This window comes from Sipha flava, unplaced genomic scaffold (assembly GCF_003268045.1).
Source record: "Sipha flava isolate LNK unplaced genomic scaffold, YSA_version1 50_pilon_pilon, whole genome shotgun sequence".
Classification (NCBI taxonomy): Eukaryota; Metazoa; Arthropoda; class Insecta; order Hemiptera; family Aphididae; genus Sipha; species Sipha flava.
The window spans coordinates 855,395-977,222 of NW_020273428.1; the positions used below are offsets into that span (position 1 = coordinate 855,395).

The following is a 121,828-nucleotide window of genomic DNA, read 5'->3' on the forward strand; positions in this document are numbered from 1 at the left end:
TACGATTCGGATTGTGACGGTTTAATTTCCGGCGAAGTACGGAATTCTCGACGTTAAAAACGGTTGTCAATGATATGTGTTCGTTGCGTGTACAAATGTACGATGTATTATGATTATCGTATGCGTTTGAATACCGCGGAACAGCCTTTAGTTAACGGTCTCGTGGTGAACGATGGTCATCGGACGTTTCGCTGGAATTTCGCCAACGATTCAAACCACCTCGCACCCCTTGACTAGTTTATTGTACACGGTTTCATCATAATATACATCGACCAGTGTATATGTAATTATGTACACACGTTTTAGCTTCGTAATCGAAATCCGCGATGATGAAAATTCTTTGTTGATCGTGGACGGTGTCCCTGGGAAAAAAATATTAACTACAAAAACACTATTTTAAGAAAACCTTAAATAAAACTGTCTGCAATGATTATTAGTAAAAATGATTTATTTATATTTTAGATACATTTTATCCTATTGGTATTTTTTATCAAACACGTGGGGTTCCTTGAAATTCCAAACATTCGATAAAATTGGACTTAAAATAAGCCCAATAACTGATTTATTCAGTTTGGACAATATTGTTCCCTTAGCACATATTACACCTATTACACTACATATTTACACCTTTGAGCTACACTTTTTCACATAAATCCTTTAACTCAATATAATATGAACATTATTAGTGTTAAATGTTATGAATAATGAAAATTATTTGTTAAAAGCAGTATGTTGAGTTATTCCAATTTGTACAGTTGTGGATAATTTATTTCCTTTTTTTTTATAAAAAAATTAAACTGCAATTGTTTTCGTTATTTATTATCAATCGATGTTGATTATAATAATTTACAAGAATATGGAATACAAAAATAGAAAAAATTGATAAAATGAACTTAATGAACTTATAGTACCCGAGTTTCGTCTAGTTATTTGTTATCATCGTTACCACGGTTATCTGTAAAACACATTACAAATCGAAGAACGTAGAAACGAGTGCTTGTAACGAATATTTCCGAGCCTTTGTGAACAAAATTATATTAACATGTTTCACTCAATACCGAAAAGAAGAACTTGATCGCTTGCAGGCGATGCTAATAATTTCCGCAGATCACAAAATATAGAACCTTTTCATTGTATAAAAAAATCTGATATCACAACATTTGGCGAAATTGAAAAGGAGAGCAAGATGATTTTTAGTGTGAAAAAAAAAATTCTGTGAGCACATATCCCGGATTGCCAAAAGATATTTTATGTATTCACTAATCTCAGTAATACTTTAGGAAATAACGTGATCGCAAAAAATCCCCTCAAGAATTTCTACCCTTCTACTAAAGTCATAAATGTACTTAAATTGAATGGCTTAAATTCCAATATCCGTTCGTCTAAATCTTATGAGTATCTGTGTGCAAAAGCTTTCGAATCCGACAGGTGAAATCGCGTTTAAATGTAATATCATATAATAAATATTTTTTTCGTAACGTATCCCTGGCCCCGCGTGTCGATGCATTGCAAATTAGTTTTTTTCCATTCGCATTATCCGTTCGAACCGATAAGAAGTAAGACGAAATCTGTCTTAGCTGCTGCGCTGTTTACAATATCTTGTACGTCTTGTCGGGACGTTAACGTCGACTTTTCGCTGTCTAAATCAGATCGGTAATCCGGATGGAAGCCCGACGGAGAAAAATAGGGATGCGAGATGATTTAGGTGGAAATGTTTTAACAACGTTATTGTATTTATAGGTTAGACGTTGTATGGGGGTCATAGGTCATAGGAGATATAGGGGTTAGGTTGAACAACCATGCAAAACAGTGGTTCGAAAATAAACGTGACATTCGTCGTTCATCGTAAAAGGATAAATCAACGGAAATATTTTGAACCCAACAGGAATGCTAGAGCCGCGGAGTAGCTTAGGCGAAGTAGGTGTTCGCCTTAGGGCCTCACACATTAAAGGGGCCCTGTGAAAACGGAAAACTATATTTTTTTTTATTTAATAATACCTGTATTTTATTTACGAATTTACGGAACAAAAGTCATTATAAAATATAATATATGTATATTAAGTTGTAAGTGTTATATGAAGTAATAATAATAAAATTATTTTGAAAAATATATAAATAATATAATAATTAATTAATTTTTCTTGCTAATAAAAAAATTTAATAAATATGATTTTATTTATTAAATTTATTAATAATAGTTGGTTATTATTGAAGCTGTTTATTTTAATTATTGGATAATATTGGTAATGTTAAAGATGTAAATAAAAAATAATTTTGTAGGACCCAAAATTTTAATTGCCTAGGGGCCTTCACGAATGTTTAATCCGGCGCAGCACGATGCTCGTTACTAACCGTTAGTACTCGTCACTTACACTGAATACTCATACTCGCACTAAGCTTTTAGTGTTTACACACAAGATGTATAGTAATAGTATGTGGCCATACTGCTAAGCACTAATACTATCATCGGAGGCGATCATACGTTACGAGCGCAACAGCGAGTAGAGTCGTTGACGGGGTAGTTACTAGTTGTTAGTAAACAGAACGACGTTTTCTATTACCTAGCACTGTAAATGATAAGAGTTGGTCACTCCTAGACGACACCCAACACACCTTCCTTTATACTTATCATCGCGTATATTGTTATTTGAACGCATATATTATTAACGTTGTAAGTCAGCTAAAGCTGTTTGCAACTACTCGATTGACCGAAAAGTTCGTTTTAAAAATTTGTTTCTAATACACCTTGTGTTCAATGTTCATAAAGCATTTTTCAGCTCACTGAGAGGTTGCAAACACCTTTAGCTGACTCGCAAAGCTTTACGTACTTTCAGGTATATGATTTGAAATCACATTATCGCCGACAATCCTCATAGTGGTTGCAATCTCTTCCTCGTTTATTTCTCTCTCACATCTTTAAAATAATCGCAAATCTATTCGAACTACTGCATCCTCTTGGGAGTATGAACGTAAACTTGCGTACAGTCAGCTCAAATATATTTCATTTCAAATATTGTAATCAGATCAGTGTGATTGCGTAGTACACGACAGCCGTCCTGAGTTTTATTTTCTATATACATACCCCCTCGCCTTGATATATCATACTGGAGACTCGAATAGAATCGGTTTCCAAAAACGTATTTCGTTTATATTGTTGTATAACGGTTTTTGAAAAATGAACAACACGGGTGAATGATTTAGAATATTTTAGATCGGCGAGACACGTCCTAAACGTTTTTCTCGATAGACCGCGAACACAAGAGTACATTTTAGATTTACATCCCTGTAACCCCTTAAATATTGTAGGTGCACTGCGTTATTTTACGTTAGTAAAATATGTAAAATATATAGTATTGGTATTTGCTCCGTTATGCAACGACGTGATATTAAAGTATATTATAATAACTGTCTTAATTAGGATCGCGTTAAAAGTTTACCGGCTTATAGAATATTCAACAGTGTCTCGTTGCACGTAAGAGCGAATTTTTAATGGTACATCGCATTGCATCGACGTGATAATTTTCAGTGCGTATTTCAAGAACGCTGAGAAGACGTATAAGTATACATGGTATATTCTTACCCAGCCGATCCCGATTTCGGCGAATATAATCGAAACGAGTTCAATTAGTTCCAGCATGGAATTCCACCAGGAAGCTTAGGTTACGCAGAAAATCAAGAAGCCGGGAAAATCTTTTGAACATCACTATCAGTTTTACTACGCCGTTGTTATATTATTATTATACTCTAACGGAAGCGATGCGCGCGTGCACAGCTGGTGGGTAATCGAATGATCCAAAGTGTTTACGAGATAAAAGTAAAAGCTATTATGCGTGCTACACCACGCCTTTATCTAAATGTTGTTGCTCGCCCAATTTACGACATATTTAATAGGTTCCTTGTCCTAAGTATTTTTGCTCGCCTATGGAACACTAGCTTTGTAATACCTACTCGTATCCATCTACACATCCGGTGGACCGTAATATAAAGGCCTAACACGCCAATTTCTAAACTAAGCCTTTTGCCGAAAATGTGCGAAAAATTGATTGAACCAAAACCATCTATTTTTATATTTAGCAATGTTACAATTAACGAACAACATAACTTTCGGACCCATAAATCAACTTGTGTTAATTTGTTAGTTTACGTTACGAATTTGTTCGATACTCAAAAAGTTAGAATTTTAGACAAATTGTCGTCTTCCTCTAACGTCCATTCGGGTGTCCCCCAAGTTAAACATATATCCCCCTTGTTATTTATAAACGATCTAACTAGTATGTTTTGTTTTGTAAATAATCTCACTTTGCCGATGACCTAAAACTGTATATGACAGTTAATTCTTCTGAAGGTTGTAAAAAGTTGCAAGACGATCTTGTTTGTTTTACGAAATGGTGCGTAGATAACCGTTTAGGCATTAATATTTATGTAAATGTACAAGGTTTAAAAAACTATATTTTTATGATTATTTAATTACCTATTTTATTAACAACTCCGAGCTTAAATCAATGTCTTCCATCGAACATCTAGACTGGGCATTTTTCTATCTGCGGAGCTTATATTCTCACACCATATTTCGTTTGTTTATATAAAAGCGTTGCGTATGTTAGGGTTCATCTGACTAAAATATCTTGACTTCAAAATTATTCAATACTTAAAAATGTCTGAATAATAATATTTCAAAATTCACTTAATTTTTTTTTTTTCGTATTTTACATTATAAAGTAGGTAACGAACGCCTTATACAAAAATAAATACATCTCTACGTACATATAAGCGTATATATTATCTATATGTGTAATACCTGAAGTACGTTATAAAAATAATCATTACGTGGTAAGTGTTTAGCATACAGTACTACCTCTCAATTCAACAAATAGGTTCGTGGACACATACGATCTACATCAATCAATATTTGTATTGTTAATGGTAATGAAAACCACGCATTCCATAAGGGCAGGGCTTGTTCTTAGGATTTTCACCTACTGCCCAAACACAATGAAAAGTTTGTTTTATGAAATTTATTTGCATTATGATACTTACCCCCTTCTCGAATAAATCGTTTATTGATATTTTTTGAGTTTCGACCATCGGTAAAATAAAAAAAAAAAAAAAATACGAATCTTTTCCGTTATACGTATAACACTATTTAAATATAAATTTCATAGATTAAACAATCATCGAAGTAGCAAAGATTGTAAACTTACATAAATATTACTTATTAGATTTAGGTTGGGTTTATAAATTACACAAATTTCAAATACTCAGTAGAAATTCAATCATTCTATAAGAAAAATTATATTTTTGTAAGGTGCCCATATTCATAAAGTCAAATGCCCTTTTGAACTTGCCCTATTATCCACCCAATTTGGGTCGTGTTGCTCATTATAATAAGACCTGCGTAATGGTAGGTTATTCTTGGTTTTTAAATAAACATAACATGTTCGTCAAACGTTTCGCACGAGAAAGTAAAATGGTATTCAAGGGCGAATTTTAAGTTTTACATTGACTGGATTCCGAATAACATTGATCTTTACGCTAATTGGAATGAAATCAGAGTTATGATTGTGTACATTTTTTACATTTTTTATTTCATGTTTTATGACTGTATACGTTATAATGTATCCTGATAATAATATATAACATTTTTCTTTTGTTTTTTATTGATAAATTTATAAAAATGCCAACGATCAATTCTAATTTTTATTGTAATTTTTAAACGTCGTATTTTTAAAAGAGCCTGCACCTACGTTTATAATACCTACCTACATTTCTGGCGTCGTTTTACAGTTCTGTTATAAAATCAAATCACGGCCAACTGTAATATATTATTGTTGTAAGTAAGGTGTTCTATCTTACTCATAACGAGAAACGATACTCTGTACGGAAATATCATTCTTGACGACGTGTGTATGTGTGTGTGCACTGTTTTTTGCACTGCCGTCCTGGGTGAAATAATTAAAAACACAATCGAATTCCCCTTTTTTTTTTTTTTATATTAAACGTGCGCATGTATTCGTTTAGTAATTTTTAACACACTTGTTACATAATACACTTATATTATTTGAATTTTTTTTATTTTACTTGGAAAACGACTGTACGGTGAAATGAACGATATTAATTTTTATCTGAATTACACAATGAGTTTTAAATTTTTATTAAAACCTTTAAACAACGCAATGTATTGTTTTAAGACAGAAGAAAAACTGTGAACTTTTAAAGTATTGCGCACTATTATAATACAGAGTGAAATTCGATGTCTTCTATGCGTTCGCAGGACGACAATTTCATGGGAATTTTAATAAAGAGAATAGAATCTAACGCGATTAAAAAAAAAATAAATAAATAAATAAATAAATAAAGCTACCGTTTTTAATAAATATATTTATTCCGTAAATCGCTTAAACTGTTGATAGTTTCGAACAAAGAACGACTTTAACAACAAACTGTATACGAGTACATTTTTAGCCAAGCGTCACTAGAACGTCATTTAAATTTTTATTATTATTTGTTTTAAAATATTTTTAATCGCGTGGAAATGGCTACGAAAAGCAAAAAACCGTTACAGTCATCCACATCGAAATCCTTTACAATGCAGACATTAAGACGGATAAATGACCAAACGCATTATTGTACGTTTTCTTTAAAATTTTTTTATTTTTTAACGCCCATCCGTTCGTTTGTTACGTAAAACAAAAAATCATTACGGCGGACTCTCTACTCGCCGACCCCGTGGATTATTGTAATAACAACAATAGCGAAGTTATTATTATTATTGTCGCCTTAACGTCTCGTGGTGGAAAAAAACCTTTTTTACGACCGGCAGTTCTTCGTCGTATACGTCGGGCGTATATAGTACGTTAGAACATTACAATATGACCTCAAGTGCGCCTCAGGATCTACGCGACTGAGATCCCTCCGCACGAACATTACCACACACGTTGAACGCAACGAGTTATACCGACTGTTATTATTTTCGAAAATAATATTCCGTAACACAAATCGCGCTCGTACGCAAGTATGTATATTTCTTCAGCCGAAGGAAATCGACCGTTTTTTTATATTTACGAAAAATATTCTGTGCGAAACGTCGTTTGGTAAATAAAACGCGCAACCGAATATACATGTATATACGTGCACTAGCTGATCCTGCACGGTGTTGCCCGTGACGAATTCAAGGCCCGCGGATTTACCCCCTTTGAAACTCCATTAAATGTCAGCACTAAGCCGCATATATTTTTAATACAGTTATTTGGGTTGTTTTGATCAAATATAAAACATAGCGGATACCTGGCGTGTTCAACCGCGCTAAAAATAAAAGAAATACATTTTGTTTATTTAACGGGGAAAAAAGGAAATTTTGTTTATTTATTAACTTCTTTTATCTTAATTCCAACGGATAAACAACGTTTTGAGTTTTTTTTTGGTAGGAGCGTAAACATAAAAACTTTTTAACGTTCCAATTCTGGAGCAAGCAATATGTAATTGGCCGTATAAAAGAAAACATAGACGTTTATATACTCGCGTACATTATTATTATCATATTTCCCGGACTAATATCTACGCCTAGCTTTATGCATATACTCAGTACCGCTAAGTTATTTTATATAAATCCAAAACATTTTTAATTTAAATAGTTACAAAGTTTGAATCGATATTTCTGACGTCCATCAACAGTAACTTTTATCGCCTTTTCATACGTCCATACTTAAAATGGACACGTCGCAACCATAATGTTCAACATAAAACTTATCCCTGAAAATAAAGAATATTTATTTTTATACTACAGCACACAGTATGAATACCGCAATGTTTGTAATATGTTTACTGCGATTCGCATTCTACAGAATATTTTATTTTATATATTTTTTTGTTTTTCTATTCAGGCAAATCATATAATAAATAATAGTACAATGGGTGTACGTGCGAAGAAAGTAAATACTTACACCAAACGATTTAAATAAATAACACTAAAGTAAAAATATTTCATTCAATCTCGAAAAAAAAATTATTAAGTATTAGCTATTGTGTATTTATGAATATACATATATTTTAATTTTACACAATCGTGTAACTATAAGAATTATAAATAATAATAATATTTATATTGGAATCACATTCTAATTTACATCGTATAACTAAAAATGTAGCAGGTTCATAGTAGATAAAGTAAAAGATAATAAAAAAAAAATAATTGATAATAATAATATTAAATTAAACTATAAACTATATTACATGTGTAAATACAATTTGACTACAATTTGATTAATATTAAGTACAGCAGAAATTATTTATCATTACATTTGACGAGATTTTTTTGAAATAACTGTGTTTATTATGATCACGTCGTCCCGTCTTCAAACCAATTGTTTTGCATTGCATATTTTGCAGATTTTAGGTAATGTCCGGTTTAATAAAAAAAAAAAAAAAAAAAAAAAATGTGTGTTATACTTATATTTGGTTGATATTTCATTATTATATATTTTATTAACCATGCCTAATAGTTTATTATTATATAGATTGTATAATTAACAAACGCAAGAGTTGGCTGGCCCAAAGAACTTTTATGATGAAAAATCAACTAGGTTAGATTACGTTTTTGTCGAACGAAGAACATTTTTGTTGATGTACGTCATGTCGATAAAAAAAATGTAAAACATAAACTTATTTAATTGCTTAACGGAGCTTTATCTGCAACTACACGGTAGTATGTACACGTCTTCGGCAGAGAAGAAAACCACGTACGATTCGAGAAGGAATGATGCGTTAAGTATAAGAACAATCCGATTTATACACTAATGTATATAAGATAACAGATTTTTATGTCGAAATATTTTAATGTCGCAATCGCCTTACCGTTGACCATCACATAGATGCCATTTACGTACTAAATTTGCATCGTGGAGATGATATCGTGAATATTAGGTTTAACACAATTTTAATCGTATTTCGTTGTCGTTGTAATGGGTGAAACTTATTGTAACATTATTTCCGTTTATTTAAGGTTTTAACTTTTAATAACCTAATGCAAATTCACGATCTCTAAAGCCGTAATTAGACCCGTCTGGGCATATGGATTAAAACATTTATAGGGTTTAGTTAATCCCTCGAAACGCTCCGCGCGCTTCGAACCATACATTTTCGTCAAATTGTCTCTACTCCGCGTTATACAAAATAAATTTAATAATAATCTCCACAAATACCTCAAAACTATCAACGTCCACTAATCAAAACTTTTTCTTCTCGTACCATATCGATCTGCTACCCGATTGGTGCGCAGGTCGTCTGCTCATCTGTCATTTCTATTAATATAAGCATGTTATCAAAATTAGTTAACGTACATAGGCGTGTGTACGTTTTAATTATGTTTCGTTCAAAATAAAAATCATTTTTTCAAAGATGGAATAATGTAACGTTTTACTTGTTTGAATGATGTTGTTTTCGTGGTTTATCTACTCTGACCCGTAAATAATGATGCAAGTACGCGATGGCGTTTCACACGCATACCCGCCAAGTGACGTGTCTGCATGATTAAATGCAGCAACAATGTTTCGCGATCTTTCCAGTGTCACAAAGTAAACAACGGTTCGCAGTTAAATGTTAGTTTTTCTTCACCGGGCAAACTAAGAATTCTTCGTGATCCCCCTCACTTTCCCTAGTGTTCGAGTATTATTGGCAGATAATCGTTCACGCGTTTACTTATTTCCTGTTCGTTGTATCGGTCCGAGGGAAATTTTTCATTCCGTTAATTTTTAAGGTCAAAAACAAATTTCAACCGTTTTGATAGTTTGCAATCGCGATGGCGTATGGCGAGAGAAAGTTTAAGATGATAAGCTTCCCTATGGCGAAGAAATATATTTAAACCCACCATTCATCATACATGATATTCTAGTTTTTGGTTGATTCTTCTTCTTGTTTTGTTTTTATGTGTACGAATATAAAACTCCGGAGGGCAAAACGGTAATTGCAAAACAACATAGTAATGTGCAGTACGGAACATCATTATATTACGACTTTTATATTGTGTTTTTCGTCTATTACCTATTGGTAAATCAATATTAAAACCATTAATACCTGAATGCGTCGATTCATTGAATATGATTTGAAAACAGCTCTTTTTGCACAAATATTTGATACCGAAAAAAAAACACACACGAATGTGTCGAATATATTATTATTGTGTCGTAATCAAAACTCGACGATACTTGTTAGCACACATACAAAATTACTTACCAAAAAATTGACAACTCGTTTACGTAGGCCGAAAACCTAGTAATATAAAATGTTAACCTGAACATGCCGACTCGAGTGGGTACAACTACTATCGATTCTTTATTCGATTTTTGTATGTAATACATTATAATCACAATATGTATTCGAATTTTGTTTTATATATTATTTATTTCATTATTCTCGACTTATTAAATCAGTACGAGTACAAAATATTATACCTCGATGTTTTAATTTGGGTGTATTTTCTTTGGACGCCTTAGTCGTTAGGACACTGTATGATAAAAATATTGTCGCAAATATGCTCCACGTTTCGTGGCACGTTGTTGCGAAAATGCAGTCGGTTGAACGCTGTAGTTCCCAAAAGGTGATCCGCGGACCTCCTAGGGTCCACGGGTCGATGTTAAGGGAACCTCGGTACACGGTTGTGTTCAAAATGAATATAGCTGAACTTGAACGAAATTACGAACGAAAAATACAGGTTTCACAGGTTTCAGGTTGTTGTAATAGTGTCATATGCTAAGAGGAGATATTACACAAAACGTGTTAAATCAAATAAATCTCTTTGTATTGCGGTAATCGAGAATGTTCGTGTTCATATAATATTTAAAATAAAAAACGTCAAATCAGAAGAAATCGAGGAAATAATTTTTTTCTTCAAAAGACATCCACGGTTAAACTAAACTTATAGCTGAAGGTCCGCGGTTTCACACCGAGTTGGGAACCACTGATTTAGCGTAATTGAAGGATTCGTCATGTACAGCCATTACAATCGACATCCAAAGCACTTCGTTGGATTTGAATTTCTCTGATTTCCGAACGATTTGTGTCCAGTTGATATGTCTCTCGTATAATATATATATCTTTATAGTATACAAATGATATGACCGTATAACCACGGAACATCGCGCGTATAATTATAATATTTAATACACGCCCGTGGTTCGCGTTGACGCAGTTCGGTGAAAACTTTTCCCCTCGAAACGACCGTCTGTTGACGGCCAGACAAAGACTGTCTCTTGCAGCGCGCAACGAGCTTTTTTACGGTTCCGAGGATTTATATTTATTTTTTCTTTCAGAAAATCGCACGCGAACATTAATCCGTAAACGATATGCTAATAAAATTATACGCGTGGCGTACACGAATACAATTTACATCGACAAAAAGTGACAGGTATAATTATTATCATAATTATTAATTTGTACGTATATGCGTTGCTTTGCTACCTGTTTTTTTTTTTTTCATGTATTACGCTCGAATGCGGTTGGAAATGCGCAGTTATACGATTTTGTGCAACGTGATAAAATAATGTAAAATTTACCTACGGAGTTAATACGCAAGGTCCGTCCGTGTGCAAGTAACGTTTCGGAGTCGCGTTGTACGCGATCGTATTCAATAAACATAAAAATGTGCGTTATAAATTACGTAGTAGAGTATCTTAACGTGCCATAATTTATTAATTAAGCTTTTCAACATTTATAAACGTGTATCACATTAGAAGTGGAAGAGACGGAGAACGAACGAAAAATTAAAGAATAAATAAAGAGAGAGAGAGAGAGAGAGAGAGAGAGAGAGAAAGAGTTAAATACGCGTTATGCAGCAGCTCGCTTTGATCGAATTGCCGGCGGAAGATTACGAGATCGTCAGTTATGCTGTATCGAAAATTAAATCTGCAAATAACGGTTAAAATATTCATTACGGCCAAATTAATAGTCGTAAAACATTTTTAATTGTTTATTCTAAACCGACGAGATTATGATAAATATATTCTATAATCTAGTCTTACAGTTAATAATATTATAATTTAAAATTTGAATGTAAGATTCACCGAGCCGTAAACAAATTTCAAATCCGTATTGCACGGTAGTACGTTTTAATATCGTACATTCGATCAGTTTAAATATGCAAGCATGAAAACATTTGAAATCCTTTAAATATGCTTATTCACGGACTTCTATGATGACATCATAACTAGTGGTGTTCACGAATTTTTCTTATTACACGCGCCACGGCACTCAACACAATAAAGATATCAAAAACATAATAGATACCGTAGAAATAGACGAAAATATTCAACTATTATTGTGTAGATGTGTGAAATGACATTTCGATGACGTTTTCAGTTAGCCGTGGCGTACAGAGTTTAGCGTGAAATGTTATCGGATTCAATCAAAGTCTATTGTTTTTTCATCAGAAGTTCATTATCAATGTGGCGATAGTGTTATAAATATATACACATTATATTGTATGAACTTAAAATATTACTTTTCGGTTTCAAAATATTTAGGAAATTTTTATAAATGAAAAAAAAATCGTGTCTCGTAAATTATAATTGATGATGAAATGATGTGCATGCAAGCGGTAATGAGATTATTGTTAATTTTTAGCTGTTCTTAGGTATATCGTGTAATATTACACAAACGATAATATTATATTTTTGTAAGGATCAGTAACGAGAAAAAAATTACATTATCTATTAAAAGCACGATGAATAACTAACTAGTTTTTATTTATTTATTTATTTATTTTTTTTTTTATTAATGGCGAAAGAAAGTTTCGTCGTGTCGATAATTATCCGAGTTAAAATTGTGGTAATTAATGTCAATAAAAATCAATACATTGATGCGACCAATATATCAATTCAGTTATTTAATTACAATTTTTTTTCTTCGAGGAAGTGCTTGAGATTGTTAGATTAACTTTGGTTTTTTTGTATGTCAAGAAAAAAATACTTCATGATTTACCCGGAGGAGAGGGGGATGAACTATTTTTTATTTTTTGTTATGGCAATTATAAATTATAAAAATTGCATTATATCTATATCGAGGTAGTTTCATTGATAAAACTATATTTTAACTACTAATCAGGAATAAAACCTGTATTCATTTAACGTCAAATACTAATACATGTTTTTATTATTCTATATTGTAAATACATCAAGCGAAACAGTGAACGCAGATAGTGATCATAAAGTTAAAATATAAATTAAAAACGATCTATCGATGATGGAGCTCACAACGGTCCGAGTTTTCAGCTCACAAATGATGACAATATAGATGTGTCTAAAAAAGGAAATAGTTTAACATGTTCAATGAATTATAATTTATACATTCTATATAGTAGAATAACACATTTTCGTGATATAATCATTCCACATTCTAATAAAATAATAAGCAACTACCTACTGAGTCGATGTTTGATTTCTGTTTTTCGGTTTTCAGAAAAAATATTGTACTTAAAATTATAATATTAAAAGCCAATAACTTCATAAAAAAAATAAAATATTATAATTGAAAAACCCATTTGACTAACATAATACAACAAGTACATTTTGAAATCGGAAAAAAAAGTATTAAGCAGGAGATCGCAAAGTTCTCAAAACTTGAAAGTAAACTTCTGAAGCGTTAGACCAAGATGCATTACACTTGAGAGTAAAAGATTCCAGATCATTAAAACCTCAATAATTCTGCCAAAATAGTACGCGGTTATCATTTGGAAATTAAAAAATATAAGATACAAAGGCATATCGAAATAGTTACATTTCACGAATGGTATTTTTTAAATTCGAGGAAGTAAGTGAAATTACCGATATTCAAAAGTAATTGACAATAGCACAAATAAATCAATGAATATGATCGTTTCAGGGGGTCTACTACATTAATAATTGTACGCTGCACAAACTATTTCCGATCTCTGGAAGGTTAAACAATATAGTAAAAAAAAACAACCTTTTGTTTCCATCATGATATACGAATGTATTCTGAGTACCAATACCAATATACCAATAAACGTGTGCATATTTGAATGCGTTTATAATTCCAAATGTTTTAGACATTATACCAACATAATATTAACATACTAAAGAAAATGTATAAAAAAAAAAAAAACAGCGTTGATTACAATCGGTTTCTTTAAATGTTTAGAAATATTTAAAACTGTTATTGTACTATGATGTTTGGTTATATACAAATTAAAATTCAATTACACGCGGAGCGCATGTAAATAATCGTTATAAAACGCAGTGATGAATTTCGAAAATATTACCAAGGCGTATAAAATATGATTAACTGTACATTATTTTATTCATATGTACGATGTGCAGCTTATTAAATCGTGTAATATATGCTGCTGTGAAAGGGTTGCCACTGTTCGCGTTTAAATATTTTATAAGGTCATATGTATTGCAGTGGTATTAACCAATTACAAATCGGTGTGTTTGGTCAGACGTTCATGGTTAGATTCTGGTAGGGAAAAAAACCGCGGTCTTCGAATTTTTATATTAATCCTCGAAATTATTAACCGTTCGTAGAAAAAACACGCGCATATTTTATGCAATAATATGGCGTACACGTCATAATAAATATACGCACATATATACCGCCCGTTACATAATTATGAAAATTGTTTAAACACCACATTATTTTATGTATACATACGGCGGATTGTTGAAAGTTTAAGATAGTGAATACATTATGTGTATACAGACTCATTGTCAAAGTGGTAATTCTTTATTCGTCAATTAATTATAATTGATATAATACATAAGATGTGATAGATATAACGTGCTCGTGTGTATGTATGTATCTGGCACACGTGTGTGTATGTGTGTGTGTGTACCCAAGAACTGTTCATTGTGATATTGTCATCGTGAATTTCGCATTTATTATGCCTAAGTATAAGTAAAACTTCACCACTGAAAGTATAATACGTCATACATCATTTTTAAGTCGTATAATAACTTTCCGGGTCTGGATTCGCTATAACACTATAATAAGTTAACGGTTTTAGATTTCTTGGTTTTTAACACCGTCGGCGTTAATACTCTGATCAATATTTTATTACTTCGCTTTCGATCAAGGCCTTTGAAAATTTGGATTTTTCGAAAAAAATATTTATAACTGCAGATTTACACATAAATAATAATTTAATTATCAATACATGGTTATTGGTTTCGATATCGATTATGGATTTTAAAATTTGTTTTCCTTTTTTGTCATATCGGTGTTAGAAAATATTTGCAACTTAGGTTTGCACAGGTTACAACAAGTTTTTCAAAAATCGATTCTTATCATTGATAGCTTGTGAACGTACACATTCCAGAGTCAGTCATACGTCATGCAACGCGTAAAGGCGCTTTACTATACAAATTCTTCTCGAGGTCAAATAGGGTATGGGTTAGGTGTACGTACATAAATTTTATTTTACTATCAATACTATTACTTGTGAGTTTTGACGTTAATGGTTAGCTGTATGAACTAGCATAGACACGCGTATTGATTTAAGTATTTGCTTTAGATTGGCAAATGTGTACGTCACTGATAAACGACTGTGCGATACTCTTTCTTGATTAGAACTCCTAAGCAAAGTGTAACTGAAAATGCATATGAACTTATACAAATGTATAAGTTGTATATAAATATGTTTTATGAGTGCAAATGTATTACGAAAAATGTTTGAAAACAACTATAGAATGCACTACATTAGACGGGCCGTATATTTTGCGGCAAAATTGAGAGCGTTGTATTAGGAATAAAAAAATGAATAATAATAGTGTGTATACAGTGAGGTGACTGTAGAATGCTACCGTTCTAGTCGCGAACGATTTCGATTTCAGATCATGTAGATGTAACGTTGTACGCAACCATTAAAGACCGTCGATTAGTGTTCAAGTAGTGTCGTAGCCGAAACGGTCCTCAAAACGTCAGACCAATTTTTATGGTCAAAACATAAAATTACATTTTACGGGAATTATTTTACGGTCGTGGATCGGTGTAAATTGTAAATTCGAACAATGTGTAATAATTATTATCGAATCAATTACAATGCACGAAAAAAAAAACATATTAGTAAAACTAACCTAACCTAATATTCAACACTGCGACTTCGACTTTCACACGTGCAACGTGTATCAAAACTACCCATTCTTCGTTTCGATTAGTTCGATCATTGTATTGAAATTATAAGAACTCTGAGAATAAAATCAATATCTGCATAAAGTTTACTCGAGATCGTGTAAGAATATTTTTTAAATTACATTATATCTTTGTTGTCAACATAGAAAATAGAATGCCTACTCAAAACACTTTATGATACTGAAATTCAGTTCATAAATCTAGAAAAATTACCCCAAAACGGTTTCAAGTGTACTTCATGCAGATTCTGCGCACAAAGTGTTATATCAATCAATCCGTGTTGATGGATAGAAAAAAAGAAGTTTTTGCTTTATTGCGCTCGTGCGAAGGCCTGCAAAAATCGGAATGCTTTGTACCAGCCCCAAAAAGATTGTTACCACCGTCATGCGATGAAATATTACCGTTTTAACATACCGCTGAGCCATGAATTCTTATAAATGTATACATCGTTAATACGTCGTTTTTGGCGTCTACGTGTCATTAGAACGTAATTAAGACGGTTAAATATTGTTTTACTCTCACCACATAACTATTATCACACTGACCTTCGAGTTAGTAAAACGACAATCGGACTATCGATAACATGTTTATTTCACGTTTACTGTGAAAATACAACAGATATTCGTTGAACCGGGGGAAAAAAAAGAAAAGAAAAATCGTCCATAAAACGTACATTTATTTCGTTTATCACAGTCCTAGATTGGACTTGAACTGTATCGTACATTCACAATAAATCGTACTCAAAGTAATTTAGTTTGCGAATGATTCGTTGCGTTCCGAACGAAACCGAAAACGTTTTCATGCAAATATCGTACCGATAAATCGCAACGGGTAAAACGGGGTACGTACGCATATACATACGTGCGTGTGTGTGTACATTTACATATTCATATATAGCATTAATAGAAATCGTACACGTATCGCGTGCGCATATCTGTTGCGGAACAAACGGACGTCCGAACCGGTCAGTATTGTTGTTGCTTTTACGTTTTATATATTATATTCCACGCGTAAATGGAGCGCGGAGATGATAAAACAAATGAAATGTAATGCACACGTGCAGTCGTTCGACTTTCGTTTTTCGAACTTGGAAAGTTACCGAGCGCGTACGACCGTTGCGGACACCGGACATTTCACGTCCCGATATCTTCGATGTATATAGATTATAATAATAAAAAAAAAAAAAACACGTAAACAAGCGCGTGCCCGTTTTCCATCGGTTCCGGTTGATATTATAAAGCGCGAACACGACACGTCCAATTGACGCGATGTCCATCAGTAAATAATTACATTTATTAGTGCGCATGTGGGTTTCAAGAAAACATTCCCATTAATCGCTGTTCGCCGTGCTCTATGCGCGCGCGTATTATAATTCCTCTACGTAGTGGCGTACATACGTGGCGGGAAGGGTTGGAACCCCTTCTAGGGCAAAAAAAAAAAAAAAGAAAGAAAATCCTAATACTATTGATGACGTGTAATATATTCGTAATTTCATTGTTACTTAAAATATACAACCATACAAATATTATAATAATTAAATAATTACATTTGATAGGTGTTTGAAACGTTTTGTAAACTATACTGTTTTTATATTCCTATAGCTACTAATTTACTGTAATGTAAAAGTAAAATGTAAATTGTTAAAAAAGTTGTGTAAAATAATATCTATTTATAGCAGTTATTTATCTGTGCAACGAAAAAAAAAATATAGCTATTAATTTTGTTAACCCCCTCTCCCAGAGCAAGTTGAATGTACGCCACTGCCTGTACGTACCGACCCGCGAGTTTTCGCTGTTGTTTTGCAGCAACAAAATAGAAACGTATTTATTTACATGACAAAAAACTGTAAGCTCACTGGCAACCCTTAGTCGCAGACAATTCCGAATTCCACGTTTTGACTTGTCGGTCACTGAACAAGTATATACATAATTAACCTGATTATAATAACTTATAACCATTTAATAACTAGTTACTAAGTTAAGTTATTATTATTTTCAAGGGTTCCCGATTCTTACGAAGCCACGGACCCCTAAAACTTAAACCGGGGACCTGAGACCCCCCTATGTTTTTTCTGAATGATATGTTGATGAAGTAACATCAAGTTTCTTGAATTAGTCTTGTATTGATTTTCGAACTTTGTACAACGAGGGATACGAGAGATACGAGATATTTCTTTTTTATTCAATGTTAAAGTATATTTTCGCTTTGAACACAGCCATTGGTTTATAAAACCATTTATTTTATAAATAATTATATTGAATAAAAAAAAAAGTTCTTGCAACTCTTAAAATTTATATTTATACGAAACAAGATGATTCACAGTTGAATGGATTTTTTGAAAAATCAAATTTTTATACGTCGAAGCAGTTTTAGGTTGATTGGTTATCTAGGAAATATTTAATTTTGTTTACTATGTTCGTTTAAAAGATACCTAACCGATTGAAGTATTTACAAATTAATGTTATATAAATAAAAATAAATACCTTTGCAATAAAAGAAAATTGTGCTCATTCTTTAAACCTACAACATTTGTTGGTTAAGAACTAATATTAGGATTAGGATTAGTATAGAAGTTTATCATACTTTAATCTTTTATATTTACTTTAATCTAAAATGGTAAAATATCTATCAGTCGAGTTCGGATATTTCAACTTGTAATTTATTCGTATAAGATATAGTTACGTGCACGGTGTGCATACTTTCAACAAATATTTATGAAAGACTTGTGAAAAGTACGAGAGAATAGGTAATACCGTACATCGATTTCAACTATAACTTACTTATAAAACGGTGGTTCGCAGATGATTCGAACAAAATAATAAAACGTTAAAAATATAATATTTTAGTGAAAACCAACGGTGACGGGTCCGAACGAAATACTATACAATAATTAGTGTAAACATGTAATTTTCGAATTTTATTGTCCGAGTAAATTAAGCGTGAGTAATATTTTTAATTGTTTGATTGTTTTACACGAACGTGCACCCACAAATCCGCAATTTCGTTTCCGAAATTTTTTACGAACAAATAAAATATTATAGCACGCGAAAACATAAGAAAAATAAGAAAAATAATCCATTAGCTCATTAGCCATCACTCATTAGCATCGCGTTTCCATACATGTGCATATATTTGTATAAGTTTATACAATGTACCAATCCACGTGTTTTCACTTTCTATTTACGTGATAGGTATGTAAAGATTTAAAATTGTACTGAGAACACTTTAATCACATTTAATTTCACTGAATATACGGTGCTTTCCCGGCAAAATTATTTGCTTTAGGTACAGCTATTGTATACCTACTATATAATAAATACGTGAGACGTGACTCCGAGCAGTGGAAAATATGATACGACCTTCCATTTGAAAGGAAAAAATTAATCACAATAAATCTTGTAATCGGAAATTGATTTGTTCGAAAGTGTACCGATTTCCCAGAGTTTCGACTCGTGGAATATATACTGTTTTAAAAACGAAGGAAACTTGAGTTGAACTTATTCGGTTGTAACAGTTATTATGATTATTGGTACAATTGATTTGTAGGTTCCGAAAAAGTAATGAAAACTTTATTTTTTCGCGTTTTACGTTACTAAAAATATCTGCGAAGTTTACTCTGTGAAAGTACTTCAAACACTTAAAACGGTGTATTAATTAATTTTTAATACGTCGCAAATTGATGATTTTAAGACTCGGCAGTGCCGTATGATATGCGTCTACACTATATATTATCGGGGAAATTACAATTATTTCTGATGAAATGTAAACAATTTTCAATCGGGGTTTTCAGAACTATTCGCTTACCCAGAAAATGTATTTTGTTAGTGATAAAAAATTTAAAAGTATATTACGCACAAATGTTATTGAAACTATTAGACATTTGGCTTTATACTATAAAATATGCACGAGAACACGCTTGAGTTAAGTGATAAAAATTAAATGTCATTTTATTTCAGTGTAATTTGGTTTCTGTTTTTTAGCCAATACATTTTTAATATCAGAAGCTTGTAATTTTAAACACAAGCAGCACTACAGTGTCATTGATCCAATCATTTATTTGTAAAGATTTGAATAATTTTATTGTACAGAGTTAGCTTTTAAAAGCGTTAGTTGAAGAAAAAATTGAAAATAAGGGAAGAGCTACTTTTCTTTTAACCGTCAACTTTGCATACGGCAAGCTTAAAAATGTCATTGTCTTAATTTATTTTTCACAATGTTTCCTGGGAAGCGGTTGATTTCTATTTATTTCACAAGTTGTCTTGAGTCGATAAATTTTTGTTTTCAAGCATTACAAGATTGAAAATCATTCGAATCAAAATCAAGTGTATCAGCATTCATCCATTCGAGATAATATAAAACCAATTTATCAACATTTAAAGTATCAGAGTATTTAGGCAACTTAATATGAGTATTATAATCGAAATTCAAAAAATCCATTTACCTGTTTTCGAACTACTGAATAATTGTTTTTCTTATAATACTCGAAAATATATTTATGTTTTCAATTATTTTATAGGAGCTTTATGAATTTCTATTTCACTAAAGGTTGAAAACTTACATATTATTATATCCTGTGCTGTGTATGCACAAAGAACTCGCTTCGAATATAATTTTTTTGCAGTGGCGTGACGAAGTTATTATTTTAAAATTATTGCTCCATTAAAATGTGACTGTTGGTTAGTGGGTACTGCCGTACCGGGCTTAATATATTTTATTCAAAGTTGTAACTTATAAAACTTCAATAGAGAGTGAGTAATAAAATAACTAACTAATTACATACGAATGATGAACAGCTGTACGTGTACATTAGCATGCTTTGTGAATACGGAATGTCAAATTTTTGTTTTACGACATTCGAGGTTATAAGACCCACTTTATGCTAGTTCCAAAATAAGTCTTGCAAACGGCATTTATTGTAGTAAGTTTAAAGTTTTTGTGGGTTATATATAACCCGTATACGATACCACCATCGGGGGAGCGGGCAAATTATAAACATTTTTGATTTCACCAAAAATTAGAGTAACGCGTCACTGTATCCTGAACGTATCGATGTTAAAATGTGTGAAAATTAATTTCACGTTTTCGTCGATTTCTATATTAAAACTAATTTCATCGTTGAGGGTATAGGGACAACAATGAAAAATAACTGCAGTCCATGTGTTTGTATACACTTGAGATTACGTAACGTCGCATTATCCATTGTCACTATTTTGCTATCGGATTTCATCTACAATACGTACATAACGTAGAATAATAATAAAACGTACACCCGCGCTAATGTCTATATCAGACGCACGAACACGAGATCTCGAAAATGTATTAGAAAATTGGTTTGAAAGCTAAACATTACGGTTTAGGCTATCGATAAGACCAGGAAGGAGGGAGGAGTGAACACGTTACCATTTGTAAACATTCCATAACGTGTATCGTACGTGGAATAATCTAGTGAAATGCAATTTTGGACGTGCAAAAATAAAACTATCCGCCGTAATGTATGTAAAGGAGAGAAAACCAAAAAAATGTAGGATTATAGAGATTTTTCGAGGGAAACTGATCTATGCACGTATCACTAAAAATCGAATATTATAATAATAATAATGATTCACTTATTTAAACCATGTTATAATGTCGTGGCACTGCAATTCGCGTTTAATGTTATAATAGCACCAGCTCACGACGACCTTATGCCTGTACACAAGTGTACTATAGAGTCATACACTTGATATTATTTAACGAACGGATCGTCTTGTTTTTGGCATCTTCCTGTACGATACGCTAGCCGAAGGTTGATTCGATTAGCAGTCCGAAATGACGATTACATAATTATTATCAGGCGGATTTCCAATACACGTTCTGCGTTGAAAAAATTATTATTATTGTAATCCAATTTCGGGTAAGTAGGTGAAACGTTAACGATAATTCGTCACTGTCCGTGTACGTGTACCAAAGAGTCGAAGGACTTCGGGTTTTTCGGTTGCATTACAACGATACTTTTAACCGGTATCCGCATACATTTTCGAGGTTTTTTCTTCAACGTAATTATTATTTTTTTTTTTTTTCTAATATTTTTATTTTTATTTTTTTTTTATTATTCTTGCCGAAGACAGCACGCCGAGTCGACTCGAACGCATCGTCGTTTTCCGGAGCCAACAGTCCGTATCGAAATAAACGGTTTTCGAGATATTATCAATATTATTATGAAATAGCCGTGCATTTTTGCTGGACGTGCAAGGGTTATCGTCGAAATAGTAGTAACGCATGCGGACGTTCCGGGCTGAGCGTTTCTTCAATTCGGTTAGATAAATGGCTGCAACCACCGCTCGGCGTGTTCGGACAACTTCGACATCGACTGTGCGAGAACATTCGTATCCATTGTTTACGTAATCGCATGGTTCCATCCCTCCCACTCGTACGCCATTGATTACAATAACGGACGGTAAAAATTAATCGCGCCAACGTTACGAAAGAGTACGCGTATGATATCCCATATAATAACCGCTACGGGCACAGTGTAACACGGACGGGTCGAACGTTACCGCGTGCGTTTCGTGCAAGCGGAAATTAATTACATTTCGCTAATTAATAGAAATCGACGTGTGAAATGTTTTTCGTCGGATCGCAACAACTAATTGTCCATAGCCTTGTTTCTACGCTACACGTATCCGTACATGTATCTTCTGAATATTGATTTCGTCGCGAATGTTAAACATAACAATGCAAATGGATTACGGATGAATTAACGGCGAGAAACGGTACTATCAACGCGATTGCTCGAGGTCGCCGTCATGTTCTTATTCTGTTTCGTAGCGTTGGAATGGGCGTCGGAAGTTTCTTGCGATAAAATAACGTCGGTCTACAGCGGGCTTTCGGGGAAATAATATTCGTCAAGAAACGTGATAACCGTCGATTTCGTGGACATGACTCTCATGACGTTACGCTGCAACGCGATTGTTACTTGAATACATCGTTGTGCACGCATCTGGATTCGATGATCTGCAACTGTTTAACGGAACTTAATGTAACTCCGCCACGAGACGGCTGAAATTTTACACGGGAGGTTTAGCCATCCGTTCGTATATATATATATATATATATATATATATATAATGATCTTTTTGATACGTTTTACACTCGCTGTTTCCTGTCCATTTTTTCTCACGATCAATTAATTTCGAAAACACCATAAACAATATACCGCGTGCGGCGAGAAACGTTTTCCGATTCCTTGACGATTTATCAAAATATGTATACTGTATCAAATTTATCGCGATATAATATAATAACAAAACGTTCGACGCTAAAATAACCGGAGTGAGACGCAGCAGATCAATGGTGTAACAAGTACTTAACTTCGGGGGAGGGAATACAATTTTCTCCGATTTTTAGCAGTTCCTTCCTCTCCGTTACGTTGTCCACTCACGGCGTCATCTTTGATTTTGTCGGTATATTGTTTATAAGTCCATAGGGTAATCTTCTTGTGTTCGCACGTAATTATAACGTTAACAGTTTCAGTTATTGTAAAATTCGGTCAGAAGAAATGGGTACCCAAATCCTTACCCTGTAATTACGCCACCGAAGAGGAGAGTAACCACCATAATTTAACATGTAGTATCATACGCAACGTGCAGCTGTCACTGCTGTACGCTTTTTCTCATTTCACATAACTATATAATATCGTTTACATATACTCGTATATGCACTTGATAATGTATATACGTAATCGTATATAGTTGTTTAGCGTCTTAAAACGAATTTTTCGCTATAACGTCGAACGAACAGTCCGCGTTGTTGTCATGAAGTATTTTTCTCTTTTTTTTTTCACACAACTTTTCACTCACAAAAGGGGTATAACAATTCAACAAAAACCTATAAAACTGGGCGTTGTCGTTTTGTTGGGCAAACATAAGATAAAATCGTGTCCCTTTTCGCGTTTACATTTTGGATTAATATATTACATTTTGGTGGAAAAAAAAAAACAAAAAATATTAAATGATGGGATTACCATCACAATTTGAACAAGTATTCAAGCATTATTAATCTTCTCAGACACGCCTTAAATACCCAAACGAAGCAGTTACTTTTACCCGATTGCACTTTTATAATTCGAAATCCTAGCTAGTAATTATTTTATTTAAAAAGTAATCGTACGTGTATATTACTAACCTAACCTCGTAAATATATACGTTATGCCATAAGTTCCCAAGGTGTGCGCCGCGGCGCCCTAGTGTGCCGCGAAGTATGTATAAGGGCGCCACGCCGTCATGAAATACTATCGGGTCTAACATTATTCTTATGATTACTCATGCTATGACTTAGAGAAGGGCACCCTAAAAAAATCTTGGATCAAAAAGAGCGCCTTGAGTCGAAAAAGTTTGGGAAGCACTGCGTTATGCAGTACAATAACATAGATTAATGTAAAAACAATAAGAGTATTTTGCTACAGTATTTATTACAATATTTAGTACTGTTTGAACGACAATAGATTTTATTGTAGTATTTAAGTGAACATTTTTTTGATAAATTCGTGATTGAAAAATATCTTTACTTATTTGTTTTTCGACTATTGAATTACTACCCTCTTGTACGAGTGATCGGTAAAATAATAGACCTACCACCACGTATTGCGTAGAAAATACTTTTGAATACCTTTAAGTCGTGGTGTGGACTTATTATAAATACTGATCACAAACGCTCTACATATAAATACAAAATGGATAAAAAAATTGTACAATCACATAATTATATAATTGATTATTCATCGTGTACAACGTACTTTGAGCTGCCAGCACCAGAAGTAAATATAATATACAGGTTTTCGGAGCGTATATGTATTTATTTACAAATCAGTAGTTACACATACGTTCACCTTCCGAATGTAATAATCTTATGTAATAATATCTAATAGATGTAAACAAGCGAGCGCGAATACGCGATTTTGTCATAAATAAACACTGACACAGTTAAATCATTATGTTTAACAGACACATTCAATTACGTTTGGCCGAATACAAAACATCGCGTTTTTTGGAGTGCAAATAGTACGTGTATTAAAAGATACTATCTTAAACTGTGAACACATGATTACATTGGTCTTCATTTTTTTCCATCGGTGAACATACCGTCGCGGGGTGTATATTGTCATATTTATTTCTACTTAAATTTTGAATTTTTTTTAATCGTTCACAGTTCTATTTATCACAGATATCCACGTGTACACATAGGTACACCACGTACGCAATATCAAGTACACTGAATAATTGCGAATTTATTCATTCATAATTCATGTATGTATGTAGTAACGTGTGTATATATAATGTACGTTTTTCTAATAAAAACTGTATCAATTTCGGCGACGAAACCAATACCTATCTATAAATAAATCGTTGGATTTGAATTAAAATACATATTATTATGATAATTTTTATGCTAGATAACTAGCAGAAGATTCCTTCCCCCCTGATTGCCATAACGCATGAATTATTTTTGTTTTGATTGACGTGAATAATTTGCAGATTAACTCTTTTTATTTCTCTCCCTCTCCATAATTCATTGATTTATTAATTACTATACAGATACCGATTACGAAACATGGATGTATTTTTCCCCACACCGCGGAATATGCTATTAAAAGCGGATAATAGTTAATAGAATAATAAGACGTAACGTAACGTTACTAAAAACACTAACCTTTTCGTAGATAGGTATAATATTTTATTCTATTGTTCGCAAACACACAATAATTTATTATTATTCGTATACACCATTTATTGTGTAGGTATACAAGTATCTAAACGTCGGGTTAATCAACGTGGCCATGAGTTCAGATTAGGTGTGAATAAATATTTCTCTTATCGTACTTAACCGTATAATGTAAATTATTGCAGTACACAGTTACGAGTATTAGATTATGTCCCGGTTCTAGAACGAAACGCTACTGCGATAATTATTCGTATATGTCATATTATATTATTTGTACTCGTTATGACGATGATCACGTCGGTTTTCGTTTATTATTTGTGAAAATTAAAAACTAAGTAAAATATGGGAAAACACCCGTCAACTGGAAAAACTGACCGTTTTCTTAATATTTCATCTTCCGTTAACTATGTAATGTCGAATTCTCTCCTTATCCCAACTGTTGAAGTTTTCCAACGAGGATCTATACACTCGTATTTCAGCATAACGTTTATAATCACTCCAGCTCTCCTTTAACTATTGTATTGGATTTTTTGTGATTTTATTTTATGGTTCAAGTATGTTGTACTTTATTATATTGAATTGTACTACCCTGGTCTGTACTATTATCTAATAAATTTGAAAAACATAAATATTCGGATGATACAATTTGACTATACGGCGTGAGTGCAGTGTCCATTATACAGGATGCAAGAATGTTATCGACCCGAGAGACTGCGTAATGTACTAAAGCAAATAATATGTATTACACATATATAATATATGATAGGTATTATATATAGACGATGTGTTTTATTTAGATTTGAAAACGATGAGACTGCGTATGTGGTTGGTTCTACGTAAAAGATGATTTCAAGCAATAAGGATTTCGATTATGTATTGTCAGAAACAAGCTGAAACGCGCATCAAACGAAAATCTCTAAACCATATTATATTATTGGAAACGTATACGTAATACGTGTAATGTATACAACCGTCTATGATTAAAATTTCAGAATATTTACGTACGGCTATAATCTATGCACCTTCAAAGCGTAATAATATGAAAAATAATTCACAAATCAAACATGACCAAAAGGAATAGGAATTACTTTCAATGAAAATATATATAATATATAATAATACATTGGTCCTTGAACGCGACGTATTAACTATATATTATATAGTCGATCCGTTTTTTCCTGTAATACAGCTGTTCCAATATTATTTGTAATTTTTTTTTTTACTTTCACGATAACAAAACCACGGATAACTATACTTACACCTGTAACGTGTAGATATATTATCATATGCGGCGAAGACGTTTTTTATGGTTTACGAGAAAAACAAACGCTATGTAAGACTTCATTTAAGATCCTTTGCGCTGCCGGTCGAGAAGGACTGCACGGACAAATAAAGGACGCGACAATGCACGCATTATATTCCATACAATAACAATGCTTTCAAGTGTTTTTCTAACAATTAAGATTGCACTTCCAGTCAGAGCAGTATATTTTCATTACGTTATATTAGTGCTGTCGTCCGTCATCATTTTCCGAACCTTGAGCCGCCTCCGTTCGGAGTCTAAAACCTGATGTCTTGAACGCTGTAGGAAATATATCATTGTATGCGAAATATATCAATAGTTCTACAAAATACGTCATACGTATTCATTTTCGGTCGAAAAACTACAACAATTTTGTAGGATTTTTCCATTTACCTTTTACATGGTTTATGTATCTTCGAAAAAGTCCGTTTAAACGTACGACGAGATCGCTCGCCTCAACGAAAAAACCCGCAGACTTACAATTTATTAATTGTTTAATTTAACTAATATCATTGATTTGTTCACTAACGGTTATTCGTGCAACACGCGTGTGTTTTTCCCCACGACAAAGCGTAGAAATTAAAATATGGTGTACTGTGCGGTGGAGGCCATGAGACTAATAAAAGTTCCACTACGATGCGCGTATGCACTTCAGAACAGCTATAACCCGCGGAGGTATTGTAGCAAACCACGCGATTTCACTGCGCGGACACAGCGTTCACACGTATTATTTGAGACTCGTGAACAGCCACAATCGTAGGTGTATTTGTGAAACAAAAAAACATACACGCGGAACATGTTTCGCATTCATTAAATACATAAACTGTAAGTAAATGATATACATTCGCGGGCACCTGTACCATAATGAAGTCGAACCGAACGCAAATTTTACCGTATATTTCCATTATTCACAAACTTATTTATCGTATACTCGTTATGTGTATACGTGTAACGGTTTTCGTGAAAAATGTCGGTAGCCTTTCGTTGCCCGTTGCAGCTATGTGTATATCATCGCCTTAAAGAAAGAAATGATGAAGTGATTATTTTTTATTACAATTTATAGACATTGTTTTCGGGTTTTTCTGTCGTCAATATCCTTTAAGATGGTGATGAAGTACGTGGCTCTCGACATTTTTTTACATACGTCTAATCGCAAAGTCTAGGGCTGCGCCTATTTAAATACGTTTTTCGATATATTCAAAAATAACTATATTTTTATAATTATTTAAAAATATTCATACTATCTATATATGTAATAAGAAGTCTTGACTGACTGACTTGTAATCGATGTGCAACTTAAACTATGCGAACTAGCGACTTGACATTTTCAGTGTATGATGATATTATGATTAAAGCGGTAAAAAAATACCAAGAAAATCATATCGAAATGAATAGAGCTGCGTCGGCTCCTATCAAGAAAAATCAAAGTAAGAAATGCATAGAATCACAGCAGCATCGCATCAAATCAATCACTCTAAAAATTATTGAGTAACACAAACACTATACGAGCGTAATAATCAATGGATTTGAACGTATAAACGACTGAATGTTAAACTATATGTATTAAAATAGAGGTCCTCAATCTACAGCACTTCAAGCTTTTCAATCCGGCCCGCAAAATTTACTGATAATACTGATTTTTCAATATTTTTCCAAGTCTGAAAAAATGTGCACATGAAATTATTTCAATAATTAGTTACACTTACCTATGCGAATAGACTTAAAAAATGAAATACGTCAAATGTATGTATAGAACTAATTTAAGCGACGCTGTTAATTGAAACTATAAAGTTTAATGTAAACTAACAAGAAATTTTAAAATAAAAGTAATTCCAAGTTTCTCCTTAGGTAACTTACTCGTAAGTCAATGAAATATATTTTTAATTATAAAAATAAGAAATATGAAATTTTCTAAAATCTAAATAAATCTTATCTGTTTTTAAACTTTATTATACCTCTATTCCAGATACAGCAGATCTCAGATTTTGCCCGTCGTAAAAAAAAAGTTGAAAACCCCTGTGTTAAACATATAATTTTTGTGATAATTACTAATCATTTATTCATTGTTTATACACTTTATACATTTATTTTTAGTTAATTTCTATTAGTTTTAATTTATTGTCGTTTTGTTTTAATAAATACAGGAAACATGTAAGCGCTCGAAGAAAAAATTTGAATTTAGATTTAAATATTTTATTTTTCTTCAAGGATTTTACATGTTAACGTTTCATTCTAAACATTAATTTCGGTTATTTACATTTAAAAATATATTATTTCTATAGTGAGTTAAACTCTAAAGGAGTTGAACAATCAAAATTATTTTCCGATCAACGCTAGGTAATTCAACAATTAAATTACAATTATAATATTTAAATATTATTACGGAAAAAAGTATGCGTCGTGTCATTTTTTGTATATAAGGTATCACAAAGATCTAGCCGACGGTATCAGTTGCACATCTCACAAAATATTGTATTATACAGAGAGTTGCCAGACCAGTAGATCAGAGGTCGGCAACCCGCGGCCCACGGGCCGCATGTGGCCCGCGAAGCCATTTTTTATGACCCTCACAAAGGTAGTTAATTTTTGTGTTTTATTTTTGTTCAATAAAATCTTTCATACAATTTTCAATAATATTCAATTCTTTTTTCTTTATAAATAAAATCTAATCTAATCGTTAATAGTTGATGTTTATTCTATATAGTTATATAGTCAGTTTAATCTATAAAATTGTTATTATTATCTAATCGGAGTGAAAGATAATGATGGCTGTACTACACAATCATAGGATAAATTAAATATACTTATATATATTTAAATATTAAAATTGTATATTTATTCAATCTATGTATTTAATACATATGTATCTAATGAATTTAATCTATGGGCATAGTTACTTTGCGTTTGTAGCAATTAGTATTACACCATGATTACGCCCGTACGTGTGACTGTTTGCGTTTGTAATAGTTTCATTTTACAAGTAAATCTAAACATTATGGCGACTAAAAAAAGAAAAATTTGTGATGGACATCGTTTTTTTTAATAATTTTTGGGTTGATTTATACTTTTTCGTCGAAAAAAAAAGGTAAGCCATTATGTTTAATTTGTCAAAAAATTAAATTTTTTCTTAAAAGCAATTTTTACACTTATACTTCTATGTAAAATAATCAAATATAATAGAAATACAATTATTAGTATATATCATATGTAAAAATTGCTTTTAAAGATAAACATATAAATATTTTATTTAAATAATATTTTATATATAAATAATAATATAAAATAATATAGCCCGCGTGGTTCAAAAGATTGCCGACCCCTGCAGTAGATGGAACGATTTTACGATGAAATAACATTGGTCGAGTCTTTCCCTAAACATTATATTTCATACATCTAGTGATATCTGCTAGATGTTCTTACAAATGATACATCTTGCTATAATATCATTGTTATTTCTACTATGTTGAACAGTTACTTTTTGTAAAATTCGCGCACCAGGCGAAAGTCAAGCTGCTATCAATCACTACATTCATGTGAACTGTATGTGGCACGCGGAACGACGCGTAGGATATCGAATATTACAATAAGATTGTGACATGCCACCGACGATGGTTTTGTTTATTTTTTGAACGTCCAATAGTATAATTGTAATGATAGTCATTTTGTTCTTAAACACACACGAACACACACTCACATATACGACTGTTACTAAAATAAGGTGTACTGAAAACGATTGATTTTATCTGTACAAGAAAATCCCGAGCATGAATTTTGAGATTCAGTTGGAATGAGTGAATTAGTTCTGTGATTATTTTATGAATATTTCGTATTATCATATACTGAGATAATCGTGATGAAGATCGTAATTATTATATTTTATTATAATGCAACACCGTCATTTCAGAACGTACATTACGTCTATTATTTTCGCTTTCCGAAGGACGTAAACGTGTTTTTATATCATTATTATTATTATAATTGTTATAAGTCGTGTCCGTACGAAAAGAATAAAAATAAAACATTTTACATTTAGTGTGATTGTTGCGGTGAAATATAATTAAATCTTACAGTACGCATATTTATATAATAAAATAAAAATTTAATAAAATGATTTATTTGATTATTTCGATTGCTCGGGTAAATGTTTATGAGTACACAGAATGCCGCCGCACACACAGTAATAAACGTATATTATAGGCTTATTAATAGGCTTTGGAAAAAAAATGTTGGCATTTTGTTATCGAGTGTACAACATATTACAATAGAGAATGTACACTCGCGATTTGTAAACTACTAGCAGAACAAATTGCTGCATTGTAGCGTTCGAAATAAACGAGCCTTACGTTACATAGAATCAAAACATATTCGTTTTTCAATTTTTAATCAATATCAGATTATTATCACTATCATTAACATATAATCGCCACGTTATAAACGAATTTCATAAATATGATATTATAATTAATTCCTCCATTATTATGTTGATACGACTGAAATCAACATGAAGCAGACGGTAGTCATATATACAATTCCGCAAAAAAACCAACATGTCAAAATACGAATATGGCAGTATTATTTTTTTGTATCGCAAACATTTATAAATTAATTTATGACACGAAAATGTGTATTACTAATTGTTTAATCGCAGGAATACGACTTCTGGTAGTATAGATTTAGGTGGATAAAAATAACAGCTTCATTCTAGTAACATTAAGTATTAGTAACTAAAAACAAAACCGACATTTTTAGTTGTGGCGGTCTTGTATCAAAGATGCGATTTAATAGATAGTCTTACAATATATATAAACCGACTGAAAACATTTTTTAACAGAAACACAGTATCATAAACGTATGGTAAACGTCAGTGAAGTATAATATTGAGCAATATATACTGGGACGTATTTAGGGGGGCGAAGGTGCATCATCGCTCTGAGTGGCAAATTTATTTGTAACCAAATTCCATCATCCATTTTCATTCGCCGATCAAAAAAATTTAATATTTTAAATTTTTGCATAGTGACCACACAGGGATTCTTATTTTCATGGTAATATTATCAAAAGTTGATCGCGTAAGATCCATGATAATAAATATTATCTTTATTGAAAAATCTTATTGCCACCCCTACGTGTGTAGGGGTGGCAATAAAATTTTACCTGAGACGCCAAAACTCTAAATACGTCTCTGAATGTATTACAGTTCTATGTAGTGTCAACTGTGAACACGAAAGATATCAAAGATCAAACTCGGAAACGTCATCCTTGTTATTGTGCAATTTTAAATACCATTTTTAGTGGTAGAAATTCGTACTGAGGCAGTACCTATAATAGAACTATTGTAACTACCTATAAGATTTTTCTTAATTCCTTTCGAATACCTAACCTGTCTATCTACTATAAGTGTATATTAAATTATTTTTCAATGCATGCAATTAGCTAATTAATTTAATTATTTAAATAAAATATGTACATAAGTACATGAGCCAAGGGATATCCAGCCCCTAGATAGGTTTCTAGGGCTACGCTATTGCATTAGGCAAACGTCGTTTAACATACTGTGTACATTTATATCCATGAATAAAAAACAAATAGTTGAAAAACAATTAGTAAGTTATGAAACAAATGGCGAAGATTTAGAAATAAACAATTGTTATATTCTCGCGACTTATGTGTATTAAAATAATAAATCATGTACCTATATACTTATATAAAATTATTAATTTATCATTCTTTTTTCTGTTGATAAAAATGAATTTATGGAATATTATCGATTTCCTACAAGTATTAGTACAATAAATTGATAATTTAAAAATTTTCGGGCGGAAGTAATGTATGACATTAAATAACAATTGGCAATGAAAACGAAGATATCTAAATTTGAAACTAGTCGATATTATTATTTATTCTTGTTTTACAAGGATAATAACCAATAGAATAGTTGGGTTGAAAAAATATTAGTACTTAGAATTTAGATTTTTTTTAATTGTCAATTTAAATTACTGCAGTTCAATCGATAACTGCTTATTTTCATTTGTACAATAGACTGCAATTATTATTATTAGTTACTTAACATGCATGTAGCCCACTTGAACAGTATAAGACAATAGAATATAATAAGTTAATCAATAAATTACAATTATTTATTTAAATGAACAATACAGAATTTTTTCAAACAGAATTTCCATTTAAATGTTTTATAGCAATATTATTTATGGCATGTCAAATTGTTATTGGTAAGCAATACTAAATTAATAATTAATGATATTAAATTTACTTTTAAACTCATAAATTATGCATAAAATCCGGGAAGTTTGATTGCCGATTGTGTTCTATTTTATCTATTTTCTTTAATTTTAAAATTCTTTGCTAAATTTTTCCCTTTGTCAGTCTAGTTATTTATGTTTTTAAAATTCTTCATCCTTATTGGGCAAATTTTTCAAATAGCTGCAAGACACTAAATTTAAAAAATTACAAATAATTTTATAACTCGATTAACTACTAATCATTAATTCACGTATGTTTACCTTGTTCCTGCAGCAAAATATTTAAATTAAAAAAATGTATGCTTAATTATATTTAATTTGTATTCCTTGCACCATATAAATATTTTTCAATATTATCTAAAACCATAATGAACTGAAATGCATAATATTGAAGGTTATATAGATACTTACTGGTAGTACTTCGTAGTTACTTACATTACTTACAGTTTATTAACTATTTTTGTTTAGTACAGGGTTATTGTGCTGAATTTGTACGCAACACGTTGAGATAGTAAACATTTTTTTTTTAAAATAATCTATAAATTATTCATAGGATATTGTATAGTAATCGAATAATTTTTTTAATTTAAAAAAATATTCCCTATGGGGTAGTAGAATCTCAGATACGTTTAATATTGTATAAAATAATATTTTATGATATACGGATTATTTATGTAAAAAAAAAAAAAAAAATGGGAAATGAGAAATCTGAAAAAAATCTGGCTGGTATAACGTATACCGATATTCGATTTTCGTTCAATAAAGGTTTGATAAATCTTTGAATTTTTCTACCAGACCGGAAAAAAATTGTTTTCCGGAATCAACGAGTAAAAAACACACCTAATTATAATATTACTAATATCTTCTTCCGTTTTCCGATCAAGGTTCGCACACACACACAATTAAGTCTCTCAACAACATTTACGTCCGGTAAATTTGCACCCTTTGTCTCTCCATCCCTTCTAATGCACCATTGATTACAATTAATAATTTAGGATTATTATTGACTAATCAAGTTATTGTAGTATAAGGTCAAATGGGGTTCTCCTCGAATACATGACTATTATATTCACGTGTCACGAAATGTGCCATAATAGTATTTCATGTTAAATTTTGCAATGTCATTTTTACTTAAATAATCTTATCGTTAAATCATTGAATCATTTTTTTCTTGAATATCTTTGCATTGGTTAACACGCTATTATTTGCGCTCTAATTGTTCGTTTAATTGTTGGGCTTATTGTTGATTTGTCAACACGGAAATTTTAACTGAACAACCATTTAGTATTATCATTTATTACAAATACAAGTATTTAGTATTGTATTGAACAAGTGTTGTGGTATTTATAATCAATGGTGTTTTATTGACATTCAGTGTTATATTTTTATAATCATCGTAAAAATTAAGCGTGATTCTTGAAATTATTTAATAACTGATATTACAAAGTGTTCGATTTATTATTTTTTTATTGACTGTACTGAATAATTATAAAGAAAATAAAAATTTATTAATTTTTTTTTTTTTTTTTTGTTAAATGTGAAGGATGAAATCATAATATGCAAAACAACAAATTGCTAAAACTGAAAAAATTTGATATATCCGTACTGTAAGATGATAATAATAATATATTAAGCATTGATTTTCAATAGATTACATACATTTTATTTATATATTTACATTTTTAATGTTAAGACCATCATACGTTGGGTCTAAATTATAATGTGTATCGTCCTTCGACACGTAACATTTTAAAGTAGCGGTAGATTTTATAACGTTATATCGTATACATCACACACACGATATTATGTTGTAGACCGCGTAATAATAATATTGGCAACTGTCAATATATAATTTGAAGGAATTATATGGTTTGTCAAAATTTCATTTTTGAAAAACAGCTACGTTTCGAGTTAATATTTATGCAATTATATTATACTATACTATAATATGTATAATACGTAAACGAATTTAGAAGTATAGTATGGTCATACTATACTATACGACTCAACGGGAATATAACAACAAAAACATTTTTTATGGCAAAAAATAAAAATTCTTGTCAAAATCATGTGTAAAGCATACGGTGAAATATTATATGGTAGTCGTCATGTACGAAACGTTTCGTTAAACCGTGGAAGTACTTTATATAGTATGTCCGCATCAATGTGTAAACAACAAATCAGGGAGCCATGTGGACATCAGAGATCTTGGAGGTACATAGAGGAAAAGCGAAAGTATTGTCTCAACATTGAATTCGAATGTCCTTCAGAAAACTTTGGATAAGATCAGATTTGACCAAAACCATAGTGCGAACCTGGGACCGTGTTCGAAACGGCCCAGTCGTTTTAGTAACTGTATTTAAACGGCACCATGTTATTATAATAAGTAACTCGTGGTGATTAACATTTTGTCAATAGAATATAGTGCATCTAACAAATATTCACATAGTTTAATACTGCGGGATTCTCAAAAGAAAAACATTTCAATTTTAAGAAATGTTAATATTTTCTAATCACGATTTCTATAATTACTGTAAATTAAATTTTTTAATTAAACATTGTTAGTCACTGATAATTTTTAATTTGTAAATACACAAATAATATGTCATAATATATGTGTCATAATATACTCTTTAGACAAATAGAAAATTAAATTACACATAATTGTTTGTGTAAAATAGTTCGACAATTTCCACTTTATAATATTGAACAGATTTTATACTACTGTGCAATTTTACATAATGTATGTATTTCTAAATATAAATGTTATCCAATTATTTGTGAAAATTGTCTATTACATTTGAATAATGAAGTAAAGCATTTTACAGTTATACATTGGGAGACGACAAGTTAAATACTGTAAATCAGAACTGTTTTTTTTTTTTTATCTAAAGGCAGCGCTTTGTCGTGATAGCCATGTCTCCCTGTTGGTTGCTAGGTTCTTCAGCTGTGAGTATGAACTTGTGTTCATCAGCAGCATCAGATCTTTGAAGTAGGAAGTTCTAGGGCGTCCTCTTTTTTTTCACCCCATGATCTTTCCTTCGAAAATGTTGTTGATGAAGGTATTATGTCTTATGAGGTGTCCAATGAGTTTCGTTTTCCTCTTCAAAATGTGAGACATGATGTTCCTTTTCTCTCTTACTTCTTGTAACACTATTTCATTGGTTTTTCTTTCCACCAAAGATATCTTGTTCATCTTCCTCCAAATCACATTTCGGTAGCTTCTAGCCATTTTTTTTTCATACTGACCTATGGTCCAAGTTTCACAGCCATAAAATAACACACTCCAAATGTATGATTTGATGAATTTCTTCCTTGTATTTAAATCAAAGTGTTTGTTAGTTAGGAGGTTGTATTTGCTGTTGAATGTTTTTTTTGGCCATTGCTATTCTTCTCTTAACATCGTTGGTAGATTTGTTGTCGTAAGTAATGGAGCTTCCTAGGTAATAGAACTCTTCTACATCTTCAATGACCGCATCCCTTAGTTTGATTGTAGGTTTTACTATGTGTTGTTCTCGTCTAACTGTCATTGTTTTCGTTTTTTTTGGCGTTGATTTTCAGGTGGTATTCGTTCAGGATATTAGAAAGGGTGTTGAGCATCTCGTTCATTTCTTTAGCGCTCTTTGCAACCAGTGCAATGTCATCGGCGAATCTTAAACAGTGCACTTCTTGACCATTTATTATTACACTTTTGGTCATCAGAACTGTATGGAAACTTAAATCAGAATTTTTCAAATATGTATTTATTCTGAATTTTAGTGTAGCTATAAAAAAAAGTCCATTGATGTTTAAAAAGAAAAATTAATGGTCCTTTTGATAGCACATTTATACTTTTTTTTTCAATATTTTTAGCCATGTAAGAAAAGTATATTATCAATTGTGTGTGTTTTCCGATTCATCATTTTTAGGCAATACATGTAAATGCTATGCAGTAATATAAATTGAAAGTAAATACGTATATATTACCAAAGGTTAATTTACAAAATTTTTAAGCTTCAAGAACATTTTAATTTCTTAAATACTATGTAAAAATAAGAGCCTTTAACTGTATAAAATTCTACAGTACTGAAAAACACTACGCTTAAAGTTAAGCAATCACAATTATTTATCATTTATTTAAAATTTTAAGATATGATAATTCTAAACCAGCTCCTAAATTATACATCCGAAATATTTATCTATTTAAAACCAATGCATGGCGAACTTTTTTTTTTCATAGTACTAATGTTTTTGAAAGTAATTACATCATAAAAATTATTGTACAAACAGAAATTAGACACTAATTGGTAATAAGTACAATTTGTGACTTTAGTACAATATTATGGCGTAATATCTTTACTAAACGTTAAAAAAAAAAGAAAAAAATCTTTAAAAAAATTAAAAATAAATTATAGGCACAATTTTTTAATTTTAACAGTATTTATATGGAAATTTTAATTAAATAGCAATTTATATGATGAACGATTCATATTAATATAAAATAATATTAAATTTTAAGACTGTAATATTTATATTAATAATACATTGTATTTCTTTTTAAAAAACAGTGAAAATTTTATTTTTGCATTAACGTTTTTATTTTATTTTGTGAATTAAAATTGTTCAGATTTCCATAAATGTTATGTTGTTGTATCGAAAACAGTAGATTTATTCCAGTAATTTATTCTGCTAAACAATCGTCTTAGATTTATGTGATGGCATAACTCATTGCAACACGTATATTGTCAATTATATTTTCATGATTAAAAATGTTTATAATTTTATTCTCGGGAGTTGAAATTTTATATTACTATACAACTTATGGCAGCCATAATTTAAAATTCATAGTTCATGTTTCATCAATCAAGTATGCAATTATTGTCGGTATCATTTTTTGATGGAATAAATTTCTAGTCTAGTATTTTTAGATTTGTAATTTTAATTTTGAATAAAAGAGTTATCATAAATATTTCATTATAATACGAAAAAACTTGAGTTATCATTATTTTAATATAAAATATTTTCTATATATGTTAGTCCGACCTTCACTATCGGAAACATTTTTCGAATTTGATGATTCATCAATTCATCATTCCTTTCAAATTTATTGCAGGTAATTATGACTGTACAACAAGCCCCGTCCAACGACGACCTACACAATGTTTGAATTTCTCCTTTCCCCAATCGACATCTATTGTCTCACTGAACTATAAAAGTACTCTGCGTATTCATTTAATCGTAAAGTTTTTTTATATTTTATTGTATTAATAAATTATTTCGTAAACTATATAAACATAATAATATATACGTTATTTAATGATGAAATTATTTTTTAAACATTTGTATGAAAAGTGTTAATTTCTCGTATATTTTGCTAATTGTTAGTTGCACTTTTTTTTTATAGCATTTTTAAGGCCAAATACAAAATTACTATAATTTGTTCTACGTGTTTTAATGTTATACACATTTTAATCACTAATAATGGTAAGAGGAAGATATTCATTATAATATAACATATACATAATATAACATAATACGAGTACAATCAATTATGTAGTACCTACTTATAATATTATATTAACTATTGTAAACATTTATTTACACAAGTCAATACAAATAATTAAACAAAAATATAATATAATTAATTGATAAGTTATTTTTAAATTAATTCTTTCGCTCAAATCATCAGTCCCTTTATTTTATTTTATTTTATTCTATTTCTATTTTACCAAAACTTATGCTCATTGTAAAAATATATTTACAGATTGTATAATAAAACAAATTAAAAAAAAAAAAAATTGATTCTTTTAATTGATTGATAAAATAATAAAAGTTTGGTGATTGTGTATAGAAAAAATATGTTTAATATGTTATGCATATTATTGTATATTTATGACATTTTGAATTTTCAAGATGTCTTTGTATTTTTATACGATTTCCTATTATATCTTTAAAGTCTGTATGAAAAAACATTTATAGCGTATTACTTGCATAGTTTCAAAATAGTTCGTACACAAACATAGGCGTGCGTAGACTTTGTCCGCAAGGGGGGCCCTTTAAAAAAAGTGAACCAAAGGTTCTTGTACTAAATACTACAAGTATAATTAAATATTTTAAATTTTATAAATTATTTAATTCAATATGAAAATTTAAAAATAAATACCAATTAAACTTATACAATTTATATCTAAAAAATCCTTATTTACATATTATTATATTATTTACAACTCCATCCTTCTGTCCACAGGAGTAAGATTTTTGAATGTATCAATTACATCTTCAATTTTTATATTATATGCAAGTTCTGTTTAGTTTGATTAATAACTAATAACTATTAGATTTATTCACAGATATCAATTCTATACTATAAGATTAAAACTGGCTTTACTTTACTCATGTAAAATGTAAAAATGTTTGCTATCTTGTATAGTACAGATATACATATATTAAAGAAAAAGCCAGAGTCCGCAGGGGGCCGCGGCCCACCCGGCCACCCCCGTGCGCACAAACCACAACTCATGGGGTAAATGAGTCCTGTATAATTGACGAGCTATATGATCGGATGAGGTCGCAATGTTTCCGTGCTCACATGGTTTTACCAACCGAAATTGGAGACGATTGGAGCACGAATGTTGTCTAGTAAAAAAAAAAAAAAACTTGTGAGTACAAATGATTGCAGTAATTACACTTGAAAAATTAAAATAATCACTTGAAGCATAAAGATTAGATTAGATTTTTCTTTTGTTTACAACGCATCTTGATTCAAATAATCCACCTTGTTATTTTAGTGTCACCACGCCGCCAAGTGACGGAGATAATTGTATTAATCTACTATCACAACAACACGCAATCGGTTTCGATTAATCGTCAATGTAAAATAGCGTACCGATTTTGACCAAAATAAAAATTAATATAAGTAAACGTACAGTCGAAATAATTGAAAAAACAAAGTAATACCGTAGTCCGTACGTCATGGTGAAAACTTACCGTGGTCGTGGTCGTGGTTGTCGGTGCGCGCACTTGTCGACGGCGTACAATAGCGTGCGCGTGCGTGCAACCGTCGCCGCCACCGAGGAAAACACGAAACGAGCCCGCGGTCGACTGCCCCCGCTGACCGCCTGCGCGCCGCTGAACCGGTCCCGCTCCATCGTGTTGCATGTGGCGTCGGCGGTGGTGGCGGCGACGGCGGCGGCTGCAACAACAATCGGTCCGTCTCGACAGTCGTTTACTACCCGCCCGGTACTGCGGTCTTCGCGTCTCGTCCGTCGTACACACGCACAAACAGTCCGTTCGTTGCGCGTACACCTGTCCCTCACCGGGGTTCGTCTTTTGTCCGTTTTCGCCGCGCAAATTATTCGCTTTTTATCCTCCACCGGAAGCCATTGTTTCCCGAGAACAACCCTGCGCCGCCGTGTACGTGGACATATTTTGTACTTGTACGTTGAACGAGTGCACGCGGAGAACGACGAAGACGGAAACGCGAACCAGGTAAATACCACGTGAAATAACCGCGTGAAAACGGTTTTAATAGGAAACTTTTAACCCCTTCGAGAACCTGCGGCTCACGCTGCACCGCATCGCGATTTTTTTTTTTTTCAAACGCATGTTCTTTATTTAGCTTAGTTACGTATTTAATCGTTTTATCGTAGTATCCCTTACGATCGGTGACCACATTTCGGTTACGGGTGTCGAATTTCGTGCATACCATGTGGTTTACCTCGTCGGTCAACTGTTCAGAAACAATTATTTTGCGCTACTCGGCACGATGTACGGCGAGTGTTCACTTGCGGGCTTTGTAGCTGTAAGTTTTTTTTTTATAGAATGTGTGCACTTCTGCTGATGTAATGCTCGCGGAACACGGTTAGGCATGTAGACCGCGGTTGTCGTGTCGGGAAATGTCTAAATTTTCATCGTGTTCTATTCGTTCGTAGTTTCAAATTTTCTGTGTACCGTATGGAATTTAAGTAGCATATTATAATAAAAGACATCAATGCATACTTTTGCTGCGAGTACGCGTGTAAGACCGATAACGAAGGTAAGGCGATACCTGAACATTATTATTACTACTATTATTATTATTATTATTATGATCGTGACAACGCGATACCCGTGCGATGGATTCGCGTAGTGTACTATACTTAGATCCGCGTGTAATTTTAAACGCTCGTCCCCGTTTTTTGCAACGATTCATATGTGTTCATATGAACCAACGGGCGACTTGAATGCTGGTTTAAAGGGTACACCGAATACGGCTGGCTCGTCATCGCCGTGATGGGGTTCATCGAACACACCTTCCCTCGGTGAACGGATGGAAATTGTTTAAAAAAAAATACTTTATTTTTAATTATAATGTCTAGAAGCAAAAATTAGAATTAAGCATTGTTGTTTTCGATTTCGTGCTTATTTTGTTATTATTGTCGCAAGCATTAGATTATTATAATTTCGGGCGTAAGAACTCGTGTTTACTTCATTAGTACGGTCATCGTTATTATTTTCCTAAAGGTCTTCGCCGTATTATGACATTGGGTATTTCATATTTAAATTAATCATAAACACTTAAGAACATTATTTAATCATTCCGTTGTACATTTGAACATTATATTTTAACGATCTAATGATAGTCATAAAAATTTCCATGTTGACTTACACTATAAATTATAATATGTGGATGTTAACTATAGACTTATTGTTATTATAATCTGACACTACTATTAAACTAAATCGATTAGATACCTATTAAGACTATTTAGTATAAACAATTAATAATAATTGTTATTTCAAAATATCCGAACGGTCAAAACCATTTTCAGGTAAAAAACTTATTTGATAAGTATCGTAATACAACAAATTAAAAGAGGAATTATTATAATACACGTTTTAGGGTGTCGTTAAATTGTGAAGGTCTTCTTGTAATTTTCTCGAATAATAATTAAATGTATTTGTGCGCCGGCTCATAAATAGTTATATATTATATTTCTGGCGTTACCTAAACAATAAAATCAAGTACGAAATGTTATGAAAAAAAAATAATAGGCTACGAAAACTGGACCAAGATCGTACAGAATGCATTGTTCACATATTGTGCATTGCAACATATATCCAACGGTGATTAAAAATAATATACGGGTGGCATTGTGTTGAAATTTCATATTCGAATCGAATTTAAAAACTATGGAAAATAAAATTTGTTTCGTATAATGGCGACTGTCCAGTTATGCGGATCGTGTACAAATGTACATTAAACCTTGGGCGAATGGGATGCCCCGCCAATTGAATTTTAATGTTTTTATCTCTAGTCATTGGTTATTTGAAAATCCGATGAAGATTACGACTTGGAATCTTTGGTATTACGTTTAATATTAAAATAGTCTTAATAAGTTATTATTTCCTAAACACTTTTTCTGTTGTTAAAAGCTTAAATCTACAAATAATAAAATATCAAAACATTTATATACATAGGTACTCTATTTTTTACTCAAGCACAGTTTTAACATACATTTTTAATTTCGTTCGATATTCTTTGATTTTGTTCAGAGCTTATATTTTAAATTGACCATTAAAAGCTTAAAGATTTTGAAGTATTAATTGAAGAGGGATACATTTAATACGTCAACTTTATGGGGTGAATGTTTTATGTAGATATTTGAAGAGCGAAAAATGATACGACATGTATTTAATAACGATTAAGTTTCGGTAATGTTTATAACGTTCACTCATAAGTTGTTCTTCCTATTTACAGATCAGGAAACACTTTTTATTTTATTCGAGGACAACTATTCACACTTATTACACATCCTCTATTATTTCTGTTCATTATTTTGGGCAAGGGCGAATTAACTTCTACGCGAGTGACTGTTTTTATATTGATTAATTTCTTATATAAGAGCTAACTTAGAAAGTCCATTAAATTATTGTAGCGACCTTAAAAATCAAAGCAGTAAACGAATGTCGTAGAACTATTAATACTACAATTGTATATCATTATTAAAATGTTTGTTTTCATTGTATCGTTAACGATGATATTTAAATTTATTATTGCAATATTGTTTAGTTTAATTTTGTCTATCAATAAGATAATTATATGCAATTATTATAATAATTTATTCGGATTTTTGAATAATTCATAATAATACGCATGTATTAGCGTATGCTGATTAAATCCTGTAATTTAAACCCATCATTATGATAAGAGCAATTCAGCTTATGTGTCTTTTAATAAAAGTTAATAATATCCAATTTTATAATAAAAATCAATAATTTTAAAAATATTAATTATAGACAATAGTCTTTTTTATATATATATATATATATATAATTGATATAATTATTAATATTACATAAATAATGATTAAAATAATTATCTAAGTAAGGGGACCAATATAGATCCGGAATGCATTTCAAAGGATTTTGTTTGAAATTACTGACTTAAGTTGCAGGGTTCAAGAATTCATCGAAGGATCTTTTTCGGCACCTTCCTGTGTTCCTATTATCTATTTCCCGATTTCTTGTCAACTTCCTGTTTAATCAGCAGGAGGCATCACAACAATTATCGAGATCATTCTATTGTTTCATATTTATTTGTGTGTATATAATTTTTTTGTTTATCAATGTTCAGTCCTTCGAATAATAATATTTTACTATTAACTATATACTACGTGATACCATCATCACGTACCGGTGAACCCTGTCGTGCATTACAAACGAACAGAATACATTCCTGCTGGTCGATGTCCACGTGGGGAAACTGATCGATAGGTGTATGCTCATCGTCCGTTGGGTTATAAAAAATAATAAAAACGTTAATACGATAGTGACCTTGTTGTCGAAAAGTATTTTTTTTTTTTTTTAAGTAATTTTTTCTCTAACCACTCGACCATATTATTTAATAGTATTACTATTGGGTACAGAAAACTATGTTATATTACGTATATAGTGCGTGAGTTCTTTGATCTCATGCATATAAAGTTATAAGCAGCATTTAAACCGGTTAACTGGAACTGCACAGCTGCTGCAGTCGGATAATTTAGTAGAAAGTGAAGGGGGTGACCGGTATGTGTCGCCGGGCACACTTGGTATATATTTATACAATTTTCGTTCTAAACACTTGAATAAAAAATTACGCACACACATATTTATATTTTTTACTCTCATACATTTACGCGTGTATACACTAGCTTTCGTAGCTAGTGTGCACTTGATAATTTTACTGGTGGAATTTTTGTGTCGAGTGAATACACCACGTTACCCCGTGTACACTGGTCTAGGACGACACGTGCATCATTTTTCGAGTGCTAGCCCCAATTAGGTACATAATAGCAGTGTTCCCAAGTCTTAAAAACAGTGCTGTCTGCGGCTGTGTACACGAGTGGCCGTTTATATTTTCGTAAAAATTCTTTTGCTCCATTGAAGTCGGTTCTAATGGTTTTAAGTGGACAGACATTACCCGCTGAATCATTAAACACTGTGCCGGCAGAACAGTGGTCGTTTATTGAATTTTAATCCACTGGCGTAGATGACCTACTTGCCACTGGTACAAGTATTTTAGAGTTTTGATGATAAATACGCGTAACATAACACCGATATTTCGTTCAGGTCTTGATTTGACTACAACTGTGTAGGTTTTCGTTATTTTAGTCCGTGAAAATATATATTATTATTGAAGGATTAAAAATTGTTTCGTAGACTGTTTAACAGCTATTCGTATTCGAGTGCCATTCATTATGTTAATTTTTTATTTCCATAGAATATTTTATAGATTTTATGTAGATAATATTCGATTATACTGAGAATATAAATCAAGAAGTTTTACGGTCGTTTAAGCAAACTAGTTATTTACGATATACATACGTAATACTTTCTAATTAATTTAATCTAATAACTAATTTTAATGATAATAATTTTATTGAGAAAGTACTTAAGTACTGTCTTCAACGCATACGCGTTTAATGTATTAAACATTTAAGTAAACAAATATAATATTTGGTTACCTACATATCAATGATTTATCAAGTGTAAAATCTAAATACTACGAACACAGGATATACATTAATTATTGACTAGCACTAATAATTAGTATAAAGTATTTGAAATAACGTTGAAAAATGTTATACAGTTTATTTTTTTTTAAACAAAATAGTTGAAGGTTTTCACAGAATTGTATTTATAGATGCTTATTATAAGGATTTTGAGAATTGAATTATTATTTATAGGATTAAATCAATTAAATTACCTTAACCGTAAACCAAGTCATTATTTGTTCTCATTTTCATTCCTTGTTACTAAAATAAAAAAAAAAAAAAATTATGATCTAATGATATTTATTTGTGTATTATAAATATGTCAACGATTATGCGATGTCAGTCTTGAATAATCTGTAGATCTACGAAAAAAACCGTTTACGCAGAATAAGTAGGTTTTTAATTAACTGTGCATATTCAATTGTTCATCGATCTATGAAACTGGATATCACTGTTGTTGCCGTTAGTTATCGTTGTTTTCAATTGAACGTTTCACTTGCAGCAATGATGCTGTTCATGATTGGTATTGAAAATCGGAAGGGTTGGAGTAAACTTGAATCTAGTGGTTCATCAGTGTACAGTACAGGTATCTGATGTATACACGTTGCACGCACGTAAAAGTTTAATTTTTATTGTAACAACTCGCACCGGAGTGAAGGTCGATATCGGATAGAAAAAAAATCGTGCAATCTAATTACTCAAAAAATCATATTTAATTGCCCTGAAGTTGACGGGTGTTAATAAAAAGCCCACAGACATGCCATGTTTACAGTACCACGGTGGCGGTATTACATTTTATCGGAATTACCAGTCCGCGTAGGTTGAATGGGTGTGTATTTTTCTTTTTTTATTCTTATGACATAACCTCGAAACAGTGTTATTCATAATAAATCCCGTACAAGTTATTTTATTTTTTCTCTGTGAAAACGAGAGTGCTCGCTCATCCAATGCGCGTGTAGTCGACTATTCGGTTGGATACACTTGGACTCTTTCGGTCGGTTATTTTATCCCAGTTTTTATGTATCATTCTTGATAATACGACACAAACATAAACCGTTAAAGAATCCTATTCTCAATAATGAACGATTAATTTTATCGCGTATCCTACGTGTTATATATGAGCAACTATTTAAACACACGTTTACCAGTATTATGTATTCGTTAGTTGACATCATAAAAGCAACAGTCAAAATGAAATGACAGGATTTTTATAAGCGTGCCTTAATTTTATAAATTTAGATAATTAATTAAATTGCCATTCGTGTAACGTTAATTTCAAGACCACGTTCGTAATATTTTAACTAATATCATGTTTTGTCTTTGGCTATCCAAATTATACAATCGAAAACCTGAATATATGTGTGTTTCGTTCGTGACCAGTTTGGCCGACATTTGAAAGGTATCACACGTATTTTTGTGACATTTTTAAACAGGTATCTGTAAAATTAAATAATATTATAGGGGGTCATTTCATTAGAAAAATACTTTCTTTTACTACTCAAAAAAATTTGTATTAGTATTAAATTATTCGAATAAGAATGCAATAAATTACCATAAAACGAAAACAAATTGATAAAACTATCATGACTACGAAAAAAAAATACTCTTATTGATTCAATTAATTAAAGAAATATACAAAAAATATGGCACATAATAAGACAATTCATTTTTGATTGAAACTATCTAGTAGACGACTAAGGTAATATTATTGGCATTATTATTTTTACGGAGTACAAGATGGTACGAACTTTTTCTCTTATTCTCAAATTATGGAAGTGATAAAAAATGAAAGTAGAAGAAGGTGAATACAAAGACAAGATATTCATTTGTAGACAGTTGATAGATACTTACATTGTTCGTTACTTATTTTTTTTTTATTCTTTAATTTACAAAAATATATTATAATTATTGAGTTGTTTTACTTTAACGTTTTAAAGTTCTAGTTTGATCTAGTTAATGATTGTTTTATTTTTTTAGAATGAATACTAAAATAGGTGTATTGATTCTCAGGAACACAGCTATGAGTTTAATTTTCATCATTTAAAATTGTAAAGAAAAAATAAAGTAGCCCAAGATTTAAAAACAGAAGAAATAGGTACGTTTCTATGTAGTTTTGTATTCAAAATCATTGTAATTATTTGGTTATTGACCCCAACGTAATGAACAATGACGTTTTTGTTGAAACATATAACATATAAACTAGCTTTCCAGGTTGCAACTCCAAAACGTGTCCCGATGCCTATTGTCTTTAGCAGTGATCTATAATATTATGAAAAATGTCATTGTCTCGTCGTACAAACGTTCAAAAATACTAGAAACTACTAACCTGTGATCTTAAATATTTTTCTAAATCCTTATTTTCATTACACTTTTATTATTTACAGAAACAAAATAAATTTAAAATAATGTTTAATTTGAGTGTTAAATAAATCCTGCTAATAAAACATGGTTCACTGTGTATGGTTTTTAAAAAGTAAAAGAAACGAACATCCTCATTAACCTATTTTTAAAAAAGATTTTTTTTCTCTAAATAAGAACAACTGAAGATTTTATGTAAAAAACATAAATCAATTAAGTTCCTATTAAATAATTAGTGAATAACGGTAACGTTTCGTTAGTCTTTTAACTGTTATTTATTATGATAGAAAAATATTTTGGTAATAAACGTTTAAATTAAATATTAATTTATATCGATAAGTAGTACCTACTTAAATTCATTAATTTCAGGTACAATAAATAGTTTCATCACAAGATAAATTATATTATTTAATATTTATGGAAAATAAAAAAAATATGTGATGTTTGTTTAATTTAATAATTTTTACACTAATCAGTTTTTAGAGATTTAAAAAAAAAAAAATGCATAAAATACATAAGTATTCTATTTTTTAAATTTGTATAGAATTTTAGTTATCGTAGTTATCGTCAAGTTTAAAACATTCAAAAATTATTCAAGCCTGTAAAATATGAATGTAGTATTTTCTATTCACAAAAAAAAAAAAAAAAAAAGAAAAAAAACCTGTCCAAAATATCAATAATAATATGACAACATACTTAATGGTTGCTTAAAATTTATTTTGCATAAATAATATTTTAAACAAAAAATATTTCGAAGAAGATTTACCATATAACGTTCATCAACCATGTACAAAATTGAATCGTGCAAAACGCTACTACTTATCGTTTATTTTTAAATTTCACAAGGGTTCAAAGCAATTGGCCTTTTAGCTATCGCATACTTTTGTTAGGAAATGTCACAATTGTTTTTCTTATTTTTCATCTATTTTCAAGTTAGGCCCTAAATGAGCGATTTATTTTATAGCTGTAGAATATATTATTCGCCAGCGTATTCGCCAACCCCATTTCTTGTACATTCTATTTACAGCGGACATTCCTTCCTCCGAAAACACTCTCATGGGCATGTATGCTGACGATACTGCTATTCTAGCTTCAGACCATGATCCACTCATCTGCAGTCACCTTCTCTAAAACCATCTCAACAAGCTTTTAAAATGGTGCAACACATGGAAAATTAAAGTAAAATAACTCAAATCCACACACGTCACTTTTACCCTCAGATCAAAGGACTGTCCTGAAGTTTTTTTCAACAACTCAGTAATCCCCCACTCAAGAGAAACTAAATACATTTGCACCCTACTCGACAGGAGACTAACCTGGGGTCCCCATCTCAAAAGCAAAAGAAAACAACTTAACTCCCGCCTACATCTAATTAGACCTCTCCTCAAATCCAATGTGAACTTATCCAACCGTCTACTTTTATACAAAAGTCTCCTACAACCAATATGGTCTTACGGTATAGCTCTCTGGGGCACTGCCAAACCCTCAAACCTCAGGACAATTCAAGCGTTCCAATCTATCTACCTCCGTATAGTCACTAAAGCCCCATGGTACGTCACAAACGCCGCTCTACACGAAGACCTCAATGTCCCATCCATCAACTAAACTGCGGCCAATTTCTATTCAAGACTCCACTTCAAAATGTAAAGCCACCCAAACCAACTTATATCTCAACTTCACTCTTATACACTTCCAGGTAACCCTACCTGATGCCTTAATCGGAAATGGTTCAGAGATCTTCTCAACACCCAAAATTAATTTAAGATTCATGTAAAGGTAGCTCTACTGTGAGCTTCCCTTTTCACTGTCCCATCACTGTCATTCCTCCATCAAATTTACTCATTGTACATACAATAGTATAGATTGTAAATATTCAATAAACGATATTTTATTAAAAAAAAAAAAAAAAAAAAGGATATATTATTATAGCTGTGCAAATTTATATTTAACTTTTGTACCAATCATTATTTCGATGTGTGAGTGTTTGTACGCCTTGTAATGTCTTAAAATTCTTCACACAACACAATAAACACTCGCGCAACCTACTGACCGACACATAATCCGTCAGACAATTGTAATAGGATTTGTTGGTGTACAAGTGTGTATAAGAAAAAAATATCCAAAAAACATAAATAAAAAATACATATTCAATTTTGCACATCTACTATTACGCTATGAATAGTTAGGGTAAAATTGTTATTATTGTTATGATATTACGAATTACTATTGATACATTCATCGTATATGACTATTGATATACCATTTGCCATTTTATAGAGTGGAACCGTTTACACTCTGCAGCAGTAATGGTTCAGGTCCGTTTTACCGGAAATAATGTGATTTGCGTACTACACGAAAACAATGTACCTCGAAAATCGTTCATTGTATTCGAGTGTATGTAATCTGTATGCTGTGTGTTTTGACCATCCGATATCGTTATTATTCGATTCTTTTTGGTTGTACTGTATATATTTTTTTTCAGTCATACATTATGACGATCCACACATGGCGCATACACATATAGGAGTATGTATATATATAAAAATATATGTAAAATAAAATTGTGAAGGCGTTGTTTTTTTCGCTATGCGACGGGCTATAACATTCTAAATGATTTAAAATAGGTAGATTCCTATCCAAATATTTAATCGGTACATCGTTTACTGTCTGACTGCGTAAAAATGTAAAATATATTTCCATTATTGTTTTCCTGTCGTTTTAACATTATAAAACCAACAACGTATATGCGTTAACGATAGGAATTACTTTTTTATCGTGTATAGTCCAGTAATGAACGCATTCTTGTATGCAATAATATAATATTACTGCGTTTCGTATTAATTATAGTGACACCATACGATTAATAATCCGATTTTCAGATCACGGGAACCTGGTACGCGTGTTCAAATCGTTATTTTTTCAGTTAAAGATTATTATACATATAACTCTTGTACTTGTATTTACGCTCACAATTATTTAATAACTTGTATTGATAGTTCAACAAAAGTAAATATTGTCGAGCGTGAAGATGTATTATTATAGTGAATGTGATATTTCAGTGTTCATGGATATAGAAATACATTTGTCTCGTCTAACACATTGTGGGGTTTATTCGATACAAGTATATGGTTTTTTAAAAAAAGAGACGTCGGCAAGTCCACTGCTGTTTTTGATATTCAGTCTTATACGTTGTTTTCACGAAGTTTTTATTTTAAAATAAAAATTGAAATACATTAACGAGATTGCATATGCATTTTTAGCTAATTAAGATCGAACAATTATCTTTTTTCTTGATATTTGATGGTCGATTCACACTCAACTGTAATTCCATATTTTGAAATAAATCAACAAGAGTCCGAATAATTTCTCAGATTAAAATATAATGAAATATATGTATACTTTAGACTTGGGAATTCGTTCAATTACTTATATTTTTTCGGTCAACCTAATCGTATTTGATTTATTTCTCATTTATTATGTGTTTTTTGTTTTATTTTAATATTCCCACGAAATCATAATAGCAAAAAGTGTAAAAAATCGCCGAAAAATATTCATCGTATTTATTATATACTATTATTTATTTGAAATAGCGATTCTTAAATAAATTTGTATTTCAACACATTCTAGCGTGAGGCTGTTCAAAATGAATTAGTTGAGTGCGTTCATTAACGCAACAACATTTGATTTTGAGACCATTGATTTTATACAATATCAATTGGAACGGGAATTTTTAATTCTTTGCATTCATAACGTGTGAATTTTTTTTCAGTGTCCGTATTTTTATAACACAACCGTTGCGCATCACTTGCGACCTAAAACCGATACCATAGTTTTTCCAAACTTATGATCTTCTTAACAATCTATTTCAGTTTTAAAAATTATATTATTAGAAAATATTGCACAATATCGTATACTGTAACACATACCTATTGATATCGCATGCTTAGACTATAGATTAAAGACACCTGAATACAACGCGTCACGTCGCGACGTCTACAAGGTTTCGAAATATGTAAATATCCGTTATATTAGCTGGTCTTCAAGATCGTTTTCATTTTTTAACAGTCGAGTTCGATATGGATAAAAGTATTGTATTTGTGCAACTATCGTATTAATTATTGTCGCTCAGCAATGACACGTGGGCGAAGATCGCACAAAATTATGTATTCATGGGCGGTTTTTAATAAATTAATCATATTAGTGTATAATAAATATCATATACATATATGATACTTTGTATTACTACCAGTTGGTGCTATTTCCATTCACTCGAGTTGCATGCGTTGTGTAATCATTTTAATATTTTTTCCAAATGATGTATATATATATATTAGAAAGCAAAATCACTGTCGGGCAAATAATCGATCGGGTACGACGACAACGACGTGCATATTATCATACAAGTAAGTGTATAAGAATGTGAGTCATGGAGTGAAAGAAGTGCAATGTAAAATAAAACAGCACGTCTCGTGCCATAGTACATAATGTAATATTATGTAGATCGCCACTGCAGCAACAACTTGCGTGTGGGTTTCACAATATGTTTACACGAATGATGGCGAAACATGCTTGACGAGACTTGAGAGCATTATTATACGCGCGTATGCGTTTTGTATATTATTTGTACGCTCCGATGACAATGGCGGTTTGTTTCAACTGGGGGTGTTGGAGGCAGAAGTGAATAACAATCGAGAAAAAGCTCCGATGGATCGCGATTATTATAATATAATAATATCCGCTGCAACCGCGCCCGCCCTTGTGCGAATGACAACGGATACGTGTGCACAGACGTGTGTTTATATAATACAGGGTGTTCCGTAAAGATATTAACGTTATTGTTTGGATAGGTTCAATATTATGCAAATATTCGTTCACGCTCAGTATCTTACATTGGACGAAAGTATTCCGTGTTTCGTAACAAGGAGGATCGTCATCTTTGATGTAAGTACAAATTGTACTTCTACGAGCACAGAAAAATCATCATCAAACCGCTACTATTATAGTCTTCTTTTCTTCGTCCTTGAACGCTCAAACGTCGTATGCGCTAATCTGGTGGAAGAACCCGCGAGTAACACTCATGCTCATATAGTTTATATATTTCCACGGGCGTTATGTGTGTATATACAGAAGTACTCGCTTGTATTTTTTTACCTTGTAATATTTTGAAAGTTAGAAATCTAATTCTGCAATGGATACACGACTATCCGGTCTCGTCATCGTAATTTCAATAATGTTATATATGCTTACCGGTGGTTGCGCAGTTGTAATTCGCAATGATTGTACGCGCGGTCGTCATTGTCGTCACAACCACCGCCAAAGGTCCTTTGTAAATAATGAAAAAAAAAAAAAAATGTCACGCGAAGTGAAAGAATATTACGTGCAGGTACTACTGGTGTACTATATGTATTTGTTCATGAAAAAATATTATTTTTTTTTTTTTTAACTCAGAGTTACGGAATTTTCAGTATTAGTCTGAATCTGACTGCAAACCAAAACGAAGTAATTTGGTTGGCGGTATTTTTTCCATTTTACAAGTTTTTAAAACCAAATTTTATGTCGTAATAAGTATTTGCAGAATTGAAAAATAACAGTTCGATCAAATCATTGACACATTGTAATATTAAATAATTGTATGATATATTCCTATAACGTAAGAACGAAGAACAAAAATATGGTAATTTTGAATATATCTATAAAATATACATGGGTGTTTCTACGAAATAGGGTAAAGTAAGGTATTTTTGTGGCATAAGCGATTTCGTGATATTATTTGTTGAACGTATAATGTAATTTCATATTACATGATTGATTTGAAAATTACATTGAATCTTATAATGACTGTGTTTTGTGACGCTTAACAAATAATTTCTCGAAATTGCCTATGCCACGAAAAAAACCTTACTTCACCCTACATACAATCTTATACAACTAATATTCTGCACAGTAAAATAAATTAAATTCTCGTCATTTATCCGTTTTAAATTTTGTTTATTTTATCTTCAATGCTATTTTATATTTCCACAATACAAACATCAATTATTATTAACTCGTACCAAGTGTGCATACTAGACCGTGGTATGATAGTGTTTACTAAAATAGTATGGTCATCGTTAATTTAATTCAAGAGGCTTCCAACGAAATGAATGTTTGCCTAATAATTTGTTATTTAAATTTTAAACTTTCTCGACAGTAAACCTTTTTCTTTTCGTCTACGTATTTCTCTCTTTTTTTAATTTTATTTATCTCCCTATTTAAATGCGAGTTATAACCCTAACATATGCCCTTTCTTGGCCCAAAATTCTTGCCTTTACTGATATGTACTACAATAATTAAAATAAGAAGGCGTGGACGTGGTGCTCTTGTCTTTCCGAATTAGACTTATAACTACTGTTTAATTACATGTTTATGTATCATAAATAATTGTGGGATTTTAAGAAACAAAAATGAAACCGTATTAGTTTTTTTTTTTGATTCTATGCACCTGAAATATTTCCCACAATTATAACAATTATATCGGATAGCTGTAATTGTCCGCGATAGCGTATTCAATGTGCGGAATTTAAATGTACCGTTTTTTTGTTAGATTTATATATTTTTAGATTCGTACTCCAAGCCAATATGATTTTTGACTGTATTAACTATACCAATGGTTTTAAATAAAGTATAAGTATTTACTTATGTCTAACCTACTGGTAATTGTGTCAAAAGAAATCAGGTTGGATCTATATTATTGGATCAAAAAAAAAAAAAACATATATATTATGTAGATACTATTTAACAACACAATAAAAATAATCGTACAAAAATACGACGGAAATAAAAAATACTTTGCGATGCTTTCACGTACTGAAGACAGTGATGCAGCTGAACTTTCTACCATCAATTTCTATCTTAAGAGCACGTGGCGTTTTAAATGACTGATTTACATTCTAAATTGGTTCAAAACTGTTCCGAAACCGTTTGACGAAAACCAGTTTCAAGTTATAATCATCACATATCATATGTGCGTACAATACAGAAGAATTGAAGAATAAAACAATTCATGTTGCTATGAAAGCGGGACCACATAGATATGTTGAAAACGTTTTGCAACGAATCCGATTTCGTCCTATATGTTATAAGCTCGGATTTATTCGAATTTCACTCGACCCTTCAACGGGAAATAAGATAACGCGGGACATCGTTGGAAATCGTTCACTCAAAACCATCTAAGAGAATGTATATACTCGTATATTATACTTATATTTGTGTGGCCAACTTGCTGCTGTCACCGACACCGAAAACACTAGTTTCTGTTCCTTTCATATCTTTTACAAATACAACGAAAAACAATTTGCATTACATTATTATTAATGATAACCGTTATTTTAAATTAAATTACTCATGCACGCACGTCTTCCGTAATTATTATTTATTTCTGCGCTACCGTATACCTATTAGGTACGAATAACAGACGTTAATGAATATTGCCCTAGGGTGTTATAATTATAGTTCGAAAAATGCATTCTTTGGTTGGCCACATTTTATATTGTATATTATATTTTATAATAATTACTTATAATGTTATTTTAATACAATAATAATTTATCTGTCTACGTGGTTTATCATTTAATATACCTAGTCGTATATAAGACGTCATAGAACGTGACGTTTATTTCAAAATATTGTTTTATATTGAATTACTCCCAGTCGACAGTATTTTATTTTCTGCGTATGATTGTTATAAATTTATTAAATTTTTTCTCGTGTTGTTATGCAGTTCCATACATTATCATTTTTACCGATATTATAAAAAGTACATTAAATGCTTTAAATCATTACTGTGAGTTGTTTCAATATTTCAAGATCCAAGTCAATGAAAACCTTATATGGCTTTTTATGCCTTATAATGTTAACAAAGATACAGGTTAATACTGGTTTTCTAATTCTCAATTACTTATACTTAATTTAAAATAATTTTGTATGTTTTCATAATATTATACTAATTAAAAACGATAAATCTTGTCTAATTATTCATAAAAATATTTATTCTAATGAAAAAATTATGTTTATATTAATATTGTTATAGAAATTCAGGAAGAAGCCGTATTTATAATTATTTACTTTGAAGAGAAATGTACAGTATGAGAATACTATAAAAGTATGAAACATGTTATTATAGATTGTTAGATCTTGATGGATATGCGACGCGTACGTAGGTGCTTATTAAAAACTACACAAATCTGTAAGTCTGTAGTAACTCATTCTAAATAAATCATAAAACGAAACTTTTGTATTTGCTTTTCTTTAAAACATCGTTATAATATAGCAGCATATACATACATAGGGTAGGTATTTATTTAGCGATTAGAAATGATAAAATTAAAAATAATAACTAAAAATCTACTAATTCCTGCGAATAACTATTATGAGACTATTAAAACGAAGTATAATTAATCCTTAGCCCATAAGAATAATACGCAATGTTTATTTGAAAAATAAATTATGTCTTGCATAGGAAAAATATATTTAATTAAATACTGCAGCATCAGACAAAATATTATATATATCACTATACTATATGCTTTAAGTGTTATCTTATGTCATATATTGTTATATGTTATTTGTTAATCTTAAATACAATTAATATAAAAAAACTGGTTCAAGCCGAACACATACACACACACACACATACATTTATATTATATATGTTTGTTATATCACATGCACATTCCTACAGCGGACCCATTGATTGTTTGCGAGGAAATCGCCAAAGATCCAGACGATAATTGAAAACGATGTATTCATATAACGTTATAGGTATGACTGCAATACAATGTGACGTCGACGCGCCCATTTAAGGTTTAGGTAAAGTATTATATTATTTTAGGTCTAGACGCGTGTCGTGCCAAGGGCTGGACCTCACGGGCATGGCTCCAGGGTTCGAATAGTTGTTTTTCTTTTTTTCGATCAGGGTCCGGCGCGCATAGCTCTCACGCGTTTTCCGACCTTATGCATCCGGGGCGCCAAAATACCCACAGTTTTATTTCATACGTCTGGAAGCGCCCACGACCGTAATTATCGTGAAACCAAGCGGCGGCAGCGACCACGCGACGACGCCCATTGTACCGTGATGTCGCCACCGCCGTTGTAGCACTGCACGGAACTATTGTAGCGCAAGTGCTAATTATAACAAAGAATCGTTTGCCGAAGACGCGCGTAAATAGTATGACGGAGCGGTGACACGTGGAGAGATGATCGAAAAAAACGTATAGATAAACATTATATCCTTATGATCGTGTGTAATTAGATTCAACAGCCCCGTGACAACAACTGGTCCGTATAACGTCATCATGTTTTGATAAGGGTCAACGAGCTTGACTGTGGTGTTCAGGTTCCCGTTGAGCTTGCCTAATTGCACGTTGAAATTAAATAGCGCGCGCGCAACTACTCGAATACGTAATGTTGGTGTTATACACGCGAATGTGTATATAAACTGCAAACCATCATCATCGCATCTATATCGTATCGTATTATACACTCGGAAGCGTATGTCAATTTTACAGTTATTCGAACTCAGAACTCCAAAATAACAATCATCGACGAACACAACGACCTTTCTCGCGCACCTTGCCTGCTCGCGTATGTGAATTATTGTATTATATACGTTCGCGCAGATTATAAATTCCTATTTATGTGTGACTGTTTATTCGTGTGTATGTGCCCGCACGCGAACTGTGCGTTTATAGAATAACGACGATTTTTGCAATATACATACATATACGTATAATGGGTGGTGTGTGCGTATACGATACAAATGTATTTGATTCAAAGACTGTACGTTATCACTGACTTATGCCACCTGGATCGAAAACTGTAACTATAATTCAAAACGAATCCTAAATAAGTCCAAAATATTTATCAAATCCAAGGCAATTCTGTCGTAAACAGTTTTTATTTTATGTTGATTTTTAGAGAATCAATGTTATAATTGCGGCTAATAGTTTCATCATCGTCATCATTACCTGACCTAAAATAAAATCACTTAAAATCCATTAGGAAAATAAAAGTTGGATCCAGCCGAAAAGCATAATATTTATAATATTGCATATTGATTGATTTTATCGGATCGTGTTTTATATCGAGATTTCGCGGTAGATTTTGTATACCTAATAATTATTCGTCGTACGTATCTGAAGCACATATAGTATGCTCATTAGTTTGCCCAATGTTCACGTTTTAGTTCGCTGATAATCCTGCTTACAACAACGAGTGGTCGTCCGTCTAGTCGAGCACATCTAAGTTTTAAAAACAATCGCTGCTTACGGTCATGGGGTTGTAATGCATGTCCTTCGATGGAAAAGTAAAATCACGCAGATGCAAAACATAACAATCTTATGGCGTCATAATTTGTTTGCGCCGGACAAAATTGAATTCCACGCGACTACATAATAATAACACGATACATCACTATACACACTGCCTACATGCACGTGTTCGTGTATCGTCTGTCGACGAAGCACAATGGGACAGCGATGGTAATTACCATTATTATCATATTCTTTTTTTTTCTTTATTCTTTCTGCGTAAGGTAAAAATAATAGCGAAACGATAATGTAATCGAAGTGTGTGTGTGCGTGTGTCTGTATGTTCAGGGATGGAACACAATAACTCTGGACGGAAGGACGTACGCGCACTCTGAGCACCGATTGTCAACGAAACGCGTGCAATGAGTTACTATAATAAAAGTATTGTACCTACATGTGCCTGTATGGTATACAAGACGATCGGTTCGCGATTCGAACGATAATGGCAGTACGCGTTCAAGTCCAAGGCGACCGACGGCGAAATAATATGTTGTGTTCATTAATAAAACTCGCGTTAGACTGTACTCGCAAGCCGCGTTAATCTGAGCGGTGCCAATAGGTCTATGGGTAAAGATGTAAAACACTACTTCGTGGTAAAACGTCGGGCATTACGCATCAGCGATATCATTACGCTATCCCAATATTTGTATTATACCGATTTAAATGGTTTATTATTATTTCTTTTTATTTGGCCTTTAACATAAGCTTGTGTTAGAATTCAACATTTTTATTACGTAGTTGTCGTAAAATACGTGCACTCGTTTGAAATAATGATAAATGTATGTCGTTTAAAGTGATTTTTCGTTTTGACTCTGTATGTATGGTTTTACTAACGTATTATAAAAGTAAATACTCTGTGTTTAATCTCACAAGTATGTCCAGTAAATCTGTTACAAATAACAAATAATTGCCATAATAATATGTAGTTCTCTGTCGGTACTTGAGTTTATATTGAACTATCTTTTTAAACACCTCCGTTCTTCGAAGTTTTTTATTGGCTGTTCGAGTACAAAGCAATAAAAAAATATATTATCACTGGCGTGTCGTAGTGTGCGAGTGTATGTATAGTGTATAATATGTTTCAAGAAAAGAAATGAATTTCATTTTTCATCAGAGGACATTTTTCAATTTGATCGATAAAAAAAAAAGTATAACAATGTTTGGGTATATTGTATACCGCGTTTTCAATCGGACCGTATACATTTATTTATTTATGTATAAATTACATATAAGTTGGTATTGATAATAATGCAGCGCGTTTTTTCATGTACATTAAATTCGAATCTAGTGTGTAGACCCGCGTTAAATATTATAACTTTGTAATTTGTAAACCTTGTAAACACATATATACATTATTATGATTTAACCCTCGAAAAAAAATTGGAATCAATATTTGTTTGGTTTAATATGGTATGCTAACATATGCAGTGGTGGTTGTAATATCAGAAAAATTGACATGGCAAAATCTTTGTAAAATTCTATAGTTACCATTATTTTTAAGATTTAAGAAATTAAGAATGTTTATATCGGATATCATTGTTTTAGATGATTGTGTTTTCGTACATAAACAAGTACAATTTTTTGTTTATTTAAAATCTGAAAAAAAAAATTTAATATTATTGTATAATTAATTACATTGCCGTCACGTCAACAGCTAAATATCAATTTGGTTAGTTAACTGATTGAGTAAACGCGTTATTTCCCGTCTAATATTCAAGAAAAGTCAATGTAAGGACAGCAAAATAAAATTCGACAAATTGATATTTCAATGTAAACGCCTATAAACATTACATTCCTCTTATCGTAGGTGTACGAGTTCATGTTTGACGAGTATTATGTTAGCGTGTATCGTTAGCATAATAAACACCGCGAATAGTGATCTCGCATTATACATTTTAATTTAATTTTTATAATAATATGGAATTTAAAAAATCTATATATCTGTTATATCATACAATATATTTTTATTTACGATTTTATTATATAATGTGCAAACGAAGCAATCACAACTTGGAAAAACTTATCTTAAACTCAAAGAGCTTACAATCGGGACAGCCAATTCGTTTTAAAAACCGATAGAACTTTTTTCCATCGGTGGGTGGCATGATAAATGGTCTGAGTTCATTTTGCTTATTAGCTTATGATGTGTTAAAGTCCGATGAGCACAATGTGCCGCCAAAAAACGATAGTAAAAGCAATGGTTTCGGATAGAACGTTGGCAACGAAAAAATACTTGTCAACAATTGCTGCGTATATAGTCCGGACAATGACGATTAGCACATGATAGCTTCCAAGTCACCACCGCCGGGTTTTTTTTTTGTATATTATAATATCCAATGCGTGTAGATGACTTGTACGTATAAGCCCAAAACAGCAAGACTCTGCCCTTGGCATCGTCTTTGGATGATGTGTGAACCGGATGCGTGCGCGATACACAGGCTTTTCACCAACGAATATTTTTGATTACGACTGCTACTGTTGTTGTATGCCCGTGGTGCATACACGCCGTTGATCACCAGTATGTGTGTAAAGTTAACGTCACGATTAAGTTTTAATTTTATTTTCTCTCTTCTTTTCTCCGCAATGACACAAAACAACCTAAAAAGCTGTTCGTAATTTTCATCGACCGTTCTCTGTGATGACGAGCTCGTGATTGTGTTTGTTATTTTTAATTTTTTTTTCCCCTTCTGGCTTGAGTCAAAACCATCGCGTTTTTTATCTAAACTCACACACGACACTGCAATTCTCGTGTCTCGTGTTCACTGCTAATAGTTACACACATATTACAGGTTTGTGCGTGTGTATTTCAGTGTATTATGTGTTCTAAAAATGTATGTATCACCCTTGGTATCTTTATGATAAATCTATATATTTAAATACTTTTTTATTTACAGGAATCAATCAAATATTCTAATTGGTTGGTATAAATTTCAACATTATTTTTCTTCCGAATACAAAACAAAACATTTTCGTAAAAGCCATTTTTTTAATCATATTATTTAAAATGGTTCAAAAAAAAAAAAAATTATATTCCAATCGAGTGAAATTCAACTAAGTTGAAGCAAATTAAGTTTTTGTTTTTTTTTTTTTTATAAAAATAATTTTAGACTTTACCGTTCAATTATAATTTGCTTAATGATAACTTTGAAAAAACTTGAATTTAAATATATTGATTTGCCACTGAAATAATATATAAGAGTGGGGTTGTACTTCTAAGACGTACTGTTTACACTTATATACTTGTACTAATACTTTTACGTTACGGCTGCGGATATAATAGAACACGGTTGTCAATAGTTTAACGACAGCTGCGGAATAACGGTGTGTTACCATGTTATCATCATCCGATCCATATAATCGTGTCGACATATCATGTAGTATATACGTCCTGCATACTACTCGTACGCGAGTTGTTTTTCTTTTTCCTTCTGTATAAAATATGTATTACACTCATATAGTTGCTTGGAAAAATTTCTCCGTACATTAATATGATAATAGTTATATTATGTTGCTACTGCAATTTTCTCACGCGGTTTTCTTTGCCTGTTTAAGTTAAAAACCCGTTAAGCAGCCGTCATAATACAATAAAAATATTATTATTAACGTCCTCTCTCGTCCACCAAGAGCAAATCGTTGAATATATTGTGTTTACGGAATTAAATGTGCATCGTAATTTATAATATTATAGTTTTCTGACGCTGTTCCTGTTTACATAATCCTTTGATTTCGACAAACCATTTCGAACCCAACACATAGATTTATGTGTCTGTAGGTGTATGTATTTTTTTATAAGAAAAGCTATTTAAAATAAATATAATCGTATCAGTAACGCGAATGCAAGTGTGCCGATCAACCGACATGTGTGTCGTTATTTTAGTTTCTCGGATAATGTGTATAATATATTATACACATTGGTTGCCACTACATTCGTTTGGTCAAACGTCCGTCCGTGATTCACAACGCGTATATTTAATAATATAATGTTAATAATGTACTGCGGTATTTCCGGTGAGCGCAACAAAATCTATTTGATCGTGTGTTCTCGCACGCCCGTTAAACCGAACAAACCTGCACGTGTAAGTACGTTATATATACTAGTGTACGCGCCTACCAACATTGGCCAACAAAATAAGATTTTCGCGTCGATAAATGTGATAAACGTACGCAAGAGCCAACAATCGCGACATAAATCAAATGTACATATAATATGTGCACAATAATGTTTTTTTTTTTTTATAAACATCGTGTTACGATTATTTATTTTTCGAAATTGTCGTTACATAAGTATCGATTTTTCGGGTGTTTTCGAAAACGCCAGGAGCAGTGTCCATTATAAAGGCAAGGTGAAGTTTAGACGTTTTCTTACGAAATTTATCAAATATTTCCGTTACATCCTGTGTACATATAACCTTATACACGCGAATAAACTCGCGTTTTCAAAGTACTCGCACTGATTTTTTTTTCTTTCCGTCCAACCCGTATTTCTGATGACGAACAAACGAGGAGGAGGGTAAATATATATAAGCGCTCACGTTTCTGCAATATTTACCATTACACGAGTCATGCGGTTGTCGCGTACTTGTAATACATTTATACCTTCGATCCAACGTACATAATGGCTGCGGTTGTCCGGTTCGACGTGCAACGACAACGTGCTTGCCACACGCTTCAATAATATACGTATAAATATCTGTGTGCATGAGTTTGTGTGTGCGTGTATGTGTATCCGTTGATCGATGCATTCGCTTAAATCGTTTAACAAATAATGTGACAGCAGAGCACGAGAACGCCAGCGCACACAGACCAAACGCAGCCCATGTATGTTTTTACGCGTTATGATCGTCGAGCAGTCTAAATAAATCCGACTTCATTTTCATTCGTGTACCATTCTCAACGTCGAGATAATTTTACATTTATACGCATTTAGAGAGTTTAATATAAATCATAGTATATTGTAATGATCATATATATACTTAAGTATATATATATTAGAATACGATTTTAGTGTCCGAATACATTTTTGGTGTAATTAAACGTTAAAGTGTAATCGTGTTTACGACCGCAAGCTGTTACTAAAAAACTGTAATTCATTTTAATTACAATTATTACTATTATAATTGTTCACATCTGAACACTTACTGTGCCCCGTAATGTATGTGAATTAAAATCCTTTTAGTCAGTTGCTGTTAAATATTTTTTTCGGGCCAAATCTATGGTCCGGGCGTTGAAAAAGTGAAAAAGGGAGGGGACGGAGGAAACAAAATACCAAACAGGTCGTGCGCGTTGCATCCGCATCAAATATAACATGATATACGTGATCGGTTACTCTCAGAGTGGTGTGTCCAGAATTTTTTCTCGAGGGTTAATCAGTTGTCATAGAACGATACAGAAAAACTATAATAATTACAAAATAAGTATTAAAAAAAAAAAAAAAACACTATTTAATACCATAAATCGCGTTTTTTGATATATTTTGATTGAAGAAACTACGTATAGTACCTACATCTTATGTAAGATTAAATGTGTAATTTAGAATTTTCTGCGATTTCGTTGGGAAGGCTGTAGTCCTGTTATCTCTATCTCTCTCTATCCACATTCACATGGTCGTTTTCTCTCGAAAATCCGCAATACGTTGGACGTGCCTATATAATTTAAAAAGCAGAACATTTGTAAAGACTGAATATACGGATAATCGTTTTACTCATTGGCGTCTAGTAACAAGGCATTCGTAATATTATTTTCTATATATATACCATGTTTATTGTGCTAGTATATATATATATAAATATAAGTAGTACCTGTATAAGTGTACTCGTACCTATTTATTGTACAATGGGTGGCGGCCATTATGAGCGGGTATAGTGTGCGTGTAAAAGAAGGTGTTTTTTTGTAGAAGAACCAATACATTTTCATGTGTGGCACTGTACTTTTAGACGAAGAAATCTAATAATTACTAAACAACACGGAACATGCGATACATATATACTCGCTGGAATAAAGAAAAAATAAAACTACCATTTTCAAGTGAAGAACGTGAAAAACATGTTTGTCAGACGTGCGTTTTAACCTAATGTCAAACTATATCGTCTTTAATCGACCATGTGGCATAGTATAGTATGATATAATATAGGTTCATGGTTGTAAATCATATTTCTATGATTCAAAGTTCAGATTATTATACTCTTCGACGATTCACTCTTTTGTTCCGAGGTGGCTATAAGCATTTTGATTCAAACATACCAATAAGTTGATAATATCCTACGCTAATCGACTATTCTTCTGAACATTGACGAGTATGTTAATCTTAAAGTTATGTTATTTTTTCCTGTGATCAAAGTTCCGAGTATACTGCAAACCTATAACAAAAGTCTGTATGACGAAAATTCAAGACTAATTAAAATATATGCAATCCTTATAATTTATTATTGTTTTAAATTATACCTAGATAATGAAATAATACGAAAAGCAAATCAGAAAAATCTATAATTTTAGAATTTTCTGTTAGATCTAGATATAATTATTAAAGAATACATAACAATTAGACTTGGTATCATAACAAATCAACTTAAATTAATAATTATTCATCGATTATTAATCATTTAAAATAGATAATATGTAGATTATATTGGTTTTATTAAGATCATTTCATGAAAACTCAATTTTTTTCGTCCTTTTTTTAGAACTGTTTTGCAGTATATTAAATATTATTCGTATCTGCGTATATTATGATAAAATGACGAAAAACCGTCTGGTTCGTCATATGACGACATCAATCGCTGGTTATCGGAAGAAAACATCAGCAACAGCACGCAATTTCTTTATAAGGTTCGTCGACCTTTCTTGAACGCGACGGTGTATCTGTACACATTCGAGCACGCACACCCTTTGTAATTATAGTTATGTAAAATAGAAGCGGAGGAGAGAAAACGCATGTGGATTTCCTTGCATGGTTAGCAGAGTATTATATTATCTGTAAGCGGTATTATTATTGTACATTATATTTGTGCTATACTACGTACGCTGGCGCACATGCGGGGGTTACAGGAGGTGTTTAGCACCCCAAAGTTCTAAATTATTATCCTCAGTTTAAGATAAAAATATTACTTAAAGAAGATTATTTTCCTTCATGAGAATGAGTTTATTACAGTTTGCATTGATAATACACTTATGTCATGGATGTAAAATGTACATACGTTATACATATTTGTAAACAGTAAGAGTATTGAATATTTGAGTTTGTCATGTTACCTATTTATAACGTTTTTAGTATTATGATAATGGTCAAGTTTATTTTTAGTATTTATTGCTGGGTTACTATTTTAGGATTTTTTTTTTTTTACCATTTACTGGTTTGATCGCTTATTGATAAAAAAAAAAAAATAATATTATTGATTAATACTATTTAGTTATAATAAAGAAAATTTCTAAATTTATTACTAAATAGTAAAATTCCAAAATTTTGTGCTAGGTTGATGTAGGGGGCTGTGGAGCTATACCTACTATTGATCACCTAAGAATGAATAATTTTAGTATTTTCATGTTTTAGGATGTGCATTACGTATAGTGTGTACCTATATATTAGTATATACGTGTGACGGTTTCAAGACAAATTGAAAAAAGCGTGATTTTGAAAGGTTTTTCCTACTGTCGTGTTTTTCGAGTCCACAACCATAACAGTCACGTACACAATAGTGAAACTCTCTGGCAGAAGTGACTTGATGTTTTATTTTGCGTCTCACTGGACCACTAAGAACTTAGGGGGGATATAATTTTTAATAGTTTGTACTTATAGTGACCGGTAGGTGTAATATAAAAATGATAATCTGGTGAATAGGTTATTATGATATCAAGCATAAATAGTGAAAGATAAGTTGATTCAATAATCAATGAATAATAACGAGAAATTTATTTTTAAAATGTATTTTGTGATGGGTGGGTGTCGTTCTTGAACCACTAACTGAAAATAAACGAAATATCTTTGCAGTAGTTATGAACTGGGTAACTGTACCTCGAAAAAGTTTTCTCACTATCTTTAATTCAAAATTTTTCCGCCATGATCCGACAGCATACATTTTTTTTTTTTTTTTAATTTATTAAGGCTTCAACAACAAAAGTTTTTAGCCAGCATTCAATTAAAATAAATTATTAAACATTATATCACTTTAAAAACTTTGACATGTTTCGGATAATTTACAATTTATAGCTTAGGAAAAATGTATTGATTGCGTCCGTATTTTCTTCATTCAACACTTGGTAGAGTGTGACGAGGTTTTTAAGGAATTTGCGGGCTTCGGTGTATTTAGTGCAGTTTATGGCTATATGTTCTATTGTTAGTGTTTCATTTCATGTTTCGCATACTAGTGCTGGATATTTTTTGATGAGTTAAACATGTGTTAAATGTGAGTGGCCTATTTTAACTCGTTCAATCTTTACTTCCTTTCTTCTTTTGGTATTAGGAGGGTATTTTAATTTTTTTAAAAACAGTTTTACATTTCTCAGTTTGTTAGAGAGGGGTAGGTTTAAATAAAATGTTTGGCATTCTTCCATCATTTTGTGATGTATAATGTTGAAAGTTTCGGATGAGGTTAGTGTATTGATCTTTATGAATGAAGGAGATGAGGTGGTTTCGTAGGCTGTCGTATCTGCTTTCTCATTTCCGGGTATCCCAACATGTGAATGAACCCACATGAAACGTGTAGGGCTATTTATTTCAGATATCAATTTCTGTACAGCATATTTTGTTGCAAGACTCTTGAAGGATATAATCACATTTTGTTTCTCTCGTTGTTCTTGAAAATATTATTTGTCCGGTGGTATTTCGGGATATATCGCACACAGCGGGACGTCCAGTTCCCCGTCAGATTTCGGCGCCTGTACCACCACCGTCGCCGCTGTAGCTCGTTGTATAATCTCGTATCCGATACTGACCAATTGTGATGGAAGGGAAGACATATTTGTTGGTACGTGTTTTTGTACCTAGACAGTAAGATATACCTAATGCAACATGTATAATAAATTATTATAACGATTGCATTCCGACGCGCGCGCGGTCTCGGGATTGACCAAAGTCTATCAATATCTGTCATCTCCACTCGTTCAATCTCTCGCTCGTGTAGTGTATGTTTGTCTTACAGTAATTATACTCACCTGCGCACAACCGTGGAATCCATTAACATTGCTTGTTTATTCATCGACACGAAATGGAGGAATACATGAAAATATGATGATGATCAGACAAAATTGAAAACGTAACTAGGTAACACATAATTCATCGATTTCCCTAAAAACAACGTCCCCACACAAGTCACTCGATTTACAATGCGTATAGGTACGACTGTATGGATATATGTTTGTCGATATTTCTTTCGACTATTCCATTTCATAACGATTTATCTTTCGGATTGCAATTATCGCATTCGGGGCAGCAGTACCTATATTTTTACCGTTTCTACATGCGCACTAACGGTCGTAATGTCTATTAATACACGCGAGCTCATTTATATTGTTTACTATTTAATTATTTTTATTTTTTACTATTCGTATTATATTACATATTAAGTTCTGTAGGCACGCGTTTTATTTGTCGACCGCCTCTATCTGTTTCGTAACAACGGGTTCCTTCGACTTAGGTGTGTCGTCGGTGCGGCTGCCGCTTTTGCTGGTGCGAGAGGCTGTTTACCCATTTCAGGTCATGTCGTGGTGCAGCAGTAGCGCGAGTTACCCGTAGGCAAAGAGAGGGAGAGATCACGGCGGCGGCCGTCTCTGTAATACCATTGTTATTATGTATTATTGTATTACTATATTATACTATTATTTCTATATTGTACTACTACTATGTTATATTATATACGCCGCATACAATAACTGTACGATAACGGTGTACACACGTATGCGCACGTGTGTATAAAAATATTTAGTATCAGTTTTTTTTTTTATTTTTATTATTACGACGGATACCACCGTCGTCATCGTCGCCTAGGAATTAAGACGGGAAAGGAAAGAATGAAAAAAAAAAAAAAAAATGGAAAGATACGGTAAGAGAAGAATAAACTGACTGTGTAACACCACTACTATATACATCACTCTCCGAGCACCTGTACACATTAATTGTTAATGAGGAATGCGCGCGCCCGATCATGCCCTCCTTCTATGCGATATTCGTATACCTGTATTATACATAGCTCCGAAGAGACCCGCAGTCCCGTACGTACGCCGCCTCCGTTCCCCGGAAGATTTCGTGACTCCCCGCACGGTCCCCCTCTCCCGCCCTTACGCCGTATACCACATACCTGATGGTACGTATGACCCGAGGTGCATGGGCATTTAAAGATGTTGACCGTCCACAAGGCAAACACGACCGTCGTCTAGCACTGCGAGTTTGTTCGCGTACGCCGTGCGCGCGCTTGTGTATTATTGTTATGTAAAAACGACACACCTCTACGAGACGATACCATCGTTAATAAGCGAAGAAAAACCGTTTCCTTTTGCTTTTACCCCTTTTGTGTTTGTTTTCCGACATTTCAATTTTCGTCCCCGATTCGTACGATTATGTCATCGGTTTTACGAAACACCTATGTGTACCGGAATGCACGTCGTGTGCTCACATACACACACACGTAAATGTTATATTATATGTATATTTGTTTACCTGTGCATGTGTATACCCCTTAATCGTTAAGAAAACAATCATCCTGTTCATATGTACATATCCCTCTGCGAGGTCTCTTTCGACGGTTAGAAAAAGTCGTCGGAAAACGTGAATTGACATTTTGAGAACCTATTACAAAACCCGACTTACGCACCGATTGTTTCCACTGCGGTGCACCCGGCGACGCTATTTTTTTAAAAACTTTTTCATTTCGTTCGTTCAGTCCTCATGGCGCATAACCAGATTGTAATATTACTATTGTTATTCAAATATATTACGGGATCGAACTGATTTCATCGTAATAGACGCGTCTCAAAACGGGTGTGCATGTACGTATTCTTTTTTTATTTTTATTTTTCATTTATTTTTTCATTTTTTTGTCCTTGTCTGTTCGTATTTATAATATACGTTTTCCACAAAAAGTCAACAGCACTCTCGCTAAAATCCTCCGAGTTTATTTTAAACATGTTAAAAGGATTGTGTTGTGTACAACATTTTTACTCCGTCCCTTCCTCCTTACCAGGTATAACCTTTTTAATGACAACGTTCGTTACGACGTTAATCACGTTTAATCACCAGAACGATTGTAGTACGCCTTTGTTCATGCGCACCTCGTTCCTTGCACTGTGTAGCAGTGTACCTATTGGATTCCTCGTTCTTGGAGTGGGCTGCCAGACGAATATATAATCGTTCGCTTACCGCATTATACGTGATATTAGCAAAGCAATTTACATAAGCAACAATAACGATAATAACAGCACGCGGTCAGTGATCCGATGAGTGTCAAGAATATTATTGGTCTTTTATACGGACGTGCACGTCGCTTGCACAATAATAAAACGTATACGCACCATTACCGCAGCCAGTTGTGATGCGTCTTGATGACGATAATTATTGACGGTTTTATTGTTCAATATTCACATAGGTCCTTGTGTAAACATTATATATATATATATATATATATATATATATATATATATATATATATACACACCCGTACCGTGTGTACGTTTATCGTTGGAAGATGATGTCGTGTCGGTTAGACGGTTAGACCTAACCTAACCTCCCTGGAGATATTAAATTAAACTCTTGTCATCACGATTTAATAAAAATTGGATGACTAATAATATAATCCCGCGCTATATAAAAATAATAATAAAAAAATAAAAAATAAAAAAATGAAATAATAATGTACCGCAATTATAGATCACTGCTGTAGCGGTATCGATGACGACATAAGGAGTACGTCTGAAAACCGGGCTTCACGCATATCAATACTGTGATCGCCGCGCTTCTATATTATATTAAATTTAGCGTTATATTTAAAAACGTCGTTCTAATACGGCCGAAAAGATTATAGTATTATAGTATTGGCAAAATAAGTATACATGTTTACCGTACTAAAATATTTTTAAGGTGGATCATGAAAACGTAACGGGTTTACCGCATATGGAAAAAAAAATTGGCGCATTGTAGTACATTCTGTATAAAACGTATAATACCGTTTACCTGCAACCTGATACCTAGTATAACCGAATCGATCGATTAAAAACCAAACATTTCGAGAGTATCGTTAAAAAAAAATTCACTCTTCTCAGTGTCATTATGTACATTACATGTGCGTACAGGGATGGGCCATGGGAAAAATTCGATGGCAATGATACGTCCGGCCAAGTTCAAGGGCGTTTGGTTTCTCTTTCTTTCTCTCTCTCTCTCTCTCTCTCTATCTTGAGCGCCAAGTATACATGATAATATTATACATTATTTACGCCCACCGAGCGCCGCGGAATACCATCTCTTTCTCAATGTTCGCGTGTAGTAATCATATAATTACCTTACGGACGAGCTCAACGCTGTTACCGTATTATAATAATGATGATATAAAAATACGTGGCGCACACGAGAACTTACGTTTTTTTTTATTATTATTATTATTATTATTATTATTATTATTATAATGTATGTACAGTTTGGTACGTGTACTATACAAGCGTGGTAGAATTAACGCTATTATAATTATCATTATATTTTTCACTAGTTATTCTTTTCCTATTCCCGTTTACTCATCTATCGACTCAAACTGTTTTCTCGTAATAATAATTAATAACATGCCGCCACCGCTGCCGTTCGCACGACAATCATTGAAAACGTATTCCCTCGGCCGCGCGTGTAAGCCATGGACATAATAGTTTCAAGGATAAACGCGCTTACATATTGTGTTAAACTTGACTTGAGATGATAGTACAATACTATAATATAGGAATAATTATAATTAAAATAATAATATCTACTCATCACATATTTTAATGTATTCACGTGCGATTTTGAGAGATAGTTTTTAATGAAAGGCGCAAACGACGTTCATTAAAAACTATCTCTTTGCGTAACAAAAATATGATGTATACTTTAAAAACATTTCCCGTTGCAGCGAAATATTTAAAATGAGAGTATAATATATATATATAATGTATAACATGTATAATGTCTAAATTTTAAATGTTTCAAACAGATAATCTTTTTTTCTTATACGCGATGTTTAAGATGTTTCAGGCTTTCGATTTTTTTTCATGTTCGGCATGATATGCCGAATATTGAAAAAAAAGTTATTTTAATTGGGCATAATATTATTTTAAGAGGAATTAAAAATACCGAACCGTTGGACCATACTTATAAGCATCATCCACAATATCCGTGAGTTAGGAAGGATTGAAGGATTATAAATTTTATTTCCATACATGCGTGGTTTTATATAATATTGTGTTCAATAGATTTAAATTTTCATCCATGGCAAGAGTTTTTTTTGTATAAAAAATTATCATTTTGTCCCAAGTATTAATCAAATAAATAAGACGATTTTTTTTTACTTCGTACCTATTTAATTTTTTAATTTTATTATTTTATTTTTAAAGTATGATTTAGACAAACTAAGTTCTTTTTAATATTTGTTTGTACTTATCAATGTATGCCGAAATTCCAACAAAAACTGAACGAAAAGAACAAATTAAAAACTCAAACACAAAGAAAAATACGAAATTGAACCCTATTATATTGTACGTATATATAATATATTGTACGTGAAAGTAAAGCCGAGCTGCATTGTAGGGTGGGTATCGCACGACAAATACTATATACTAGAAAAACTGTTGACTGCGCGTTTTCTGAAAGAAATACAGGATATGTATGTATATGTGTGTGTACATGCGCGTGTGCAATTTGATTCGTATTATTCGTCCAAAATGTTGCAGAAAATGACCTATTCGTGAAATTCTTACACGAGAATAAAGAAATAAAAATGCAAAATAATAGTTATGTTCACAAAAATGACGGCGAAAATATGTATTGGGTATTCGCTTCGGTATGTATTGGAAAATGATCCGTTTTGACATATTGTTTCGATCGTAAAACGTATGTTCGCTTTATTTCTTGCAACGTGAATCATTATAACTATTCAATAAATAAAAAGCCATTGTTGTAGTACTTTTAGTAATACATAATTTTTGTATTCGTAGGCGTAGATACTGAATCGTATTAATTATAATAAAATTATATTAATAATGTAATATATTATTGGTATAATTGTATTATATAATTTATTTTAGCATTATAACTATTTTTCTTTTTGTAATATTTGATTTGTTAATATTATTATTGGTCGTAATGGTATGTAATATACTGTCAATTATTCTGTTAATAAAAGTTCCTTGGTGCAATTATTATCTGGATTTGATGTTTTATAGGAATGTAGTGTGACGAGTGGTGAATTCGATATGTTGCATATTACAGAAAAATTGTTAAGCGATTTTCTTAAGGCCAGAGTTTGTGATAAAATTGAAAGTATGCCTGGAAATCAGCAGTAGTGCTTTATTAATAATCGACTTAAAGTATAAATATATTTGTATGTCGTTATAACTTGTGAAACCTGTTTATTTTGTGCCGCATGCATAATTTATATCCGCGTTTGTGTACATGTAATACTTTTATAATACTCCTTTCACAAATCGTCTATAAATGTGTAATCGACAACATACATACTTATATATTTAAATTGTGTACATAATATATTATACAATGCATGTCGTACAACTCTTATCATAATATCAATGATCAATGTCGTAGGTATTAAAATGTGAACGTACTACTCAATCGGCTATTAACGAGAGGGTTGGACTTGGAGTCGATTTGTGTATGTGGTCAAGTAGAATTCATAACGATCATATCTTATGACGTTTCTATAATGGCCAAGGGCAACAAAATTGTTTTTCTACGTCGAATCATTAATTGATTATTTTTATTTTTCTAGGACAAGGAAAAATTTGCAGACCACCCCAAAACAACGAAACTACTGAATTGTTCCCGATTTTACTGTAAGTTAAATGTATTATTACGCAATATTTTACTGGCATACGCAGTAGTGTACCAATAGGAGGAGGGGAATAAATATAAAACCTCCCACAAGGGTTATAAATAAAATTCATTTTTGAAATGGTTAAAATGAAGTGCTTATCAATTATAATGGAATCACAAAAACATAAATTTTTCGTCCAAGCAGTTATAAAATAAACGTTTTATGTTGACATAAAAATCATGTTTACAATTTAACCCCCTCTTAAACATTGAATGTACGCCACTGGTCGTACGTACAACTATTGCTATGTGTGTCGAAATGTATACACAACTAAATCGTGTTTTGCATCTAAAACTTGAGAGAAAGTTGAAAAATGTGAAAAATGTGTTCTCGAGATACCTAATAATTAGGATATGTATTATGCGTTTTAGGCGCCGGTAAAGGCATTAACGTGTTGTCGTATGTGTATTACATATGTAATTAACCCCGCTTGTTATTTGGCAACTGCAATCCGCGCATTGACTATGACGTTTTATCCTCCAGCACCGACGCGTAAATCGTCAATAAACAAATACGATTCGTCTTAAAAACAAGCTATTGTTATTATGTGAACCAATGTTTTATAAGGTACTATCATAACGTTTCGGAATGTTGTATGGGTTTTCTATGCACTAAACCGAATATTGTTCATAACCATCGGTTATCGTGATTAATGGTAGTGTACATAGAGTTGCTCAAAGGGGGTTGCCAAGGAGAATTGGAATGCATTTTTCTACTTCGGTTCCTGGAATGCGTATCGAGTATTAAACGGCGAATTGGAGTATAGTAATATATGAACGCTCGCCGCCGTTCGCTTTCGTGTGGCGATTCGAGTGTAAATATTATCATTATTATTATTGTACTACGTCCGATGCACCGAGTTCTGTGTTTTATGTTCCATTAGTCTTACACACGCTACACTGATGTTTGAAAACGAAAAAAATAAAATATTAGTCCGTTGTGCGGTCGTACACGCTTGAAACAAAACGTGAGTAGTTTATAATTGTTTATTACCACATACATAATATAGTATTGATCCTTCGACAAGTGTACGAATCTGTTCCAAATACGTATGTGGGGCATGTAAATGTTGAGCTTTTGTTTCGGTCCGTAATTTTTCTACCACTCTTGTAAAACGAACGATATTCAATGTTGGCGGACAAAGCGAATAACATTTATTTTCAAAGAACAAAACGATTAATTGCAAATGGGGTCGAAACTAATTTAATGCCTTTACACATCGTACGGCGTTGAGCAAGGTTTTTTATTATTATTAATTGGTTCATTAATTATTCGCTCCGGCTATACCACGAATAATACAGTGATTGTAACCTATTGCGGTTATATACTTAAACGAGGTAGACGTGCGTATTTTTACTTTTTAACCGTAAACACTGTGCATTCCCTAGACTTCTAACGTTTTGCAACGTATACCGATCCCAGCTATATAGATTTTGAAACCATGAGAATATAACTAAATGGCATTTGGTGAAACAACAAAAACCCATAAGAAATAAAAATCCGTGGAATTGATCATACCTACATCAATGCGCCATAAATAATATAAATGTGTATCCAATTAAAACTTATAGAACCGCATTCGCAAGAGAATGTTGTAATATAGGTGTGCATATGCATATATATTTTATTTTCGATTTCGATTTAAATTTTGTTGGCAGCGTTGAAATTAATTTTCGTCCATCGCTCGTTGTAACGTTGTATTATAATATAAATGTGAGTGTGTGTGCGAGTGTGTGAGTATTATACGTATAATATAATGTTATGGGCGATATTTTTAAAGTGAAAATATTTCGCCGCCGTTGATAATCCGACTTTGGATAAATATAATTAAGTTGCGTATTACCGTAATCGCTGTAGCAACAATTGGATATATAAGAATCGGAAGAAACATATAACCTTATGTGCATATACACTGTGACAGTAATATTTAATAACTGACCTGCAGTGATAAAGCGTAATGCTACAAATCAGAGATGTATATAAGCTCTCGCGAGCATCAGGACCGATATTGTACATGACGGATTATAGTTATCGGGATTCAGTCGTCGCATAATCGTTCCATATACATATTAAAATCACACCAGATCCATGGCAGGTATATATATATAGTTTCGAGAGCCCAAATATGTTATAAAATCCGATTAAAAATACTACTGCAACGCTGTATTATAGATCCGTAGAATAATAATAATAATAATAATAATAATATTCGACTGTATAATGCGGTTGAATGTTATTGCACCTGGGTTCAATGGACGATATGTGTGTTCCTCTTCGTGTATACGTGTGTACGTCCACGCGCGTGTATGCGTGTGTGATGCCCAGGGGTTAATGAGAGACGTCGTTGTAGTATGGACCAAGCTTACATACACACACATACACACACATGCATGCTTAGACGGACGGATCACCGGCGCAAGAACGTAATCGGACGCGTTCATAATCCTGTACCTTGTCGTATAGGGTGATCATATACTAGGTGCCATCCCATCTTACTACCGCCGCCACCGCATTCTCTATTAATTTCTCCTGTGTCCATTATTATTATTATTATCATCATCATTCCCTCACCATCCGACTATTGTGATGCGATAGAAGCTGTGCACAGGACGTGACAAGGTCCAAGAATAACGACCCAGTGTATAGTACTATACTTATACTAGTGTATACTTCGAGGTATATATATACGAAAACATACCCACGTCTACGTCGTACCATAATGATATTATATCGGTATATTACACAGTATTATGACGATGAAAAAGTATACCTACACAATATTATTATTATACATATGAAACGTGCTTCACAGGTGCACTGCAGTTGTAAGTACAACCCCGAGGAATCCGTCTTTACAATGGATTTTTTTCTCGGGTAATAGAAATATAGTTATGATATGTTGCTTGGGTGATTTTTATGTAATCTCTAGATTTGTGATTCTTTCAAAAATACACCACAGTAAAATATTTTTTCAGAAACGAAATTCTTTGGTCTTTTATAATTTATCAGTTATTGCTACATTATATATATTAAACATGTATACAATTATCCTTGCTATATGCATCTCAGATATATTTTATTTAAGTTTTTCAGTATTATTATTGGATATTTTCATTTTTAATGCGCAACACAATATATTTTTTAAAAATGTACTTCGTTAAGTAAACTAGGCTTTTGTGTATACATTTTAGTATATATCGTGATATTATTAATGTTTGTTTAATTAATTAATTAAATTAAATTAAAAATATTAATAATTAAATAGTTATATATTAATATTTTACTATATTAATCGTTAAAGAATATAAGCAATGTTTAGTAAGTCATTTATTTTAGCATTTAAAGTTGAAAGAATTAAAATTGTAAATAAGCGTATGTACTTTAAATAAAGCCTATTTTACCATAAGCTATGTTTTCTTTTATCAAACATCGCAGAGTATATTTATTTAATATTATATATGTATAAGTATGTATGTATATAAATAAATTACTTTACAGATTCAAAAAGAGCACGTCTGTTTAACCTACTCACGGTAGGTTAAGAACGACCTTACAGGTGTACCAGCAGGTACTCTTTAGAATATTGGTTATTGTCTGGATTCAAAGGTTTTACTCACGGCCGAATGAAAAACGGTTCGAAATGGCTTTTATACATTTTTGGATTTTTATTTATCATGAACCTCTCTATCTGAATGTCGTTCCTTTACCGCATATTGTGCGCAGTGTATACAAAATATTTCAATGAGTCAAATGGTTTCGAGATTACCTGCTATTCTAGTCCTTCAATGCCTGTTGATATGTACGTGCTCAACAATTGATAATAAAACTAATTGTAGCGCATAGAAATAACGATGAAAGAAAGATAACAGGGTGTTCAGGTTTGAAATAAAATAGAATGGTGCTTGAGAATAATTGGCGTAAAAAATACCGAATTTTTGTACAATGCGTAGTACAATTTATATCTAAAAACCCGAAAAATATTTTAATCAAAACATGTATGTAACAACTATCACAGTATAGTTGATCAAGATAAACTTTATATTGACTCAAGGAGAAAAAAATTATGTAATATTAATATAACTAGCGAAACTGGTCTTAATAATGCTGCAGTAGCAAAACGATTGGGATTCATTCAAGATTTTGAAATTTGTGACATAAATTGTATATATATTTATATACATTTATATATTTCTTAATTCGTGATATTTTAACACATCGGGATGAGCTGTTGCGATTAGGAGAAAATATTAAAAAAAAAACCTGTCAACGTTTATCGTGCGCACGAGTTAACTAATACACAGTTTTTTATTTTTGTCTTTGTGTATCATAATAACACGATTTATTACTTCAAGTGCTTAAACGTCCACGTCTTCTAGCCCGGTTTGAAATCTGAACGCAATCAATGTTCGTGACCGTGTACCAGCAATACTGTACCGTCATATGAACAGTACATATTATTGTAATGCACGCACGTGGATCACCAGCGCTTGATTTGCATTACGATTGGCTAAAATATATACAAAAAATATATTAAATATATATATATATATATATATATATATATATATAAGTATATTTATTGCAATAATAAACTGCAAGTAGTTGAGCACAACACTGTATATGATGTACACCACCAGTGCACTGCTACACTTATAACGTGTTCTCGCGTATCGGTTTAAACGGTATATTGCGCGTAACAGTTGAAAAACAAAATATTATCCTTTTGGGCGCGCAGCGATATAACGACGGCCTTCGCGAAACGTGTGCCAAATACCATAACTCGGTTAAAACGTTATCGAGTGCGTACGTCGTCGCGTGCATTCGAAGGACTCGGTCGTCATTCCGGGGGATAAGGCGCGGAAACTAATACACATAAATTGACTTGTAAACTTCGGTATCCGGTACACGTGGGGCACCCGTACTTAACGACTGGAGTTTGATACGCGCAGGACGCACGTCGACGTGGCGTCACCCGACGTATTCGTGTCATCTCGTATCGCAGTTGTGCAGTGTTTCGTGAAAGTATCCGTACTCGGAATGATGTTACACTAACGTCGTTAAATAATGCAGTGTACAGTCACAGGTTAACGTGTGCCACTTATACGCAGATCGCATTCGCGTCCATTGTTACGGTGCCGAAACGGCACTTGATACGGAAAAATCGCTTATGTACACGTGAGCACACTTTCAATTGAACTTCTTTTACCCGAGATCCCGTTCCACTCTGCACGGATTGCCAAGTCCGTACCGACGATTTTGGATTTCTGGGAGTCGGTGACGCGAACACAAGCGTATAATACCGACTGCATTGTTGTGCTCACGCGCGTCACTCGCAGCTATATTAGTCGTATATGTACACGCGTGTATGCTTGTTTACTGCGGTTTGGGATCGTGTTTCGTTTTCGTTAAACACGAGGTATGTGCATCGAACGCGACCTATAAAGTAGCAATGCTACATGGTAATCTGATAAAATAATATATGCTCTTCCCGCGACAGCGTACAGATGCCAAGGAATTAGTCGGCAGCCATCTCGTGTACATTATGCGTATTGTATTATTATTGTTTTCGATATTGTAGGAAGCTTGTGGCCGCCGCGATTAATTGTACCTGATTTCTCGTCATTGGAAATCGACCGTAATATGTGTATGATATATGCTGAAACAGTAGCTGCTGTTATACAGCGTATTAGACGAACTGAAAACAAATCGAATAATGACACAAGCAACGTAGTTGTGTATTTCTATCTGCACGGTAATCACCGTCGCATTATTTTTTTTATATTATAATCCCAGAACACGTTAACAAATATAATTATTGTATAACTTATTATGTTTCTCAACGATATGATAATGAAAAACAGCCGAATACAGTCTTTGTAGAATCATAATATAATTGAAAGAGGATAAAAATTTATTTCGAGTTATGTAATGAAATAGAATTTTAAAATGTTACGATAAAAAACCTTGTGATAATATATGTAGGTACATAAATTTTATCAAATAATCATCTAATTTTCTTATGGCTTCGAATAAAGAAGTATCCACGCCTTCGACAGACTCAACACATTGCTTAACAGTTTGTATTGATGACATTGTTTAGTACGTTGTTATCATATTTTAAGTTTTTTTCATTATGAATCTCTATTTGATATATTTTTGCTCCTGATTTCGTTATTAGTTAATATTTCATTAACCACAACATTATCATTGATTGTAGCATATGATTGAAAAGTGCTGTTGATCGATATTAAATTTATCTGCTACAATTTACCAATCATATTCATCATTGTTTTCTAAACTTATATCACCATCACGCTGTTCTTTATTAAAATAGAATCAAGCTTTTTTGAAGCAATTGACAATTGTATTTGGTTGTACATTACCATACATACTAACCAATACATAATAACTGTTATTGTGCATGCGCACAATAATCAGTTTCTATCTACTCGTTTACTCTTTATTATATAATACAGATATAACAAAAATAATAATAAATTTTGACAAAGCTATTACTCACAATGTTATATTCGAGTTAACAAGATTTATAATATATTGAGTTTTATGAGAATTTCTAAGGGAATGAGAAAAAAATCGAGTTGTCAAGTTTTTCGAGTTATCGAGGTTCAAGTTATCGCGACCCAACTGTAAACATTTTAATATTTTAAAATCGTATGTCCGAGGGTAGGAGGGTATCCCACTGTATCTCTGTTGCCTTATACAACTTGGTTTTTAAATGGTAGCCTTGAAAGATACAACCGGTTCAGGACAAACAAACAAATTACTTTCGGTTATTTTGGTTTTTTTTCTTCGCATGTATATTTTTATTATGCACACAAATAACACGATGTTTAGTAATAATACTCTATTAACAATCGGCAAGGTTTTGTGTCATAAGGTGGATTTTTATGGGTATTTATCGGTACAACAGTATGGTATAAAAAACCCGTTTTGGTCTAGTGTGTGGTATTTGGCCTGAGCGGCGATGGCGACGATCCCACGTGTTTTAGTTTTTGGTCGTGTTAAAAATGAAACCAATTGATATTCCGATTCGAGAGACAACGGATTAAATATTATGTTATAATATTGTGAAAATATTGTAATCGTTGCATTTGACTATGTATAAAATTATATTACACTATTCTCCGAGCGATGAATCGAGAAAATCAATAATGCGATTTTCCATTAGGTTGACAAACGATGTGGTGAAATGAACTTTGTACGAATGTCTTATATCAGATAGTTGTGCGACTATAAATGACTATAAATGTTGGCGGGATCGACGACGGCGTTACAAAAACCGTCGAACAGTGTCGGAATTCGGATTAAGATTATTGAACTATAAGATCACGATGTCCTAATATTTTCCGAAGGTCGTTATTAACTTTATGTATAAGCAGTGTTTATTATTAATATCGAACGTGCGCATTCGTAAATTCGTTGATATATTATATTTATAAATTGACCTCAATAAATTAGCATCATGAGACTGTTATTAATATTTATGTATACACGCATAACATGTGTAATCAAAAATTAGTACAATTTTGCATAATACCTCCTGACATTATTATATTATAACGTACAAACAAAATATGAAGAAAAAAAAACCTCAACGATTATGCGATCCATGAAGTAAGATACGTTTGTATTACTGTACGTACTAGAGCTCTTAAAACACGTGTCCCGGAATTCACGTGTACACGTGAAATACATGTTTATTCAAAATATATATCCATTTTTACAATGGTAAAATTAGTAATTTTATGCTATACACTTGAAGTTTTAATAAAATATTAATAGTACAGTATTAAGTTAAAAATATACGTTTTTATTTTGGATTTTACACGTGACACGTGACACGTGAATTCCGTGAATTCACGTGTATTAAGAGCTCTAGTACGTACCTACACAACATAGACCATAGGTATTATAATAACGAGTGTGTTTGTGTTTATTATAATTTTTAACAGTGCAAAATAAAATTATATTTGTGTAATGACGTCGTATATTATATTTTTATATTGGTCGATATTGCAATTAAATGAAGTTCGACAGCACTGTTAAAACCCCAATGGCTTAATATTGTTTTTTTCTTCCGTGGATTTACTTTTGTATTCGCAAAATCGTTACTGTATGATAATTAAAGTGGTGTTTTTTTTGCAACAAGCCAATTAGTTGCGAATATTATACGCGCGTACTTGCGTTGTTTATGTGAAGAACAAGTTGCTACCTACCAATTCTATCGTATCACATCCGTTATCCGTTTTTGTAGAAAAATCAGATTTTATTTTTATAACACTTTTCAGTAGCTCATATGATACATATCTTGTAGAACAATTGCTGTTATTAACTCACAATTTGTTATATTTGAATAATTTATGCGCGCTACATTATGTTAGCGAATTTAAAGCTCTGTATTAGCCTTTTAAAATTGTACTTTTCTTATTTAATAATTTATGATATTAACTTGATTTAAAAAAATCTTAAATTGATTCATTATTTATTCTCTCTAAAGTCTTAAAATTAAATTTTAAATCCAACATTTTTATTCAAAAACTCCTAAATCGCTTTAAAAAATCCTATTATGATGTAAGAAATTGTCACAAAATACGAAATTGACTTTAAAATTCCTACCAAAAGTACATGTGACGAATATGTGACAACACGAGAATGGCACCAAAAGATTTAAAAAATGATACAAAACACACTGAAATATTAGCTTTAATTATAATTATGTATGGCTATCGAGCGATCGTCGACCAATATAAAAATGTTATACAGGCGGTTCGCTATCGATAACTTATGATATGTGATATCCTTGTAATTTATACATATGTAAGTACGTGTACAAATATTGAAAGCTTTTCGCCAACGTCGTCCGTACACGCCAGTGCTGGTGAGAAGCACCTGGGACTATTAACATCGTAGTCGTTATCCGACACTATCGAAACAAATAGTTCTATGAAAACCACTTGTCATTGTTTGTAACTAATAGGAAATGCGTTTAGGATAATATCGTATATGTAATAATACGATAAAACCCGAGTAGTCATCGATTGACCTTACCCTTGTTGTTTGCACACATATTTACTACCGGATCGCATACGCCTGTGGTTTCGGTATAGTTGTAATAATAACAAATTATAATAACGTACTAATTGACGTGTCACTATTTGTATGTATGTATGTAATGTATGTATATAAGTCCACTAGTTAGACTATATCGCATAGCTAGGACGAACGTGTATCACCACTGCAGTTCTCGAATTTGAAAGTTGACCGAGTTTCGAGTCGGTTTGTACCTCGTTCGATGACTCGTGATTTCATGAAAACGCATTTGCGAAACGTTTACTCTTGTCCGACAAGAATGACTACATGATAATACGAGCGTAACGATCGATCGTTTGAGAGTAGTGTACGCATTCCGCTAATGTTTCCATAAGAATTTGGTGTTGGTGGCGTGTGTACTATCGATCGATGCTTTAAACACGTTTGTAATGAATTCACGAAAATAATTGTAATATAATGTTTTAGTATATTATTATATAATACTTATACAAACAACAATAATATACTTGTATGTCATAGTCTTCAGCGCTAAAATCAGAACAGTATCACATGTAAAATAGTGGACTTCGTAATATTGTACTAACGCAGCGTATTAAATCCCCGTCGGCCGAATAGCGGTTGTACGAACTCGTTGGGCTCATTATATTGTTGTGCCGCCTTTTTACCGAGTTTGATCGTTTTTCATTGCATTTAACAATGATCCGATGAGCTATTATTGTGTATAGTGTCGTCGCAACGGAGGTGTCGAAAAGTGAATCGGAATGGAATCGTTGTGGTACCGGATGTACTCTATATACCATTAACGCACCAGAGGTCGTCGACACACACTAGGAATCAGAGTATATATATATATATATATATATATATATATATATATATATATATATATATATTATCTAAAATTAATCTTAAACTTAAAAATCAAAATACATACGAGATAGATGGAATTTTAAGTTTGGATAAATTATATTAATGAAGATTGTATGAACGCTAGGCTTAAACTGAATATTACTGAGTACCGTTATACATTTTTCTTTCGCATCTAGATGTTGCGCAAACCTTGCTGACAATCGCGCTACGTGAAAAATTAATAACAATATACCTAAGTTAACTGAGGTTCGATAAATAATTGCGACTACATTACCTGAGTTGCCTTCGACTTGATTAACGTTAATTTTAAATATCCATATACATATACCCGTTGCACGGCGATATTATTTGTTCGTAAACATTATTGTCTGTAAATCAAACCGTACGTATGATTTCTTTACCGTCTCTTGTTATAATGCCCGTAATATCAAGTGTAGAATAATAAATAATTTTATAATGCTGTTTATAAGACTCATGCATACCTAATAACGCGGCGTCTTTGTTACGACTGAAATATTAACACGAAATTAACAATAATTTTACACTTTCCTAACATAGTACCTACGCGAAAAACTTAATCCATCTGAAATACTTAATTCGTAGTAGTTCTAATGTACAATATAATGATCAACGCAATGCATTTATACTAACAATGTGGATGACGTATGAAAATATATATAACATATCATAAAAGCAAAGAAACATATTATTGTTGTTTTCGAGAATATTATTTAATTGTAAGTGATATCAAACCATGCATAACGGATCAGAGTTTACCAACTATGTATAATTTTATGCAGTACTTACTTATATATTACACTTTTATGCACGATATACATTGATTAACTATTTGCATATAGATAATATACGTTTATTTCGTTTCCCTTGGTAAAATTATGTTCTGTTGACGGCATTGTAAAATGAAAAGCTCGTCATTTCATGAACTACCTGGTATCATTCGCGTTTTCTCGTATATCATGTTAGTGATTCATCCGTGTTATATTGAATTTGGTTTACGGCCGTGGGTGAAAAAATCCTTTCTTATATATTTTACAACCACTATTTTATACGGACGGTACCCGAGCAAAACATAATAAGCCATCAACCATTGTACAAATTTAAATAAATCAATAAAAAATATTGAAGTCTTAACACGTTTAATAGTCAGTACTATTCATAAAATACTAATAATATTAAGAGTAAGAGTCTGTGTCAAAAAAAAAAAAAGTTGCCTATAGAGACAAATAAATAAAATAAATTCTACCTGAAAGGAATGTGTCTCTCGTACTTACTACCAACTTGGACTTATCATAAAATCGAAGTTAATCAAATATTTTTAGTTTCAAGAACCTCCATGTTAGAATTACTAGTTGAAAAACAAATATCAGAAATAATGATGATTAATTTTCAATTTTAAATAATGCAAACACTTAATTTTTTTAGTCTTTTGAAAATAGGGTTCTAACCTTTAACCTGGTCATCGCTCATTATTATTGTGTTTGCGATGTTTACCATAAAGATTTTTCACTAGAAGATCACCGCAGGGTAAGATCATTTGTCCTCCTCTTGCATCGTTTTCACATCTTCAATGTTTGACAGAAATAAAGAATCGTTATTTTTTTTATAACTGAAGGACGTATATCAAACGTACGTGTCGAATTAGTAAATATAGACATGCATTTGATGGTGCCTGTCGACGTCGTAGGATGCAACAGCTGTATATATATTGTATAATATTCTGCACAGACCAGCAGTTAGAACATAATATAGTATAGTAGACGCGTGTACTGCATATCACTGCAATAAACGTTTCCTACACCAGGAGAAATGTAAAATATATAGGGTCTGTCATGTTACACATTGTATATTATTATAATATTATATATGCGTTTTGTAAAACTGTTCTATGTACCCGATATTATAATAACGTGCACACGGTTGCGTCCACTCGGGAAGACGCATACTAAAATGTACACTGTACACACGTGTGCACATACAATATTATCAAGGTAAACGAGAACACCTCCGGTCGCACTCAGCCAAATCCAATGAGTCTCAAATTTTTTATTTACCTGTGGTTCAATATTGCATATTTAATATTATAATCAAGGCAGGTCATTGTCGAGTTAAAAAGGTAAAGTCAAGTTAAGTGGTTGAGTTATTTTAAACTATAGTATGGTTACTAAACGAGTTAATTTTTTTTCTGTGATATGCATGTAATAATCAGTTTTTTAACTGTATAGTTATGTTTTTAAATTATTTTTATAAATACTATACATTTTTATAAACTATTGTTTTCAATAAAAATAATGGAAAATATAATATTTTGAAAGTGTTAAATACACTACTTCTGGATTTCAATAAAGGATATAAATAACATACTTGAATATATTTTTCTATTAAACTTGTAACTTTTACAAATTAATTAAAACTTTAATAAAAAATAATTTTTAACATTAAACTTCTTATACATTTTTTTTAGATTAACACTTAATAAGTTAAACATTCCGCGTTCGCGCTTTTCAACTTATCGCGAAGAAAAACAACTATAATTACTGTAAATAATAAAATACGTGAGTTTTTTAGTCAAAAAATTATTAGTTTCACCAAATATCTGACGTTTTTAAAATGTGCAATAAAACAATTTTATACTATATGCAGTAGCACACAAAACAAGGTTTGCCATATCATCAACTGCATTGTGTTTGTTTTATATACAATGTATAATTAAACCTAGTCATTCATTTTTTCTCTCTTCGTAATTATAATAATTTAATAAAACGCTACCCTAGAAACTAACAGACATCCAACGGACCATTTTTCGATGATGACCCGGATAAATTTTCAACTTTTCGTCATCTCGTAGATTGTGTAAACTTTGAATATTCAAACATCGTGTGCTGTATATAATATGGTATTGTCAACATAGCGCGCCATAAAGGGATCGCGAGATTATGGATATAATGCCGTGAAGTTTCCTTAAATACATTAAAACTTATATTCTCGTTTAGCCTTTTGTACATACGTATGGAACACACTAATACTTCCCTTCCCCGAAGCACTTAATTTTTTACTTAATTCTCCGTTCTACCGTAAAACCACATACCACCAACATTTCCGTTTTTCTTTCTCTCTCTTTCTCTGTATTCAAACTCAAATCGAAACGTATTCATTCTTTTATTCGCGAATTGGGGCCAAGTCCTATTTATAAATCCATGTATACATATAATACAAATAGGTGACATAATGCATGGCTAACGTGCGCAATCATATTCGAAACGCGTACAATACTGTCTGAAGAATTATTATTATAGCTGTATAGGCATGTACGAATCTATTATGAGTTCCGGTACGGTAGCTTTAGACAATATATAATATATATTTACGAAGATTTTTTTCTGCACTAATGTTATTAAGCCTCAGCTATGTGTCTAGACCACTGTTTTTGCAAAAAGATTTCGACAATACAACCGTCGTTGATGAATTACTATACAATATTATGTATTAATCGTTATGGAATTTTGTCTTACGTGAACCTGCTGTATACACAGATCCATAATAATAAATATACAAGTATTTTAACGATAGAGATTTTTAAAAACGATTTCTTCGTATTTCTTGTTCTTCACACAGATATAAATATTGTATTTTTGACGAACATCGAACTTTGCGATAATTCAGCTTATTCATTATCGAAAGCACTTTAATATTATATTACCTAAATATGTAGGTATACTTGACCATATCAGTCATATATATCATTAAAATATATTTAAACGAATACGATTTTATCATAATTTAATGTTTTCTTAAAATTAATTTATTTTAAAGTTTCCCCGTTTTAATGTCTTTACACACATAATCACTCACATGCTCTGTCTGGCAGCTTAAAAATATATGAAGAACGTACGATAAGAGGATATTGATCACTCAATCCGCACGTACTATTTATTCTCGATTCGGAATTACCGGACATTTCCATAAGAAGTCGTCAATCAAATGTAGGTAACGACTGCAATGAGATTACGAACATTTCCGACGCGTTAATCATTCGCAAAATCAGCTGCGTTACGTATATAACACTATAATATAGTCTGTTATAGACTTTCACGTATTGTAATATAATAGAATGAAATAACCACCGCCAGCTTCACATGCGTCTCCGCCGTGGGCGTAAATTGATCTCACAGCTATTCCTTAGGCATAAGAGGAGGGGAGGTATAGGGGATCCTAGTTGGTTTTCGGTTTAACGAATGATAATAATAATAATAATGAAATACACGTATACAAAAATGATCTTAATGCGGTTGGGTCACCACCACACACGACCGTTGCCTAAGGGCACCTGGGAGTTCACGGTCGTCGCCGAATTATAGACATATATTCATGATATAAATATAAATAGTATTTATGTACCTACGCTTGATTTTTTTGATTTTTCTTTGAACGATCGCCCCGAGGACTGAATTCCGTGGAAAAAAATCGTCGGGTGGCCGCATTTTACTATACACATACTGTTGCTACTGCGTTTCGAGGGATCGACTTGCATTAAATATATAATATTTTTATTCATATGTTGTATGTAAGCGATCATGGGTAAGGCCCGATACGAACCCATTACTACTACTTTCACCTTGACGCGTACGCTACTGCTCGCACGCGCGTTTATCACCGAATCCGCGGTATACGGGGTTTTATAACCTAGGGCAGTGTTTGCCAACATTTATAATAAGGCGGCTCATAAATATCCATTGTGTTGGGTAAGGGACACGCTTAAGAAAAAAAACCTACTATGCTTTAATATAATTATATAATTAATCGTTTTATCATTTATTATTTATTATGTACTTAAACGCAATACTGCAAAACCGAATTGTTATACTTATATATATTATATTTCGATAGCTGGGATATTTTTCTTCGCGTTGGAACAGCGATCTATAGTTTGAAAAAACGCTGACCTATCATCAATTAACGAACAGGATTTTTGTGGACTCTGACGGTTATTATTTACGTGCGTACATTTGCATTAGCGAAACTCGAAATAATAAGAAGCTCGTTAAAACTAAAAGTGTAATTTTTCGCATTAAACTAATACATATTTTATGTTGATAAAGTCATTAAAAGTGTTTCGGACCACGGGAAATTTTAAAACAAACCCCTATGGAAATCAGTTACCGACCCCGTCTACAATTCAGGTATACCCGAGTACAAGGCAAAGTACGTGTTATTATAATACATAACGCTACTGCGATTGGTCACGTATACGAAACGATTAACCCGTCTAGACGTAGTGCGCACGCGTGCGTGGTAGAACGTATGATAATATAATATTACGTGTGTACAATGCACGCGCACCTGCAGTGTACTGTACCGCATTTCTATTATTATTTTTTATTATTGATGTTATTATTTCAGTATAATATTACAATACGCTGTGCACTGCGTACGCGGTTAGGTGGTGGCGGGAAATCTGAGGGAACAAACGTTTAACGAGGAAAACGGCGGGTGAACGTGTTGATCCGTCGTGGGTGTGATGAAATTTTTCCACCATCGACGACCTCCGTCGGCAACAAGGAAAAATGCTAATGACAGCGTTAACGCGTTCGACCGATTTGGCTCATGGAGGTCGCTGAGTCGCGGTCCGCTGAGCAATCCAACACCGTAAAGTGTCGTACAATGATTTTTTTCTGATCAAATTTTCCGACTTCAATGCACAGAACAGTATACAATTCATATGTGATGCGTTTTACCTATTCGAAAACGTACCTAAAATCGAAATAAATATTGAGCGTACAGTATTTTTTTTTTTCCATAATGCAATCCGGGCCTGCGTGGGGACATAATATAGTACTCAGCTAAGTTATTGTGTCCAGTGCATTTTCGTGGGATGGTTCTGTCGTCCGATTTAATTATAATCTCCATTGCAAGCGTGCACGAACGGAAAGTTGCCAACACTTTTTACGTTTAACATATTATCATTTTAGCCGTAATTTTTCGGAGACCCATAATGTTGCAAAATTATTTGTATATTCACCCTGTGCTTGGCCGAGGGATCAAGAACTCTTCTCTATATTGTAGGCTGGTTAGTTGCCAGCTGCGTCCCTCGGAAACTTTGTCCCTTGAACAGCATTTAAGCCAACGAGTGCGCGTGTTGTGTGTTTTAATGTTGTTTAATGTATTATGTACATTATGTATGGAATTAAATAGTTTGATAATTAAGCGCGAGCTACTGCTACAACAATCGGCAGGAAATAACTAATAAACCTAGTTTGATTTCAAGATATTTAACTGATTTACATTATCGTTATTATTATTATTATTACACCGAAAAGTTAATGTCTAGTTAAACGAAACACCGGTCACGGGTGGTACCTGACAGAATAATACAATATTTTTAATAAAATACCGAGAGTTGATTTATTTCAATTTTAATAATATATTTTATTATATTTTATCGTAAAATCAGATTTTTTTCTAACTTCGCGTATACGTGTTGTTTTTAAATAATTACTTAATTGGCTTTAACTTATTATACTTCGTGTTTTCGCTGACTGCAATGTAATTATTTTATCGTTTATACATTATTCATTATATTATCATCATAGGGCTGTTGAAAACATAAATTTATAGACCATTAAAATCGTATTTATTAGTTTCGTTTGAATTATTATAGAGTACATATACAGAGTACATCGTAATATATTTAATGATTTATGATTTTTCAAAAGTGTTCTGTAAATTATCGTAAACAATCACTTTCAAGTGCGATGTATATTAATCGTAAAATAGAAATTTTTCATCTAGCTTGTTATCATGAATTTATTATAATTCAATATCCGTTGGTTTCTGTCACCGAGGTGAATTCAACCTTGTGACACAAATAAGGAGAGAATATCTTTATTATTGTGTATGCATATACTTTTGTGTTGTGAAACACTATAGGTACATAATTGCACTGGGCTGTCGCCGTCCTCTAAGCCATAAATTATTTTGACAAATTATTGAAATTCACCAGTCTCAGATTCGTAAATGTATTTATTATACAGTCTTTTCACAGAGATGATGACACCAGACATTTTCTAGTACGTCTAGAATCTAAAGAATCGCATTATGATAAACACTGAACTATAGTTGGTCATTAGCAACACGCTATATAATATTATGTGCCAATTGGATCCAGGCTCAAACTTCAACTGGCACTTTAAACCGTTGTGCTTATATTATACAAAAAACGAAGTTTCGACCTAGTTTAAAATGAAATTAAAACAAAAATTAAGACCAATATCCTATTCTAGTTCTTAAAAATAAGTTAATAATCTAATGTTTTTTTTTTTTTTAATCGTTTAAATAAATTATACACGTCGTTGTAAAAAACTTTAGAGTGAAATATAAATCATATTTATGAAATGTTAAAACCAACATAAACGTTACAGGTGTAATAGAACAAGGTCGTGGGAAAAAGTATTTTAATATGTATTTTTTCGAACATTGGAAATTAGAAATATGATAAATCGAGATTTTATATTGTTTGATTGAGTTTATGATATTGGAAAGAAATCGCAGTTCATTATTCGAATCGTGGTTCAGTGATGTATGAAAAGTAGTTATTTGTCCATTTACAAATCGTGATGAAAAGTATACTCGTACAACGATCAAAACGTCTGTTGTTTTGTACCTTATCGAAACGTGTATGGACAGCTTTCTATTCAGGTTTGATTATTTGTTGACCATCCAATAATAATTTTAAGTTTAGTCCCATACTATTAAATGTATACCAATATTTAGGAAATCAAATCACGTGTTAGTGACAATTAATATTTTACGCCCAAATTAGTGTTTCTTAACTTCCTATCAATGATGATTTAACTAAGTAATCAAGTAAATTAATAATAGAAACTGGTATAAGTTTTATAATTCAATGTGTCGATAAAATTATATATGTTTAGGTATATTATTATTTTATGCCCACTCTACTGGTCACTTAACCAACAAAAACGTGTCCTTTGATATATGGGTATCTACTTATACACGTTACAGAAGTAACATGAGAATGATAACAAATCAGTGGTATTTAAATCAAGTTAAATTCATGTTAGTTATGTTATTTATATATGGTACAGTAGAGTTTGTATATACATGAAGTAATTCAATGTCACAATAATTATAGTACGGTAATTTATATACTGATATTGATAGAATAACGTTTTGTAAGTTACAAAGGATCCATGTATTTTTAAATATTATAATTTATTTATTACCAGATTTTTAACCGATCGATGAGTCAGTTTGACGTTAAATTTTACAAATAATAATTTCGTATTTAATTTCTAGTAAATTATAAAATCAACGTAGTTCGTTGAAGTTTATTTCAAACGAATCTTTGAATCATGACAGTTGTGTACCTGATTTTCAAAATCGTATAAATGCCACGTTGACTTTTTTTTCATACTCGTCATAACGGTTGAGAATTTATAATCATGTTTACACAATATGAATAGTGCAAAGGTACTATAAATGCGTATTTATAGTAGTATATTTATAGTAGTGGTTATACGTACCCTTCTTAAGAAACTGGCCAAAGGTAAAAAAATACTTTTTCACCTCGTAAAAGTTTCTCTTTCCTCTTTATAGTCCACAATATATATGTACTCTTTTAGATAAGCGAGCCGCGCCTTTCACTGTTTCTATGCGAAGCCTGTGCATATATCACTGTTATTAACGTAAAAACCTTACGTATAACACTCATATTACAAAGTTCTGTAAAAATGTCCTGTTTTTTAAGTTCTACGGTACGTTGTAGGCCGGCAAAATGTTCATATAGGATTCTCATTATTTCTTTGTCTTTTTCCGTTCGGAATTTACAAGATATCAACGTAAAGTAATATTTGAAGACCAACTGTAAAGCAATAACAATACTGAAATACATCATAAGGGTATTCTACTTATGGTTTTATCGTTGTAATACAATGAAATGTGTATTTTTAGACAAATTATAGCGATAAGTCTTATGAAACGTGTTGATTTTTATTATTTTTTCACTCGTATAAATTATAATATTTTAATTTTGTGCGAACAGTATTGTTTGCTCTTGTTCACCTATTCGTTGTGTTCCGAGAAGTGTTTTAATTGGTTTGATTTCCGTCCGAAGGACGCGTTCTTAACGGGAAATAAAACAACGAATTAGGCAGACAATAATGATTGCGAACGCGCGCGACTATAGCCGAAGAAAAATCGGAATGATATTGACCTCGAACATGTGTTTTCCGCGCAGGTGTGACATGGTAATTGCGTCTGCGGAAATCTGACTGGTCACGGGGAGAACCACGCGGATATGTCGTCGACCAGCGGCGGTGACACTACGCTCGAACCAGACAATTCGGTAACCACCGTGTACAACGGTGACAGAACCGCTGCCGGGACAGGCCACCGCGTGTCGCCACCTTCCTCTTCGTACGCCGACAGCGGTCTAGATATGTCCAACACAGAATCGTCCGCCGGTGACGCTAAACTCATCATAGACGTGCCCGACTTTTCCAAAGGTGAAAACACTTTTTTTTTTTTTTAATTTTTTATTTATTTTTTTTCTTCGTTTGAAAGAATTGTTTACATTCCGCGTTAGATATCGTATGAAACCGTAAGTACAGTTTATGCATAAGTGATTTATATATTTTACGTTAATATCTTCTGGACGATAAACTAAACGGCACCTTGAAATTCAATTCAATTGTTCGATATCATTATTTGTTTATGTTTTGAGTAGATATCTAGAACAGTTACGTTTGAGACGACATTAGATATTTATTTGGAGATAAACGGAGAGCGCATTATTGATGAGAGTATTTGGATGGTTTGGTAGTCTAAAGCGGAATCTTTCGGAACGATTTTTGGCGATTGTTCAGTGATTGTGGGTAGTTGGAAATCTTTGCGCAAGGATTTGTTCGTAACAAATCATGTGCTCCATTTATGATTACTTATAGTTCTATTATTATACCTAATATTATATTTTAATTCGTAATAATAATTACTATATCCGTAATATTAATTTATTGTATTTTATGAATTATTCTAATTATTTGTTCGAGGTTATAATAATAACAATATGAATATAACCAACTTCATCAAAATATTAATTTAAAGTGCAAATGTAATTTATTAGAATTTTGTTTTCTATAGAAATGGAAACTCCTCGGACTGGCATTGACAATCCGAGCTTTGAGACTGATAAAACTGACGTACCTAAACCACTAACTAACGGGCATAATGGTACTGTTAATCAAGAAAATGGTAGGCTTGAAAAGGATAAAATGGCTGAAGCTGTGAATTTAGAATTAATCAACATGAAACCGTTTGCTAAAAGTGTCAACGGTACGGGAAATGGTGTTCCTACAAAGAAGAAAGAAACCGGTGTTAATATGAATGATACGTACGACGATTATTTCATCCCTGTGAACGAACATAAAAAATACATGAGGTTTGTGTTTTGACTTGTGACGTAATATCGTGAAAATTGAATTTAAATTTAAATTAACCGTTTTTTTCCCGCAATTATTTTAACATATATATTTTCAGGGGTGGAGAAAAGCTGTATGTAACCAAAGACAAACGTGATATGAATCAATCCAGAAAACCATTCATGTGTTGGGTATTCGGCTTAGTTTTATTGGGTGCTGCTGTTATAATTGCGATTTTAGCTTCAAGTGAGTAGAATCAATTTTAAATTTTTATTATTATTACAGTCATTATCTTATATAAACTTGTGTATTATTTGTATTAATTTCTTAAATTGTTTATTGTATTATGTTTAAACTATTATATAGGACTCAGTTTTTTAAGAAAGATAAATAAATATATAAATAAATAAATTGTAAAACGTCAGGCTCTGATTGCGTAAATTTTGCAGCTGGTTTTATTTTCAATAATGATGCAGCAGTGGAAAGTCGAAATTTTGGGGAAAATGAAAAACTAGCTGGGTTTGGTACTCACCATGCTCACCCTTCCTCGGTTAGCCCGCCACCTAGTGTAGATAATTCAGGTCCGTTCAACCCACCGACTACCGACATGTCGGGGGTATTTGTACCCAGAACCTTACAAGGAGAGATTGTTATCGACAATATGGAATTTACACCAGGAATGTCCAATAAATCGTCTGCAGAATTTCAGACATTAGCTAGTTCAATAGAGAGTGAAGTAATATATTTTATTTAATACAAACTACGATACGATATCGTACAATTGTTCAATGATAAAATATGTTTTCAGCTCAAAACAGCTATATTTAAAGAACAAACATTAAATGGTGCTTCGGATGGAATACATGTGAAAGTCATTGAATTTTCGTTAGTATTAATAACTATTATTAATTGAAAATGTATAATATAAATGTATGATTACGTTATAGTTCCGGAAGTGTTGTCGCCAAGTATAGAGTAGGCTGGGAGTATAAAGATGATAGCGAACCACAGGATCTTATTGATGCCGCAACTCTTAAAGCTCGATTAGATTCTTATTTACGAGAATATAATGGATTTTTATACAATTATAGAATTCCAATCCATAGACTGCGTTCAGACCGTAAGTATAAATTCATACTAACTGTGTAACAAATATTATAATTGCACCATTATTTTTATAGCTATTATGGATAAATGTAAAACCGAAAACGGAAAATGTTCCCATTACTGTTCTTATGATTACATAAGCTTAGATTTTGTATGTTCATGTCCGCCTGAACTTACCATAAGTGAGAATATGAAAGACTGCAAACGGATCGGTAAGTGTATATGAATCAAAACTTAGTCAAACTTTATTATTTATTTATTTTTAATTTAGATGATACTCATGCAATGGATGATGTTATGATAACTAAAAGTGACGATGAAAATATTGATGAAAAACCATTTGATTATTTTTCTGAGAATGAGCATAGTTCAGTACCAACACCAAATTCGGAACCAGAACCAAGTTCAGAACCTGATTCAAAATCTGAACCAGAACCAAATTCAGACTCTGAACCAAAATCTGAACCAGAACCCAGTTCGGAACCTAAATCAAAATCTGAACCGGAACCCAGTTCAGAACCTGAATCAAAATCTGAACCGGAACCAAGTCCAGAACCTGAATCAAAATCCGAACCAGAACCCAGTTCAGAACCTGAAGTAAAAGCAGAACCAGTGCCTAATTCAGAAACAGAAGTTCAAGCAGAACATGAAGCAAACTCTGAAACAGCATTTAATCCAATTCCGGTTAAGACTGAACAAGAATCTATTTCAGAACCAGTGCCTAGTTCAGAACCTGCGTCTAAAGTAGAACCTGAACCTAGTTCAGAACCTGCGCCTAAGACGGAAACAGAACCTATTTCAGAACCTGGGCCTAAGGTGGAACCAGAACCTGTGTCTAAGACGGAACCTGAACCTAGTTCGGATCTTACGTCTAAATTGGAACCTGAACCTAGTTCAGAACCTGCATCTAAGGCGGAACCTGAACCTAGTTCAGAACCTGCCTCCAAGGCGGAACCTGTACCTAGTTCAGAACCTACGTCTAAGGATCCATTTGAACATATCTCGGAACCTACAACTAAGGAGGAACCTGAACCTAGTTCAGAACCTGCATCTAAAGTGGAACCAGAATCTACTTCAGAACCAGCGACTAAGGCAGAACCTGAACCAAGTTCAGAACCTGAAGTTAAGCCAAGTTTAGAATCTCATAGACCAGAACCAGAACCTAGTTCAGAACCAAATTCTAAATCAAGTACAATGGAAATGTATGAATCTTTGTCAGATGTTGATATAAGCTCTGAATTTGATACTTCTGATCAAAATAACAAAGCACCAGTTGACACTTCCTCAGAAAAATCAATTTTGAATATAGATCAAACTGATAGAGAAGCAAAATCACATTCAGAAGAAGTTTTTAATCATGAAATTAAACCTGAAATCACTTACACTGTATCAACTGAGTCTGAGTTCGAAACTAAGACTGAAGTGTCCGTAAAAGACTCTAAACCGAAGGAGTCTAATGAATTTGCATTGGTTGATGTTGATTTAAATGTTCCAGAACAATCTTCTACGTTACCATCAATAACTGAAAACTGGTTAATAACTACACAATCTAGTAACATTCAAGGTGTACCAAAATTACCAAGTGATTTAGAAGTGACAGATAAAGAAAATGGAGATGTAGAAAAAGAAATGGAAATCGAAAATGCTACTTCTTTAAACCCTGAACAAACCGAATTCAAATCCGAATCTAGCACTATTATGGGTATTGTACAAACTGAATTAAAATCTGAAAATAAATCTGTGGATCCAATATCAGAATCTAACATTAAAATGTCATCAGAATTCACAACTACATTGCCTGGACAATCTACTTTCGATAACTTCAAAGATGTACCTAGTATGGTCACTGAAGCAACAATAGATGCAAGTTCAAGTAGTATAGAAGATATGAGTTCTTCTACTAAAGGATTAGATAATATATCGGTAGAACATGTTACGGAATTTATGGATATAACCACTATGCTTTCAATAATAGAACAAATGCCGATTAAAAAACAAGAAGAACCTCAAAATTCAGAAGATTTAATTAAATTATCAGGTAAAAAACATTCTGACGATTTGTCATCTTTAGACAAAATTAACATACCTGACCCAACTAAAAAGTTACAGTCATTAACATCATTAGAAGAACAGATCATTAATTTACCCTTTACTGATGTTACATCATCGACACCTAGCAATATCGATAATTTAAATGAAAATGTTTCTATTGACCAGCACGAATCATTAGATCAAATTAGAACAAGTGTTGGTGAACAAAACATCGCAGATATTGTTGGTGAAGATGAAAAGACAAGTGTTTTAGATTTATACCAGAAACCTGAATTGAAAAAAAAAGAAAAGAAAACGTCCAAAAATCCTGATTTGTACGTAACTGATACAGGATATACAAAAAGGAATAAAACAAAAACAGAAAAAGAAAATAAAAAAAATAATAAACCTGATTTCATGGATGTTATGCCAGGGATGATGAATTTAGATAAATGTGAAGAAGGCCAGTTCCAGTGTGTAAACAGCACGACCAAAGATGGATCATATTGTATAAAAATATCGTCAAAATGTGATACAAACAAAGATTGCATTGATAATTCCGATGAATACGATTGTGTAGAAAACGCATGCTCAGGAAATTTCCTGGTAATAATTTATTACAATATATTGTTCATATTATTTTAATTATATGTCAGCACTTATTTATATTATTGTATTGATTAGTGCAAAAGTGGAGAATGTTTACAAAGAAATTTGGTTTGCAATAACATTATGGATTGTGAAGACGGAAGCGACGAGCAGTCTTGTGGTTAGTATTTTTACATTATACATAATAATTGGATATTGAACAATGTTAATTTGTCAAGTCTTAATATCATTAAACTATAACTTATTTGATGTAATGACGTTTGTTTCATTTACATATGTTAGATTTATGGAAATGTGGCGATGATGAGAAACAATGCTCCAATGGTCAATGTTTACCTGCGTCCTATTTCTGCGATGGCAAAGCTGATTGTATCGATCATTCTGATGAACTTCAATGCAATAGTAATATATTTATTTCATGAATACCAATAAGATATCGCCATCACGTTTTACGAAAACTTGCTTGTCTTTCCAGGTACTTGTGACGGCTATCGATGTGCCGACGGTTACTGCATATCGAGTGCATTGCAGTGCAATGGTGTAAATGATTGCACTAGCGGCGAGGATGAACAAAACTGTGGTACGTTTATATAGAAATAGGTTTACTGTAATGAACTGATTCGAGTGCAAACACATTGCAAATTTCATGTTATAACACTGATTTGTGTGTTAAGTATACCGTGTTTTAATCTTAAAAATAAAGCTGAAATATCGTAACGTTTGGAATTTAACCGAAGACTTTCTCACAAAATATCGATATCATTTTATGGTTTAAGTAATAAAACAGAAAACATTAACTTGATCATGAAATTAATCTTTACAAATTTAACATTTGCATGGGTTCGTTTCAGAATGTGGTATCGACGAATTTAAGTGCAATACGAGTTCACAATGTATACCAAAAGCACAAAGGTGTGACAGCATAGCGCAATGCGTAGATAGGAGTGATGAATGGCAATGTGTTCAATTGGATGGCACTCAACTTCTCGCAAAGTATGAATGCGGCGGTTTTGAATTCATCATTTCGTTACCTGTTCATGTAAAATGTATTAACTTTTATACATACTTTTTTATTTACTAAACAGAAGGGAAGGCGAAACCGCTTTGAAAGTATGTAGCACTAACTGGTCAAACCAATGGAGTGACTTGGTGTGTCAGAGTCTCGGTTTTACCGATACAAAGTCAACCAATTTTAGACCAAACGAACCAGCTGAAAACGTTGAAATCAACTATCTCAAGTTAAAAGATAATTCGACTTTGAACAGTTCTAAAAGTTTGACGGCGTTCCTTGAGCCAACTAACGCCCAGTGCGAGACGGTTGAGATAAAATGTTCTTCTAAACACCGTAAGACTTGAAATTTTATACTTAAGTTTTCGGAAAAATTGTTTTCACATTGTTTTCAATAGTTTGTGGAGATTTCGGTGGTAAAGATCCGCTATCGATGGAAATGTGGCCATCCGTTGTCTACTTGCATAACACCAAAACCCACAAGTCCTGTACGTCCAGTCTGGTAAAACGTAATTGGTTGTTATCGTCGTACAGTTGCTTGCATTCCATGTAAGTTATTTTAACGCCAAAAACGAACCACTGCCCGCGGTGGTAATTATTTTTCGTTAAATTAATTTGCATTATTATAATTATTATTTTAGTGACGAGTCGCTATCTGCCGATCAATGGGAAGCGGTATCGAGCAAAACTCGCGTAGTCAACGAGTCGAGTTTGACCAAAAGATCCGTGTCCAGGATAATCATTCATCCTGGAGTTAAATTCGAAAAAATACGTTATTTGAACGATACAGTTTTGATTCAACTCAGTGCACCATACGACTTATCGGACGAAGTCAATACCATTTGTCTACCCGAGCAAATTGTCGACAACAAGCAACCGTGCGTCATAGCCAGTTGGTCTTACGAGACACCGGGAGGTAAATTCGATAATTGATTTTTGATAATTTTATATTACGGTGTAATGTAATTGCATTAATTTAAATATTTTGAGTTTATATGGTTTTCTTCCTTTATCGTCCATTAGTAGATTGTAATAAAAATCATGTCGGTTTTTTATGATTACAGTTTTCAAACAGTTTTCACGCTCTTTGTCCGAACCGTTAATGCAAACGGATGTATGCAACTCGACAAAAAACTTTAATGGTCTTCTAACAGAACGAGATATTTGTGTTGCTCCGGGAGAAATAGAAACCACCAATGTAAGTGTTATTCATAAGCAATTAGCGATACACGTGTACAGCTTTTTTAAAAACGGAAAAACTCCAATTGTGTATGTAAATATGCTTTAAACGGCGGTAGGTTAGCTTTACACATAAACAGTAAAAATTTATTAATAAAAGAAAAAATTGAAATAAATGATAAAAATTTTATGTAAGAATTTTAAATCACGAAGAAACATTTCACAACACATACAACCCTATATATGATATAGATTCTGAAAATAAACTATTGAATAATTTATGATAAACGTTGGTTATTTCCAAATATTAAATTAAGCATTTTTCTTCATAGTCCATAATAAAGTATGTGTATACATAATATCCACGAAGCAATCAATAAAATATTTGTTCTATGTAATTTTCGAATATATAAGATTGAAACAGTTTGATGTAAAATGTATGCGTATGCTTTTTGATCATTATGCAGAATCGTTTGAATATCTGTAAAAAAAAATTGTTTTGATATATTGGACTTGTTAAATATATCGTATAATTAAATTGATCGAACACTGAAGCATTTATGAATTCCGTTTCGATTGAAATCTTAAAGTTAGACATTGAATTGTTATTTAATTAAAGATGTGCATATTCAGTATTATAGATGGAGTCAATCTATTAATTTAATATATACGTGAGCATTTAAAAAAGTATATTATTGATTTCGATTAAATTAACAGTCCACACGATCTACTAAATTAAAATTTGTTCATTTTTATTTTTTTTATTATTCGAAAAAAAATGTAAAAATCGATTTAATAACAATGGTTTTGTGTATTCAACATTTCTTTGTATAATAAATAATATTTCTCAGGCATATTAATCTAAAGCATTATAATTAAAAAAAATAAAATTAGTTTCTACACCATTCCAATTCGAACTTTTGATTATAACGTTAATCTGACTATAAAAAAGTTACATATTTTTATTAATTTCATTTTATTCTTTTTTTAATTTTCTTTTATTAAAATATCTTCAACCTATGGTTAATATATAACTTTCATAAAATTATACAATCATCTTTTATCTTTTTTTTCGAAATTCTTAATGAAAACGTGGATTTAAATTGTTGAGAAAAACTATTATGGAAGTAACACCTTAAAAAACTATTCTACCACATATTGTTGGGCAGAAATTTTATTAACTTTTAGTTATAACGGTGTTCATCGATAAATGAATAGTTAACATTTACAAAATATTGTACAAAGTGCTTATAATTAATATCTATCAAAGTCTGTTTCGATTGAGAACACAACAGAGTTAATTGAGTAAATTGAGGGAGGTCATATCTTAGAAACTATTAGTCTCGTGATGACTTAAGTGTTTTTTTTTTTTTTTTTTAGGAAAATATATTTGAGTTGTAATTGTAGAAAATTTTGAAATTGAATAAAAGATATGATTTTAAGATAGGGCCAAATGAACATGTATAATGTGAAAAATCTTTTGTTTTACCCATGGTCATAGCCGAAAAAAAATTAATTATAATATTATTATTTTTATTGCAAGTTATTTCACAAATGTATGATATAAATATTTTTTTGTGTTTATTTTATAAACAATGATAGGTATGGTTTTACAATTAATATGTATATATTTTATATACGTATAGTATATGTTCTGCAATGTCTGTTTAATAATTTCCCTAAACAAAAATCATTCCGAATCCACCCCTTTGTGTCACACTGTAAAGCTTGAAAAAATATCAAATCTTTTAGTTTTGGCTATTTATAAACTTTATTTTCTCAGAATAGTTTTATCGTTTGCCGATTTACAGTTACCGTGCGACAACGTAAGAATTATTTGAAACAACAGCAAAGCACTATAATTCGCGACGGGGTGGACGAAATGAGACGATCGCTTAACGTAATGGAACAACCGGCTATCGGCTTTTTTTTTCTCATCATGCCCCGCACACAATCGTTACAACGGTACACAATAATGCTAAGGTCCTAGAAATTCGTAAAGGGTTCATACGTTTGTGCCAATGTTGCAATTATTTTTCTACTCACGAGAACAAGACGAAACAAAAAGTAAAATAATATTGCAACGAAAATACACTTCTATATTTAGCGTTTTGTTGTCGGATAATTATAGAGTAATCGATTCTTATAATTTATAATTATTCCAAATTTTGTTCTTTTTATTATAATAAAAATTAATTTTTATCATTAAAAAAACAAACAAAACTTTAAAACAAAATAATTTTTTTACGAGTTCTCTCTGGCACTTTTTTTTATCCAATAAGGGTCTGGTATACAAAAAAAGGTTAAGTATTCTTCGAAAAATAGTGTGTGTCGTTAATACTCATGCCACGCATAATACAATAATGGTGTATGTATGCGGTAGACTAACGACGGCGCTTGTCATAGGTCTGCAGTCATTATTTTTACGATGTATAGGTATATACGAGTATATGTATACAAGAAAGCGCGAGCCCCGACGATCGTCTCGATTATTTTTAATAGTTAAACCTCAATAAAAACGCAACTGTCATTTTCGTACAGTAGGCAGTCGTCTATTCAACTGAAAATCGCAAAATTTCCAGTGTATAGTGAAATATCATTAGTATAGAACGGATTAATGTGCATAAAAATACACTTAAAATACTTTAATATTGTAAAAAATGTACTTTATTTTTAAGCATGCAATTAAAATTTAATATGATTGAAGAAATTAATTTTATTAGGTATTATACTATGGAAAAAGACGGTGTATGGGAAATTAATTATTGTTTTTTTGTTATCGTCACCAATAACAGACTAAATTTTTACTGATAATATTATTAATTTAAGACGGTCTACAAACATGTGCACTCATTTGAAAATATCTAATTCGTAATCGAGTTCATTTTTAACCATTAACCTTATTGTATTTAATTATTAAAAAAAAAAAAAATGTATTCTAAATAAAAATAATTATCTTTTAAATCAAAAATGCATGCATTAGGTAACTGTTCAAAATATGTAAAATAAAATCGGTGTTATTTTAATAAGAATGTTTGAAATTATTTCAAATAACTTATTTTTATAAATATAAGCACTTTGCATATGTAATTATACAAATCCATCATTTATTACTTGTGTTATATAATAAAATGGATTATTTTATTGTCCCTATGTAATGGAGGTTTTACCAATTAACATTACACGTTGTGCTATCTGTTATTATTTTTATATTAGTTATTAATTGTAATTTTTATTTTTTGCTGTTTTTCAATCTCGTTCCCGTGCCACTCAGATGGAAATCGGTTCGACGTTAATGTGTTTGGCGGAGAACGGATTGTGGCAGTTGCAGGGTGTGCTCAGTTACCGAGGCGGTTATGGCCGGTCATCCAAACCGTCGCTGTACAACGCCATTGTGGACGCAGTGCCATGGGCGGAGAATACCATCGCGTCCGGCGTCTGACGGCATATATAAAGTTTAAATTTTTATTTACATATGTATTATCGGAAGCTATTATCGTTTCCTCGGTATTATCCCTTTAACCCCGTCCCCCTACATCTAAATATCACCACTGGAAACGTGTTTTCCCTCAGCCCCGGAAGGTCGTACAATAACATAGTTTTTCTAGCTTATAAGTATTCCACAGCGGACGAATCATCCAATCGAACGACTATTTCGGTAACCTATCGTCTCGTACGAGTACTATAACATTCGATGTAGATAGAGTCGTTACCGTTCGTGATGATTACAATCATATAATCTGTATAATATTCTTTGTACCGTACGAAATTCTATCCCCGAGGGAACAGACGATTTCACGTATGTGCGTGCGATACGTATATATGTATATATAAATATTATTATTATCAATTTTATGTTGTATACAATTTTTAATATTCTTTTAAATGTTTTTTTTTTTTTTTTTTTTTTTTTTACCTACGTCTTTAGGAGAGATCAATACAATTTATTATATAATCCTGTGAATTTTTCGATTGTGTACGCCCATTGCAGTGTACGGTCGACTATTATAAAATAATATTCGAATTAATTAAGCTTTTCCCCGTAACATATCGACGATGTAACGCGTGGCATGTTTTCGACACGAGTGAGTACATAATATATAATTATGTGTTTGTATACGAAAAGTTGCCATATTGATAGTATAATGATACACATAGGAATAAAATATAATATCATTCACGTATGTAATATATTATCCGTCCAATTATATTATTATTTTGTATTTTATTATTTACCTATATATTTATAGACATATATTACATATATTTTAATATACGAACATGTTCCTTCGGTCGACCGTTTTACATTCTTTTCGCGCACGCTTGTCGGACTCGCGATCAATTTGGCTGCATCATATTATATTATAATTTCGTTTAAACAACTGTTACGAAAAATATAAATATACCTTACAATAGGTTAACATAGATTAGTTAACAGCCGTATCGTGGTCTCGCCGAAGCTAAAACGCTTGTGAAATCTAAAATTTATACTCGTTTGTAATTATTATATTATTATTATTATTATTATTATTATTATTATTATTATTATTATTATTATCATTATGATATTATATTAACATTTTTGTAGTTGTGCTCAAGAATATTATTTTTTAATATTTTATTTTTATTAATTATTATTATTATTTTTATATGAGTGATCTGATTTGTTTCAATGTATGATGTATCAAAATAATTTTGAATACGCATAGAATAATACATATTATTATTTTATGTATTAAACTATTGATGTTGGATGAAATATTTTACTGTACACTCGATATTAATATTAAATTAGTATAATATGTATTAATTGTTCGATTTAAAATAAAAAATAAAATGTATTTACATAGCTACAGATAATGTTATGTAATCTATGCCCATTAAATTCAAATACCACTCATTCGTTGATTGCTACATCTCAAATACAACAAAAATATAAAATTAAAATTTAACATAACGGTTCTTCTAATTCTCTAGATGCACAATAAAAAGTGATTTTTTGTAAATCAGGTTGAAATAGTTTAAGGTTAGATATATTTATCTTTTCATTTATAAGTTACCTAAAAAATATTAAATTAAATTTTATATAATGATTTTTACAGTTGCTGATTGGAATATATGTCAATTAATATAACATAAATAAATATTATAAATATTAACAAAATATATATAATATAATAATAACTTCTTATAAAATTAAAATATATTCGACGGTGGTTGTGCACTTTTTATACCAAATTTTTTAATTTTTTTTACATACATCGTAATAGTAATTGCTCTTAAATGGAAATATGCTCTGAAATCGTAAAATATTCCCTGGATAAGTCCAGGTAATTCGGTCATTAATATTAAATAGTTATTGCCTTTTTATTATTATAATCGTATTATTGAACGTTTTCAATCGTCTTATAGTTTCGCGGCTCATTGGTTTCCTTGGTTTTGTTTTTATTGTTATTGTTATTTATTTATTATTTAATAATTTTTTTCTGGTATCGATTTCTACTTATTTTTTCATAACTGCCAATGATGTCAGATACGAGTAATGCTAATAAACTCGAAGAACTCGACAAAATGAAGGTTAATTATTTGAAGAAAGAATTGAAAGCAAGAGGTTTGCGTACAGTTGGAAATAAACAAGAACTCATTGATCGTATGATTAATCATTCAGAATCCTCAGTTTTAGATATCGAGGATACCGTGCTGGATGAGCACAACATTCTAGATGAAGATGATGCTCTAAAGGATGATTTTGGCTATTCGGACATTGATAATTCAAAAGTTTTAGAAGATAGTGCAGAGAAAGAAGAAATCAATGTTGGCAATGGCATCATTCATGAAGAAAAGGATGTTCAACTGGTAATTCAACCTAAAAAGGTAACATTAAAACGTTCTTCTGTAACTGTGTTAAATAGTGAAGATAATAAAGCTAAAGAAGAAGAGAAAGTTAATGAAGAAATTGATGAATCAATTAATAAGGACCGCATTATTAAGTTAGATGAAGTTAAAACAATGAGTCAAACTGAGAGAATAATAATGAGAGCTAAAAATTTTGGAAATGAAGTGTCAGAGGACAAAAAATTGGCTCGATTAATTAAATTTGGTGCTGTAACTGATCAAAAACCAATAGCCAATGCTGATAATTATAAATTGAAAATGAGAGCCGAGAGATTTGGTGAAACAGTTTCTAAAATTTTACATAATATTGAAAAAGAAGACAAACTTAAAGCTCGTGAACTTCAATTTGGTTCTATTGATAAAACGGTGTTTACTGCTATTAAAAAGCGTAACAATGGAAATGTAGGAAAACAAAAAAATACTCAAGGTTGTAAGAGAAATTTCCCATACAAAAAACGGTATTAATAATTTTTTTCTTCTGTGTAATATATCTACAAATAAAATGTATATTTAATTTTTTCTTATATTATTTCCATTATAATCAACAATTTTCTTCTCTAATTTTTTTTTTACCTTAATTATAACGTAATTAGTAGTAACAGTACTTTATACCATCAATTAATTTAAAGGGAATCGTACATTCCTTAAACCATCTGAATATATTTTATTTAATTACTATTATCATGTCATCAACATCAATGAAATGTGTTTTGAGTACTTTGAATTTAGTAAAATAAAATTATACTTATATAATAATAGCAATGTATAAAATGTATACAAACGATAGAACTTATACATGTTAGTATTGTATTTTATAAGTAATTTCACACATAAAAGCCCGTAAGTCATTTTATTCTGTGTGCCTATGAAATATTACAAAATGTACATACAATTATATAATAAATCCATATACTATGCACATGGTGTTTGTGTTGGAAATATTTATTCGCAATGTTTCACTTGAAAAAAAATGTATTTTTTCAATGAATTCTCTTCTGGCGGTTCATAAATACTACAACTTTGAACAGTTGTAAACATTATCGTTGATTTCTCAACTTTCGTAGCATTTATAGTACACACAAAAACGTAGTTGTAATAATTTTTTTTTTTTTTATTTAAAATATGTATTCGTAATGTTCACTGTTCTTGTATAATACAAGTTGTATTCTACATATGTGGTCACCGTGAAATCTCTTGGTACATACATTAAGTATTTATTTTTCAAGAAAATTTCATCAATCTTTAAAATGTGCTTCCGAACGTAAGTATGGTGGGATTGCTAGCGACCGAATTCTTATTACGATTTTTTTTATGATATTCAGTCCATATCACTCAAATGCTGCATATAAATGGTAAACGCACAGATGAGTCAAAAAACAATTACAAAGTTCATTTACATTAAACGATCGTCTATTTGTACTGCGATTAAATAAATTATAATGTTTTACGAATATTTTAATAATCAAAGTAAATGACACAAAACACAGATACATTACGAAACACATGAAGTCTATGAAAATATATTATATATATATATCTGAAAGGTTCTCCGTGTTTTTGCGTCGGTTTTCTTGCATCACGAAACCGAAGAACGTTCGTCGTGGATTCCTTTGCATAGCTTAAATACGGTATTTTGACCCGTCTCGTTTGCATGGTAATGATCGACCGAAAAAACGCTTACTCGTCGTTTTGCCGTGCGTGGAAATAGTTCGTGTTTTCGGTCAGACGAGGGTGGCCTCCGACCGTGGTGTACGAAAAACGGTTAACCGGCCGAATTGAACTGTAGCAATATACATTTGGAAATCGAACGGTGACGTTTGATTCAGTTTCGATGTTTATCACTCCTTTACTCCCTTATCGCTAAGTGCCGTTTACGGTATACAAAACGCAATATGTGTACACGGGTGGATCTATAAACGAAATGGGGAGGAGTACGATGACGTAAAAGTTAACTACAACGTAATAATACGTGTTGAACGTAGTCGGTTCGGTGAATATAATATTATGCATGATGTACGTGGTGCAATAATAATCAATTTACGAATACACGCTTTGATTGAATACATTATATTATACGAGCAAAAATACAAAGCAGTTCTACTGCGATAATTATAGTACATTGAAATAGATGTATTCAATAACAGGAATAACGGCCGCCGGTTTATGAAACCGAAAAATTGCAAGCACCTGTGAGATGAGTTTTTCACCAACCCCGTTTAGCCCCGATGAATCTACCCGTACACGTGTAAACGCTGTTAATGAAAGGAGGAGTGATTTTACCCCCGAAAAAAAAAAAAAAAAAAATGGTAAAAAAATAATAACAATGATTAGAGTATTAATGCGCTAGGTAGTTGGGCGATGACGGACCGCACGTGTACCGGTATGGCGTAGGAAAGAGAAGGGGTTGAGCGTTCAACACCCCTTCCGATTGCCTTCGGCCTGACCTGGAGTTTGTAAATAAACAGGTGATAATAAAAATAAACGCTACCTAATCACGTCAAACCCTCCAACCCCTGCCGACAAAATCGATCCATACAGCATCGGAAATCCGACTGAAACAGACGACTGGCTTTCGATCGGGCACCACCGTCGCGGCGCACACAATCGTTACACGGTACGTTTTAAGTTTACTGAACCCGGCGGTGGTGCGGCGAGTGCGTGAAATTACCACCCCCAACCACCCCGGGTAGACCGGCAGTTATCGGGCGGCGGCGGCGGCCAACGAGTCGATATATGCACCACACGGCCGCCCGGTGTCGCGGGTCGACAGCCAATGACGTCACGCGCTCGAACAATGACGTCACGCGGACGAAATCGTGTAACAGATTAATCTGCGGCGCCCGAGGTCTATTGCGTGTTCGCGCCGCGTCCGCGAACCCGTCGGCTATTGACGTTTACGATAATCGCGGTGGCGGTTTTCGCGTCCTCGCGATCGCTTACAATCACGGGGATACGGTTTTACGATGCCGGAGACCACTGGCCTGATTATCATTTACCGGTTACAATACATGTTGTATCATAAAGCTTTATTGCTTTTTAATATTATAAAATCGCCCGTTTATTTTTAATTTTAAATTTTTTCTACATTCTTACGCGCTTCGTCAAATAGGTATAATCTGTACGATTATACAAATCCGAAACCTTTGTAATGAAGCGACTCTATAATTTTCTGCAAAGCGTACCGCGTTGCAATACCCCGGGCATCCGTATCATTTATAATTGCATTCATGAATATTATAACCGTACTGCTTTAACGATGATTACGCGTCCATTGCTTCGACAACGGTAACGCGTCGTTTTCCTGTCGTTGCATTAGACGTGTTGGGTGACAGGAATGTCGCGAATAGGCTCGTTCGATGGGACACCACACCGAAAGGGCTCACGATGTTTCCGTGGTACACGGGTCGAGTTAAAAATGTTCATAAATTTCACGTTTTAATTATTTAAGTGATGTATACAAACACTGCAAATGTAATGTTACCTCGGGCACTGGTAATCTTTATTGCACTTTACACGTTTCTATAATGTGTTCATTTTATCTTAGCGCTTTATCATTAATGTCATGTGTCATGGTGTTTTTACGGAGTTATTCGATTAAACGCGAACACTTAGCACATTTAGCTGTTTCAAAATTCCTGAAATGCAAAAAATCACTTTCTACCGTCCTTCGTTTGTTCAGTCCGTGCATTCATCATATTCTTAGTTGTTCAAACTTTATCCAACGGAAATGTTTCATTTGTTTTTTTTTTTTTATAATTCTTGATGCATTGATATGGGTTTCTTTAGAGTTTTCGATTTATCAGTGTCTATTAGAGCGTTCTTAGATCGATTTCGACGTTCTCAGTACGTTAAGCACAACACATAAAAATATGAACTTAAATGCACTATTTCATGGAGAGCGTTCGATGACACTGGTCACGTCGTGGGAAAGGCCCTTAAAACCTTTAAGTGTAAAAAGAAAAAGTTTTAGTGAATATTTATAACCGGAGAAATAATTGTTTCGTATAATTGGATTTTTATTATTATTTTTAATTTCATTTACATTTTTCAACTATTAAAAAGTTAAATTATAAATCCTTATTCAACGGCTTTATTAAAAGTGTTATGTTTATATTTATTATTTATAACTATTAAAATGGTTAATTTAGATGCAAATATTAATTAAAACTCATAATGATGATCACTTTTGACACGTACATAGGTATACCGTATATACAATACGTACCCGATGCATACAAACATATATTGCAACAATGTTTACAGGAGCTTGTAAAATAATTACGTTGTTTCCATCGCACGATAATTTTGCACTGATAACCATCGATCAGCGTTGCCTTGAGTTCACCACGTAGAGGTTTTTGCCTTGTAATCGAAAATTAATTTAACTTAAGTTAACTGAATAATGAAACAATATGAATAATTATTCATATTTGCAGTTTTAGTTTACATGTATATTTTGTCAGTTTTAAATATATATATATATATACATTTTATGATTAAAGATTGTACCTACATAATGGTGTGCCTGATACGAGAAAAAAAAATTTTAAAATTCTGACTATGCCGCTGACGGTGTACCATTGTTACCATAATGATTGATGGGAACGGTTTAGTGAAATTAAAAAATTAATAGCTCATCAGTGCACTAAGAAAATCAAATTTTATACGACCAATCAGAAGAATATACAATTTCGAAAAAATATAATAACAATAATAGGGATGAAAAATGATGTTAACCGAAAAAGTCTCGGGCCGAAGTCCTCACGTGTATGACCACACACCCCCAGCCCTTATCTTCCCGTCTTCCCGAACGCTGATTGTCGTAACGATATACGTATACAGAAACGCGTGGTCGAGGGGTGCACGTGCGTTTCCCAAAACTTATATAAAATGCGGTCCAGCCGGCGCCGGCGACTGCGTTTCGTACGCACACGCACTTACTCGTATACCCTCCGCACGTGCCGCCGAGAAAGGCCGATAAACCCTGGAGCGTCCGGGCTCGGTCAACGAATCGGTCAAACCAACGGTTAAGCGAGACGCTTTCCTCCCCCCTCCCCGGAAATATAGACGTATAAGCTACACTAGGGGCGGAACTAGAGGGTGGAATGCGGGGATTCATCTCCGGGAGTAAAATTTTAGAGGATGTAGGTTTTGTAATTATTAACAACTAATTTGATATTTTTAAATTCGTTAAATATTGGATTAAAATTCAATAAGTATGATTGTATATTAATTGTTAGAAAAAAAATCTCGAGACGAGTGTTGGTTATTGGTCTATGATAGGGCGTAATTTTTACATTTTCCCCGAGCGTAAAAATTCCTAGTTCCATCTCTGAGCTATACGCTTGCTCATAATTCCCGACTAGATGCGAATATTCGACTTTCGAGTTCGATAAAACCTTACCGCGACCCGGATATCCACATTCTCTTTTTAGTAATAGTGTTGTTTTTTGAAACGCCGTACAGATCTCGCATGAATATATAATACATTATAATTGTTTTCAGTCAAACGCACGATTACTATAAGTTCTATTCGATTGCGTCGAACTATAATTCAAGAAGAACAACACAATGAGATTGTTCAGACTGCCACTACTTAATAATTGGACGACCGAACAATACTTGAATGTAAACATACGCACAATTAATTTAAGTTCTATCAAATAGCGTCAAATTGTATTTCAAGAAGATGAATGAGATTGTTCAGACCAGCAGTACTTAATGATTGGACGACTAAACAATGCTTGAATGCAAACATGAATTTGAAAAATTGCATATTGATTATGCACATGTAATTGGTGGATCATAAAACCACTACTCAACTTCACTCAATAGTGAAACAGCTATCATCATCGAAACCCACGGGTTCTATCACGATAATATCATGTTATACATACAATTTTTTTTTTCCGAATTTTTAATGCATCATAAAATATAAACCGTGATAATAACTCGTGGACTCTAATGTACACGGCATTACGAACCTATAACTTAACAGTCCCCAGAATACCGTATTGGACCCAAAATAATATATCAGTATTAACCGTTGGCTAGGTTTAGCTGGAATGTTTGCAATTCGAAAACTAAAGTTATAAATTGGTATTGAAGAATGAAGTGTTTTACAATAGACCCGTCTAGTGATCGAAGTGGCTTAAAGTATTATAAAAACAGATAAGATTCAAACTTGAAATTGTGTACAGCAGAGCAAAAATCAAACTTCAGTCAATCTGCACCAAATGTCTTATCAGACATTGCAAAAGGTCCGAACTCAGCGATATTTTACGATAAGTTTTCAGAAATAAGTATCGAAACTGCACTGCCACTTTTTTCCGAGATCGATTTATTCGTTTGCTAAAATTTGCTAAACGAATGACAAGTATCCCCGAACAACGCGAAAAAAGGCCGAAAACTCGGACATGCCGGCGTTTTTCCGGCTCTTAGCCGTGATTTATTATAATAGGAGTTTATAAAATAATTTATTTACGAGCACAACAAACGAGTACCGAGACGTAGTAGTAGTCGATCCATTCGGATTTGTGTTTCAAAAGAAGTGTTTTAAAAAGAAAAATGCGTGCACTACTTCGCCTCATAAGCGCCGCCGCGGCTACGTAAAAAGGCGGTTCACGTGCTTTTGAGTGCGTTTGATGAAAAAAAAATAAAAATCAAAAAACTATAAATGAATTATCACGTGCCAATTATTCGCGTACACGAATGGAGTAATCACATTATGTAAATTACGAAAACTCTTGCGTAAGCCTGCCGAGAGCGTTAATCATCGCGAAAAGTCACTGAGTTAACTGTTTTAACTGCGACCCGAACCGTATATTACACATGCAAATAATAAACACCTACGTGAGGCGTTGATTAATTCTCGTTCCCCGAGCATTTAACTTAAGCCTACGACTATTATGTACTGCACCGAGAGGATCAAAATGGCATCTAAACGCTTGGATATGGTAATAGTGGAGTGGATTTGTGGCTGCAGTTTGACCAAGAGTCGGGTGGAGACTTACTTTTCGTTTGAAGGTACGTAGACCATCGTTTTTATTTTTCGTTTTGTTTTTACCGACCTAAAATTTAGTTTTTTAACAGCAAATTCGAATGACTTATTTCATTTGTAATAGGTTTATTCGGTCATTTTTCGTAATGCTATAACTCGTCGTACTGTTTCGCACCTAATTTTGACCGCGACGGTTTTAAACATTTTAATTGGTTACAAATTCCGGCAATAATCAAATTTTCTTAACTTCATAAATCATACGAGTAATACAACGTTGCATATTAACGAAAAGTTAAATTACAGTGTTCTTAGAGTTTTATTTTTATAATTTTCAATCATTTTATTTTATATAAGTACAATATTTTTGATGTTTTAGCAAACCACTACTTCTTTTTGTCGTTTACCACTAGACTCATGACATACATACAATATGGTAATCATTTTAATATTCCAAATTAAAGAAATATGCTAAAAATGTATAGAAATGTAAAGATTTGCTATAGAACTTCAAGACATATCGTATAAAAGCTCGTTCATAGAATGATTTTCATAACTATCATTCGTGATTTGCCTTGATAATGGATGATTTTCATAATCATTTCTACTATTTGTCCATTAATAATTTCGTTTGCTCCGTACCATCACCACGATAAAACATTTTGAATTATTACTATATTTAGACAAACTCGATCGGGCGTAATTAACAAGAGAGAGAGAGAGAAAGAGAAAATTAATTACACTCGCTAACCATCACACATCTATTAAGAACAGACCAAACTGCTTGAAAATAAATGGCCTGTTATCACGATCTGCATATTAGTGTGTGACATATCTAATTTGTGAAATAAAATTAAAAAAAGAACAGTAGACTGAATCGTTTTTCAGATTTTTACAGTGATATTTATTAATCGTTTAGTGATGATGATCCATATATTATTGTAATATATACTTATTGTTAAAAATATACGTCATTACTCGTATACCAAAGAATGACTTATTTTATCAGTCAGAAAATGCAGTATCATTATGAGAATATTACTTCAGTAAATATATATATATATATATATAAAACATTTTATAAAACTATCTTTTTTAGGAATCTACAAAAATAATACAATATTTTTTTTTTTTTTTATTTGACTACTACAATTTTGCTGTGATACAGAGCCCTTATACTGTGTAATATACAGAATGTTTCTGTATGATTTACCAAATAAATTACTTTTTTATCAATAACTTATCAAATTAATTTAAAAAACAAATATCTCTTTATATTGCGATATGGGAAATTGTTTATTTTTTTATTTGAAATCAAACACTTATCGTAAGCGAAAATAATAATTTTTTTTTTTCGGCAAATTGATCTCTTACTAAATCGAAAACCTCCTATAAAATAAAGTTTCATGATTTTCGAATCATACAGAGTCCTCTGTACTATCGGTTACCCTCGTAAGCATATGAACGCTTGCATAATGATCAGATGACCAACCACGGGCAGCATATCCGATCCGCCTGACCTATTATTGTCAATCCTGTGGTGCCATTAATTTATGAGTATAAACTTTTCCGTTAAGTTCTAGGCAGCCGCATCCGTATACGGACGGCTTATACGCAATACATATATATTGTCCGTAAACGATGTTAACCCGACCATTTTGTCTGGAACGAAAATAATACATACGGTAAACCATAACTTTAATTTAATATTTGGCTGTTGTCTACAACACTGCAAAACACCATGAAAATATTTTGTGTTGAAAATATTACACTTCTTAGTAGTTTTCAGCTGCTCGTTCCTGTATCCTGCATTATAAGCCGTATAAAACGAAACTTATTTTATATTAGTTATCAGAACGTAATTCTCGTCGCTTTTCCCATTCCGTTAAAACGTTGATTTCTACTTCTATAATACTGAACCACTAACCAACACGTATAAACGATTCAACATTTATTGGATCGGCCAAATTATAATATACGACCCGAATGATGTGAAAATTATTCTTGTTTTCCTGTAAACGACTTTTTCGGTTGTCTGAGTCGGCAAATATTTTAGATTCTTTGAAAATTAAAAATAAAAAACCACGAATATTTCTATTGTGGATGTAACGAACCAAGAAATTATCATGAAATATAAAAAAAATAATAACAAGAAAAAAGAGTCGGTGCAGTGATCAATTCAATATATTAAACAGTATAATATAATAAAATAACATAAATATATAATATAATAATATAAAAGAGCAACTGTCTTGCAGTATAATATGAGACGAAAATAATAATTATTGCTCGTATATCATTTAAAATAGTTATACGAGGAATAATTATTGTTTTCGTCTCATTATACTGAAAGAAAGTTGCTTTATATATCATTTAAAATAGTTACCTGTATAACAAACACTTTAAATTAAATTATTTCGTATTTATTATTTTTATTATTTTCATGACCGCAAAACAATGATTTTTAAGTATAACACTCAGTTTTCTTTTACCTCATAGACAGAAAACGTTAAAAATAATAATTTTTCCTATACATAACGTACCACGACAATCTCTGGAACAAACAAATATTTGATTAAATAATTCATTTAGTTAAATACTATTATGAGAAATTTAACTAGGTACCTACATTAAAACGTGATGGGTACTAGTATGTTGTTAAAAACAAGAAAAATAACTTAAATATTACATACATAAGTAGACGACATATGACATATTTACACCATGATATTCAAAGTTAAATATGAATATAAAAAAAACTCTTAAACCTTGAATCAGATTTCATATGTATACGTAACATTTTTATCTGTATATGTTTTTCTATTTATTTATTATTATTTTTGAGGACGATGTCCAATTTACAAAATAATAATAATGGCAACAGTAAGAACATAATAGTATCTGAAAATTAACACATTTTTAAATAATTCAATATGAGTAACATAAATTATATTACGAATAAAACAATAAAAAAGTTTAATGATTGCATAGATATAAATCTAGAAATTGAAAGATCAAGAGGAGTTACAAACTAATATTATCATTGCGTTTCACTCAACAACCAGGCTTTTTCTAAGCAAGTAGAGAATCCTTTATATACTCAATAATTAATATTCGTAGTTCGCTCGAAAACCATGTTGGAAATTTCGATTGACTTATGAATACTTTTTTGGCTAAAACATTTATTACACTCTGTAATACTTTATAAAAAGAGTTTAGGTCTATATTTATATCACTTGTTAAATACAAATCAGACCAATTGATACTTGTTAACATATTGTTCATTGTTGTGAAATCTATATTTTTAGTATCATATTCTTGGCGTTACTTTTTATACCGATTTTGTACTGATACCACTATTATTTACTGTCGACATTAATGCATTGAAATTGCCTATCATAGCAGCCGTGTTAGCCAAATATTGCAATTTCAGTTACGAGTTCAGTTAAATAAACTTGAAATATCCATCACTTTGGCGTGTAATATTCGTTAAAAATGATTGAAGTTATAATGTACAGTGTGATTAAAATTTCATTAAAGTTTGTATTTTAGCTGACGAATTATACGTTATAATATTTCAAAATATAATTTGAAACACTTTCCGTTACCCTATATTACAGCGCGTTTATTTTACAAATAGTTATAATCGATAGTGACTCAATATTATTTCATATGATTTATACAAAGGTGGTTTAACCCACAGTCATTGAAGTAATTTTTTCTGCTTCCCTCCCCTTAGGCGACATATGTTGTAAATTCATTTTTTATTTAAGTGTTCATTAACACTTGTATGTAATTAAAAAAAAAACCAAATAATAAAATACAATGCAGTGGAGTAATCACGATCATAACATTAATAATTCAAATTCCAAATATTCTTAATATATTTAAATAACATTGTCGTCGATACTATAAATTCATAACAATCTGTAATGCGATAACTTATATTGCGTAATATGCTTGTCATGAAGTAAAATGTGAATAAAAATATTATTATTAAAATATTATTAATATTATTTATTTAGCCGCCCCCAGTGTTTATATAAATGTTCAAATTGATCCACATTAATTTACAAAATCTATAAACAATATTTGAACAGTGACCGTTTACTTTACGAACCATAAACATTTGAATTGTTTTCGTATAAATTGAAACGTAATATTATTACGTACGGATACTAAAAACGGGATGTGCGCGAAGTAAAAATAAATTGGCATAAGTACGTGATAGGACTTGATTGATACTAGGGAAGTATAAGACAAGCTACTTATGATAGAAATCAGTATGAGCTATTTAAAGCTTTTGAAGTCACGGATCATTTTTAAAAATCATCCTAAGCATAAAACAAAATCCAATTGGCCTATGTGTGTATATATATATTTATTTTTTTTTGACCGGCTTTTATCATTCACCCCTGCCCCATCATTTTTTTTTTTTTTTTGGTATTTGATCCCTGGCGATATTATTCCATAATAAATAAATTAAAATCTATCACTGTTTACTGTTAAATCAATCGTGCGCTTCCATAAACCGATAAAAATGTCATGTAGTCCATTCGACGAAACGCGTACGTTCATCGAATAACATTGAAACGATATAACATGTAACACTATCACGTCCGTTGACCACTGCACTGCGTAGATTGTACGTTAATCGTTCGATAATGACACAAATGTAAAATGAAAACGTGTACAGCGATTAAATGTTAACGCGTTTAACTCGAGACAGCGAGTACTGCGACGGCGTAACATTTTGAATTTCGACTGTGTAATAATATTATTTTTCATATTTTTTTTTTTTTTTTACGCAAAAATATTATAAGTAGTTCGAGTGGATCATGTTTGGTGTGGAATCAAAGGATATTTTCAGGAAAAGTTTCAAACCCACGCAATAATCCTCAATGCATAAATAATAACACGAAAAATCCATCGATACTCTACAATGGAATATAATGTTTGGGTTATAATTTCGTCCACCGATCTAGGAAAGTAAACACACAAATTTATAGTTGTATAATAATTATATTATAATTGCCACGTGCACGTCGTCATATGATGCATGTCAGTACACCCATTACGATAAGTATTGATTTATTTCGTCGAGGAAGAATGCCAAGTTCGTAGAACATAATATTGTAATATTTTCGCTATTTGATATTTAAAAACTTAAGTTACGTAACGTTCATTGGACATTAACCATTAACATTGAATGAATAAAATTATAATTGATCATTTTAGCGTGGACCACCATTACCATCCCTACTACCAGCCAACTGCTGAATCCCCCGCCCACTATCTGTCCAATAATCAATCGCGTCAACAACAAGAGATTTTACCGCATCTAATTTGCAGACGGATCAATAGGAATAGACAAACATCTCTCCTCGAATTTACACACGGACATCCCGATATCTTTGCTTTATATTGTTTACTGATTCACTCGCAGTCATATTGCAATGAAATTGAGGGACAGACAATCAGATTGTGTAAAACATTGATGACTTTAATTCGTCTTTCTATGGCGAAAAATGCATCTACGGTCTGACCAAAGACTGATTAATGCAATTAATGGCCCTAAGTTAACCCATTATTGGGGTCCCTCGTGTTAAAAAACGTTTAATTAAACATATACGTCTATAGACATTTAGAAGTTATGAACAAAAAAAAATTTCGATTCTAGAGTTGGTTTACACAACATAATATTTTGTTTATTAAAGAATATAATTTAATTAGTGCTAAATTACACTAACATAAAACATAATGTAATACAACCAAAAATACTAAAAAAAAAAAATTATTTATAATGTTTTATTCTACATTTGCACGATACTAATGTGTCTAAATCATCATCAAACGTGAGTCTCAATCGACATAAAATCGTTAATGCATTCAACCTATCTTTGTGTTGATCTTAAACGATCTTTAATTAGAGAAAAATTTGAAAAGGAACGTTTTGCTTTATAATTCGTTTTAAGTATTATCAGATATGAATATTATCTTAATGTAATGTATATTCATTTGAAGAATATTTAATAAGCGTTAAGAATAAGTAATAGTTTTTTTTTTTTTCCATGGCAACGGATTATAAAACGTTAACAACTGGTGCTGGGATATGGAGTGGCTTAGTACACTGGACGACGGTGACATCATCGGAGTAAAGCGGGTGGCTTCGGATACTGATGCTGCAGCTATGCTTGTGAGCTCGGTGTTGATAGCAAGCTATAACGGTGGTCAAATGTACGTTTCAGTTCTATATAATGATCGATTTCAACTTTCTTTCCGATAAATCTTGACAAAGTTCGACGAGAAAATGCGGTTTTCACTCTATAACCGCAATTTTTAACAAACCACAATAATATATTATGCTAGCATTTTTAATTAAAGGTTTAACACATTATATCGTGTATTTTTAAATGCACATTGTAGTATTTTTAAACGCGATTGCACTAATTAAAAATACAATAACTAATTACTATGTTTAATTTGTTCTCGTGTTAAACTGATCTGAATAAATTATCTTCTAAATAATTATAATTTCTACTCGTGAAAATGTCGTCTTCCTCTTTTTACGTTAAATGCCAAACCATTTATATTTATTAATGCATATATTATTCATCATAAAGCCATAAATTAAAAAAAATAGATTTATATATATATATACGTATATAATTTTCTTATGTATGAAATATGATAGCATTTTAATTTCCATCTTACGTGAGGTTTTTTTGTATATTTTTGTTAATATTATTATTATCATTATAATAAACCATAATAATTCTCGATTTTAAAAAAGATAAATTATCCTCCATAAACTTTTAATATTAAAAAAAATCATCTACTTTACTTAAATTTAATTTAATTAAATTCAACTTTGAATTCTTTGAACGACAATTGCGATTTGTATACGTTATTTTATAATTTGTTCTTTTCGTATTTTTCAATATTTTAAATGTAAGTTATACATTTCAAGACAAATGTTTGTTACGAGTTTAATAATACTTCATTATATTATTACACGAATTAAATGTATACAAAAATGTTAATTATAATAATTTTTTTTTAAGTAACCAATTTTTAATTATGTTTTACATATTTGGTTGGTGCGCGAATATGCTTTGCAGTTGTGTAATACTAAAAATTATTTTTAATTTATTTTAATTTAATAATTTATTTTAAGAGGCTGATAATCATTGCATAAAAAATAAGCCATATAACTTCGGAACAAGTGTAGAAAAAAATAATTAGAAACTATACTTAAAAGGTTCTGTTCTTGTGTTTAAAACAATAAATCATGTTTGGTCGTAAGTTTTGTTATAAAAAAAAAAACGTACTATATATATATAAATGTTTTTTATATTATTTAAGAAAAAGATATATATATAATTTAGGATTTCCTGATGTTGCCCATCCGTTTTACCCGTTAGATACCACTACTGCAATGGATATATAGTTGTTAGGTCAATACTATACGCTACGAAGTCGTACAGTGTTGGCGTGAACAGTAGTACGCAACAACATAGGTGGTCAACCCGAAAACCCAGCACGACGTAAAGGACAACCATCGCGTATTTGTTGTGTACAGAAACGGTCTTCGAAGCTTTTATGACAACGGCGCCCATTAAAAATATTTCACTCTCCACTGCCCAACACCGAAAATATGTATCCAATCTCAAGGTATCAGGCACACACGTTTCGATTCAATATTGTTGATGTCGACATAGCTCAAAATAATAACGCACACGTGATTTTAGTCTTCGCGCTTTCCTCCCATTACGTACAATATACTCGTGTTTAAAACACGAAAAAATCTTTTATTTTTTTTTTTTTTTTGCCAAATCGCATGATCATAATTGGAACACGATGGACTTACGACGCAAAAGACCCACTCCGATACACCTTGTTCACGTTGCAAAACCGTCGATTTTGTTCCGCGGAACCCTTGGTTCGCGCACAAAACACGCTGTGGGCACCGTTGGCAGGCCTGACGAGAGGGAGAGAGATGATCCTCCCCCCTCCCGGGCCCGGAAATTAGGGACCACAAATTATTAAAAATTAAACACAATTAATGATAAGAATTTAATGAACACTGCAGAAAAAATTAAGATATACCTCCCGGGCCTGGGTTTCTCTGACCACGGCCCTGACCGTTAGTGTGTGGGGAAAAAAACTTGATATCGGTAATAAACGATGGTACGCAAGCGGCACGTTGAATATTTCTGTCGGAAAATCAAACACGACCGCGCGGCTATTGCCGTAAAACGTACCGAGGCGACGCGTAAATTGTTGAACACGGCCGCGGTGCATCGGTTGCAGTCATCGAGAAGATCTCCGAGTACGTTTCAAACGTAACATCGTCACGGTACGTTGTTTCTTTCACTGCGAGTCGCGTACAATCGCGTGTTATATTTATTTCGCATTCGAATTGAATACGTTTCAACCGCATTGTGCATTCAAAACAATAGAATTAATTAACACACGTGCGCATAAAACGCGATCGTATTTTTTTTTTTTTTTTTTTTTTTTTAACTATTGTTGACTTTTTCGCAAAAACACCCCTAGGATTTTCATTATATAGCATGTACGTGTAACTTACCGGAGCACGGACCGCGTGGAGAAGGGTAGAAACGCTGTATTATAAAATATACAAGTAACAATTAAATTTAATAAACATGGAGCCGTCAAATGGTAACCCACGTCAACTTTCGTTTCAACCGAGCCGCTCTGGAATAATAATTATTAGATGCGTCGGGAGGTGCTGCACAGGTTTAATTGAAACTAATATAAAAAAATTTAAAAAAAAAAAACCAGTCGGGGATGCGCGAGTTAATTTAGATGAGCTACAGTTATCAGTAACGAGTCGACCACCAGCGCACTGTCGTTTAAAGCCTGGCGGAACAGAATATATCAATTCGATATCAATTAACGGAGAAAATTCGTCGATCTCGGCGAACACTTACTCGCACAAACGGTAGGCAAACACTACTGATTTTACGTCCACAGCGCAATAAACATGAGCGATAAAAAGAAAGGTACGAGTTAGTCGATAGTAGTTTGACCCACACACGAGCGATTATTGAATTATTAGTTATGTGTTTTAATTGTAATAATGTGGACGAAGTGGGGCTGACAACAAGTACGAAGAACAAAACGAGTGTTTTATTTTATGTCGTCCAGTGACCGACGGAACGTCACTACCTCAAACGGGCTGCATCTTGAATTAACACGGTGCTTAGTCGATCGAGTTAAAATATTGGTGTTAAGATAGTGTATTTACTCTTTTGCGTACTTCATGCTAATCATTTAATTTTTCACCAGTCGCGCATTCGTCGTATATCAGCTCGTATTCGGGGACGCAAGTGCAGCTGGTCGTGTACGCTGTTTACAGATATTTTGCTTCGGTACGATTTATCATATTCACCGGCGATCCATCTCGAAGAAATTAAATCTAATGCC

The 121,828-nt window shown here is 32.2% G+C and overlaps 2 protein-coding genes across 2 annotated transcripts; both read left to right on the plus strand.

The window, feature by feature from the left end:
• The first annotated feature begins 40,599 nt into the window (after positions 1 to 40,599).
• On the plus strand, positions 40,600 to 103,699 carry LOC112690597. The gene is made up of 19 exons (XM_025564645.1): positions 40,600 to 40,866; positions 73,048 to 73,111; positions 92,369 to 92,636; positions 93,271 to 93,568; positions 93,667 to 93,794; positions 93,998 to 94,284; positions 94,357 to 94,433; positions 94,496 to 94,668; positions 94,730 to 94,867; positions 94,927 to 97,292; positions 97,371 to 97,455; positions 97,578 to 97,697; positions 97,771 to 97,875; positions 98,147 to 98,288; positions 98,381 to 98,640; positions 98,703 to 98,853; positions 98,946 to 99,220; positions 99,369 to 99,502; positions 102,758 to 103,699. The coding sequence occupies exons 3-19, from the start codon at positions 92,429 to 92,431 to the stop codon at positions 102,923 to 102,925; spliced, it is 5,115 nt and encodes a 1,704-aa protein (XP_025420430.1). The 5' UTR covers positions 40,600 to 40,866; positions 73,048 to 73,111; positions 92,369 to 92,428; the 3' UTR covers positions 102,926 to 103,699.
• Positions 103,700 to 104,734: 1,035 nt separating this feature from the next.
• Positions 104,735 to 105,858, plus strand: LOC112690565. Its single transcript, XM_025564597.1, has one exon. The coding sequence runs from the start codon at positions 105,007 to 105,009 to the stop codon at positions 105,841 to 105,843; it is 837 nt and encodes a 278-aa protein (XP_025420382.1). The 5' UTR covers positions 104,735 to 105,006; the 3' UTR covers positions 105,844 to 105,858.
• The last annotated feature ends 15,970 nt before the right edge of the window (positions 105,859 to 121,828 follow it).

Coding starts and splice junctions, on each gene's coding strand:
- LOC112690597 (XM_025564645.1), top strand. CDS start 92,429: ATGTCGTCGACCAGCGGCGGTGACACTACGCTCGAACCAGACAATTCG. Junction 94,285..94,356: donor CTAGTTCAATAGAGAGTGAA/GTAATATATTTT, acceptor ATATGTTTTCAG/CTCAAAACAGCTATATTTAA. Junction 94,669..94,729: donor CCATAGACTGCGTTCAGACC/GTAAGTATAAAT, acceptor TTATTTTTATAG/CTATTATGGATAAATGTAAA.
- LOC112690565 (XM_025564597.1), top strand. CDS start 105,007: ATGATGTCAGATACGAGTAATGCTAATAAACTCGAAGAACTCGACAAA.